This window comes from Petromyzon marinus, unplaced genomic scaffold, assembly GCF_048934315.1.
Source record: "Petromyzon marinus isolate PM22_M1 ecotype Great Lakes invasive population unplaced genomic scaffold, UKy_Petmar_22M1.pri1.0 PM_G_Scaffold_27, whole genome shotgun sequence".
In the NCBI taxonomy this organism is placed as follows: domain Eukaryota; kingdom Metazoa; phylum Chordata; class Hyperoartia; order Petromyzontiformes; family Petromyzontidae; genus Petromyzon; species Petromyzon marinus.
Window position 1 is genome coordinate 1,482,689 of NW_027422839.1, and position 144,179 is coordinate 1,626,867.

At 44.4% G+C, this 144,179-nt stretch overlaps 3 protein-coding genes across 3 annotated transcripts; all 3 read left to right on the forward strand.

Moving 5' to 3' along the window:
* Positions 1 to 24,204: 24,204 nt before the first annotated feature.
* On the forward strand, positions 24,205 to 29,984 carry LOC142913955 (protein cordon-bleu-like). Its single transcript, XM_076061082.1, has 3 exons — positions 24,205 to 24,209; positions 24,367 to 24,583; positions 29,642 to 29,984. The coding sequence occupies exons 1-3, from the start codon at positions 24,205 to 24,207 to the stop codon at positions 29,900 to 29,902; spliced, it is 483 nt and encodes a 160-aa protein (XP_075917197.1). The 3' UTR covers positions 29,903 to 29,984.
* A 7,973-nt stretch (positions 29,985 to 37,957) lies between these two features.
* LOC142913932 (uncharacterized) lies at positions 37,958 to 49,400 on the forward strand. Its single transcript, XM_076061049.1, has 6 exons — positions 37,958 to 38,005; positions 42,877 to 43,027; positions 43,201 to 43,322; positions 43,895 to 46,425; positions 46,918 to 47,031; positions 47,900 to 49,400. The coding sequence occupies exons 2-6, from the start codon at positions 42,903 to 42,905 to the stop codon at positions 48,611 to 48,613; spliced, it is 3,606 nt and encodes a 1,201-aa protein (XP_075917164.1). The 5' UTR covers positions 37,958 to 38,005; positions 42,877 to 42,902; the 3' UTR covers positions 48,614 to 49,400.
* A 16,720-nt stretch (positions 49,401 to 66,120) lies between these two features.
* LOC142913971 (uncharacterized) lies at positions 66,121 to 106,257 on the forward strand. Its single transcript, XM_076061092.1, has 3 exons — positions 66,121 to 66,133; positions 67,812 to 69,140; positions 106,250 to 106,257. The coding sequence occupies exons 1-3, from the start codon at positions 66,121 to 66,123 to the stop codon at positions 106,255 to 106,257; spliced, it is 1,350 nt and encodes a 449-aa protein (XP_075917207.1).
* Positions 106,258 to 144,179: the final 37,922 nt, after the last annotated feature.

Genomic DNA, 144,179 nt, shown 5'->3' on the forward strand with positions numbered 1-144,179 from the left:
AATGATTGTTGTTTGTGATAATCTTTGAAGCCGTAGCAGCTATACGTTGAACAAGTCGGATTGATGAGTAACTCTGATAACTTGGCACAAGTTACATTTTGATTTTTATGCTTTCGTGACTGCAGGGATTCTTATTCTTGGTTCTTTTTGGTAAAGTCACCACGTAGAAGGGAAACTATAAAATAATAAAAATATAACACAAAATTCTCACGACGTTTCGACTGCAACACAAGCAATCATCATCAGGTGTGAAAACCACAGCAAGAATATTTTGTTGTGGTTTTCACACCTGATGATGATTGCTTGTGTTGCAGTCGATACGTCGTGAGAATTGTATTATTTTATATTTGTATTATTTTATTGTTTCCCTTCTATGTGACTTTACCGAAAGAACCAAGAATAATAATTTTATTGTTTTATATTTTTATTATTTTATTGTTTTATATTTTTATTGTTTTATTGTTTCCCTTCTACGTGGTGACTTTACCGAACGAACCAAGAATATTTTAGCACAAGTTGTGGTGGTGGTGAACGGGGCCTTTGGCGTTTGTGGTTTACGTGGCTGTGTTATTGTTTGATTTATTGTTCTGATATACAGCACCTCTAATGTATTTTTGCCGTAATTACAGTACTCTTATTCGTAGTTTAAAAGTAACGTGTATAGATTTTACAAGTTCTAAGTTACGAGTGAACGACTGTGTCTGATTTTTCGTGGCTAACGTGGCTGTGTTAATGAGCTCCACGTGGTTAATACACGTGGCCGATTTACGACTGCGGTCATTTATAAAGGTGTATTATAAGTGCTGTGTTTTACAGTATAAAGTACCACCACCACCGTGTGTGTGTACAGACGGTGGGAGCGGTTTAATAGGACGTGTGATAATATGCCTGACACATTTCTTTGCATTTTCTACATACGTGTAAAATCTATGACACTCAAGCGCATGTTTAAATAACTTGCTGAATACAAATACGGGCATGTTACATAACGCTTGAACAATGTAGTATTGAGATGCTGTGAATCACAATGGATGACGTAATTGTTATGGCGATTGGCTTTTTAACAATCGATTCGGCAAAACAAAACTGAAACCTTTTAACAAGGATTCATGTTACTGCATTAACCACATACTATGATAATAAAAAAAAACATACTATGATAATATATGATGCATTGTCCTTGAAACTGATTGGTCCACACCAAGGGATGGCTTTCTTGGTGTGGACCAATCAGTTTCAAGGACAATGCATCATATATGATCATAATATGTGTTTTGTTTGCATTTTGACTGCAGGTATTGTGGTTAATGCAGTAACATGAATCCTTGTTAAAAGGTTTCAGTTTTGTTGCCAGAAAAAAGGGGAAAAAACACTATTATTATATTTTGGTACTGGCAAAGGAGGTCTAATGATGGAAAACGTTGATCCATCTGAGCAGTGTCCGCTCACTCTGGCTGACACGTGTGTACTCATTGTTGTATTGTGTCTGTGTGTGTGTGTCCGTGTGTGTGTGTCCGTGTGTGTGTGTCTGTGTGTGTATGTCTGTGTGTGTGTCCGTGTGTGTGTTGTTGTTCCTCCCCCTTTGAAACTCCTGCTAAGGTGCTTACACATAGAAGAACTTCAGTGTACACCGTACACAGCAGGTTGCAACATCCTTGTACACACACTCACACACTCACACACTTATATACACACTCACATACACTCATACACACTCATATACACACTCATATACACTCATATACACACTCACATACACACTGACATACACACACATACACACTCATGTACACACTCACATACACATACACACTCACATACATACTCACATACACACACACATACACACTCACATACACACTCACATTCACACTCATATACACACACATACACACTCACATACACACTCACATACACACTCACATTCACACTCATATACACACTCATATACACATTCACACTCATATACACACACACATACACACTCACATACACACTTACATACACACTCACATTCACACTCATATACACACTCATATACACACTCACATACACACTCACATACACACATATACATACACACATACACACTCACATACATACACACATACACACTCATATACACACTAATATACACACTCACATACACACTCACATACACACTCACATACACACTCACATACACACTCATATACACACTCATATACACATACACGCTCACATACACACTCACATACATACACACATACACACTCACATACACACTCATATACACACTCATATACATACACACACACTCACATACACATACACACTCACATACATACACATACACACTCATATACACAACAACGACAAAGATCCCCCATATTACCTTAACAGACTGTATACACACATACACACTCACATACACACTCACATACACACTCACATACACACACACACACTCACATACACACTCATATACATACTCACACACATACACACACTCACATACACACTCACATACACACTCACATACACACTCAAATACACACTCATATACACACTCATATACACATACACGCTCACATACACACTCACATACACACTCATATACACACTCACATACACACATACACACTCACATACAACAACAACCGCCATTCGCCACTAAGTGGCGGTGACGTCACCACGACGCTTGTGCCAGGCTATGTGCACCCTGAGGCCACGTGAAGTGTCGAACGCCCGCTGGCAGGAGGTCACGGGGCAGACCCAGGTGCCACGGGTCGACTGACTGAGATGATTGGCTGATGCACCACCTGTGCCCCCTACTGTGCCAACCTGCTGTGCTTTAGCCACCCGGCGCTCCGCTCGCTGTTGTGAGCGTCGCTCCTCCGCCCTCCGTTGTTGTTGGAGGGCGACTGCCTCCAACTGCCCAGTAGCATCCTTCACGAGCCTCCTCCACAGAGGCCGATCTTGACACCGCTGGTACCAGTCATCGGCAAGTCCACTCAGCTCCACGTCCTCCTGTACCACATCACTCCATCTCTTCTCTAGCCCGTGCCGCGCCCACCCAGCCCCCTCAATCCGGCCAAACAAAAGCTGTTTCGGCATGCGGTGGCTGGGCATGCGGGCTACATGACCCAGCCATCGCAGCCTTGCCTGCCGGAGGAGCTCACCGAAAGGACCATGCCCAGATCTTTCAAGGATTTGTGAGCTCCTCACACAATCCAGTCTGGTTAAACCCAGGATGGATCGTAGGCAGGCCAGCCTAAATGTTTCTAACCGGCGAAGATGTTCCACCAGGGGGGTCCACGTCTCGCAAGCGTAGAGAAGGGAGGGAATGACCGTGGCCGAGAAGACCTGAAGCTTAGTGCGGAGCGACAGACCAGGTAGCTTCCACACAGCGTTACGCAACCGATGAAAAGATATTGCCGCTCGACTGATTCGGAGTGAGACCTCTGCTGTTAAACTGGAGCCAGTCATAAGCACACTGCCCAGGTATGGGAAACTCTCCACTCTCTCCACAACTGCCCCATCACCGATTGGGAGTTGTGGGGGTGGAGTGTCCGATGGTACAAAATACCCAGCCAGGTGCTTAGTTTTGGTGGGGCTGATGGTAAGGCCCTACCTCTTAGTGGCACGCTCCAGTCTCAGCAGCAGCGTCTCCAACTCCTCCTCTGACTGAGCAGCTATTACCAAATCATCAGCATACATAACGTGGTTGAGCAATAGGGTGCCATCCCTTGACCGCACCCGGGCATCGATTAGCCTCCCATTATATCTGTACCATATGGAGATTCCCCCGGTACAGCTATTGAAGGCTTCACGAACTACGTGGTCAAAATAGATGTTAAATAATGTGGGAGCCAGAGGACATCCCTGTCGCACCCCAAGATGTACAGGGAATGGCTCTGACTCCCGGCCACGTAGTTTTACCCGGGCCCGCTCACCATCATGAAGGTCCTTAATGATCGTGAGCAGAGGGTCAGGTACTCCAAAAGCACAAAGAACGACCCAGAGCCCAGGCCTACTGATGGTATCATAGGCCTTGACCAGGTCAATAAAGCAGAGATGTAGGTCTTGTTGGAATTCCCTACACCTCTGCTGTAGCAGACGGACAGAAAATATGGCATCTGTGCAGGACCGCCCTTTCCTGAAACCGCATTGGGGCTCCGCAAGCCTCTCCTCAGCGTGCCTGGCACGGCGATGCTGAATAATCCTTGCCAGGACCTTTCCCGGCACACTGAGGAGTGAGATGCCCCTGTAGTTGTTACAGTCTGTGCGGTCCCCCTTCTTAAAAAGGGGGACCACCAGGGCATCCTTCCAATCCTGCGGAACCCGTCCAGTGGTCCAGACTGTTGTTATGATGTCATATAGGGCAGTCTGTGCACAAACGCCACCCTCCCTCAGCATTTCGCTTGGGAGATCATCTCTGCCCGCTGCCTTTCCTGGTCTCAGACTCCGGATCGCCTTCAATACTTCCTCAGCAGATGGCACCTCAGCCAGCCACTCACAGGGGGTGACTTCATCCAATATTTGAGGCACCGCAGCCTCAGCAGGGTCATCCTCACTTTGTGCCACGATGTTTTCCTGGCTGAGGGATTTTCCCTCCCCCAGGACCTCACAGAAATGCTCAGCAAATCTGTGAACCTGTTCCTGGGGGTCGGAAATTGGATCACCGTTTTTTCCCCTAATGATGGTAATCGGTGTGGCGCTGCAGGTTACTTTTTTGATGGAGTTAAATAGAGATTTGTGATCACGGGCCACTGAGGCAGACTCCATCTCCTCAGCAACCCGCGACCACCACCCATCCTTGCAGCGCCTCACGGCTCTCCGAACCTCCGAGCGAAGGCTGCGGTAAGCCTCCTCATTCTCTGACGTGGGATTTTGTAGCCGATGACAGTGGGCCTGTCGCTTTTTCTCAACCATCCTGAACAACTCCTCTGTCATCCAGGGTGTCTGGGGAGGTCTGGACCACGTACCCAGAGCAGCCATTGCAGCTGCATGAGTCACAGTCCTAAACCTCGCCCATTTACCCTCGACATCAGGAGGAGTCGGGGACGATGCCAATCCCAGCCGCAAGCGATGATGAAATTCTCGCTTGCAACTTTCATCAGATAACTGAGACCAGGCCACTTTAGGTTGGAATGGGGTCCTGGGTGTACACCCACCACCGGAGTGTAAGAATGGCAGGCGCATCTTACAGATGACTAGTCGATGGTCAGAGGGCAGATCAGCTCCACGGTAGGTCCTGGTGTCAAGGACATGGGCTCGCATTCGCTGGTCCGTCACTATGTAGTCCAGCAGATGTTCTTGCTTGGACCCGGCATGCATCCATGATGTTGTGTGGATGCGCCGATGCCGGAACAGCGTGTTGGTAATTACAAGCCCATGGGCTGCACAAAAATCTAGCAGCCTCCTACCGTTGTTATTGAGCTGATCTGGCCCATGCCCTCCAATCACTCCAGACCAGGTGCCAGTATCATGACCAACTCGGGCATTGAAGTCACCCAACATGATGACTCTATCCCGAGGGGCCACTTTAGCCAGCACCTGTGACAGGAGGTCATAGAAGGCATCTGACTCATCGGCTTTGCCTGCATCCCTCCACGGATGTTCATCTTCGGTGGGGGCATAAGTAACCACGACCACCATTCCTCGCCTCCGGTTGATGGGAAGGCGAGCGCAAAGTAGCCTGGGGCTTACAGCTTCCCACACCTCACCGCCACGCTCCCACGCCCCCTTCATTCTTTTGTTCAAAAGAAGACCCACACCCTGTTGTTTGGCAGTCTGCTGCCCCGAGTAGAGGACTGTCCACCCCTCATGGTGGCAGGAGCCAGAGCCGGTCCACCGGACTTCCTGAATGCCGCATAGATCCAGGCGGTACCGGTCCAGCTCCCGACAGAGGAGTGGCAGCCTCTCCTCTGCAGTGAGCGTTCGAACATTCCACGTGGCCACCCGTAGTGGCTTTTCGTTGTTTCTGGAGTAGCCCCGAGGGTAGGTATTCAATCTTCTGGCTCCGCCAATTGGGGTTTGGCCTGGAGACGTCATAGACGCCTGGCCCCCCGGGGCCTCCGGCACAAGCTTAGTTGTTACATATTTCAGTTTAATTCGTGGTTTCGTGGTAATTAATTGAAGGTGGAGGGGTTACCAGCCCCTCGCACCCGTCCAGAGCCCCCGTTTAGCCCCTGTGGTGGACACATATGCCATGAGGGGAGGTGCCAATCAAAATTGGATCTCCCCCCACAGCGCTGTCCACGACAGAGTTGCCCGTCCGGCACCGCGAGGAGGTAGGGGGTTGTTTTGCCGGACACACACATACATACACACACATACACACACTCACACTCTTACTGCATTACGCCAAGAATGCAGTAAGTGGTCAGATCGTAAACATTCGGGATAATTATTCACCCAAACAAAAATTATATCGTACGTACTGATCACACCCCTAAACTCACTTAAGTCATGTACTAAGGTGTGTCTTGATAATGTTAACTGGTTACTTGACGGAGTGACCACACCCCCCCCCCCCACCATACTGATAGATGATTTTAAAAAAAAATGAACGGATCAATGAATGACTCATCACGTGCTAATCACTCATCAACATCCTGTTGTCAAGAGTGATTTAATATCACTTCTCTGTGTAGTAATTTCATGGCGGTACAGGGCTTGCACAGTCAGTGCAAGATGTATTCAAAGAGCACTGCCCAATTTTAAGTGAACGTGAAATTGCATGCAACAAAGTAGCAAACGTGTTACGTTGAACTGGCAATTGCATTTACGTAGATATTGCGTTTTACATAAGCATCACATGGAGCTACTGTGTTTGTAATATAATGGTTCCATCTGCTTCGTTTTTATGAAATGTTTTATTTATTTAAAGCATCATGATCATCCATTACTGCTGCTAACCACTAAATGAATACATTAATTTCCTTTCAATTTGTGAATATAGGTGCACGTGGCCATGCGAGATCTGAAAGTGATGTGTGTAAGGGCGGTCACACGCCTATCACTTGATTAATTGCAGTTTTAAGTCAGGGTTGAATGTTGACGCATTGATCCCCATTGCCTTGTGATCTCTTAAGTGGCCGATCATTCGTTGTTCCTAACAAAACGCCAGTCCACCGACGTTGGAGAATGAGTGGCTTCGCCTTGACCTAACGAATGTACCTGCATCAACCCTGACTGCACACCCAACCCCCCTTGTTGATGTAACAATATAAATCCTTAAAACGGCCTAGCAGCGCAACGTCCCACTGCTCTTTATTTTGTTGTCGTTCCGCAGCAGCCCGGAAGATGAAGCCCCGTGCGCCGGTACCACCGCTGATGCGGTCCCAGTCCCAGACTGGGACCCCCAGCTTAGACCCACCGGACGGTGGCGACGGCCCCCCAGTGGACAATGTGGAGCTCAACGTCATCCTGCCGGGCGGGGCGCACCACGTGGCCCGAGTCGACGGGAGGTGCCTGTCGTGCACTTGGATTATTTACACAAAGATAAACAGACAAAGATCCCCCGTGTAGCCTGTAACAGAGTTGTAGGGGCAAGTGCTGTTAGCGAGCACACACAAAGACAAAGATCCCCCACCGTGTAGCCTGTAACAGACTGTAGGGGCAAGTGCTGTTAGCGAGCACACACAAAGACAAAGATCCCCCGTGTAGCCTGTGACAGGCTTTAGGGGCAAGTGCTGTTAGCGAGCAGCACACAAAGACAAAGATCCCCCGTGTAGCCTGTAACAGACTGTAGGGGCAAGTGCTGTTAGCGAGCAGCACACAAAGACAAAGATCCCCCGTGTAGCCTTAACAGACTGTTGGGCAAGTGCTGTTAGCGAGCACTTATGAAGGCCGGAACGGTACACGAGGGGGTGGGTGGCCAGCACCACGCCCGACCGCCTTTGTCTCCCCAGTGGCAATGTTTTTATCCACCGCACCAGGTACTCATTTGAGGCTGAGTCGACCTAGGGGAGGCCCGGGACCCGTTCAGATAATTGTCACCGGTGTTGGCCGTGAGCGGGAATCAAACCCGGGTCGCCAGGTTCATAGCGCAGCGTAGCGCTAACCGCTACACACACACACACGCACACTCATTCCATTCCTGCGGGGATCAAGCGATGGATGGGTAAGCATTTTATGGCCGCCCAAGTTTGGCACAGGCGTAATGGGTTCCGTAGACACACCTTCGTATAGACAACTCCTTTATTACAACACAGCGCTCCCCGACAGTCCTGATGGGCTGCTACAGCCCTAGGGACACGGCCTACTCCCGGCGTGCCGTGACGCTGGCAACGCTCTCGGCTCCTCCGCTGTGATCACCCTAAGGGGGGGCTGACCCCTGACCCCGACCCAGGGTCTACACTCTGGCTTCCTCTGACCTCGCCCTTATAAGGGCATAGGGCCGGGGAGTCCCAGAGTCCCACCACTGGCCCCAGAGTCCTACCACAGGCCCAGAGTCCCACCAGCGGCCCCAGAGTCCCACCACTGACCTCAGAGTCCCACCACTGGCCCAGAGTCCCACCACTGGCCCCAGAGTCCAACCACTGGCCCCAGAGTCCCACCAGCGGCCCCAGAGTCCCACCACTGGCCCAGAGTCCCACCACTGGCCTCAGAGTCCACCACTGGCCCAGAGTCCCACCACTAGCCCCAGAGTCCCACCACCGGCCCAGAGTCCCACCACTGGCCCAGAGTCCCACCACTGGCCCCAGAGTCCCACCACTGGCCCAGAGTCCCACTACCAGTGCCCCAGAGTCCCACCACCACCGGCCCAGAGTCCCACCACTGGCCCAGAGTCCCACCACCACTGGCCCAGAGTCCCACCACCGGCCCCAGAGTCCCACCACCGGCCCAAAGTCCCACCACTGGCCCAGAGTCCCACCACCGGCCCAAAGTCCCACCACCGGCCCCAGAGTCCCACCACCGGCCCAGAGTCCCACCACTGGCCCAGAGTCCCACCACTGGCCCAGAGTCCCACCACTGGCCCAGAGTCCCACCACTGGCCCCAGAGTCCCACCACCGGCCCAGAGTCCCACCACTGGCCCCAGAGTCCCACCAGCGGCCCAGAGTCCCACCACCGGCCCAGAGTCCCACCACCGGCCCAGAGTCCACCACCGGCCCAGAGTCCCACCACCGGCCCAGAGTCTCACCACCGGCCCGCACGGCATCCCCGGGGCCCTTGCAAGGGGCCCCAGGGTCCTGTCTGGCTGCTACCGGTCTTCGGCTTCGGTCTTCAACTGGTCCCAGATCGGCTGGGGGAGGTCCCCTTTGATGCCCCTTGCCCAGTGAGGGGCTCAGCTGTCTGGGATCCTAGAAGCCCCGTAGCCCTTCACCCCGACGGTACGAGGTACCGTAGTACCATCTGTGGTGTTACACTACGTGGTACCGTAGTACCATCTGTGGTGTTACACTACGTGGTACCGTAGTACCATCTGTGGTGTTACACTGCGTGGGACCGTAGTACCATCTGTGGTGTTACACTACTTGGTACCGTAGTACCATCTGTGGTGTTACACTACGTGGTACCGTAGTACTATCTGTGGTGTTACACTACGAGGTACCATCTGTGGTGTTACACTACGTAGTACCATCTGTGATGTTACACTACGAGGTACCCTAGTACCATCTGTGGTGTTACACTACGTGGTACCGTAGTACCATCTGTGGTGTTACACTACGAGGTACCGTAGTACCATCTGTGGTATTACACTACGAGGTACCATCTGTGGTGTTACACTACGTGGTACCGTATTACCATCTGTGGTGTTACACCACGTAGTACCATCTGTGGTGTTACACTACGTAGTACCATCTGTGGTGTTACACTACGTAGTACCATCTGTGGTATTACACTACGTAGTACCATCTGTGGTGTTACACTAGTAGTACTATCTGTGGTGTTACACTAGTAGTACTATCTGTGGTGTTACACTAGTAGTACTATCTGTGGTGTTACACTAGTAGTACTATCTGTGGTGTTACACTACGTAGTACCATCTGTGGTGTTACACTAGTAGTACCACCTGTGGTGTTACACTACGTAGTGTTGTATATATAGGTGTTATGAAAATTGATGAAAATAATGAAAATTAAATGAAATTTGAGATTTGCATAATTTATCCGAAATTATGTTAATTAGTGTAATTATGCGCATAAATTATGCTGATTCGAGAGATAATCGTATTAATTTATGCGAGTGGGCGTGGTTATGATAATGCAGGTCGTTATGGATTATCAGGTCGAGCCTCGGTGACGAGGATTGTGTTATGAATTGGAATAACGCAATTAATCGTATGCAGTGACGCAGGCGTTGTGAGCGTGAATGAGAGAGAGAGACGATTCGACTCTGCTCTTTAATTCCGTATTATCGATAAGGATACGATTACTCTCGATTGAACATTACGGATTATGTGTGTTATGGATTATGTGGTGATAGTGTGCTTATGATAGGTCCCCAGGATTCAGATCTCATACGCAGAACAATATTATGCAGAATTTCAGGAAGAATCACACACAAACCTTCTGCTTTAATCAATTTTATTTCTAGCTAACTTTAATTTTTGGATAATATGAAAAACTCAATCTCGGGATTTTGAAATTTCAACACAGCGTTAACATGATACCATCACGATTGCGTTGTTTCACCTCGATAGCGGCACCTGTGGTTAATTCCCGACGCGTAACGCAATCGATCGGTTGTTGAGAGAGAGATTAAAAACATGCGAACTATTCTATCAAACCTTAACTTCATAATATGCAAACTCGTATGCTTGAATTGTTACACAACACGGCACTTGGTCTTTGATTCGTATCCAATCCTTAATACATTCTGATATGCGAAGTTATTATGCTTGAAATCGTCAGCACAGTACCACGTTGATGTTCGTTCATTGATTCATAACGATTATGAATTTAAAGCGTTCGACTGTAATACTTCTAATTGCCTTATCAACACCACTCGATGGCCACAATGCTTCGTTACTGGAATTGTCACACAAAACAGCATTCGGTCACTGATCATGCGCGGCCCTTAATGCAATTATTGTCACGTTGTTAACAATAGGATGACTGATTATTATGCAACGCTACTCGTTGACAGGGCACTCCAACCAGTATTATTCTTGGAGGCACAAATATGCGTTTGAATTCGTTATTTCATTCGTGGATACCGGCAAGATTATGCAGAAAGACAAATATTAACGAACGACTCAAGTATTCCTAATCAACTTCTCAACGCGACTCAATGGGTGGCGATGTTTCCTTTTGACATCCTTATCTCGGGCCAATCTTTTAATTGATTGTGGCCAGACCCCTGACAGGGAACCGGTTGAACCCGCTCTTCAACCCCGCGAGCGGCGCTCCGTGGTGAGGTGCCAAGAATTAATCCTTGTTAATGGGTCAGTTGGTAATTTATGCGGTTAGAAGTACAGCCCCAGCACAATATTACAGAGGAAAATTATGAACACTCTTAAAAACGGTGGATTATTCACTCGGTCGTTGCGATGTTTCCACAATCACGGATGGTTCAATGGCTTGAGGTTTTTAGGCTTTGTTAATGACCCGTGTGTGTGTGTTGAATGGTATGAGTGGTGAAAGAGTAGGCCAATGTTCGGAATCGATTCTTTGCGTCAAGCAGACGTCTGGTTTGTGTGTAGTGGGGGGCAGTGTATCATACGTATCAGTTGATTCTTCTTTCAGTAGTTGGTTCGGACTCGACGGACGTTGGTGAACGAGTAGATGTGTTGTTGTAGCTGAGATGACCATCTGGTAGACGGCGTTAGAAGCACGCCCGCAGCGGCGCGCTGGTGCTCCGTCGTCGGCGGTTGTAGATTGCAGGCTCACGATTCGCTCGTGGTGGCGCTGGCCGCTAACAGCGGCAGCGGGTCGCCAATCGGCGACACTCGCCAATTCGGCGAGTTGTAGAGACGTCTCCGGCGTCGGTGATGGCTGCTCTTCTGCTGAGATGAGTTGAGCGGGTCTTCTGCTGAGATGAGTAGAGATGAGTCTTCTTCTGTTGAGCTGAGTTGAGATGAGTCTTCTTCTGTTGAGCTGAGTTGAGATGAGTCTTCTTCTGTTGAGCTGAGTTGAGATGAGTCTTCTTCTGTTGAGCTGCCCCCGAGGGCTGATGAGTTGGCCCCGAGGGCTGATGAGCTGGCCCCGAGGGCTGATGAGTTGATTTCAATGCTGAAACGGCTCCTTTTTATGCCAAAAATCTCTCTCCTTCTCGGCTCCCCCTCACGAGGCGGAGCTATCTTTGATCTGATCGTATGTCGTGTGTCGGTGGTGGGGGGGTTCGTGTGTCAGTGTGTATGTTTGTGTGTGTGTCATTTATGACACGGTCCTGTTCGGGTCTTTCCTCAAGCCATAAACATCAAGACAACAGACACCTCGATTCATCTCGGTGGCGTCTGGTTGTCTGATCCCTCCACCCAGAGAGAGAGGCGGGTTCCCCCACCCCTTTTCCGTACGCGTTCCGACGCACAAAGAAATGGTTAAGATTTTTTTAAGTTTAACATTTCACATCACAGTTGGTATCTTATCATACACAGTTATGATCCTGCTTGTGATTCATAGTATTTGATTTATTTCCAAGTGAAGATGCTCTTCCGAGCGTATGCATTTTATCACGTGCTGCAGGGAAAGACAAAGGTGGTCGGGAGAGACAAAGGTGGTCGGGAGCACCTCTTTATACTTTCGACTTATTTTTCTCAAATACCATTTGGTCCCATGTTCGCCAAGACTCGTGTTTGTAACTACGTCTTCCCGACACCTCTCGGTTTTACCGAGGTTCGAATTGTTATGATGGAATTATTACAAAGAAAAATAATTATCATCCTGAGTTTAAGAGGTCCATTTCTTGATTGTTGGAATCCATATCCCTTGGTTCTGTAAGGTTCTATAATGGGATGTCGTGTAAGGTTAACACGTTGTTATTATTAATATTATTTTGCAATTTTCTTTAAAACTTTCTTTGCCTGGTTGCCGTGTGTGGGGTGGGTGTGTCTCCTCATCAAACCCGGCTGGCTTTTCCAGATGGCCCCTTGTGATAAGGTGTAATTCCTGCTTCTCTGCGCTGTGAGAGAGACAAAGGTGGTCGGGGTTGCTTGGAATATTGTTTAAACTCTTTCGCAAGTTTGCTCGTTGTCTCATTCCTTCTCGATAACCTTTGATGTGACTCGGTATTCTTGCTCCAAGCTTTGTTTTAACAGTAAAAGTATTAAAGGTGAAAATCATTTGATAGCGAATTAATCATTGGATAATAATTCACTGATGTGTCTGGTGGCCTGTTCTTAATTGGAGTGAGCGTTAGGCTCGCTACTTTTATCTTATTCTTGTTGTTGCCTTTTAATTTTTTTGTTGCTTTACTGGAAAATAAGGAAAAGAATATGTATACGATTTACCCTGTTGGCGTCTGGTGTCTGCTCTCTTGGTGTTCTGACCTCGGAGGGACCTTTCCTAAGGGGCCCATCAAACTCTTGTTCATCTGGAGATTTTCGCCGATAGCTGTTACATCCTCGCCTTGAGAGTTTTATTATTTCTTTATTCTTTAATGGTCTGTTTATGACCGACATCTGGTTTTTCGTGTTTCTGGCTTACTGGTTTGATTCATAAAAAAATATATATATATATTGTTTGTCACGAAAGAAAGGAAAAAGAAATCTAGGTGTATGCATCCGTAAATATTCTTATGGATATTAATTGTGGAAAAAGGGCCGTATACAACATTCCGCCCTTTTAAAAATGATCGGTGGTCTGCCACCGGTTATTTTTAATATTAAAGAAAAATGCCTTTTTCCACCATGAACTATCGATTGTCTTCAAGTTTGTGATTTTTCCTTACAACGCGCGCGTACGTGTCACAACTTAGCATGATTACATTTGAAATAAGAAAATAAAAGAACAGGAAAAAGAGAAAAATTAAGGCAACATGTTACATCGGGTCTTATCAATTATTGCTTGATTTTTGTTTCAGTTCCTGGGAAACACTGGATAGCGGTTTCGAGCCCGGTGGTACACCGTTTCCCTCCTGGCATCTCTTTGTTTAATGTTTACCAAGTTATTGGCAACCTTACTGCCACGTTTGGTCAAAAGTACAGAATAATTTTTCTCATGACCAGGTATTTTCGAGTAACCTGTGACCTTTCCATGCAACATCATCACATCGTCGTTTTGGTTCATCGTCGGTATGGCTTTAGCCAAATGAGCACGGTTCCTTGGTTCGTATCGGTAATTTTTTTTATCCCTCGCCTTCCCTGTGGGTTTATGTGGCGTGAAGCCATGTCGAGCGCCACCAGGATTAGTACACAACACGAATTTCCGTGCTCGACTGTTGGGGTCATTTGCCTTCTCCGCAGCCATGTGCAGATTTGCTGACTCCGTACCACGATCCGATTCCGTGCCTCGATTCGATTCCATGTTTTTGCGTGTGCTGGATTTCCACACATTCCCCAATCCATCATGGATTTTTGTCTCCGTAACGCGTTTCCCTGGCACTTTTACTGTACTCTCACGCAATTTTGCGACACAATTGATCGCGTTTCCATTTACCAAACAGGCATGTTTCTCCTCCCAATCCTGTTGGTTATCATTTCCTGTTAGATCACGCTTCATGGTTAATTTTCCTTGTTCAATAGGTGTGTTCACCACGGGAGCGACTCTCGCGTTCCCCACCACATCAAAGCGTGTGCATGGCGCATTTAGTTTTCCACAATCATGGTTCCCCTCTTGGTTCTGTTTGTAACCTCCAGCCTGCTTGATTTTTTCCAAGGGCTGTGATTTTTTTTTCAGATCAGCGGACACCTCTTTCCCTGTCATTTTCCTCTCAACCAGTGTGAGCGATTTATCACGTGCCCATGTCACCCTCTTTGTTACAGCCAAGCCATGTGTGCCCCTTGTGTATCGTGGAATGGGGAATCGGCGTGATTCTGCTCTTGGCCTATACACGCCGTGATTCTCGCGATTATGTGTCTTTGTGTGTCGTGGCCGCCCATTCTCTATGTGCCACTGTCGACCGTAATTGTTATCTCGCCATCTGTGTGGGTAATTTTGGCCGGCTGTGTGCCGCTGCATTGGGTGAAGATATGGTCCTGCTCTTTGCTTCCACCCGTGGCGATTGTCGCAAATACGCGTCTCTGCACGCTGCGAACGCTCTCGGTCTGTGTGCCGTGGAATTGAGCACTGGTCTGACTTTGCTCGTGGTCTCCACACGTTGCGATTCTCGCAAATACGCGTCCCTGCATGCTGCGATCGCTCCTGGTCTGCGTGCCATTGTCTCGTGTAATTGTTATTTGACCACCCGTGTATGTAATTATGTTGGTAATCCGTGGGTGCTTTTTGTTTTCTGCACTGTGGGCCTGCGTGCATCAAATGCCTCACATGTTTTTTATTTTCGTCTGATAGGCTGGTTGCCTTGTCCCGTTCACTGTGTGCTGTGAAATCATTGTTTTTAGCCCGGTACAGCCAAGCCATGTGTGCCCGATCCACTATGTGGTCTAAGGAGGCTGTCTCTGGATTCAAGACCATTCCCACAATTTCTGTAATCTCTGGACTCAAAGATCCAAAAAACATAATTTTGAACCTTTTGTCACCTTCGTGATACTGATCCACATCGCCCGCATAGTACGCTCTTTTAAATCGCATGAGGTAATCCCGAGGATCCTCGTCTGCACACTGGGTCATAGATTTTGCAGCGTTAAATCCCTCAGACAGTGTTAAATATTCTCCAAACTTCCGAATCACTGCCAGGCTCAGCTTTTTAAAATCGTTCCGAACCTCGTATGGTAGCGACTTTACCCATGATATGGACTGTCCATGCAAGCTGCGTTTCAGCAAACTCGCTTTTTCATCCGTTTTCCTCAGACCCCTGATCATTGCTTCTGCTTCTACCGTTGCGATGTGAGTGTGAATGTCCCTGTTCTTATTGTGTGGATCAAAATAGGGAATTCTGACGAGAGCTTTGTCCATCAATTTCAGAGTGTTACTACTGAACGAGTATTCGGAAAGTTGATCATCGTCATCCGAGTCAGATTCGGATGAGTCATTAACATCACGGTGGCGTTGCTTAACATGATTTTTGTAGTGTATTTTGCGCCTGTAACGTGGGTCAACTTTGCTCGGTGACTCCTGTTTTCCCCATGGCTCATACTTAGGTGGTTTTTGTGGGGTGTTTGATTTATATTTGTCTGGTGCGTCGTGCCTGTCGCGATGTTTGTGTCGGCCGTCTGTGCGTGGTGTGCGTTTTCCTGGAGAGTTGCCTCGGAGCTTCGGCTCCGCCCTTTCTCGCGTTATTAGTACATAATCTCCTGGTGATTTAGTTTTAATATTCTGTCTCACTCTGACTTTGGGGTTATCAGTCCCACCTGTTTCTTTTCCGAAATTTTCCTCATCCCATAATCTCTGTTTGTCTGTCTGTGCGAGAGGGTCTGAGTTCAGCGTAGCTATTCCTGATGTTTTTACATCGTGTTCGCTTTTCTCCCATTTTATCCAGTTCTTAAGCAGTGTCCCAATGTCATCAATACAGCTCCCCTTCCATGTGTCTCCCTGATTTGTTTGCTCTGTAGCAGATCGGCCTGACCTTTTTGGTACAAGTTCCCAATATCCCGCAATCCACTCAAAAATTACTCTTAATACGAGCATCTCTGGAATTTCACTTCAGAGTGCATATCAAAACAGTTGTATCCAGAATGCATCAGTTCGACTCCTGTGACTCTGGTATTCCCTTCAGAGTACGTATAAAAACACTTGTATCACAGGATGTGGTCAGTTTGACTCGAGCAAAAAATCTTACTTCAATTGTCTTTGTTATACCCTGCTACTCTGGAATTTCCCTTCAGAGTGCGTTTTTTTGTTTGCTTTACACCCGTTACAGTCACAGGGCAACGTTAGATCATAAAACCTTGGTTAATACAACAGTGATTTGTTCCTTAATTCACGCATAAACCGTCTGCGAGAGATCCCGGACGACGCGCCCATTATGTTGTATATATAGGTGTTATGAAAATTGATGAAAATAATTAAAATTAAATGAAATTTGAGATTTGCATAATTTATCCGAAATTATGTTAATTAGTGTAATTATGCGCATAAATTATGCTGATTCGAGAGATAATCGTATTAATTTATGCGAGTGGGCGTGGTTATGATAATGCAGGTCGTTATGGATTATCAGGTCGAGCCTCGGTGACGAGGATTGTGTTATGAATTGGAATAACGCAATTAATCGTATGCAGTGACGCAGGCGTTGTGAGCGTGAATGAGAGAGAGAGACGATTCGACTCTGCTCTTTAATTCCGTATTATCGATAAGGATACGATTACTCTCGATTGAACATTACGGATTATGTGTGTTATGGATTATGTGGTGATAGTGTGCTTATGATAGGTCCCCAGGATTCAGATCTCATACGCAGAACAATATTATGCAGAATTTCAGGAAGAATCACACACAAACCTTCTGCTTTAATCAATTTTATTTCTAGCTAACTTTAATTTTTGGATAATATGAAAAACTCAATCTCGGGATTTTGAAATTTCAACACAGCGTTAACATGATACCATCACGATTGCGTTGTTTCACCTCGATAGCGGCACCTGTGGTTAATTCCCGATGCGTAACGCAATCGATCGGTTGTTGAGAGAGAGATTAAAAACATGCGAACTATTCTATCAAACCTTAACTTTATAATATGCAAACTCGTATGCTTGAATTGTTACACAACACGGCACTTGGTCTTTGATTCGTATCCAATCCTTAATACATTCTGATATGCGAAGTTATTATGCTTGAAATCGTCAGCACAGTACCACGTTGATGTTCGTTCATTGATTCATAACGATTATGAATTTAAAGCGTTCGACTGTAATACTTCTAATTGCCTTATCAACACCACTCGATGGCCACAATGCTTCGTTACTGGAATTGTCACACAAAACAGCATTCGGTCACTGATCATGCGCGGCCCTTAATGCAATTATTGTCACGTTGTTAACAATAGGATGACTGATTATTATGCAACGCTACTCGTTGACAGGGCACTCCAACCAGTATTATTCTTGGAGGCACAAATATGCGTTTGAATTCGTTATTTCATTCGTGGATACCGGCAAGATTATGCAGAAAGACAAATATTAACGAACGACTCAAGTATTCCTAATCAACTTCTCAACGCGACTCAATGGGTGGCGATGTTTCCTTTTGACATCCTTATCTCGGGCCAATCTTTTAATTGATTGTGGCCAGACCCCTGACAGGGAACCGGTTGAACCCGCTCTTCAACCCCGCGAGCGGCGCTCCGTGGTGAGGTGCCAAGAATTAATCCTTGTTAATGGGTCAGTTGGTAATTTATGCGGTTAGAAGTACAGCCCCAGCACAATATTACAGAGGAAAATTATGAACACTCTTAAAAACGATAGATTATTCACTCGGTCGTTGCGATGTTTCCACAATCACGGATGGTTCAATGGCTTGAGGTTTTTAGGCTTTGTTAATGACCCGTGTGTGTGTGTTGAATGGTATGAGTGGTGAAAGAGTAGGCCAATGTTCGGAATCGATTCTTTGCGTCAAGCAGACGTCTGGTTTGTGTGTAGTGGGGGGCAGTGTATCATACGTATCAGTTGATTCTTCTTTCAGTAGTTGGTTCGGACTCGACGGACGTTGATGAACGAGTAGATGCGTTGTTGTAGCTGAGATGACCGTCTGGTAGACGGCGTTAGAAGCACGCCCGCAGCGGCGCGCTGGTGCTCCGTCGTCGGCGGTTGTAGATTGCAGGCTCACGATTCGCTCGTGGTGGCGCTGGCCGCTAACAGCGGCAGCGGGTCGCCAATCGGCGACACTCGCCAATTCGGCGAGTTGTAGAGACGTCTCCGGCGTCGGTGATGGCTGCTCTTCTGCTGAGATGAGTTGAGCGGGTCTTCTGCTGAGATGAGTAGAGATGAGTCTTCTTCTGTTGAGCTGAGTTGAGATGAGTCTTCTTCTGTTGAGCTGAGTTGAGATGAGTCTTCTTCTGTTGAGCTGAGTTGAGATGAGTCTTCTTCTGTTGAGCTGCCCCCGAGGGCTGATGAGTTGGCCCCGAGGGCTGATGAGCTGGCCCCGAGGGCTGATGAGTTGATTTCAATGCTGAAACGGCTCCTTTTTATGCCAAAAATCTCTCTCCTTCTCGGCTCCCCCTCACGAGGCGGAGCTATCTTTGATCTGATCGTATGTCGGTGGGGGGGGGTTCGTGTGTCGGTGGTGGGGGGGGTTCGTGTGTCAGTGTGTATGTTTGTGTGTGTGTCATTTATGACACGGTCCTGTTCGGGTCTTTCCTCAAGCCATAAACATCAAGACAACAGAAACCTCGATTCATCTCGGTGGCGTCTGGTTGTCTGATCCCTCCACCCAGAGAGAGAGGCGGGTTCCCCCACCCCTTTTCCGTACGCGTTCCGACGCACAAAGAAATGGTTAAGATTTTTTTAAGTTTAACATTTCACATCACAGTTGGTATCTTATCATACACAGTTATGATCCTGCTTGTGATTCATAGTATTTGATTTATTTCCAAGTGAAGATGCTCTTCCGAGCGTATGCATTTTATCACGTGCTGCAGGGAAAGACAAAGGTGGTCGGGAGAGACAAAGGTGGTCGGGAGCACCTCTTTATACTTTCGACTTATTTTTCTCAAATACCATTTGGTCCCATGTTCGCCAAGACTCGTGTTTGTAACTACGTCTTCCCGACACCTCTCGGTTTTACCGAGGTTCGAATTGTTATGATGGAATTATTAAAAAGAAAAATAATTATCATCCTGAGTTTAAGAGGTCCATTTCTTGATTGTTGGAATCCATATCCCTTGGTTCTGTAAGGTTCTATAATGGAATGTCGTGTAAGGTTAACACGTTGTTATTATTAATATTATTTTGCAATTTTCTTTAAAACTTTCTTTGCCTGGTTGCCGTGTGTGGGGTGGGTGTGTCTCCTCATCAAACCCGGCTGGCTTTTCCAGATGGCCCCTTGTGATAAGGTGTAATTCCTGCTTCTCCGCGCTGTGAGAGAGACAAAGGTGGTCGGGGTTGCTTGGAATATTGTTTAAATTCTTTCGCAAGTTTGCTCGTTGTCTCATTCCTTCTCGATAACCTTTGATGTGACTCGGTATTCTTGCTCCAAGCTTTGTTTTAACAGTAAAAGTATTAAAGGTGAAAATCATTTGATAGCGAATTAATCATTGGATAATAATTCACTGATGTGTCTGGTGGCCTGTTCTTAATTGGAGTGAGCGTTAGGCTCGCTACTTTTATCTTATTCTTGTTGTTGCCTTTTAATTTTTTTGTTGCTTTACTGGAAAATAAGGAAAAGAATATGTATACGATTTACCCTGTTGGCGTCTGGTGTCTGCTCTCTTGGTGTTCTGACCTCGGAGGGACCTTTCCTAAGGGGCCCATCAAACTCTTGTTCATCTGGAGATTTTCGCCGATAGCTGTTACATCCTCGCCTTGAGAGTTTTATTATTTCTTTATTCTTTAATGGTCTGTTTATGACCGACATCTGGTTTTTCGTGTTTCTGGCTTACTGGTTTGATTCATAAAAAAAATATATATATTTTGTTTGTCACGAAAGAAAGGAAAAAGAAATCTAGGTGTATGCATCCGTAAATATTCTTATGGATATTAATTGTGGAAAAAGGGCCGTATACAACAGTAGTACCATCTGTGGTGTTACACTACGTAGTACCATCTGTGGTGTTACACTAGTAGTACTATCTGTGGTGTTACACTAGTAGTACCATCTGTGGTGTTACACTACGTAGTACCATCTGTGGTGTTACACTACGTAGTACCATATGTGGTGTTACACTACGTAGTACCATCTGTGGTGTTACACTACGTGGTACCGTAGTACCATCTGTGGTGCTACACAAGCATTGAAATGTCAATTTGGAAAGGCGTGAGAGTGGAGTTTAATGAGAGTGGTGAGTGGAGTTTAATGAGAGTGGTGAGTGGAGTTTAATGAGAGTGGTGAGTGGAGTTTAATGAGAGTGGTGAGTGGAGTTTAATAAGAGTGGTGAGTGGAGTTTAATAAGAGTAGTGAGTGGAGTTTAATAAGAGTGGTGAGTGGAGTTTAATGAGAGTGGTGAGTGGAGTTTAATGAGAGTGGTGAGTGGAGTTTAATAAGAGTGGTGAGTGGAGTTTAATAAGAGTAGTAAGTGGAGTTTAATAAGAGTGGTGAGTGGAGTTTAATAAGAGTAGTAAGTGGAGTTTAATAAGAGTGGTGAGTGGAGTTTAATGAGAGTGGTGAGTGGAGTTTAATGAGAGTGGTGAGTGGAGTTTAATAAGAGTGGTGAGTGGAGTTTAATAAGAGTAGTAAGTGGAGTTTAATAAGAGTGGTGAGTGGAGTTTAATAAGAGTAGTAAGTGGAGTTTAATAAGAGTGGTGAGTGGAGTTTAATAAGAGTGGTGAGTGGAGTTTAATAAGAGTGGTGAGTGGAGTTTAATAAGAGTGGTGAGTGGAGTTTAATAAGAGTAGTGAGTGGAGTTTAATAAGAGTGGTGAGTGGAGTTTAATAAGAGTGGTGAGTGGAGTTTAATAAGAGTGGTGAGTGGAGTTTAATAAGAGTGGTGAGTGGAGTTTAATGAGAGTGGTGAGTGGAGTTTAATAAGAGTGGTGAGTGGAGTTTAATAAGAGTGGTGAGTGGAGTTTAATAAGAGTGGTGAGTGGAGTTTAATGAGAGTGGTGAGTGGAGTTTAATGAGAGTGGTGAGTGGAGTTTAATAAGAGTGGTGAGTGGAGTTTAATAAGAGTGGTGAGTGGAGTTTAATAAGAGTGGTGAGTGGAGTTTAATGAGAGTGGTGAGTGGAGTTTAATGAGAGTGGTGAGTGGAGTTTAATGAGAGTGGTGAGTGGAGTTTAATAAGAGTGGTGAGTGGAGTTTAATAAGAGTAGTGAGTGGAGTTTAATAAGAGTGGTGAGTGAAGTTTAATAAGAGTGGTGAGTGGAGTTTAATGAGAGTGGTGAGTGGAGTTTAATGAGAGTGGTGAGTGGAGTTTAATAAGAGTGGTGAGTGGAGTTTAATAAGAGTAGTAAGTGGAGTTTAATAAGAGTGGTGAGTGGAGTTTAATAAGAGTAGTAAGTGGAGTTTAATAAGAGTGGTGAGTGGAGTTTAATGAGAGTGGTGAGTGGAGTTTGATGAGAGTGGTGAGTGGAGTTTAATAAGAGTGGTGAGTGGAGTTTAATGAGAGTGGTGAGTGGAGTTTAATAAGAGTGGTGAGTGGAGTTTAATAAGAGTGGTGAGTGGAGTTTAATAAGAGTGGTGAGTGGAGTTTAATGAGAGTGGTGAGTGGAGTTTAATGAGAGTGGTGAGTGGAGTTTAATAAGAGTGGTGAGTGGAGTTTAATAAGAGTGGTGAGTGGAGTTTAATAAGAGTGGTGAGTGGAGTTTAATGAGAGTGGTGAGTGGAGTTTAATGAGAGTGGTGAGTGGAGTTTAATGAGAGTGGTGAGTGGAGTTTAATAAGAGTGGTGAGTGGAGTTTAATAAGAGTAGTGAGTGGAGTTTAATAAGAGTGGTGAGTGAAGTTTAATAAGAGTGGTGAGTGGAGTTTAATGAGAGTGGTGAGTGGAGTTTAATGAGAGTGGTGAGTGGAGTTTAATAAGAGTGGTGAGTGGAGTTTAATAAGAGTAGTAAGTGGAGTTTAATAAGAGTGGTGAGTGGAGTTTAATAAGAGTAGTAAGTGGAGTTTAATAAGAGTGGTGAGTGGAGTTTAATGAGAGTGGTGAGTGGAGTTTGATGAGAGTGGTGAGTGGAGTTTAATAAGAGTGGTGAGTGGAGTTTAATAAGAGTAGTAAGTGGAGTTTAATCAGAGTGGTGAGTGGAGTTTAATAAGAGTAGTAAGTGGAGTTTAATAAGAGTGGTGAGTGGAGTTTAATAAGAGTGGTGAGTGGAGTTTAATAAGAGTGGTGAGTGGAGTTTAATAAGAGTGGTGAGTGGAGTTTAATAAGAGTAGTGAGTGGAGTTTAATAAGAGTGGTGAGTGGAGTTTAATAAGAGTGGTGAGTGGAGTTTAATAAGAGTGGTGAGTGGAGTTTAATAAGAGTGGTGAGTGGAGTTTAATGAGAGTGGTGAGTGGAGTTTAATAAGAGTGGTGAGTGGAGTTTAATAAGAGTGGTGAGTGGAGTTTAATGAGAGTGGTGAGTGGAGTTTAATGAGAGTGGTGAGTGGAGTTTAATAAGAGTGGTGAGTGGAGTTTAATAAGAGTGGTGAGTGGAGTTTAATAAGAGTGGTGAGTGGAGTTTAATAAGAGTGGTGAGTGGAGTTTAATAAGAGTGGTGAGTGGAGTTTAATGAGAGTGGTGTGTGGAGTTTAATGAGAGTGGTGAGTGGAGTTTAATAAGAGTGGTGAGTGGAGTTTAATAAGAGTGGTGAGTGGAGTTTAATAAGAGTGGTGAGTGGAGTTTAATAAGAGTGGTGAGTGTAGTTTAATAAGAGTGGTGAGTGGAGTTTAATAAGAGTGGTGAGTGGAGTTTAATGAGAGTGGTGAGTGGAGTTTAATGAGAGTGGTGAGTGGAGTTTAATAAGAGTGGTGAGTGGAGCTTAATAAGAGTGGTGAGTGGAGTTTAATAAGAGTGGAGTTTAATAAGAGTGGTGAGTGGAGTTTAATGAGAGTGGTGGACGTGCTGCGTGGGTGGGCGAATGATCCCAGGTAAAACTGGCTCCACGTGGAATGTTTCTGTGCTCACACAGCGGGTTTTAAATGCATTAAAATAAATGTGTTATTTTCACGAAGCATAAATCTTCATGGCCGCGAGGTCAAATTGCCCTCTTTGCAAGCAATTTTATAATGAGCTATTTCCAGTTGTCTGTAATGTGGTCATCTTTTGGGTGATTGCATCTGCCGGTGTGTTATTTTTTTTGGGATTTGTTAAATGCGCAAATAATCGCTATGGATATAATAAACACGCCATTTTATTTCTTGGAAAACATTTACGGTCATTTTGAATACAACATTAAAAGTATATTTTGTATCCATGCAACACGTTTTAACTTGTTAAGCCGTGTTTGAAATCCATGAGTGTGAACAAGACGTATGATTGATCCCCCTCCTTGTAATACGTTAGGATGGTGAGTGTTTTGAAGATGCATTGTGTACAATTTTTTACTTACATTCCATACTCATTGCTACGGCCCCGTAAACAGTAATTTAAATTACACTCCACACATCGAATGTAAACATGACACAAACGCATCCGCGAGCGTTCATAGCCATGCTGTAAGAATATCACGCTGCATCTTTTGAACAATTTTCTGGTTTCTAAATTACGAGTCGGGCCTCAGTCGGGAACAACAAATGTCCTTACGCACGACTCACACTTTGACGTTGACTTGGAGCTGCTGCTGCTGCTGCCCACGTGTTGCTGTGTGAGCAGCAGGACGGTGACGGACCTCCTGGTTGAACTCTGCGGTCCCTACCGGTTGAGCCCTGACGGCCACACCCTGGAGCTGCTATCGAGGGACGATGCATCGCCTCTACAGTACGGGCCCAGCACACTGCTGGGGGCCCTCGGTGCTGGGACGGCCCTCCTCAAACCTCGGCCCGCCGGCGATGACCGACTGGAGAAGCCGATGCAGCCCGTTGTCCCGGAGGTAAAGCGTTGATTCGCTGACGCGGCCTCGTCGTAGGTAAGACTTTGACAGTCGAAACACGCTGGAACCTGCGTAGAGATCTTGGAGTGACGGCCTTCCTCCTAAAAAGCCTCGGCCCGCCACTGATGACCGACTCAGGAAGCCGATGCAGCCCGTTGTCCCGGAGGTAAAGCGTTGATTCGCTGACGCGGCCTCGTCGTAGACAAGACTTTGTACAGTCGAAACACGCTGAAACCTGCGTAGAGATCTCGGAGTGACAAAGCTGATTAGAAAAATGGACGTGTAAGCAAAGTGGCCCGGTTCATGCGTACATGCAAATAACTATTATTAGATGAATTATAAGAGTTTGAAACTACACTTTGAGCTAGGTGTGGCTATGGGTGTGTGTTAACACAGCATGTGTGTACATTGTCAGTACACAATTTTAGTTAAATTCTCCTTAAGTACATTTTAGACGTCATTGCCTCAATTGGTTAGCTTCTGCATTAGGCGTCTTTCACACATTTCCTCGGCCGTGTCGTGCTTGTTGACACTTTGTAGAAAGTCTCACGTGTTGTTACAGGTAAAAGGATTTTGTACAGTTTTGTATTAGGGTCCATCTGTGGATTACCATGTTATATACATGGCTCTCCGATTTGACCTTTGTGATAATGTGCCGGATTCATTTCTGAACGCATGCTGCCGACTACACCGTCACGCGATAAGTTATCATCGGGAAACCTTGACCCCTTCGGGTCAAATCTACTTATGAATGGAAATATTTGTGAGACTGGATTTGGTTGGATTTTGGTATCTTGACTAATGAAACATGATGAAATGCCATTATCACATCATGCCTCACTGGATGCACCGGTTGGTGTTACCCGCCAGTTTACAACTTGCAATTTATCAATCTTTGAAATAGCGTGATCAACCGGACTACGCGTTGATTGTGTTTTGACCGACCGACTGTGTTGCTTTATATGGTTTCCAAATGTTGCTAAACCCTGTTTGTCTGGTATGCTTCTCTCTCTGTGTCCCCTGTTGTATCTGTGTTAGTTCCCCCCTACTTGGGTGTCTGTGTATACATCTGAGGTTGTGTCTCCCCTCTCTCTCGTAAACTTAGCTCTTCTGTACCTGATGATGGCTGCTTGTGTTGCAACCGAAACGTCGTACGCTATTATGTTATTTTATTATTTATACGTGACTTTACTGATAAAAAAACAAAGAGTAACTACATTTTGCTTTGGCTCAGTTCGCCTGCAGATCATGTTTTTACCAGGCTATACTTAGCATTCATCCAGTAGAAAATTTATACTGAATGATGATGCGGATGATGATGATAATACTTATCCATGGGTGGAATATGCTATGCAAACATTCTTATTTTAAAAATGTTTTACTTTTAAGCATCTTGTATAAACATTGCAACCTAATTAATTTTAAAGGAAAATATTTCCCTCTCGTCACTTCACCGGCTGTGATTATATTTATCACTTGCATTCAGTGAAAAGGATGGATTGCTTTTAGATCAAAGTATTTACGCGCCATACTTGGCTTTATTGAGAAGATAGAGTTGGACCGTTCCGTTCTTCTGTGCAAAGTTGAAGTCTGCTTCGAAAAGCGTACGATGCTTTTTGTTGTTAAATCTTTTAAATTTGACTGCCTCGTTACTTGGTAGTAATGAGGAAGTCAAATTTCCTCTTGGAAATATGTGAATGGTTGGAGTAAGATTTCAATTGGTAAAAGGAGACCGGCAGTCTTATGAATAATACGAAGGGCTAAGATGCAGCCACTTTGTGTGACTATTTGAGTAGGACTGTGGTGGTCAGGCAGAGTTGGAGTTGGTCAGTTTAACACGTAGCAGGCTTTCGCGACCAATATCCATCATAGAGGTTTTTGGGTTAGACCGCGTATAAATATATAAATGTTGTGTCGTGAAAACCCGCCACCACCCGACACAGCCAACTAGTAAGGGCTGTCGCGTAAACAGAACGTGGACGATTCGTCACTAGTACAGCACTCGTGTGTAGTGTATAGTGTAGTGTATAGTAGTGTATAGTGTAGTGTATAGTAGTGTAGAGTGTAGTGTATAGCAGTGTATAGTGTAGTGTATAGTGTAGTGTAGTGTGTAGTGTATAGTGTAGTGTATAGTAGTGTATAGTGTAGTGTCTAGTAGTGTATAGTGTAGTGTATAGTAGTGTAGTGTATAGTGTAGTGTACTAGTACAGCACACCGGTGTGTTGGGGAGCCAAGCCACAACATTTACAATCTGAGTACGACGTTTTGCCAGTAATTACAACCAGCTTCATCAGGCGACATCCAGATTTGTGGAGAAGTCTTCCTGTCTCGTTCCTTACATAGAGGCATAGATGCGTTTACTTTTGATTTATAGCCAGGTCAGCCTATACTGTCATAGTTTTATGCAACTGTTTCCATATTTCCTACTTTATTGACACCAACACAAGTACAATTAAATTACAATAATGAAATGCTCTTAAACAGAGATATGGATAGATATTGGTAATTAGAGACATGTGTTTTCCATGATATCCAAATCTATTACGTATTTCCAATTCTACTCTGCATTGTTTAGTCTGAAATGTAATTTAAGCCTGCTTAGCAACTGCAGGTGCTTTAATCCTGGGGATCAGTGAACAAGGCCTTGATCTTCTCTCCTGTGGTGGCTTTGCATTGTACACCAGGATCAGGGGCTAGTTTAGAATGTTTAGCGAGTATGTAAATGTTGTGAAAGCCCAATTGTACCAGAGGCCATGGTACATTAGTTGATATTCTACCAAATGACAAAACGTCTTAGATTTTATCTTGTGATGGTTGTTTATTGTATACTAGACACAGAGGCATATAGCTGGATACAGACCGATAACCTTTGGTGCATTTATTTTCATCTTACAAGTTTAACACGTAGGCTTTCGCGACCAATATCATTCATAATAAAGGCTTTTGGGTTGGATCGCGTTATTTATAAACGTGTCGTAACCCTTATTGTTAAATTAAATATATTGCAACTACAATTCCTTATAGGGGAAACTACTAGTAATTAATAACAATTGAATAATTACCAATCTATTATATAATTACAATACCCTCCCCCTATCCACCTCTAATCGCTGCGCCTGATATGAGTTAAATGATGACGTCACCCTACTGCTGCTCTATTTAAGACCGGGAGCAAGCGGAGAGGGCTTCACCATTCTGGCGAATTGCCCGATGATGCTGGATCTAATCACCAGCGAAACGTCGTATTCACAATGTTGTAAATTATGTTGTGGATTCACTCTTCTACGCGCAAATGGGCTAAAGTAGTGAACTAATTGTCTTTTACTCTTTGGTTCTATTCGGTAAAGTCACCACGTAGGTAAAAAAATAAAACAATAAAATTCTCACGACGTTTCGGCCACAACACAAGCGGCCTTCATCAGGTGAAGGGACCAGCCTGTCTCGAGGACAGCGCTGGAGTGAAACACAGCCACGCTCAGACTACGACCTTTAAGTTTGGCTGTGTTTCACTCCAGCGCTGTCCTCTAGACAGGCTGGTCCCTTCACCTGATGAAGGCTGCTTGTGTTGTGGCCGAAACGTCGTGATTTTTGTTGTTTTATTTTTTTACCTACTACGTGACTTTACCGAATAGAACCAAAGAATATGGATCCTTGCAGTCACGAAAGCTTCAAATCTAGAATATTTTGTCTTTTGTGAACGTGACACATGTTTACTGCTTTGGCCATGTCGGGTGGTGGAGGGTTTTACGACACATTTATAAATAACGCGATCTCACCCAAAAACCTTTATCGTGAATCATACAAGTTACACGATGAATTTGCTTAGTTAGAGGCTCTCCCCAGGGGTACAAATGCATGCATCCTGTCATCCAGGATATATGGAATATTACACAGCATCATTTGTTAAGCAGGTTATATACTGGTGATGTGATCCAGAAATTCGAAACCAGCTTACTTTCTGAAATCATGCTTTGTCTGCACTGCTGGAAAATATTGGTCTGGAAGGTCCATAGGCAAAATGGATGAAACATCATTACAAAAAGGTTTTTGTTGGGACTGAGCATGAGCCCAGTACAGAGTCACAGTACAAGGGGGGGAACAGAAAGACAAAACATAATTTTACAGTCTGTGTATTATGTATTCATTACCCATGATCCTCCACCACAAACTTGAGTTTGTGTATAGTTTTTTCTGTTTTCTGCTGCTAAATCCACCATAGCTTTAATGGTGCTGCTGTTCTCAACAGCTGGAAACAGCATTTGTTTAAAAGGGCAATCCACAAGGTCGAAACTGGTGCAGAGTTTTCCTGCAAAGGCAGAGGCCCCATTGGCTGAGAGACAAATACAATAACATTGTTATTTGTGTGAAGAGGTGGGCTTCCTGTCCCATTGAACCTCCACTACAGCACATCGTGAGGTTTTATACTGTAATTCAGACCAAGTGTAACCCAGTTTTAGTCCCCCTTAATCCACAGCCTAGCCCAGTATTTCATTTTTAAATGGAGAAATTTGATGAACGTTGACAGCTGGATCCTAAGAGGGTAAACGAAGACAGGATTTGTTAACGACAGCGTTCAATTCGTCGATCCTCTACTTAAATCTCTTAATTCTAGATTTGAAGCTTTCGTGACTGCAAGGATCCATACTCTTTGGTTCTATTGGGTAAAGTCACGTAGGTAAAAAATAAAATAACAAAAATCACGACGTTTCGGCCACAACACAAGCGGCCTTCATCAGGTGAAGGGACCGTGCTGTCATGAGGACAGCGTTGGAGTGAAAACAGCCAAGCTCAGGTCATGGCCCATGCACCTCCTACGTACATCGTGCTCATGTTTATACTAATTCCTTTGTCAAAGCGTTTTGCTTCCTCCCACACAGCTTAAAGGACGCGACCTGGGCTTGGCTGTTTTCACTCCAACGCTGTCCTCGTGACAGCACGGCCCCTTCACCTGATGAAGGCCACTTGTGTTGTTGTGGCCGAAACGTCGTGATTTTTTTTACCTACGTGACTTTACCGAATAGAAGCAAAGAGTATTACATCACTTAATTTGTTTTTCAGCAAACGGTGCGGCTGACGGTGAACTACTCGCGAGCGCGTAAGAAGACCGTAGTTCTGGCGAGCCCGCGCGTGGCCCTGCAAGCGCTGCTGCCCGACATCTGCAACGAGTGCGAGCTTGACGTCCACCACACGGCGCTGTTCGGGGACGCCAGCGAGACGGAGCTGCTCGATACCTCGTGCTCGCTGTCCGAGCTCGGCGTCAAGGAGGTGTACGCCGTCGACAGGAGCAGAGGTTTTGTTTTAACGTTACTTTTGAGCTGATGGAAAAGAACAAAAAATTCGTTTCGATTTGAAGCTTTCGTGACTGCAAGGATTCATCCTTCTTTGGTTCTTTTGGTAAAGTCACCGCCACGTAGAATGAGAATAAAATAATAAATTAATAAATTTAAATAACACAATAAAATTCTCACGACGTTTCGGCCACAACACAAGCGGCCTTCATCAGGTGAAGGGACGAGACTGTCTGGAGGACAGCGCTGGAGCCGCTTGTGTTGTGGCCGAAACGTCGTGAGAATTTTATTTTGTTATTTTATTTTATCAATTTATTATTTTATTCTCATTCTACGTGGTGGTGACTTTACCGAAAGAACCAAAGAATAAAAAATTCGTTTTATCATGGCGGTCCTTTATAAGGCTGGCTTAAAGCCTACCTTCCCTGCAGTTTCTTTTAGACTTGTCAATAGAACCTCCTGGTTATTGACCTAGAATTCATCTTCTTTGGTTCTTTCGGTAAAGTCACCACGTAGAATGAGAATAAAATAATAAATTAATAAAATAAAATAACACAATAAAGGTCAGACGACAGGTCTGTTCCTTTCACCTGAAGAGGGCCACTTGTGTTGTGGCCGAAACGTCGTAAGAATTTTATTGTGTTTTATTAATTTATTATTTTATTCTCATTCTACGTGGTGACTTTACCGAAAGAACCAAAGAAGATGCATCCTTGCAGTCACGAAAGCTTTAAATCGAAATTTGACCTAGAATTGTTTATTTTATCGGTATGACTTTTAAGATAACAATTTGTTTTAGACGTCTGTATATATGTGTGTATGTGTTCATGTGCGACTATATTTTGTACATTACAGGCCTATATATAACGCGTAAAAATGTTTCTTATATCATCATGCAATACATTTTTTTTTACATTTCATTTTGATACCTTCCACACTACCCTGATATACCTGGAAATAATTCTGTTCTCATTTCAATCGTTCTGATGTACAGTCTATTGTCTAAATTTTGATTTAAAGCTTTCGTGACTGCAGTAATTCATATTCTTAGCTCTTTCGGTAAAGTCACGTTGAAGGGAAACAATAAAATATATTTTAAACAAAATATATTTTATTATCTTATTGTTTCCCTTCAACGTGACTTTACCGAAAGAGCTAAGAATAGTCTATGGTCTGTTTATGTTTTTTTTCTGAGATTCCAAATGCAATGACACTTGTCTTCCTTTCACGTACTTTTATCATTATTACAGTTCATTTGGAATCGCGGACCCCCATGTGGTGATGTTTCAAACCGTGTGCACCTTCTGAAGTTTAATTTTTTTGATATTCTACTCATTTTTTCACCTCTAAAGTTTTCAGACATCGGTATATCTTTTGGGTTTCAAGGTATTTTACTTGTCAGCGTCCTGGAAATATGCCCTGGTCATCTGACTTTCAGTTTTGATACCCCCCCCCCCTCCACTATAATAAATAGCCTTGCTATCCACGTAGAGGTCTCTTACAAGTATATTCTAGTTGCTGTGCCTACTTTTGTGACAGTGTTCATAACTGCTAGCATTTTAAAAGTAAATAGTGCACGTGGCACCTGCTCAAATATCTCTAGTTAGATGCTGATGTGAGCATTGCTTGAAATCAGTCCACCCGGCAAACTCTCTCAGTCTGCTCACTCTCGGTCTAGTCGCCTCTGGTTCTTTCGGTAAAGTCACCACCATGTAGAATGAGAATAATAAGATAATAAAATAACACGATAAAATTCTCACGACGTTTCGGCCACAACGCAAGAGGCCGTCTTCAGGTGCTTAAGGTTGTGTGAAATCCCTCCCCGTAGAGGTTAAATTTCGATTTAAAGCTTTCGTGACTGCAAGGATTCATCTTCTTTGGTTCCTTCGGTAAAGTCACCACCACCACGTAGAATGGCCGAAACGTCGTGAGAATTTTATTGATGGTGACTTTACCGAAAGAACCAAAGAAGATGAATCCTTGCAGTCACGAAGGCTTCAAATCGAAATTTAGTCGCCTCTGCCTCGTGCTAATTTGTGTCAGTAGGCAAAGCGCATGAATTGGCTTCGAACCTAAAGCCGCCGTGATTGGATTTCTCTGTCGTTCCTTTGGCTACCCATGCATAGCAAAGGAGGTCTCATAATGTAAATGCTCACCCCGAGCCCTCGATACTCTGATGGTGCGCTGTTTTTGAGTTGCACGCCTTTTGGCGTCTTCTGGTCCAACACCAATGGAGACTAGGCTCTAAGAAAAGCTGTCTCGCGTGTGGACCAATCAAATTCAAGGACAGTGCCAATATTATTATCAGAGTTGTCTTTTTGTTTGCATTTTGACTGCTTGTGTTGTGGTTATTGCAAACACGATGCCTTGAATAAAGGTGTCAGTTTTTGTGCCAGTTAAAAAGGTAAAACCTATTACTATATCTTGTTACTGGCAAAGGAGGTCTCATAATGTAAATGCTCACCCCGAGCCCTCAATACTCTGATGGTGCGCTGTTTTTGAGTTGTACGCCTTTTGGCGTCTTCTGGTCCAACGCCAGTGGAGATTAGGCTCTAAGAAAAGCCGTCTCGGGTGTGGACCAATCAAATTCAAGGACAGTGCCAATATTATTATCAGAGTTGTCTTTTTTGTTTGCATTTTGACTGCTTGTGTTGTGGTTATTGCAAACACGATGCCTTGAATAAAGGTGTCAGTTTTTGTGCCAGTCAAAAGGGTAAAACCTATTACTAATGCAGAGGATTGTTCGTGTTATTTGTTTGTGCGTGCGTGCGTGCGAGTTTATGAGCTGCATGTTTGGGCTTGCTGGCTGCTGGAATCGAGCACGGAATGTTCACACGTCCCGTGTGCGGCCACCATGTGGGTGAACTGACTTCTTGGCCGCATTAATAATGGCTTGGGAGGCTTAGAATGTCCGTGCTTGGACAGCTCCATGGTTACCGTGACGGGCTGCAAGTTTCAACCCCTTGGCACAACCAGCGCCGTTCTCTGCTGCGCGCTTTGCTGCATTTTGTGTGCCACCAGCGCCACCCGGTGGGAAATTGAAGAAGTGTAAAATATATAAGCTTAGCTCTTTCGGTAAAGTCACGTTGAAGGGAAACAATAAAATAATAAAATATATAAAACAATAAAAATTCTCACAACGTTTCGACCATAACACAAACGGTCATCATCAGTTGTGAAAACGTGAGAATTTTTATTGTTTGATATATATATATATTTTTTATTATTTTATTGTTTCCCTTCAACGTGACTTTACCGAAAGAGCCAAGAATATGAATCACTGCAGTCACGAAAGCTTTAAATCGAAATTTAAGTGTAAAATATTTTAATTTTTTTACAATCCTGCCATCTAGTGGAGAAGTATTGTTACAATGAACAATGTGAACGCTCCGTAGAGGTGTACCTAAAAAATATATATATACACAAGTATGGTGTAATATGCATGTTTATATCAACATTTAATAAACACCTTGATAATTTTGGTACGTGCGTGAAAATAGTACACCTTTTGCAATTTGAAGTTTCTTGGGTTTCAAGCATCGTACAATTAATAAAAAAATAGACCACGTATTGAAAGGCTTAATTAATTTAACTTTAATAATAGTTGGGTTTTCCCCTTTTTTCTGGCAACAAAACTGAAACCTTTTTAACAAGGATTCATGCCTACCGCATTAACCACAATACCTGCAGTCAAAATGCAAACAAAAAACATACTATGATAATATATGGTGCATTGTGCTTGAAACTGATTGGTGCACAGGTATTGTGGTTAATGCAGTAGACATGCATCCTTGTAAAAAGGTTTCAGTTTTGTTGCCATCAAAAAGGGGAAAAACCCTATTATTATTACATTTTGGAACTGGCAAAGGAGGTCTAATGATAATTTAACTTTGTGTTGCATCTGCAAAAACTACGGACCGTTCACTGTGAAGCGAATTCGCTGCGTGTCATCCCTGTTGCTATATGCACATTAACGCTCAGGTAATGGAAACCTTCACCTGTGGATGTTCTAGATTTGAAGCTTTCGCGACTGCAATGATCCATACTCTTTGGTTCTATTCGGTAAAGTCACGTCACAAACAACAACAAAATAAAAATTGAAAAATTCTCACGACGTTTCGGCCACAACACAAGTGGCCTTCATCAGGTGAAGGGACCGTGCTGTCATGAGGACAGCATTGGAGTGAAAACAGCCTCCCACACAGCTTAAAGTACGCGACCTGGGCTTGGCTGTTTTCACTCCAACGCTGTCCTCGTGACAGCACGGTCCCTTCACCTGATGAAGGCCGCTTGCGTTGTGGCCGAAACGTTGTGAGAATTTTTAATTTTTTTGCTTGTTACGTGACTTTAGCGAATAGAAACAAAGAGTACCCTGTGGATGTATTGAGTGGCTCTCTTTGCGTTACAGAGCTGGGCCATGACCTGAACGACAACGCAGACCTCCCGGAGAAAAAACACAAAGGGCTTTGGAGCTTTTTGCGGCCAAAGATTAAGAAGGTCAGTACGTGACACACTTGCACCCCTGCGTATTTGAAATTGAGCAGTGGTTTTTCTTGCCGTGGTGTTCTCTTGTGACTTCATTAAACGGTGTGTTATTCTCTTGTCGAGAGGAGTGTCATGTGTAGATACAAGGAGACATGTTTGTAACAAGATATAGTAATAGGTTTTACCCTTTTGACTGGCACAAAAACTGACACCTTTATTCAAGGCATCATGTTTGCAATAACCACAACACAAGCAGTCAAAATGCAAACAAAAAAGACAACTCTGAAAATAATAATAATATTGGCACTGTCCTTGAATTTGATTGGTCCACACCCGAGACGGCTTTTCTTAGAGCCTAGTCTCCACTGGTGTTGGACCAGAAGACGCCAAAAGGCGTACTAAAAGGGTAAAACCTATTCCTATATCTTGTTTCTGGCAAAGGAGGTCTCATAATGTAAAAGGTTTCAGTTTTGTTGCCAGAAAAAAGGTTGAAAAACCCCCTATTATTATTACATTTTGGCTACTGGCAAAGGAGGTCTAACGATGTAAACTTTGTGTCTCCTGCTCAGAGCCCTCCAGGCCAGCCGCGCCTCGCACAGGAGACCGGAAGAAGCCAGTCACCCCCTCCCGCACCGTTGGCCTCGCCTTCGACCCGGGCCGCTGGAGCCACGTCGCCGCTCGGCACGCTGCGGCGTCGCACCAAGCCCCATGCACCTCCTCCTCCCCCCCCATCCACCACCGCCCGGGGTACGCAGGCTGCCGGCCCCGAGCCGCCGCTGCCTCCGCCTCCGAGATCTGCCCCAGAACAGGCGCGGCCGACGGCGTTATTGTTGTTGTCGCAGCCTGGATCCACTCCTCCTGTGCAGCCCGGCGTGGAGAACGAGCTTCGAAGGCGGAGCAGCTCCGCACGTGAGAGAGAGAGAGGGCTCTCACGTGCTCACATTTTCAATTTTTTTTATTTTTATCAAGTGCCCTTTATAGTTCTATCGATTCAAGGCCGATTTTTTTTTTTTTTACGACGGAGCGGCGCTTTTTGGCCCTGTTCAAAATGCGGGAATTTAAGCTGTGCCATCGGGCAAACGTTTTGATTTAAGCGAAAAAGTATGTCTAAAAAAAGCTTCTGTTCGTTTCGTCTTGGTAACAACCTGCAAGCATCTCGGGGAGCAAAAAGTGAAATTCCATTGCTTTTAGTGCAGTGAACTGCTTAGGCACAATACCTAAACTTAAACACATTCTCCTGCGGAGGGAGGAGCTGGTAGGAACGTTGTTGGGTTGCTCGGTCAATGGCCAGGGTCAACGGCGGCACCACCACGTGGTGTGTTCCGTAAATATGCCCGACTTTGAGGGCAGGCACAAGCCGGCGTGAGTAGGTTAAACGTTGAGTTTTATAAGGGCACCACGGGGTGACCAGCCCCTCCCCAGCCAGCCCCACCCCCCACGCAGCCCCTCCCCACCCAGCCCCTCCCCACCCTCCCCTCCCCACCCAGCCCCTCCCCACCAGCCCCTCCCCACCCTCCCCTCCCCACCCAGCCCCACCCCTCCCATGTTTGGATGCACGACAGACTGACACAATAATAATCTCCTGTGGGCTGGTGGTGTAGTAACCAGGAGGTTCCTACACAGTATCATCACCTAGCCGATTTGTCAACATCATGTTTACACAGGGGAGACGGTAAGCGAACACGTTCCAATCGTGCATGCGGTTTTGTTTGGCTTCAACTGTCTTCTTTCAACAAGACCTCTGCTGCTACACATTTACCTTGTGAGCCCCACTATTTCCAGATTTGAAGCTTTCGTGACTGCAAGGATTCACCACACTCTGTGTTTTTTTTCAGCAAAGTCACGACGTAGTTAAAAAACAAATAAATGATAAAACAACTAAATTAAATCACGACGTTTCGGAGGCAACACCAAGCTCCCTTCTTCAGGTGGAAACCGTCACAGCTGTATCAAGCAATTTTACCGTGACGATTTCCACCTGAATTTCTGTATGAAGTTGAGGCAGAAATTTTACCGTGATGGTTTCCACCTGAATTTCTGTATCAAGTTGATGCAGCAATTTTACCGTGATGGTTTCCACCTAAATTTCTGTATCGAGTTGATGCAGCAATGTTGCCATGACGATTTCCACCTGAATTTCTGTATCGAGTTGATGCAGCAATTTTGCCGTGACCTGTGTCCACCTGAATTTCTGTATCAAGTTGATGCAGCAATGTTGCCGTGACGATTTCCACCTGAATTTCTGTATCGAGTTGATGCAGCAATTTTGCCGTGACAGTTTCCACCTGAATTTCTGTATCAAGTTGATGCAGCAATATTACCGTGATAGTTTCCACCTGAATTTCTGTATCAAGTTGATGCGGCAATGTTGCCGTGACGGTTTCCACCTGAATTTATGTATCGAGTTGATGCAGCAATTTTGCCGTGACGGTTTCCCCATGAAGACGGAAGCTTGGTGTTGCCCCCGAAACGTCGTGATTTAATGTAGTTGTTTTATTTATTTTATTTTACCTACGTCGTGACTTTACCGAAGAAACACAAAGAGTCTATGAGCCCCACGATGTCTGTCGTCAGTCAAAGCACCGTTTGTAATATGATGACAAGGTGAAATATTTAATTGGCGACTTATTTTTGAGGACATCAACACAGAATGCATCATCATTGTTACGCTTAATGAAGGGTTGAAGTCGTGGAATGTTAAAGTGCCTAACCCAGTAATGTTTCCGGGGTTTAATGTCCTCGCGAAGCAATAGTGAATTATGTTTAAGAGATTTGGCCGGGATGAATTGTTCATCGACCAAACGAATTTTTTTTTTTTATTATTGTGAAGAGAGACATTTTGCAATTTTGGGGTGCCATCAGAATCTTTATTTAGACTGGAGAAATCTGATGAACTCTGAAGCTCATTTTCACAGATGGCCAGTAAAAGGGATGAAATATTTTACATTATGAGACCTCCTTTGCCAGTAACAAGATATAGTAATAGGTTTTACCCTTTTAACTGGCACAAAAAACTGAAACCTTTATTCAAGGCATCGTGTTTGCAATAACCACAACAAACAAAAAGACAACTCTGATATTATTATCAGAGTTGTCTTTTTGTTTGCATTTTGACTGCTTGTGTTGTGGTTATTGCAAACATGATGCCTTGAATAAAGGTGTCAGTTTTTTGTGCCAGTTAAAAGGGTAAAACCTATTACTATATGGATGAAATCTTGTCTTGTTGTGATAGATTACACAGAAATGTGCCGCACTATGGCATCGTACCGTGCAATGTGTTGTGATGGGAGTTGCATGCTGTCAGTTGTGTTCTTGTTAGTCAGGTGGCATCACAATCCAACAGTCATCCAATCAGTGAGCAAGTTGGTCCAGTGAGCATGTACATAGTGTGTATATGTATATATGTGATTGTGAGTGTATGTGAGTACTTATGTGTATGTGTGTGTGCGTGCATGCATGTGACGAACATGTTTTATATTAACAGCCAGCTGCTTTTTGAACCTTAAAGAATTCACTTGACCGGTTATGGGTAAGTCAAATGTGCTGATGCTAATGAATGGCATTCACATGTATGGAAATGTTGTTTTGTGTTTCTCAGCCTCCGCTCAAAGTTCTGGGCGCTTACCGTTAAAGGATGAAAATGAAGAAGGTAAATATTGTAAAATGCACGGCTTCATTGGAATAGATGGCTCTGTATAAGCAGTATGGAGGCCAGAAGTAATTTTAATCCAATAAACTGTTTCTTTAAATGGTTGTTCATTTAGATATTTTGTGATCAAAATTGTAATCGTGTTCCGACAATTGGCTAATTATTACGCTACTTTGATAAAATATGTTATTTATTAAGAGTTTTTTTAGGGCATGTTAATTCAGATATAAAATTGACTTTCATACTGCAGAACAATGCTTACAAGGTAAAACAACTGCATAACCTTGCAGCAGGGGCACCATTTCCTTTGAAAGTGTGTGGATTAATTGAAGGATCTTTTGAAAGTCCTTTAACCTTCCCGGTCCTCATTTTTCCACGAAAATGTTGACAGGCTGTGGAGCAAACAGCCTGCCAAAATACCAACAAAAAAAAACATTCGAATTAGTGATTTACATATTATTAATTTACATATGTTCCATGCAATTTCAGACTAACTTTATTCCAGCTGGCAAAGGCAATTGAGCTCAGCGGCTCTTTAACAAGGACAACCAATTGGATTTTTTTTAAATCTTTTATTTGGCTGGCACATATAACTGGCTGTCAAACATCTCTTGTGGAATCTCATAAGATATATCATCTTACACAACTGCTCATACATATGTTGAACACGTACGTATGTTATGTTTTCAACCTGTGTTTGAGCTGTGAATCTTTGTTTAAAGGGCAGTTGTGGTGCTTGTAACGTAACATATTCAACTCGTTTAAAGTGGTAGTGTAAGTGTACGTTATAGATTTCGAAATGAAAGCTCTTGGATACTCCACCAAGTGCTCTATTTTTTATTTCATTGGCTACCTATGTTCTAAACGACACCATTACCTTATTGTTTGGTTGTTGATGATGTTTTGTAAAACTGGAATTTGGATTTCCAATGGACAAACAGGTCAAGCATTGTATGTTTGACATTAACGTGACGTTCTGTTTGAATCCAAACAATATTTAACGTATGTATGTAGAAATTATTTCACACCGTACGTAGCCAGACGTGATTGACATTAACGTGACGTTCTGTTTGAATCCAAACAATATTTAATGTATGTATGTTGCAATTATTTCACACCGTACGTAGCCAGACGTGATTGACATTAACGTGACGTTCTGTTTGAATCCAAACAATATTTAATGTATGTATGTTGAAATTATTTCACACCGTACGTAGCCATACGTGATTGACATTAACGTGACGTTCTGTTTGAATCCAAACAATATTTAATGTATGTTGCAATTATTTCGCACCGTACGTAGCCAGACGTGATAATGTGAGGTGCTAATCAATTGCGCTTTTGATGGAAGCATTATTGATTTAAAATACACGTAAATTCTGAAAGCTTGCACAAATTTAAATTTCAAATGCGCATACAAGTTGATGTTTATTACGTCAAAAAAACTCACAAGCAATTTCTTCTGCCAATGTTGGACTCGTACTTTTGCTTACCGTTCGTGTAAGTTGACTCTTTTCATGCACAATTTGTACATTTCAGCAAGTCTGTTCTCCATAGTTCATTTAGTTCCATAGTTTCATTTATGTGGTATAGCCCTGTGAGCCATCCGGCTCTTGAATCGGGTGCAACCGCAACAAACAAAAACATGAACAAGAAAACATCTTAAAGTGACTTTGTGTGTGACTTTGCAAACAGAAAATCCAGGAAAAAAACATCAAAATATTCCTGAAATAGCACCGTACACCACCAACGCTGTGTGCAAAAATCCCAGTGGGATGCAAGTCAAACAACAACAACAACAACCACAAGACAACTTAGATTAAGGCCATCAGTCTAACTCCGTACTACAATAAACAAAAACATGGCCAAAACCAAAAAAAACTTTTCGAAATCACCAAAATAAAAGCCATAAATGCAATGTAACGGTGACCAGATGTCATCATTGGCCACGGTGTTTATTCTGGTTGTTGTACAGCACACTTGGCCAAAAGCTCTTTTTGTTGAACAAAAACTTCACACGAAACCCCCAGAGCAGATGCCCTGAGATCACGATGGGAACGCCTTTTATGCCTCCTCATTCATGGAGCCCCACGGCCTCGCAGTATAAATACTGCCTCGCTATAGAAATAGGTTTTACCCTTTTAACGGGCACAAAAAACTGACACCTTTATTCAAGGCATCATGTTTACAATAACCACAACACAAGCAGTCAAAATGCAAACAAAAAGACAACTCTGATAATAATATTGGCACTGTCCTTGAATTTGATTGGTCCACACCTGAGACGGCTTTTCTTAGAGCCTAGTCTCCACTGGTGTTGGACCAGAAGACGCCAAAAGGCGTACAACACCAGTGGAGACTAGGCTCTAAAGAAAGCCGTCTCGGGTGTGGACCAATCAACTTCAAGGACAGTGCCAATATTATTTTCAGAGTTGTCTTTTTTGTTTGCATTTTGACTGCTTGTGTTGTGGTTATTGCAGACACGATGCCTTGAATAAAGGTGTCAGTTTTTTGTGCCAGTTAAAAGGGTAAAACCTATTGCTATATCTTGTTCCTGGCAAAGGAGGTCTCATAATGTAAATGCTGCCTCGCTGTTTGCCTTTATTCGAAGCAACCCGCGCACTGATGACACGTTCACGTCGGAGAAAATCCATTGGTTTGCAAATTGCTTGCTCGTGGAGATGCCGAACAGCACGGCGAAAGAGTGCCATTCGTCCGCGTTCAAAAATTACTCTACGCTTCGCGTTTTGTGGATTTTAATAAGACATCTTTGTGGTGTTGAAGACGTAAATGAAAAGAACCCGATTTTTTTTCCACCCCCCAAGTGCTCTTACACAGCGTGATAGTTTGCGCGAACTTTAACGATTTTGTCCGAGAAAATGGATTCACGTCACTCGTTGAAAAAAATAAAAAACATTAAATTTTGATTTAAAGCTTTCGTGACTGCAGTAATTCATATTCTTAGATCTTTCGGTAAAGTCACCACGTTGAAGTGGTCAAAAAAACTCACAAGCAATTTCTTCTGCCAATGTTGGACTCGTACTTTTGCTTACCGTTCGTGTAAGTTGACTCTTTTCATGCACAATTTGTACATTTCAGCAAGTCTGTTCTCCATAGTTCATTTAGTTCCATAGTTTCATTTATGTGGTATAGCCCTGTGAGCCATCCGGCTCTTGAATCGGGTGCAACCGCAACAAACAAAAACATGAACAAGAAAACATCTTAAAGTGACTTTGTGTGTGACTTTGCAAACAGAAAATCCAGGAAAAAAACATCAAAATATTCCTGAAATAGCACCGTACACCACCAACGCTGTGTGCAAAAATCCCAGTGGGATGCAAGTCAAACAACAACAACAACAACCACAAGACAACTTAGATTAAGGCCATCAGTCTAACTCCGTACTACAATAAACAAAAACATGGCCAAAACCAAAAAAAACTTTTCGAAATCACCAAAATAAAAGCCATAAATGCAATGTAACGGTGACCAGATGTCATCATTGGCCACGGTGTTTATTCTGGTTGTTGTAAAGCACACTTGGCCAAAAGCTCTTTTTGTTGAACAAAAACTTCACACGAAACCCCCAGAGCAGATGCCCTGAGATCACGATGGGAACGCCTTTTATGCCTCCTCATTCATGGAGCCCCACGGCCTCGCAGTATAAATACTGCCTCGCTATAGAAATAGGTTTTACCCTTTTAACGGGCACAAAAAACTGACACCTTTATTCAAGGCATCATGTTTACAATAACCACAACACAAGCAGTCAAAATGCAAACAAAAAGACAACTCTGATAATAATATTGGCACTGTCCTTGAATTTGATTGGTCCACACCTGAGACGGCTTTTCTTAGAGCCTAGTCTCCACTGGTGTTGGACCAGAAGACGCCAAAAGGCGTACAACACCAGTGGAGACTAGGCTCTAAAGAAAGCCGTCTCGGGTGTGGACCAATCAACTTCAAGGACAGTGCCAATATTATTTTCAGAGTTGTCTTTTTTGTTTGCATTTTGACTGCTTGTGTTGTGGTTATTGCAGACACGATGCCTTGAATAAAGGTGTCAGTTTTTTGTGCCAGTTAAAAGGGTAAAACCTATTGCTATATCTTGTTCCTGGCAAAGGAGGTCTCATAATGTAAATGCTGCCTCGCTGTTTGCCTTTATTCGAAGCAACCCGCGCACTGATGACACGTTCACGTCGGAGAAAATCCATTGGTTTGCAAATTGCTTGCTCGTGGAGATGCCGAACAGCACGGCGAAAGAGTGCCATTCGTCCGCGTTCAAAAATTACTCTACGCTTCGCGTTTTGTGGATTTTAATAAGACATCTTTGTGGTGTTGAAGACGTAAATGAAAAGAACCCGATTTTTTTTCCACCCCCCAAGTGCTCTTACACAGCGTGATAGTTTGCGCGAACTTTAACGATTTTGTCCGAGAAAATGGATTCACGTCACTCGTTGAAAAAAATAAAAAACATTAAATTTTGATTTAAAGCTTTCGTGACTGCAGTAATTCATATTCTTAGATCTTTCGGTAAAGTCACCACGTTGAAGTGAAACAATAAAATAATAAAATATATATAAAACAATAAAAACAATTCTCACGACGTTTCGACCACAACACAAACGGTCATCATCAGGTGTGTCGGTCCGCATTAATTTATTTATTTTTAAACAGTGTATTTATCAACAGTTTTTATTGTTTTATATATACTTTATTATTTTATTGTTTCCCTTCAACGTGACTTTACCGAAAGAACCAAGAATATAAAAAACATTGCTCAACGTTCTGAAGTACGTCACGGTGTTCATATCCGCAATGTTTAACGGACCTCGTTCATCTACGTCGTTGGACGTTGATTACCGCCGCAGAAACATCTTTGAACGAGGGTGCTGGAATGGGCGGCGATCCTGATGTCACAAGGCAACAGCCCGAAGCGTCGTCGCCCCGTACGCTTGAACAAGGACCCACCGCCAAGTCTGAGACGCAGAAGACTTTCTGCGTCACATCTCAACAAGCTGGGTAAGGCGTCGCAACCCATTCCTCTTCGGGCAGATTTGCTCTTTTTTTACACGCGACACACTCCTTTCATTTTAATTTAGATGCGTTGAAAACGCTGCCACGTCACGTGTCCTGTCACGCTAAAAGAACACGTTCCCCACGTCAGTCTGTGCTGTCTGTTAATGTCGGCGCAGGGCCGTAGCTGATAACGCTGTGCAAGGAGGCCCGTCAGACCTGGCGCAGGCTAACGCCGGTGCCGCAGCAACGGTTGAATTGGACGAGTTAATTGCTGAACTTGAAATGGGGCTGACGACGGGTGAGCGCTTTCACACACAAAACGGTTAGTCGCGGAAATAAGAATAACGTAGCACAATACTTAACAATTTCGATTTAAAGCTTTCGTGACTGCAAGGATTCATATTCTTTGAGTCTTTCGGTAAAGTCACCACGTAGAATGAGAATAAAATAATAAAATGATAAAATAAAATAACACAATAAAATATCTCACGACGTTTGGGCCACAACACATTTGGCCTTCTTCAGGTGAAAGGAACAGACCTGTTCAGGTGAAAGGAACAAACCTGTTCAAACCTGTTCCTTTCACCTAAAGAAGGCCACTTGTGTTGTGGCCGAAACGTCGTGAGAATTTTTTGTGTCATTTTATTTTATTATTTTATTCTCATTCTACATGGTGACTTTACCGAAAGAGCCAAAGAAGACTACTTAACGTGTGACAAAATTCAGTGTTGTTTCATAAAGCGTGCAATGAGCGAAAAGCAAATGAGTGATAATATCACCATTTAAAAAAAAAATTTACGTGGAATAATTGGGGTGTGGCATTTGTGATTTAAACATTATGTAAAAATTATGCTTTTGGCTTGTTTGCAGATGATGACTCGAGGTCTAAGAGTGGTCCCCACAACGTGGAAACTGTAAAAATAAATAAAACAGAGGCTGACGTTGATTCTACTGTAGAGCCGGTTAAAAAGCCAGAGCCAGCCCTTCCAGATTCAACAGTGATGAAAGCCACTGCGGACAGCAGCTCCGATAAAACTGATAAAGTCGACATGAACGATGAGACAAATGCCAATGTGGCAACAGATGTCAACAGAGGACCTTCAGAAAAACCTTTGCAGTTTCTCAAAGCTCGCGATGATGTGCAAAGAAGGGAAGCAGCCGATAGAAACGAGGCTGGAAACGCGCCGCAGGTTTCTGCCGAGCCACCCGTTACTCAGACAAAGAATGGTAATGAAGCGAAAGTCGACTTCCTTGCCAAGGTTCGGGAATCTGCCTTGGCCCAGCAACTTGACCGTAAATCCAAACATGCCCTTTGTGGGTCTTTTACTGGGGCCACCGCAGAAGCGTCTGGTTGTGTCGTGGGTGAACAAGACCCCGGACGTAAAAGGTTACCCGTGGCTTTCCCTGACACGTCCACCAAACCTAATAGTGAGTTAAGCAGGGCAGGAAGGCGTGGTGGAGGAAGTCTAAAGTGCCTGGATAAAATGCCCGTTAAAAACGAAACCTTTCTAAATGCGCACGTGGAGAAAATCCCCGTAGTGCATGCCAAATCTGTGGACAAGCAAGTAAAGAGTATACCTTTGGAGCGACAGGATGCATCATCCGAACAGCATACGGAACAACTGGTAACACGCCAACACAAGACGCACGTGGACGAGTCTGTATTGATCCAGCCAGTGGAAATCCGTCAAGAAATTGCCGGCGCTAGAGAAGAAATAGTTGAGCCAGACAAAGTTTGCAAGGTTATTGCAGAAGCAAGGCTAACTAAAAGTGAAAAAGTATCCGAAATAAATGAAACTTCACAGCCAGTAATGGACCAGTCAAATGAGCCTGGGGCTTCGATGCAAAACAGAATTTTTCACAAGACTCGATCAATTTCAAAAGAGCGACGTGCACCTGAAGTTGAATGTCAAAAGAATTCTGCTGAAACATCTTCTCCAGTTTTTCCTGTCTGTAAGCAGCCTTCAGATCGGTGGAGGTCCACAAATGAAATCACCAGAGATTACCTTCCTAAAGTGGGATTGACCACTTACAGAATTGTTCCTTCCAAGCCAGTCATAAGACCAAAACCTGGAACAGCTGATGTCCCATTCCTTCTACCACCTTATAAAACAGAACCCGGCAAGACTGAAAATGCTACTGCAACCAATGCTACAAAAGAAATCAAAGAAACGTTGAAATACGACTCAACAGCGAAGATCGGTGACATTACAGCCAATCCACAACAGCATACAGCACATCAGTCACCGGTGATTCCTCTACCATTAATTCCCCCACCAGTGATTCCTCCACCATTGATTCCCCCACCAGTGATTCCTCCACCATTAATTCCCCCACCAGTGATTCCTCCACCATTAATTCCCCCACCAGTGATTCCTCCACCATTGATTCCCCCACCAGTGATTCCTCCACAATTAAGTCCTCCACCAGTGATTCCTCCACCATTAATTCCCCCACCAGTGATTCCTCCACCAATGATTCCTCATTTATCAGGGCTCTCAATTGTGGCTCGCCCATTCCAGAGGTCCCATTCCCTCCAGTGTACTACGGAGGCAATATCTCAGCAACACTCTGCCACCGAGCCACTTGCCAGCACTGCCACATCACCACCACTACCACCACCACCATCGAGCTCAAAGCAAGATGCATTTTTCCGTCCCGGCAGGAGGGCCTCCAGCATCTACGTGGCATCTGCCATTGCCAAGAGAACAGCCTACAAGGCCATTGATGCTCCGAATGAAACTTACAGTGGCACAACCACAACAAATACAACACCTGTACATGCTTTGCCACCAATTCAGGTAAATTGTGAACAGGATGAGCTCACGATTCCACCACCACCACAGTTTTCTACGGAAGAAAATGCCAACATTCCAAATGCTCCAGGTGACCCGGGGAAGGTGATTATTATAACCGAGGCACCACGAGTTCATCAATGGAAGCCAAAACTATTCAGACGGGTCAGTTTCCAAAGCGTCATGTTCAAAGATGACAAACCATCTAGCGTGAGTGTAGCGTCGAGTCATTCAGAGTCTAAGAACGCCGTTTTTCCTGTCAAGTCACCACCTCCGGTGAGTCCTAAACCAAGTAGTGGAAACCCTTTTAATGTAAAATCAGCGTCTAACTCATCTCAAATTCAGTCCGTTCTCAGTTCTCCAAAATCCACGGACGCAAGTCCTTTCCATCAGCCTCCCACAGTTTCAAATACCACTGGAACTGCACTGGAAAGTCCCAGTCTTATTCACGAGCAGAGAAAGCCATCAGGTGAAGACAGCGGTCTGTTTGGACCGATGCTGAAGTTAAAACCTGTGGTGCAAACACCAATTGTGAAGGATAACAATGCACATGGTTCCCTAATGGAAGCGCTTCAGTCTACAGACAACGTGGGCACATTGAGAAAGGTCAGCCTGCTTTGTCTACATCGTCACATTTAAAATATTGTAATAAATATGGAAAATGTTGTGTTTAGCCTAAATTAAATGTGATTCGTTTATTTAAAAAAAAGTATTTGTAGAACCTGCATTGTTAACCATGATTGCACATGTATAATTAAAGTTATCTTAAACATTTTGATTTAAAGCTTTCGTGACTGCAGTAATTCATATTCTTAGCTCTTTCGGTAAAGTCACGTTGAAGGGAAACAATAAAATAATAAAATATATGTGAAACAATAAAATTCTCACGACGTTTCGACCATAACACAAACGGTCGTGTTATGGTCGAAACGTCGTGAGAATTTTTATTGTTTTATATATGTTTTTATTATTCTATTGTTTCCCTTCAACGTGACTTTACCGAAAGAGCTAACAATATTACCTTAAACATTTACCTTGCTAACGTGAAACGTTGTACATTTCCGTAAATGTTCTGGTCGCTGTTCCGTTATATTCTAGGTTTCGGGTGAACATCTGCAGACAATGCTGGCAGCTGTTGATAGTGAGGCAGAGAGAGATGCTCGCATTTCTCCCGCTGTTCCATCAGGCGCAGGAGGGAAACGACTGAGAAAAGTAAGTGGGAATGCAAGTGACAGCTGTGTATTTAATTTTGATTTAAAGCTTTCGTGACTGCAGGGATTCACATTCGTGGTTCTTTCGGTAAAGTCACCACCACGTAGAAGGGAAACAATAATGAATAATAACAATACAATTCTCACGACGTTTCGACTGCAACACAAGCAATCATCATCAGGTGTGGTTTTCACGTCGTGAGAATTTTATTGTTTTATTTTTTATTATTTTATTGTTTCCCTTCTACGTGACTCGGCCTCAAATGAGTACCCGGTGCGGTGTGTAAACATTAGCACGTGCTAACATCACTTGCTCCAAGAGTCAGTGACAGCTGTACAGGGTGGGGGAGGGTGGGGATATTTGTGTCTCGTGTGTGTGTGTCTCGTCTTTGTGTCTTTGATTTCCCATGCAGTGTATAAACAAAGCAAGTGCCATCCGTTCATTTGCTTTGGCCAAAGTGATTTTTTTAATTAAAAGTTTCTGTAAGATAAGGATGTATGTGCCCGCGTGGGACACTTACCTTCAAAAATCTCAGATTATAGGAAGCCATTCCGCAATGACTAATGAAAAAGTCGGGGATAATCGAGGATAATAGGAAGAATAGGGCCGTGGATAATGGAACTTTTGTGAACCTGACAGCTGTTGCAAATTACACGAATCACGCATATTAGGGCCTATTTGTCTTGCTCCCATTAATACATTAACAAAAACGTCCTTCAACATAATTTTCTTTGAGCTTGAGGATGTACGTTTGCATGGCATCGAACAATGGCGTGATTTGTCTGAACTTGAAGTGTTGTTACCCCAGGTAGCACAAGTCTTGGTGTCTCGTTGACTGCTGTGTTCTACTGTCTTCTGGTTTCCATAGACCCCATCTGCAGCAGCAGCGGCAGCAGCAGAAGACGAAGAACTGGTGTCTCAGCAGTTGAGAGAAGCCGACTCGGGCGACTCAGCCACAGTGCGGCCACGGCTTGCACCTGTGCATTCTCCTCCAGTCCCCATAGCCCCACCACCTCCTGTCATCCTTGTGGGTAACGGGGCCACAGGTACAGAGCGTAGGCCCGAGGATGCACGTCTGGCCATGCTTGATGCCATCCGATCCGGCAGTTGTGCTGGCATGCCTAAGAAGGTGATTGTAACTGAGCCACCACGAGTTCACCAGTGGAAGCCGAAACCATTCAGACCAGTCAGTTTCCCAAGCGTCTTGTTCAAAGATGACGAGCCATCTAGCATGAGTGTGGCGTCGAGTCATTCAGAGACTAAGAACGCCGTTTTTCCTGTCAAGTCACCACCTCCGGTGAGTCCTAAACCAAGTAGTGGAAACCCTTTTAATGTAAAATCAGCGTCTAACTCGTCTCAAATTCAGTCCGTTCTCAGTTCTCCAAAATCCGCGGGCGCAAGTCCTTTCCATCAGCCTCCCACAGTTTCAAATACCACTGGAACTGCACCGGGAAGTCCCAGTCTCATTCACGAGCAGAGGAAACCATCAGGTGAAGACAGCGGTCCGTTTGGACCGATGCTGAAGTCAAAACCTGTGGTGCAAAAACCAAAGTTTATTGTAACGGACGTGAAAAAGGAATAGCCTATTTCCACCGCGGGGCTTAGGGCGTGCCAGGCGTCAAATATTTTTCGACGTGAACCCCACCGTTCGAGAGGCAAATCCCTCGCGTATATAAAAGAAAGCTAAGAAAGAATGGAAGATGTTTCTATTTAAAGCTTTCGTGACTGCAAGGATTCATCTTCTTTGGTTCTTTCGGTAAAGTCACCACCACGTAGAATGAGAATAAAATAATAAATTAACAAAATAAAATAACAATGAAATTCTCACGACGTTTCGGCCACAACACAAGTGGCCTTCTTCAGGTGAAAGGAACAGACCTGTCGGGACGACAGAGCTTCAACGAACGTTGTTAAGATTCGAGGCGTCTTTTAAGCTGGTTTAGAGAAGAGAGGCACCTTGACAAAGGGGTTTACATATCAATGCTAAATTCTCCTGTTTGATATGTAAACCCCTTTGTCAAGGTGCCTCACTTCTCCCAACCAGCTAAAAAGTCGCTACGAATTTTAACAACGTTCATTGAAGCTCTGTAGTCCCGACGGGTCTGTTCCTTTCACCTGAAGACGGCCGCTTGCGTTGTGGCCGAAACGTCGTGAGAATTTTATCGTGTTATTTTATTATTTTATTATTCTCATTCTACGTGGTGGTGACTTTACCGAAAGAACCAAAGAAAATGGAAGATGTGTCCATTACGTTATACTGTACTCATGTGTTCAATAGAAAATGTTGGGAGCGTTTGTCCCTTTTTACATTTTGGAGGTTTAACGATGCGTTTCGTGTTGATATACGAATAAACACTTGATGCAGCCTGTTTCGTTTTATGCCCTGTGTGTCGGTGCATACATACAGAAACCAGCACGTATGAGCGCTGTGCTGTATACCCATTGCAGAGTATCTGCATTAAGCGACAAAGAGTTGCATGTTCATACTGTTGAACATATACGGTAATGCAGATATTGGGGATGTTTATTTTTCTGAGCATCCGTTTGTAAATGTTAGGTAACCGGCACACAAGAGCGTGAGCAGTTCTACAGGTTTATTGTATTTACCACTGAATTCTACAGTAGTATTGCATTTACCACTGAATTCTACGGTTGTATTGCATTTACCACTGAATTCTACATTAGTATTGCATTTACCACTGAATTCTACAGTAGTGTTGCATTTACCACTGAATTCTACAGTATTATTGTATTTACCACTGAATTCTACAGTTGTATTGCATTTACCACTCAATTCTACGTTAGTATTGCATTTACCACTGAATTCTACAGTAGTGTTGCATTTACCACTGAATTCTACAGTAGTATTACATTTACCACTGAATTCTACAGTAGTGTTGCATTTACCACTGAATTCTACAGTAGTATTGCATTTACCACTGAATTCTACAGTAGTATTGCATTTACCACTGAATTCTACGGTTTTATTGCATTTACCACTGAATTATACAGTATTGCATTTACCACTGAATTCTACAGTAGTATTGCATTTACCACTGAATTCTACAGTAGTGTTGCATTTACCACTGAATTCTACAGTAGTATTACATTTACCACTGAATTCTACAGCAGTATTGCATTTACCACTGAATTCTACAGTATTATTGCATTTACCACTGAATTCTACAGTAGTATTGTATTTACCACTGAATTCTACAGTTTTATTGCATTTACCACTGAATTCTACAGTAGTATTATATTTACCACTGAATTCTACAGTTTTATTGCATTTACCACTGAATTCTACAGTAGTATTGTATTTACCACTGAATTCTACAATAGTATTGCATTTACCACTGAATTCTAGTTGTATTGCATTTTCCACTGAATTATACAGTAGTATTGCATTTACCACTGAATTCTACAGTAGTATTGTATTTACCACTGAATTCTACAGTTTTATTGCATTTACCACTGAATTCTACAGTATTATATTTACCACTGAATTCTACAGTTTTATTGCATTTACCACTGAATTCTACAATAGTATTGCATTTACCACTGAATTCTACAGTAGTATTGCATTTACCACTGAATTCTACAGTAGTATTGCATTTACCACTGAATTCTACAGCATTATTGCATTTACCACTGAATTCTAGTTGTATTGCATTTACCACTGAATTCTACAGTAGTATTGCATTTGCCACTGAATTCTACAGTAGTATTGCATTTACCACTGAATTCTACAGTAGTATTACATTTAGCACTGAATTCTACAATAGTATTACATTTACCACTGAATTCTACAGTTTTATTGCATTTACCACTGAATTATACAGTATTATTGCATTTACCACTGAATTCTACAGTAGTATTACATTTACCACTGAATTCTACAGTAGTATTGCATTTACCACTGAATTCTACGGTTTTATTGCATTTACCACTGAATTATACAGTATTATTGCATTTACCACTGAATTCTACAGTAGTATTACATTTACCACTGAATTCTACAGTAGTATTACATTTACCACTGAATTCTACAGTAGTGTTGCATTTACCACTGAATTCTACAGTAGTATTACATTTACCACTGAATTCTACAGTAGTGTTGCATTTACCACTGAATTCTACAGTAGTATTGCATTTACCACTGAATTCTACAGTAGTATTACATTTACCACTGAATTCTACAGTAGTGTTGCATTTACCACTGAATTCTACAGTAGTATTACATTTACCACTGAATTCTACAGCAGTATTGCATTTACCACTGAATTCTACAGTATTGCATTTACCACTGAATTCTACAGTAGTATTATATTTACCACTGAATTCTACAGTTTTATTGCATTTACCACTGAATTCTACAGTAGTATTGTATTTACCACTGAATTCTACAATAGTATTGCATTTACCACTGAATTCTAGTTGTATTGCATTTTTCACTGAATTATACAGTAGTATTGCATTTACCACTGAATTCTACAGTAGTATTGTATTTACCACTGAATTCTACAGTTTTATTGCATTTACCACTGAATTCTACAGTATTATATTTACCACTGAATTCTACAGTTTTATTGCTTTTACCACTGAATTCTACAATAGTATTGCATTTACCACTGAATTCTACAGTAGTATTGCATTTACCACTGAATTCTACAGTAGTATTGCATTTACCACTGAATTCTACAGCATTATTGCATTTACCACTGAATTCTAGTTGTATTGCATTTACCACTGAATTCTGCAGTAGTATTGCATTTGCCACTGAATTCTACAGTAGTATTGCATTTACCACTGAATTCTACAGTAGTATTACATTTAGCACTGAATTCTACAATAGTATTGCATTTACCACTGAATTCTACAGTTTTATTGCATTTACCACTGAATTATACAGTATTATTGCATTTACCACTGAATTCTACAGTAGTATTACATTTACCACTGAATTCTACAGTAGTATTGCATTTACCACTGAATTCTACGGTTTTATTGCATTTACCACTGCATTATACAGTATTATTGCATTTACCACTGAATTCTACAGTAGTATTACATTTACCACTGAATTCTACAGTAGTATTACATTTACCACTGAATTCTACAGTAGTGTTGCATTTACCACTGAATTCTACAGTAGTATTACATTTACCACTGAATTCTACAGTTTTATTGCATTTACCACTGAATTCTACAGTAGTATTATATTTACCACTGAATTCTACAGTTTTATTGCATTTACCACTGAATTCTACAGTAGTATTGTATTTACCACTGAATTCTACAGTTTTATTGCATTTACCACTGAATTCTACAGTAGTATTATATTTACCACTGAATTCTACAGTTTTATTGCATTTACCACTGAATTCTACAGTAGTATTGCATTTACCACTGAATTCTACGGTTTTATTGCATTTACCGCTGAATTCTACAGTAGTATTGTATTTACCACTGAATTCTAAAGTAGTATTGCATTTACCACTGAAGTCTACAGTAGTATTGCATTTACCACTGAATTATACAGTAGTATTGCATTTACCACTGAAGTCTACAGTAGTATTGCATTTACCACTGAATTCTACAGTAGTATTATATTTACCGCTGAATTCTACAGTAGTATTGCATTTACCACTGAATTCTACAGCATTATTGCATTTACCACTGAATTCTAGTTGTATTGCATTTACCACTGAATTCTACAGTAGTATTGTATTTACCACTGAATTCTACAGTTTTATTGCATTTACCACTGAATTCTACAGTAGTATTATATTTACCACTGAATTCTACAGTTTTATTGCATTTACCACTGAATTCTACAGTAGTATTGCATTTACCACTGAATTCTACGGTTTTATTGCATTTACCGCTGAATTCTACAGTAGTATTGTATTTACCACTGAATTCTAAAGTAGTATTGCATTTACCACTGAAGTCTACAGTAGTATTGCATTTACCACTGAATTATACAGTAGTATTGCATTTACCACTGAAGTCTACAGTAGTATTGCATTTACCACTGAATTCTACAGTAGTATTATATTTACCGCTGAATTCTACAGTAGTGTTGCATTTACCACTGAATTCTACAGTAGTATTGCATTTACCACTGAATTCTACAGTAGTATTGCATTTACCACTGAATTCTACGGTTTTATTGCATTTACCACTGAATTATACAGTATTGCATTTACCACTGAATTCTACAGTAGTATTGCATTTACCACTGAATTCTACAGTAGTGTTGCATTTACCACTGAATTCTACAGTAGTATTACATTTACCACTGAATTCTACAGCAGTATTGCATTTACCACTGAATTCTACAGTATTATTGCATTTACCACTGAATTCTACAGTAGTATTGTATTTACCACTGAATTCTACAGTTTTATTGCATTTACCACTGAATTCTACAGTAGTATTATATTTACCACTGAATTCTACAGTTTTATTGCATTTACCACTGAATTCTACAGTAGTATTGTATTTACCACTGAATTCTACAATAGTATTGCATTTACCACTGAATTCTAGTTGTATTGCATTTTCCACTGAATTATACAGTAGTATTGCATTTACCACTGAATTCTACAGTAGTATTGTATTTACCACTGAATTCTACAGTTTTATTGCATTTACCACTGAATTCTACAGTATTATATTTACCACTGAATTCTACAGTTTTATTGCATTTACCACTGAATTCTACAATAGTATTGCATTTACCACTGAATTCTACAGTAGTATTGCATTTAGCACTGAATTCTACAGTAGTATTGCATTTACCACTGAATTCTACAGCATTATTGCATTTACCACTGAATTCTAGTTGTATTGCATTTACCACTGAATTCTACAGTAGTATTGCATTTGCCACTGAATTCTACAGTAGTATTGCATTTACCACTGAATTCTACAGTAGTATTACATTTAGCACTGAATTCTACAATAGTATTACATTTACCACTGAATTCTACAGTTTTATTGCATTTACCACTGAATTATACAGTATTATTGCATTTACCACTGAATTCTACAGTAGTATTACATTTACCACTGAATTCTACAGTAGTATTGCATTTACCACTGAATTCTACGGTTTTATTGCATTTACCACTGAATTATACAGTATTATTGCATTTACCACTGAATTCTACAGTAGTATTACATTTACCACTGAATTCTACAGTAGTATTACATTTACCACTGAATTCTACAGTAGTGTTGCATTTACCACTGAATTCTACAGTAGTATTACATTTACCACTGAATTCTACAGTAGTGTTGCATTTGCCACTGAATTCTACAGTAGTATTGCATTTACCACTGAATTCTACAGTAGTATTGCATTTACCACTGAATTCTACAGTAGTGTTGCATTTACCACTGAATTCTACAGTAGTATTACATTTACCACTGAATTCTACAGCAGTATTGCATTTACCACTGAATTCTACAGTATTGCATTTACCACTGAATTCTACAGTAGTATTATATTTACCACTGAATTCTACAGTTTTATTGCATTTACCACTGAATTCTACAGTAGTATTGTATTTACCACTGAATTCTACAATAGTATTGCATTTACCACTGAATTCTAGTTGTATTGCATTTTTCACTGAATTATACAGTAGTATTGCATTTACCACTGAATTCTACAGTAGTATTGTATTTACCACTGAATTCTACAGTTTTATTGCATTTACCACTGAATTCTACAGTATTATATTTACCACTGAATTCTACAGTTTTATTGCTTTTACCACTGAATTCTACAATAGTATTGCATTTACCACTGAATTCTACAGTAGTATTGCATTTACCACTGAATTCTACAGTAGTATTGCATTTACCACTGAATTCTACAGCATTATTGCATTTACCACTGAATTCTAGTTGTATTGCATTTACCACTGAATTCTGCAGTAGTATTGCATTTGCCACTGAATTCTACAGTAGTATTGCATTTACCACTGAATTCTACAGTAGTATTACATTTAGCACTGAATTCTACAATAGTATTGCATTTACCACTGAATTCTACAGTTTTATTGCATTTACCACTGAATTATACAGTATTATTGCATTTACCACTGAATTCTACAGTAGTATTACATTTACCACTGAATTCTACAGTAGTATTGCATTTACCACTGAATTCTACGGTTTTATTGCATTTACCACTGCATTATACAGTATTATTGCATTTACCACTGAATTCTACAGTAGTATTACATTTACCACTGAATTCTACAGTAGTATTACATTTACCACTGAATTCTACAGTAGTGTTGCATTTACCACTGAATTCTACAGTAGTATTACATTTACCACTGAATTCTACAGTTTTATTGCATTTACCACTGAATTCTACAGTAGTATTATATTTACCACTGAATTCTACAGTTTTATTGCATTTACCACTGAATTCTACAGTAGTATTGTATTTACCACTGAATTCTACAGTTTTATTGCATTTACCACTGAATTCTACAGTAGTATTATATTTACCACTGAATTCTACAGTTTTATTGCATTTACCACTGAATTCTACAGTAGTATTGCATTTACCACTGAATTCTACGGTTTTATTGCATTTACCGCTGAATTCTACAGTAGTATTGTATTTACCACTGAATTCTAAAGTAGTATTGCATTTACCACTGAAGTCTACAGTAGTATTGCATTTACCACTGAATTATACAGTAGTATTGCATTTACCACTGAAGTCTACAGTAGTATTGCATTTACCACTGAATTCTACAGTAGTATTATATTTACCGCTGAATTCTACAGTAGTATTGCATTTACCACTGAATTCTACAGCATTATTGCATTTACCACTGAATTCTAGTTGTATTGCATTTACCACTGAATTCTATAGTAGTATTGCATTTACCACTGAATTCTACAGTTGTATTGCATTTACCACTGAATTCTACAGTAGTATTGCATTTACCACTGAATTCTACAGTTGTATTGCATTTACCACTGAATTCTACAGTAGTATTGCATTTACCACTGAATTCTACAGTAGTATTGCATTTACCACTGAATTCTACATTAGTATTGCATTTACCACTGAATTCTACAGTATTATTGCATTTACCACTGAATTCTACAGTATTATTGCATTTACCACTGAATTCTACAGTAGTATTGCATTTACCACTGAATTCTACAGTAGTATTGCATTTGTAGTGGGTTCGAATTAGGTGCACACACGACTCCTTGGGAGGCAACGCTGATTTATTAGAACGGTAAGTAATATAACACTGCACATAAGGTGGTGACCACCGACCTACTCTAGCTAACACACACTTCTCAAATACTCTCGCGTGACCCAGCCAGGTGGGCTACTGCCAGGTCCGCTGACTGGAGGCTTGACTGTTCTTGGCGTCTTCACGATGCATCTTCGTTCTTGATTAGGGCAGCCTCGAACCTCGTGAGGAGGCTGCTTATATGGGCCTCGGCGTGCCCGGGCCCCGCCCCAGCCACGCCTCCCTTCGAGAACCCTCTCGAAGCCCCCCTGCTGTCCACGTGCCCTCCGAGGTGCCCCCTAGGCCCCCGGCCCTCACTGGGGTCCAGTCACGTGTCCAGCCGGGGTCACAGAGAGTGCCACAGCCTCACACCACCCTCGTGGCCTGAGCCCAGAACCGGCCCTGACGTCATTCCCGCCTCCAGCCGGGATGACGTCATGCATGTGTGCAGACCCGCGAGGTCATGACGCTCCCCCGCATAGTGACGTCACGCTTGTGCGTGTGTACACAGTAGTGATGCTACCATCACTACATCACCCTCCCCCATGTAAAAAAACCAGCTGTCTCGGCTGTGACAATACAGAAAAAAAACAGTGTGCCTCCAACAACAACGTCAACAAACAACCGGCGACCGACAATAATCACCCCGAGAAACATGTACACACACCGAGAGGGGGGGAAGAGAAGAATGTATGGAATGAGGGGTACCAACAACAACCACATGTACACCAAAAGAACTGGTCAACCCACTTATCCCTCAGCACAGCCCATCCGTGTGAATTTGTACGCATGCACCGACATATGAATGTGGCTGCTTGACAACGGTGTAGGCAATCAACAAGGTGTGAGAGTCATGGACAGCGGCCAGTCTTCAAACGAATTCGCGTGGCCGAGCCTCCAGGGGAGGCGAGCACGCTCTCCCTGGAGGTCCTGGGGGAACTTGAAAAAGGCCCAAAAAGGGCACGGCCCCTCCCCAGGAGTTGGGCAACAGGATGAGCAGGAGTGACGTACGGGCGCTCCACTCTCCCCTTCAAGTCCACATCCGGTCAGCACAACCGGCGACTCCAAGGGCGGCAGGTGCAGGAATCCTGTGACAAGAAGAAACCACCTCCTGAGGCACAGCACCACAAGCCCACGCCTCAGCTCATCGGACACGACAGCCACCCGGCCCAGGGAAGTGGAGATGATCGTATTCCGCCCGGCGGAAGAAATAAAAACAAAAATACATAGATTCCGACGCGTTGGATGCACAACCAACACCGGTAAATCAAACCAAAACCACACAACCACCCCATAGATGGCAGGGTCTCACACCGCCCTGTTACCGTTCCACCCCACAGGTGGCAATAGGGCGAAGACCGAAAGTCTAACACCCACCTACAAACACCACTTAACATTCCGGACGTCTCCCTAAGTCCCAGGTCAAGAAGTCACACTTCAGGGTCGACCCATGTACTGGCTCAAGGAAGTCACTCTTCAAGGTCGAGCCTGTATGCTGCAACCAAAGGTACAACCGTTGGATGTTGTACAACATCCCAGGTCAAGGAAGTCATGCTTCCAGGTTGACCCATGTACTGGGCAAAGAAGTCGCACTTCAGCGTTGCCTCAGTATCTACATTTTTTGTAAAAAAATGTTAAATCGACGTGACAAAAAAATGCCTGCTCTTGCCCAGAAATGGTTCACACAAATACCCATGCACGTACAAAATGGCGGCCGCATGCACGATCCGCATCCCCTGCGGTTTCCCGCGCTCACACAAAATGGCGGCCCCACGCGCGTTTTCCGCGCTCGCACAACTCAGAAGCCCTCCCTTGAAGGCCAACCCAGACATCTCATGCCACTCGGTAGCACCCCCCGCCTTTTCGACGCGCACGTGTCGGCCGTATCGGGGGAATTATAACCCAGTCTCTCTCCAAGACTCGCATCGCAGCATATAGCTGTTGCGACCGAGCTGAGAAGACACAAGAACACCTCTCTCCAGGACTCGCATTGCAGCAATCAGCTGTCCCAACCGGGTTGAGAGGACACACCAACCCCTCTCTCCAAGCCTCGCATTGCAGCATTTAGCTGTACCAACCGAGCTGAGAGAGCAACTCACCACAAGCTCCCTGAGCCTCTGGCTCACTGTCTCAGACGCGCCTCGGAGTGTCTCGATCTCCGGGCCGCCAGGTCAAGCCGTCAGCCACAACATGACGGGACCACACTCGTGTCAACACGCAACAATGACAGGGGCATTCTGGTCAGGATCTTTGGCCCAAATTAGCCACAGCCAGCAGCACAATCCAAATCACTGGCACCATATGTCACCATCACAATTTAACGATCCGTACCAAGGATCACAACAATGTACATCACAACCCGTATCAGTGCAGAGAGACAGTCTATGCAGTACATACAGTCCACACATCGCGATCTCGAGAAAAATCCCATACAATCAACACTTCGTTAACAAATGTGGCACAAGCTATATATTAACAATCACGAACAAAGCTCCATACAAAGCATACATTGTTAACCATAATAACGTTTTTTTTGGTTAGATCGCGTTTATTTATAAATGTGTCGTAACCCTCCACCACCCGACACGGCCAATCAGCAAAAAAAAAGTGTCACGTTGACAAAAACAAATAATTCACTACTTTAGCCCACCGGTGTGTTGAAGAGTGAATCCACATTTACAGTTTGAGTATGACGTTTCGCTGGTAAATACATCCAGCATCATCGGGCAATTCGCCAGAATGGTAAAGCCCTCGCTTGCTCCCGGTTTTATATAGAGCAGCAGGGTGACGTCATCACTTAACTCATATCAGGTGCAGTGATTAGAGGCGGAGGGGGGGGGGGTATTGTAATTATATAATCGATTAGTAATCAGTCATTGGTTATGATTAGTAATGAGTTGTAGATTAGTAATTCTTTAAATCAAAATGTAATGTGTATTATTTAATAATACGCTTCCAGGCCGCACTAAGCCAGTAGCTGTCAGAGCGATTAAAGTTATTCTTGTTCCTCTCAATTTCAATGGATTCTCTAATTAGTCTTTGCCAGTAATAATTAGTTTTACACACCACTGCAACATTGTCAAAATCAATTGAGTGTCCTTGTTGACAAGCATGTTCTGCCACTGCCGACAGTTGTGTTTGAGATAATTTTATATTTCTCTGATGTTCTTTTAGTCTTTCACTGATGTTACGTCCCGTCTGCCCAATGTAGCAGCTGCCACATGAACAATTAATCCGATATACACCTTCTGTTGATAGTTTAGGTAATGCGTCTTTAGTGCAAGATACTAGTTTTTGAATTTTGTGTACTGTACCAAATCTTACTGTAATGTTTTGCTTTTGCAAAACACGGGCTAATTTGTCAGTTACTCCTGAGATATATGGAATTTTTATTGTTTTAACAATCTGGTCACTTTCAGCAGTATTGCTTTGTGATCGTGATTTGGCATTCAGTGCTCTGTTAATTTGAGCATTATTGTAGCCATTCTGTCGTAGTGCGTCTTTAACGTGTTTAATCTCTCTCACTAGACTCTCACCATCTGACACTGTTTTAGCCCGATGTATGAGCGGCTTGATAAGAGAGGATTTCTGAGCTGGATGATGATGTAATTCTGCATTCAGATAGGCATCAGTGTGCGTTTGCTTTCTGTAAACGCTGTGTTATTTTACCGTTTAGGCCATGTCCAAGCAAAATATCTAGGAATGGGAGTGTGTTATTCACCTCCATTTCCATGGTGAACTGGATGGCCGTGTTTTGTGCATTGAGATGATTTAGAAAATCATTAAGTGTATCTTTACCATGTGGCCAGACAACCAAAGTGTCATCCACATATATAAACCAAAAGGATGGTTTTAATGTGCTCGAGGCAAGTGCTCTTATTTCAAAGTTTTCCATGTACAAATTTGCTATAGCAGGGGATAAAGGAGAACCCATTGCTGCTCCTTCCTTTTGTTTAAAGAAATCCCCTCTCTATAAGAAGAAAGTGTATTTAAACAATGGCCAGCAAGTTTCGGAATATCTTTTGGTAAACCGGTATTCTTTACTAGTGTATCAAGTAATTTAAGCGATTCGTCCACTGGAACCTTAGTGAATAGAGAAATCACATCAAAACTTACCAGAATATCATCAGGAGTAAGTTTAATATCTTTAATCACATTCACAAGATGTTCTGAATTTTTTATGAATGAAGATGTCTTACCGATGTAGGGATGTATTTGTTTGGTTACATATTTTGCTAATTGATATGTGGCAGAGCCAATTGTACTGACTATGGGTCGTAATGGGATGCCGATTTTATTAATCTTTGGTAGCCCATAGAGTCTAGGTCTAGCAAAGTTCCAAAAGTAAATATTAGCTCTAACGAGGCAAAAGCCTTAAGAGAGCTGCGTGTAAATAAGGATATCCAAATCCTAGCAGCTGATAAAGGCCGCACTACTGTAGTGATGTCACGAGCCGATTATGATAATAAAATTAGAAATTTACTAGAGGAAAGTACCTACATTAAAATTAAACGAGATCCAACTAATACTTTAGAACGTAAGACCACTGCAATAATTGCAAATTCATTAATCCCTAAAAATGAGCAATACCTAATTAAGCCAAGGGCCTCAAAACCACCTAGACACTATGGGCTACCAAATTTGTACATGGAAAACTTTGAAATAAGAGCACTTGCCTCGAGCACATTAAAACCATCCTTTTGGTTTATATATGTGGATGACACTTTAGTTGTCTGGCCACATGGTAAAGATACACTTAATGATTTTCTAAATCATCTCAATGCACAAAACCCGGCCATCCAGTTCACCATGGAAATGGAGGTGAATAACACACTCCCATTCCTAGATATTTTGCTTGGACATGGCCTAAACGGTAAAATAACATACAGCGTTTACAGAAAGCAAACGCACACTGATGCCTATCTGAATGCAGAATCGCATCATCATCCAGCTCAGAAATCCTCTCTTATCAAGACGCTCATACATCGGGCTAAAACAGTGTCAGATGGTGAGAGTCTAGTGAGAGAGATTAAACACGTTAAAGATGCACTACGACAGAATGGCTACAATAATGCTCAAATTAACAGAGCACTGAATGCCAAATCACGATCGCAAAGCAATACTGCTGAAAGCGACCAGATTGTTAAAACAATAAAAATTCCATATATCTCAGGAGTAACTGACAAATTAGCCCGTGTTTTGCAAAAGCAAAACATTACAGTAAGATTTGGTACAGTACACAAAATTCAAAAACTAGTATCCTGCACTAAAGACGCATTACCTAAACTATCAACAGAAGGTGTATATCGGATTAATTGTTCATGTGGCAGCTGCTACATTGGGCAGACGGGATGTAACATCAGCGTAAGACTAAAAGAACATCAGAGAAATATTAAATTATCTCAAACACAACTGTCGGCAGTGGCAGAACATGCTTGTCAACAAGGACACTCAATTGATTTTGACAATGTTGCAGTGGTGTGTAAAACTAATTATTACTGGCAAAGACTAATTAGAGAATCCATTGAAATTGAGAGGAACAAGAATAACTTTAATCGCTTTGACAGCTACCGGCTTAGTGCGGCCTGGAAGCGTATTATTAAATAATACACATTACATTTTCATTTAAAGAATTACTAATCTACAACTCATTACTAATCATAACCAATGACTGATTACTAATCGATTATATAATTACAATACCCCCCCCTCCGCCTCTAATCACTGCACCTGATATGAGTTAAGTGATGACGTCACCCTGCTGCTCTATATAAAACCGGGAGCAAGCGAGGGCTTTACCATTCTGGCGAATTGCCCGATGATGCTGGATGTATTTACCAGCGAAACGTCGTACTCAAACTGTAAATGTGGATTCACTCTTCAACACACCAGTGGGCTAAAGTAGTGAATTATTTGTCTTTTGTCAACGTGACACTTTTTTTTGCTGATTGGCCGTGTCGGGTGGTGGAGGGTTACGACACATTTATAAATAAACGCGATCTAACCCAAAAACCGTTATTATGAATAATATTGGTCGCGAAAGCCTACGTGTTATACATTGTTAACACTCACAAGCAAAGTTTCGCACAGTCACATTGACAACATTCACGAGCGAAGCTCCATACTGTATACCCAAAAACAATCGCGACTCCGCAACGGCAATCAAATAAAGTGTCAACAAATCATTAACCCGGCAATTCACTGGATCTTAACGGAGCCCGAGACCCCCCACATAGCCGAATTAATCATTAACTGGCTCCTTAAGATAACAATCCCGACGCCGTGCATAACAACACTGTTACAAAGCAGACACACGCACGGGCGCCGCATCAATCTGCCACGCACCCAACCCAACTAACACGCTTCGCAACCCAGCTAGTAAAAAAAAACACCTAATCGCAACCCGGCGCACGCAAGATGGGTGAAGTGTGTTTTAGGGCCGGGTGCATTGTGTCACGACTCGCCTGAGAGGCTGTGAGGAACGGAGGCTGCACTGTGGAACTTGAAGACTCTTGGATGGTGAGCACAGGATGCCACCAAGACGGCCCAAGATCTTCCTCCACAGGCGTTGAGAATGGTGGGAACGGCGTTTTGGCGGGAACCGCGTCCCGACCGCCCGCCAAGATGGCGGCCGCGCGTGCACCATGCGCGCGCGAATTTCCCGCCCAGGCACCCGCAGCAGCAGCAGCAGCGGCGGTGGCGTCCTCTCTCCTCCAGCTCCGTCGCTCTCTCTCTCGATGGCGGCGAAGCAGCGACGTGATGTGCGTGCTGCTGCCCCGTCTGCAGCGCCATCTCCCTCCTTCACCGAGGCTGCAGAACCCCGGGGCAGCCCCGAAGATGATCGTCTCGCCTCCTCGTCGTGTGAAAGCGAGCAGGTAAGTTGTAGTAATCGTGCACATATTATACTGACTAGGATAACACCTAACGTTATTTATTTTTCCGCAACTTCTGACACCAAATGTAGTGGGTTCCAGGACACGGAGACGACAGAATATAAGCAGCACTATTTATTTAAACCTTAACAAGGGTTACACTAGAAGGGGTAGCGGCCCCTCCTGACCCAGCCAGGTGGGCTACTGCCTGGTCCGCTGACTGGAGGCTTGACTCTTCTTGGCGTCTTCACGATGCATCTTCGTTCTTGATACGGGCAGCCTCGAACCTCGTGAGGAGGCTGCTTATATGGGCCTCGGCATGCCCGGGCCCCACCCCGGCCACGCCTCCCTTCGAGAACCCTCTCGAAGCCCCCCTGTTGTCCACGTGCCCTCCAAGGTGCCCCCTAGGCCCCCAGCCCCCACTGGGGTCCAGTCACGTGTCCAGCCGGAGTCACAGAGAGTGCCACGGCCTCACACCACCCTCGTGGCCTCCCGGAGCCCAGAACCGGCCCTGATGTCATTCCCGCCTCCAGCCGGGATGACGTCATGCGTGTGTGTAGACCCGCGTGGTCATGATGCTCCCCCGCATAGTGACGTCACGCTTGTGCGTGTGTACACAGTAGTGATGCTACCATCACTACACATGTAACATTTTGTCTATGAGGGTCAAACATTGATTAAGTGTTCAAATCTAGATTGATTAAGTGATGTTAGGACAAAGTGTGTGTGTGTGTTTGGAAGTAACCTGTACAGATAACTCGGGTGAGACCCGTTGTTCTTGTGATACAGGTCAAAGGGTACTTTTGTGTTTCATGAAGCGTCGGCCTCTGCAGCAACTCATCGTCTTTGTAATAGGGAGCACGCTCGGATCATTCATCAGTTATAAGGCATACCACTTAAAAGTTACACGTATAGGAGGAGGTACATTCTCTACAACACGAATTGTAGTTTTGTCTCACGTGTTGACGTAGATTTTGTCTAGCTAGGACTAGAAATGCACCTTGGTGATTCACGTCTGGATGTTCGTACCTATCGGTTGAAGTAAACCCCACTGCTGTTGTTGAGACGCTGTGCACCAATAATGGTCCAACACATTGACGGCCTTCAGGCCAGGAAAGTCACAACATTTGCACACGAAGGACGCATTCACGCAAGTACCCCATGCTCCGTTTTGTTGTTTTAAAATGAAACATCTTTGAATTGTGTTGTGTTTTGAATTAGATTATTTTATTTCTTCATTAAAAGCTTGTATCAATTTACATCTGGAAGACTTCATTGCAAAGGACATTTCGTGTGAATTTTCTCTCAACGTTAAGTAGATGGCCTTGCAGGGGGTTCGGTTCAATGTGGACACAAACAATGCACACACACAGTGTACACACAGTGTACACACACACAGTGTACACACACAGTATACACAATATACAGTATACACAATATACACAATAATGTCCACGTTGCTGAGCTCACACACCCAAGGGAGGGAGCAATGGAAAATGAATCTAAATCAACTTAAACTCCAACTCTGTGACGTCACCACTCTGCATTACCTCATCGGCGTGAAACGCCAGGGGGAGGTGTACCTCGCTAGTGACGTCATATCACCAAGGTATTCACCCCTCCCCCGTCCACCGCGCTCTTGAGCGTGACGTCCCCTCCGCATGGGTCACTGCCGATATCGTTCCAGTGGCAATCCTTATTTGGGCAAAGCTACGCCCAGTGACTGGTAGCTCATTAACATAATGTTTCCGTTAAAGCCGTCGCGAGTTTATTGCGACGGGTTCAGCGCCCACGCCCCCATCCCTCGACATGTGGGCTGGCCTCATTAACATAATTTATTCAGTTACAGAGACGCTCTTGGGAGGGAAGTGACGTCATACTACTTCCTGCTGTCGCGAGGCAACAGGAAGCTGCCGTGTGCGCGCTTGCACTGAAATCCGAGGTGAGAAATTCTCATCGTTGTGGTGGTTGTGGTCGTTGTGGTGGTGGTGGTTGTTGTTGTTTACCAAGGTAGAGCCTCGCTCTCTCTCGTAGGGATGTCAGTTGAGTAGCAGCGAGCACGGGAATCGATGTCAAGGTTGGAACTTTACAACGCAGGGCCTAGCCACGCAGGGCCTTGCCTCCTGCCCTCGTCTGATTGCGTTCACTTTAATTATCTCGCTTAAGTTTAATTTGTCTTCACCCGGCTCGCCACTTTGTAACTTTGTTTTATTGTAAATATTCACGCAGTTTTTATTTTCTTTTGTTACCAGGCCAAGCCCGCTTGAGCTGCTATACCGCTCTTGTTATCAGAAGCGACCTGCCCACAACAACACAAGGTGAGGCTTTGTCAACGTGTGTGAATGTTTTGACTTAAAACTTTGGTGACTGCAGGAATTAATATTCTTCGTTCTTTCGGTAAAGTCATGTAGATAGAAAATAAAATAGAAATAACAATAAAATAAATTAAATGAAAAATATATATTTTTTTAAATGAAGCAAAAAACCCACGACGTTTCGATCGTAGCACAAGTGGTCTTTATCTTATTAAATTTAATCTGTTAATTTTATTTTCTATCTATGTGACTTTACTGAAAGAACCAACAATACGTGTGTCAATGTATCTATCGGTCAAAGATGCTAAGCGCGTGCCGCTGTTGACTCTGAATGTGTGGAGGGGAACACCTTCACGGGGAGAGAGAGACAGAGACACGGATAGCCTCGGCTATGTTGATTGATCCTCGATTCATTACTTGGTGGAGTGAGGAAGAATTAATGCTGAGCAGATGAAGGTGGCCAGGCATGGTTCTGGTCACACCACCACCTGTTTACTCATGGCAGTATGTGACAGTGTCAAGTTTATGTTTGCAGTAAAGTCTATTAACTCTGTTGAACACGGAGGTTATATCAAAACAATAGTTTATTTTTGTTTTCCTCTGGAACTCTTTATAAGAATGGAAATAGGAGGTGAGCACAGCACACACATGCAGCTGAATTCGGAACTGTTCATCCCAGCATTCAAGGACATCTGAGCCTGGATTCACACTTCTAAGTTGCGATTGAACATTAATTTCTGCATATCACAAATAGTATTGTGTTCAACACCCTTTGCTATGTCAGCTAAATTTAGCTTTCATAAATATTCCTTTTGTAGTCAGACAGCCGAAATTGTGTGCTTAGAGTTTTGGGTTAACATTCATCTTGAAGATATGAAGGCTTCCAGGCATATTAATGACATTTTCCCTCTCATTGTGTGCCATAACAGCCCGTGGAGAGAAACCCTTCAGGTGCACTCTGCACATGAAACCCTTCAAGTGCAGTGTGTGTGGGAAGACATTTTCAGATTTATCTACTCTTAAAAAACACCAGAGAACACACACAGGAGAGAAACCCTTCAAGTGCAGTGTGTGCGTGAAGGCATTTGCACAGTCATCTGATCTTGTAAAACACCAGAGAACACACACGGGAGAGAAACCCTTCAGGTGCACGATGTGCGGGATGGCGTTTGCACAGTCATGTAATCGTGTAACACACCAGAGAACACACACAGGAGAGAAACCCTTCAATTGCACTGTGTGTGGGAAGACATTTTCAGATTCATCTACTCTTAAAACACACCAGAGAACACACACGGGAGAGAAACCCTTCAGGTGCAGTGTGTGTGGGAAGACATTTTCACATTCATCTACTCTTAAAATGCACCAGAGAACACACACGGGAGAGAAACCCTTCAGGTGCAGTGTGTGTCGGAAGACATTTTCAGGTTCATTTGCTCTTAAAACACACCAGAGAACACACACAGGAGAGAAACCCTTCAAGTGCAGTGTGTGTGGAAAGGCATTTTCAGATTCATCTCATCTTCAAAGACACCAGAGAACACACACGGGAGAGAAACCCTTCAAGTGCAGTGTGTGTCGGAAGACATTTTCAGATTCATTTGCTCTTAAAACACACCAGAGAACACACACAGGAGAGAAACCCTTCAAGTGCAGTGTGTGCGTGAAGGCATTTGCACAGTCATCTGATCTTGTAAAACACCAGAGAACACACACGGGAGAGAAACCCTTCAGGTGCACGATGTGCGGGATGGCGTTTGCACAGTCATGTAATCGTGTAACACACCAGAGAACACACACAGGAGAGAAACCCTTCAATTGCACTGTGTGTGGGAAGACATTTTCAGATTCATCTACTCTTAAAACACACCAGAGAACACACACGGGAGAGAAACCCTTCAGGTGCAGTGTGTGTGGGAAGACATTTTCACATTCATCTACTCTTAAAATGCACCAGAGAACACACACGGGAGAGAAACCCTTCAGGTGCAGTGTGTGTCGGAAGACATTTTCAGGTTCATTTGCTCTTAAAACACACCAGAGAACACACACAGGAGAGAAACCCTTCAAGTGCAGTGTGTGTGGAAAGGCATTTTCAGATTCATCTCATCTTCAAAGACACCAGAGAACACACACGGGAGAGAAACCCTTCAAGTGCAGTGTGTGTCGGAAGACATTTTCAGATTCATTTGCTCTTAAAACACACCAGAGAACACACACAGGAGAGAAACCCTTCAAGTGCAGTGTGTGTGGAAAGGCATTTTCAGATTCATCTGCTCTTAAAACACACCAGAGAACACACACGGGAGAGAAACCCTTCAAGTGCACTGTGTGTGGGAAGGCATTTGCACAGTCATCTGCTCTTAAAAAACACCAGAGAACACACACGGGAGAAAAACCCTTCAAGTGCACTGTGTGTGGGAAGGCATTTGCACAGTCATCTGCTCTTAAAAAACACCAGAGAACACACACGGGAGAGAAACCCTTCAAGTGCACTGTGTGTGGGAAGACATTTTCAGATTCATCTGCTCTTAAAAAACACCAGAGAACACACACAGGAGAGAAACCCTTCAAGTGCAGTGTGTGCGTGAAGGCATTTGCACAGTCATCTGATCTTGTAAAACACCAGAGAACACACACGGGAGAGAAACCCTTCAGGTGCACGATGTGCGGGATGGCGTTTGCACAGTCATGTAATCGTGTAACACACCAGAGAACACACACAGGAGAGAAACCCTTCAATTGCACTGTGTGTGGGAAGACATTTTCAGATTCATCTACTCTTAAAACACACCAGAGAACACACACGGGAGAGAAACCCTTCAGGTGCAGTGTGTGTGGGAAGACATTTTCACATTCATCTACTCTTAAAATGCACCAGAGAACACACACGGGAGAGAAACCCTTCAGGTGCAGTGTGTGTCGGAAGACATTTTCAGGTTCATTTGCTCTTAAAACACACCAGAGAACACACACAGGAGAGAAACCCTTCAAGTGCAGTGTGTGTGGAAAGGCATTTTCAGATTCATCTCATCTTCAAAGACACCAGAGAACACACACGGGAGAGAAACCCTTCAAGTGCAGTGTGTGTCGGAAGACATTTTCAGATTCATTTGCTCTTAAAACACACCAGAGAACACACACAGGAGAGAAACCCTTCAAGTGCAGTGTGTGTGGAAAGGCATTTTCAGATTCATCTGCTCTTAAAACACACCAGAGAACACACACGGGAGAGAAACCCTTCAAGTGCACTGTGTGTGGGAAGGCATTTGCACAGTCATCTGCTCTTAAAAAACACCAGAGAACACACACGGGAGAAAAACCCTTCAAGTGCACTGTGTGTGGGAAGGCATTTGCACAGTCATCTGCTCTTAAAAAACACCAGAGAACACACACGGGAGAGAAACCCTTCAAGTGCACTGTGTGTGGGAAGACATTTTCAGATTCATCTGCTCTTAAAACACACCAGAGAACACACACGGGAGAGAAACCCTTCAAGTGCACTGTATGTGGGAAGGCATTTGTACAGTCATTTGCTCTTAAAACACACCAGAGAACACACACGGGAGAGAAACCCTTCAGGTGCAGTGTGTGTGGGAAGACATTTTCACAGTCATCTGCTCTTAAAACACACCAGAGTACACACACGGGAGAGAAACCCTTCAAGTGCAGTGTGTGTGGGAAGGCATTTTCACAGTCATCTGCTCTTAAAACACACCAGAGAACACAGAAGCATCTGAAGATCCACAAGGAGTGCAGTCTGAAATCAGCTTGTGAAAGTCAAAGTGCCGCAATGAGCCCATCCCTCATGAAACAAGAACCGGAAGAAAATCCCAGCTTGGACACTTTTAAAGGTATCGAGGTGAAATGTGAAGAAGTGATGGTGAAGAGGGAAGAAGTGAAGGTAAAATGTGAAGATGATTCAAATCCAAAATGGGACCTTCACATCGATGGAGGCAACGTGAAGCAGGAGGAGAATTCTGACTGTGAGGCAGAGCGAGGCAACTCTCAGCAGTTTGTGGAAGTGGAGGTGTGGGTGGACTTCCTCCAAGACAATACAAAGTCAAGTGGAGACTCGATAGATGTGTAAGCTTGAGATGATGTCGCTCCAATAGATGCACCTTTGTCACAGGCCTTTAATGACAAGAACGTGAAGTTGGACACTCAGTTGCTAGGTTCAACCTGCAGAGTAAGAGCGGCCAGTCTTTGTAGACCTGTGGGTTGGGTAGATCTTTAAACAGGAGCGAGAGACAATAAGCCCCCAAGCATTCACGATGTTATAATAATTGCATTTACACGCTGCTTGCCTTATCGCCTCGGCAACTCGGAGTTTTATGTCGTACCTCGTCTGAAACACTCGAAGAGCATCCCCAAGTAGCAGCTGCCCCTGTGTGGCACAAGGTGGTGGCCCTGCACCAGCCTGCATGTGGACAAGAGCCTGTCAGTAGGGGGCGATGATTGATGCGTCATCTCAGTTGTGTAGTTTGTAGGCAATCTTGATTAGAAGCTTTCGTGACTGCAGGAATCCACACTGTTGAGTTATTTCGGTAAAGTCACCACGTGGGTAGAAACATAACAGATCACGGCGTTTAGATCACAACACGCACAATCGTCATCAGGTGGGACAACCACAGCAAGAGAAACTGCTGAAGTAGTAGGCGCCTACTCCAGTAGTTTCTGCTTATTGCTGCTGTGCTTGTCCCACCTGATGACGATTGCTTGTGTTGCCATCGAAGCGCCGTCATCTATTATTTGTAGCGTAATGTTTAGAATTTGCTACATTTTGACCCAGATGCCAGCATGCAACGGCCTACTCGTTTTGAATGATGCAACAATAGTACGGTGTACATACACTGTTAAGCAGACGGTGCGTATTTGTAAAATAACTTCTTGTTAATACGATGTAACGTGATGCAGTCAATTTCGCTGCAGTAATTCAATGTTGCTAATATGCCCGTCAATGATTTATAATGAATACTTGTCTGATTGTGCATTTAACATTTTATCTGAGGGTCACACATTGAATATGTGATGTTAGGACAAAGTGTGTGTGTGTTTGGAAGTAACCTGTACAGAGCACTCAGGTGAGACCCGTTGTTCTTGTGATACAGGTCAAAGGGTACTTTTGTGTTTCACGAAGCGTCTGCCTCTGGAGCAACTCATTGTCTTTGAAATAGGGAGCACGCTCGGATCATTCATCAGTTACAAGGCATACCACTTGAAAGTTACACGTATAGGAGGAGGTACATTCTCTACAACACGAATTGTAGTTTTGTCTTGCGTGTTGACGTAGATTTTGTCTAACTGGGACTAGAAATGCTCCTTGCTGATTGACGTCTGGATGTTCGTAACCATCGGTTGAAGCAAACCCCACTGCTGTTGTTGAGACGCTGTGCACCAATAAGGGTCCAACACATTGACGGCCTTCAGGCCAGGAAAGTCACAACATTTGCACACGAAGGACGTATTCACGCAAGTACCCCACGCTCCGTTTTGAAGTTTTAAAATGAAACATCTTTGACTTGTATTGTGTTTTGAATTAGATGATTTTATTTCTTCATTAAAAGCTTGTATCAATTTACATCTGGAAGACTTCATTGAAAAGGACATTTCGTGTGAATTTTATCTCAACGTTAAGTAGATGGCCTTGCCAGGGGTTCGGACACAAACAGTGTCACACACACAGTGTACACACACACAGTGGACACACAGTATACACACAGTGTACACACAGTGTACACACACAGTGTTTACACTGTACACATGCACAGGGTATACACTGTACACAGTGTACACACATACAGTGTATACACAGTGTACACACACAGTGTGCACACGCAGTGTACACACACACAGTGTACACACACGCAGTGTACAATCACAGTGTACACACAGTGACACAGTGTACACACACACAGTGACACACAGTGACACAACAACAATCGCCATTCGCCACTAAGTGGCGGTGACGTCACCACGACGCTTGTGCCAAGCACAGTGACACACACACAGTGACACACAGTGACACACAGCGACACACAGTGACACAGTGTCACACACAGTGTATACACATAGTGTACACACATACAGTGTACACACACAGTGTATACACAGTGTATGTCCACACAGTGTATATCCGTACACACAGTGTACACACACACAGTGTATACAAATAATGTCCACGTTGTTGCTGAGCTCACACACCAAAGGGAGGGAGCAATGGAAAATGAATCTAAATCAACTTAAACTCCAACTCTGTGACGTCACCACTCTGCATTACCTCATCGGCGTGAAACGCCAGGGTGAGGTGTACCTCGCTAGTAACGTCATGTCACCAAGGTATTCACCCCTCCCCCGTCCACAGCGCTCTTGAGCGTGACGTCACCTCCGCCTGTGTCACTGCCGATATCGTTCCAGTGGCAATCCTTATTTGGGCAAAGCTACGCCCAGTGACTGGTGGCTCATTAACATAATGTGTCCGTTAAAGCCGTCGAGAGTTTATTACGACAGGTTCAGCGCCCACGCCCCCATCCCTCGACATATGGGCTGGCGTCATTAACATAATTTATTCAGTAACAGAGCCGCTCTTGGGAGGGAAGTGACGTCATACTACTTCCTGCTGTCGCGAGGTAACAGGAAGCTGCCGTGTGCGCGCTTGCACTGAAATCCGAGGTGAGAAATTCTCATCGTTGTGGTGGTTGTTGTGGTGGTGGTTGTTGTTTACCAAGGTAGAGCCTCGCTCTCTCGTAGGGATGTCAGTTGAGTAGCAGCGAGCATGGGAATCGATGTCCAGGTTGGAACTTTACAACGCGGGGCCTAGCCACGCGAGGCCTTGCCTCCTGCCCTCGCCTGATTGCATTCACTTTAATTATCTCGCTTAAGTTTAATTTGTCTTCACCCGGCTCGCCACTTTGTAACTTTGTTTTATTGTAAATATTCACGCAGTTTTTATTTTCTTTTGTTAGCAGGCCAAGCCCGCTTGAGCTGCTATACCGCTCTTGTTATCAGAAGCGACCTGCCCACAACAACACAAGGTGAGGCTTTGTCAACGTGTGTGAATGTTTTGACTTAAAACTTTGGTGACTGCAGGAATTAATATTCTTGGTTCTTTCGGTGAATTCACGTAGATAGAAAATAAAATAATAAAAATAAATGAAAAATAAAAAATTTAAAATAAAGCAAAAAACCCACGACGTTTCGATCGCAACACAGGTGGTCTTTATCTTATTAAATTTAATCTGTTATTTTTATTTTCTATCTACGTGACTTTACTGAAAGAACCAACAATACGTGTGTCAATGTATCTATCGGTCAAAGACGCTAAGCGCGTGCCGCTGTTGACTCTGAATGTGTGGAGGGGAACACCTTCACCACGGAGAGAGAGAGAGACAGAGACACGGATAGCCTCGGCTATGTTGATTGATCCTCGATTCATTACTTGGTGGAGTGAGGAAGAATTAATGCTGAGCAGATGAAGGTGGCCAGGCATGGTTCTGGTCACACCGCAACCTTTTTACTCATGGCAGTGTGTGACAGTGTCAAGTTTGTGTTTGCAGTTAAGTCTATTAACTCTATTGCACACGGAGGTTATATCAAAACAATAGTTTATTTTTGTTTTCCTCAGGAACTCTTAATAAGAATGGAAACAGGATGTGAACACAGCACACACATTCAGCTGAAGTCGGAACTGTTCATCCCAGCATTCAAGGACATCTGAGTTGTGATTGAACATTAATTCATGCTATGTCAGCTGAATTTAGCTCTTAGAAATATTCCTTTTGTAGCCAGACAGCCGAAATTGTGTGCTTAGAGTTTTGGGTTATCATTCATTTTGAAGATACGAGGGCTTCCAGGCATGTTTATAACCATTTGCCCTCTCATTGTGTGCCATCACAGCCCGTGTGATGAATTTGGGACACTTTTTCACTACATCATGAATATATGAATAAGTATAGACGTGTAAGTCACATGTGACTATATGTGCATTCCTCTGTGCATCGATACTGACGTGTCGATGGTGTGGATATTATTTTTTTCTGTCTGCAGCTGACGCTGGTCTGATGGAGCAAAGGCCGTCGGCACAGCTCGGTACGACAAGTCAACAATGCGACCAGCGTGCATACAGCACGGATCGGACTGGAAATTTGACACAGCACCAGAGAACTCGCACGGGAGAGAAACCCTTCAAGTGCACAGTGTGTGGGAAGGCATTTGCATGGCCATCAGTTCTTGAGATACACCAGAGAACTCACACGGGAGAGAAACCCTTCAAGTGCAGTGTGTGTAACAAGGCATTTTCACAGTCATCTGCTCTTAAAAAACACCAGAGAACACACACGGGAGAGAAACCCTTCAAGTGCAGTGTGTGTGGGAAGGCATTTCCAGATTCATCTAATCTTCAAAGACACCAGAGAACACACACGGGAGAGAAACCCTTCAAGTGCAGTGTTTGTGGGAAGGCATTTTCACGGCCATCTGCTCTTAAAAAACACCAGAGAACACACACGGGAGAGAAACCCTTCAAGTGCAGTGTGTATGGGGAGGCATTTGCACAGTCATCTGTTGTTAAAAAACATCAGAGAACACACACTGGAGAGAAACCCTTTAAGTGCACTGTGTGTGGGAAGGCATTTGCCTGGCCATCAGTTCTTCAGACCCACCAGAGAACACACACGGGAGTGAAACCCTTCAGGTGCACCTTGTGCGGGAAGGCGTTTGTACATGTGTCACATCTTCAAAGACACCAGAGAACACACACGGGAGAGAAACCCTTCAGGTGCATTCTGTGCGGGATGGCGTTTGCACAGTCACCACATCTTAAAGTACACCAGAGAACACACACGGGAGAGAAACCCTTCAAGTGCAGTGTGTGTGGGAAGGCGTTTGCACATTCATCTGCTCTTGTAGTACACCAGAGAACACACACGGGAGAGAAACCCTTCAAGTGCACTGTGTGTAGGCAGATGTTTGCAAATTCATCAAATCTTCAAGTACACCAGAGAACACAGAAGCATCAGAAGATCCACAAGGAGTGGAGTCTGAAATCAGCTTGTGAAAGTCAAAGTGCCGCCATGAGCCCATCCCTCATGAAACACGAACCAGAAGAAAATCCCAGTTTGGACACTTTTAAAGTTATCGAGGTGAAATATGAAGAGGTGATGGTGAAATATGAAGAGGTGAAGGTGAAATGTGAAGATGTGATGGTGAAGAGTGAAGAAGTGAAGGTGAAATGTGAAGATGAAGATTCAACTCCAAAATGGGACCTTCACATCGATGGAGGCAACGTGAAGCAGGAGGAGATTTCTGACTGTGAGGCAGAGCGAGGCAACTCCCAACAGTTTGTGGAAGTGGAGGTGTGGGTGGACTTCCTAGACAATACAAAGTCAAGTGGAGACCCGGTAGATGTGTAAGCCAGAGACGATGTCGCTACAATAGATGCATCTTTGTCACAGGCCTTTAATGACAAGAATGTGAAGTTGAACACTCAATTCCTAGGTTCAACCTGCAGAGTAAGAGCGAGCGGCCAGTCTTTGTGGACCTGTGGGTTGGGGAGATCTTTAACCAGGAGCGAGAGCCAAGAAGCTCCCAAGCATTCACTAAATAATTGCATTTACACGGTGCTTGCTTAATAACCTTTGCAACTCCGAGTTTTGTATCGTATCTCGTCTGAAACACTCGAAGAGCATCCCCAAGTAGCAGCTGCCCCTGTGTGGCACAGGGTGGTGGCCCTGCACCGGCCTGCATTTATTATTTTTTTCCGCCTGAGGACGACCGCTTGTGTTACGATCGAAACGTCGTGATCTATTATTATTTTTTCTGCCTACGTGACATTACTGAAAGAACCAAAGAGTATGTGAACAAGAGGCTGTCAGTAGGGGGCGATGATTGATGTTTCATCTCAGTTGTGTAATTTATCGCTAATGTTTAGAATTCGCCAGCATGCAATGGCCTACTCGTTTTGAATGACACAATAGTATGTTTTACATCCACTGTTAAGCAGACGGTGCATATTTTTTCAAATAGCTTTTTAATCAGATGTTATCTGATGCAGTAGATTTCACTGCAGTAATTACATTTTCTTAAAATTCCAGTCAATAATTTAGAATGAACATTTATTTTGGTTCTTTCGTTAAAGTCACGTAGAATGAGATTATAATAATAAAATCAAATAACACAATAAAATTCTCACGACGTTTCGGCCACAACACAAGTGGCTTTCAGGTGAAAGGAACAGACCTGTCGGGACGACAGAGCTTCAATGAACGCTGTTAAGATTCGTAGCGTCTATTAAGCTGGTTTAGAGAGGTGAGGCACCTTGACAAAGGGGTTTACATATAAAACAGGAGAATTTAGCATTGAAATAGCTGAGTGATTAGCTTGTGACTGGTCATAGAAATAGACTGGTCATAGAAATTGCTTTATTGTTTTATTTTATTAATTTATTATTTTATTCTCATTCTACGTGACTTAAGATGAATCCTTGCAGTCACGAAAGCTTTAAATCGAAATTTAGAATGAACACTTGTCTGATTTTGTGTGTACGTGCATCACTTTTTTTTTTTATAAGGGTCAAACATTGAATTAGTGATGTTAGGACAAAGTGCGTGTGTGTTTTGGAAGCAACCTGTACAGATAACTCAGGTGAGACCCGATGTTCTTGTGATACAGGTCAAAGGGTATTTTTGTGTTTCAGGAAGCATCTGGAGCAACTCATTGTCTTTGACATAGGAAGCACACTCGGATAATTCATCAGTTACAAGGCATACCACCTTAAAGTTACACGCAGAGGAGATACATTCTCTACAACACGAATTATAATTTTGTCTTACGTGTTGACGTAGATTTGTCGAACTTGGACTAGAAATGCTCTTTGCTGATTCACGTCTGGATGTTCACAACCATGGCTTGAAGCAAGCCCCACTACTGTTGAGACATTGTCCACCAAAACTGGTCCACAGTTGGCTTGCACTGAATCAATGCTGCAGTAATTATGGACTCGCACGAAGGCCGTGGGATTTATATTTTGTGTTCAACATTCCTTTGTTTCGTGGAGAGACCGATTAAATTAAAGACGTCTTGTCTGCTGATCTTGTTCATATCTGTGTACATCGATATCCCACATTGCTTGCACGTACACACCACACGCAATTAAATCAATAAAAATAAGAACGACTTCCGGGGATTGCGAAGATCGAGGAATCTCTTTCAATGGAGCGAGTTCAGTGTGTTCGATTCAACATCTCTCTGTCTCTGTCCGTCTGTGTCATCTGTTTGCCTCTGTGTTTCTCTCTGCCTGTCTCTCTGTCGTCTCTGTGTTCCTCTTGTCTGTGTCTATCTGCCTGTCTTGTCTGTGTGTGTGTCTCTCTATCAGCGTCTATCCAACCGTATTCAACGACTGTCAGTAGCAACACGCGCCCGGTCAACTTGCATGGCCCGTGACTCAAACTTGCTCAAAGGAGTGTTTATCTGTAATTTATTTCGCACCATACCTAGCCAACCGTGTTAATCCATGGGTCTCTGTGTGTGTGTCTGTGTGTGAGTCTCTGTGTGTGTATCTGTGTGAGTCTCTGTGTGTGTGTGTCTGGAACTTATTTCGCACCGTACGTAACCGAACCTGCCCAGGAGGAGCGGCTGGTATCTGTGGAGCTGTGGGCCGGGTAAATCTGTGAGCAGGAGCGAGAGACAATTAAGCTCCCAATCATTCACTACGTTATAAACAACATATTTGCACTCATAAGTCGCTTGCCTAATTGCCTCAGCAACTCGGTGTTTCGTATCGAACCTCATCTCAAACAATGGAAGGGCGCCCCCTAGTGGCAGCTGCCCCTGTGTGGCACAAGGTGGCCCTGCACCGGCCTGCACGTGGACATGAGTCTGTCGGTAGGGGGCGATCATTGAGGCGTCATCTCCCTGTGGAGTTTCTGGATAGTGTCTGGAATTGCCACAATTTTGACCGTGACACCAACATGCAATGTGCGTTGTGAGTGACACAGTGGTTTGTTTGACATCCGCTGTTAAGCAGAACAGCGCATATTGTGGTGAATGTTTCTGGGGTAGCCAGATATGCCTGTCGGATTTGAATCTTGAACCTCGGCAATAAAGAGAAAGCGCTACCATATTCCTGGTTCTTTCGGTAAAGTCACGTAGATAGAAAAATAAATGATAAAAAATAATAAATTAACATTTTCATAATAAATAAAAATAATAAATTGAAAATAAATTGATGAAAAGATGCCATGGGTCGACTGACTGAGATGACTGGCCAATGCACCACCTGTGCCCCCCACTACACACACACAGTGTACACACACACAGTGTACACACACACAGTGTACACACACACAGTGTACACACAGTGTACACACACACACTGTATACACAGTGTACAAACACAGTGTACACACACACATTGTGTACACACACAGAGTGTACACACACACACAGTGTACATACACACAGTGTGCACACACAGAGTACACACACACACAGTGTACACACACACACACACAGTGTACACACACAGAGTACACACACACAGTGTACACACACACAGTGTACACACACACGGTGTACACACACACAGTGTACACACACACACAGTGTACACACACACAAAATGTACACACACACAGTGTATACACACAGAGTACACACACACAGTGTACACACAGACACAGTGTGTACACACACACAGTGTACACACACACAGTGTATACACACAGTGTATACACACACATACACAGTGTACACACACACACAGTGTACACACACAGTGTACACACACACACAGTGTACGTACACACACAGTGTATACACAATAATGTCCACGTTGTTGTTGTAGCTGAGCCCACACACCCAAGGGAGGGAGCAATGTAAAATGAATCTAAATCAACTTAAACTCCAATCCCGCTCTGTGACGTCACCACTCTGCATTACCTCATCGGCGTGAAACGCCAGGGGGAGGTGTACCTCGCTAGGGACGTCATGTCACCAAGTTATTCATCCGTCCATCGCGCTCTTGAACGTGACGTCACCTCCGTTTGGGTCACTGCCGATATCTTTCCAGTGCCAATCCTTATTTGGGCAAAGATACGCCCAGTGACTGGCGGCTCATTAACATAATGTATCCTTAAGCCGTCGCGAGTTTGTTGCGACGGGTTCAGCGCCCACGCCCCCATCCCTCGACGTATGGTCCGGTCTCATTAACATAATTTATTCAGTTACAGAGCAGCTCGTGGGAGGGAAGTGACGTCATACTACTTCCTGCTGTCGCGAGGCAACAGGAAGCTGCCGTGTGCGCGCTTGCACTGAACTCCGAGGTGAGAAATTCTCATCGTTGTGGTGGTGGTGGTTGTGGTGGTGGTTGTTGTTGTTTACCAAGGTAGAGCCTCTCTCTCGTAGGGATGTCAGTTGAGTAGCAGCGAGCATGGGAATCGATGTCCAGGTTGGAACTTTACAACGCGGGGCCTAGCCACGGGGGGCCTTGCCTCCTGCCCTCGCCTGATTGCATTCACTTTAATTATCTCGCTTAAGTTTAATTTGTCTTCACCCGGCTCGCCACTTTGTAACTTTGTTTTATTGTCAATATTCACGCAGTTTTATTTTCGTTCTTTTGTTTGCAGGCCAAGCCCGCTTGAGCTGCTATACCGCTCTTGTTATCAGAAGCGACCTGCCCACAACAACACAAGGTGAGGCTTTGTCAACGTGTGTGAATGTTTTGACTTAAAACTTTGGTGACTGCAGGAATTAATATTCTTGGTTCTTTCGGTAAAGTCACGTAGATAGAAAATAAAATAAAAATAACAGATAATAAATTTAAAAAAATAAAAAAAATTGAAAATGAAGCAAAAAACCCACGACGTTTCGATCCCAACACAAGTGGTCTTTATCTTATTAAATTTAATCTGTTATTCTTATTTTCTATCTACGTGACTTTACTGAAAGAACCAACAATACGTGTGTCAATGTATCTATCGGTCAAAGACGCTAAGCGCGTGCCGCTGTTGACTCTGAATGTGTGGAGGGGAACACCTTCACCACGGGGAGAGAGAGACAGACACACGGATAGCCTCGGCTATGTTGATTGATCCTCGATTCATTACTTGGTTGAGTGAGGAAGAATTAATGCTGAGCAGATGAAGGTGGCCAGGCATGGTTCTGGTCACACCACCACCTGTTTACTCATGGCAGTGTGTGACAGTGTCAAGTTTGTGTTTGCAGTAAAGTCTATTAACTCTGTTGAACATGGAGGTTATATCAAAACAATAGTTTATTTTTGTTTTCCTCTGGAACTCTTCATAAGAATGGAAACAGGAGGTGAACACAGCACACACATTCAGCTGAAGTCGGAACTGTTCATCCCAGCATTAAAGGACATCTGAGCCTGGATTCACACCTCTAAGTTGCGATTGAACGTTAATTTATGCATTTCTGCATATCACAAATAGTATTGTTTTCAACACCCTTTGCTATGTCAGCTGAATTTAGCGTTCATAAATATTCCTTTTGTAGTCAGACAGCCGATATTGTGTGCTTAGAGTTTTGGGTTAACATTCATCTTGAAGATATGAAGGCTTCCAGGCATATTAATGACATTTGCCCTCTCATTGTGTGCCATAACAGCCCGTGGAGAGAAACCCTTCAGGTGCAGTGTGTGCGTGAAGACGTTTGCACGTTCATCAAATCTGATGAATTTGAGAAACTTTTTCACTACATCATGAATATATTAATAAGTATAGACGTGTAAGTCACGTGTGCATTCCTCTGTGCCTGACGTGTAGATGGTGTGGATATTCTTTTTTTATGTCTGCAGCTGACGCTTCCTCTGCAGAATTGGTCTGATGGAGCAAAGGCCCTCAGCGCAGCTCGGTATGACAAGTCAACCATGCGACCAGCGTGCATACAGCACGGACCGGACTGGAAATTTGACACGGCACCAGAGAACTCACACGGGAGAGAAACCCTTCAAATGTACTGTGTGTAACAAGGCATTTGCATGGCCATCAGTTTTTCAGAACCACCAGAGAACACACACGGGAGAGAAACCCTTCAGGTGCACGATGTGCGGGATGGCGTTTGCACAGTCATGTAATCTTGTAATACACCAGAGAACACACACGGGAGAGAAACCCTTCAAGTGCAGTGTGTGTGGGAAGGCATTTGCACATTCATCTGCTCTTAAAAAACACCAGAGAACACACACAGGAGAGAAACCCTTAAAGTGTACTTTGTGCGGCAAGGCGTTTTCAGATTCATGTCATCTTGTAACACACCAGAGAACACACACGGGAGAGAAACCCTTCAAGTGCACTGTGTGCGTGAAGGCATTTGCACATTCATCTACTCTTGTAAAACACCAGAGAACACACACAAGAGAGAAACCCTTCAGGTGCACGATGTGCGGGATGGCGTTTGCACATTCATATGATCTCGTATTACACCAGAGAACACACACGGGAGAGAAACCCTTCAAGTGCAGTGTTTGTGGGAAGGCATTTTCACGGGCATCTATTCTTAAAAAACACCAGAGAACACACACAGGAGAGAAACCCTTCAGGTGCATTTTGTGCGGGATGATGTTTGCACGGTCATCAAATCTTCAATTACACGAGAGAACACACACGGGAGAGAAACCCTTCAATTGCACTCTGTGCTGGAAGGCGTTTTCACAGTCACCACATCTTAAAGTACACCAGAGAACACACACGGGAGAGAAACCCTTCAGGTGCAGTGTGTGTGGGATGGCGTTTACACAGTCATATAATCTCGTATTACACCAGAGAACACACACGGGAGAGAAACCCTTCCAGTGCAGTGTGTGTGGGAAGGCATTTTCACATTCATCAAATCTTCAAGTACACCAGAGAACACAGAAGCATCAGAAGATCCACAAGGAGTGGAGTCTGAAATCAGCTTGTGAAAGTCAAAGTGCCGCAATGAGCCCATCCCTCATGAAACAAGAACCGGACGAAAATCCCAGCTTAGACACTTTTAAGGTATAAAGGTGAAATATGAAGAGGTGAAGAGGGAAGAAGTGATGGTGAAGAGCGAAGAAGTGAAGGTAAAATGTGAAGATGAAGATTCAACTCCAAAATGGGACCTTCACATCGATGGAGGCAACGTAAAGCAGGAGGAGAATTCTGACTGTGAGGCAGAGCGAGGCAACTCCCAGCAGTTTGTGGAAGTGGAGGTGTGGGTGGACTTCCTCCTAGACAATACAAAGTCAAGTGGTGACCCGGTAGATGTGTAAGCCAGAGACGATGTCGCTCCAATAGAAGCACCTTTGTCACAGGCCTTTAATGACAAGAACGTGAAGTTGGACACTCAGTTCCTAGGTGCAACCTGCAGAGTAAGGGCGGCCAATCTTTGTGGACCTGTGGGTTGGGTAGATCTTTAACCAGAAGCGAAAGACAATAAGCCCCCAAGCATTCACTATGTTATAATAATAATTGCATTTACACGGTGCTTGCTTAATCGCATCAGCAACTCAGAGTTTTGTGTCGTACCTTGTCTGAAACATTCGAAGAGCATCCCCAAGTAGCAGCTGCCCCTGTGTGGCACAAGGTGGTGGCCCTGCACCGGCCTGCATGTGGACAAGGGCCTGTCAGTAGGGGGCGATGATTGATGCGTCATCTCAGTTGTGTAGTTTGTAGGTAATCTTGATTCGAAGCTTTCGTGACTGCAGGAATCCACACTCTTGAGTTCTTTCGGTAAAGTCACCACGTGGGTAGAAACATAACAGATCACGGCGTTTAGATCACAACACAAGCAATCGTCATCAGGTGGGACAACCACAGCAAGATAAACTGCTGAAGTAGTAGGCGCCTACTCCAGTAGTTTCCTCTTATTGCTGCTGTGCTTGTCCCACTTGATGACGATTACTTGTGTTGCCATCGAAACGCCGTCATCTATTATTTGTAGCTAAATGTTTTAAATTTGCTACATTTTGACCCAGACGCCAGCATGCAACGGCCTACTCGTTTTGAATGACGCAACAATAGTACGTTGTACATACACTGTTAAGCAGACGGTGCGTATTTGTTAAATAACTTCTTGTTAATACGATGTAACGTGATACAGTCAATTTCGCTGCAGTAATCCAATGTTAATATGCCCGTCAATGATTTAGAAGGAATACTTGTCTGATTGTGTGCGTACGTGTAACATTTTGTATGAGGAACAAACATTGAATAAGTGATGTTAGGACAAAGTGTGTGTGTGTGTTTTGGAAGTAACCTGTACAGAGAACTCAGGTGAGACCCGTTGTTCTTGTGATACAGGTCAAAGGGTACTTTTGTGTTTCCGAAAGCGTCTGCCTCTGGAGCAACTCATTTTCTTTGAAATAGGAAGCATGCTCGGATCATTCATCAGTTACAAGGCATACCACTTAAAAGTTACACGTATAGGAGGAGGTACATTCTCTACAACACGAATTGTAGTTTTGTCTTACGTGTTGACGTAGATTTTGTCTAACTGGGACTAGAAATGCACCTTGCTGATTCACGTCTGGATGTTCGTTACCTATCGGTTGAAGCAAACCCCACTGCTGTTGTTGAGATGCTGGGCACCAATAAGGGTCCAACACATTGACGCCTTCAGGCCAGGAAAGTAACAACATTTGCACACGAAGGACGCATTCACTCAAGTACCCCATGCTCCGTTTTGAAGTTTTAAAATGAAACATCTTCGAATTGTGTTATGTTTTGAATTAGATGATTTTATTTCTTCATTAAAAGCTTGTATCAATTTACATGTGGAAGACTTCATTGAAAAGGACATTTCGTGTGAATTTTCTCTCGTCATTAAGTAGATGGCCTTGCCGGGGGTTCGGTTCGATGCGAACTTTCACCTGTTTGGGATTGCGGGATCGAGATAAGGCGACACGGAGCTGGCCGTGCAAGAAGACCGCCGTCTGCAGATCGATTCCAACGTAATCGAACGTCTGTCCCTGCGCCTCCGTCGTCCATGCAGGGGGTTCGTAGGTTTGCAGCGCCCCCTGCATGAAAACAACGGAAAGGTGCAGCGCTCATCACAGATAAAGTTGTGCGCTTATATTTAAAATGTTATTCTTTTATAAGGTGATGTTGAAATCGAAAAGTGTTTGGCCAGTTGATGATTTCAATCAGATTGATCCATTTATTATGAACCACATCTGAGCTTTTGTGGTCCTGTTGAGCTAAAGTTGGAAAAAGTCCGTGACTATAACTTCGCTCAATATTGTAAACGTGTTTCTATTATTTAGTTATTGTTTAATACAAAGTACTTCAGATAATGGGTTTCAAGATTTATTTGAATGGCACGTTCGTTGTTCCGGTGTTTAATGGCTTGGACGTCATGGCAAATGGCTTCCATCGATGTGGAAGTCAATGGTGGATGATAATTTGACATTTCGGTGTTGATTTGGAGTAGATTGTTTAACTGTTGCATACCGGGTGGTGAAATGCTTTGCCGAGTACCTGAACTGTTTGACTAAGTGAATTCACGAAGAGTTCGATACGAGTTTGAGCGTTAATATTCTTGCGGAACGACAAAGATCTGATATTTTAAAGATTCCTGATCGTACGTTTATTGCGACAATGTTCACGGGGAACACGTGTGGAGGCGAGTTCCGGGTGAAGTCTCCCCTTACCTGGCAACTATGGTGGCTGTCCGCTGATCACTCTCGCTCCGTCACAGCTACGAGCTGTAAGGACAGGATTCTCCACCCTGGCGCTGTTTTAGTTCACAGCACCAAGAGTGGAGAGCCTCATCCCTGTAGTGCCCTCCTGTTGTGCCGCATCATTTACCGCGTAACGAGGCAACGTTTTCATGAGCAGTGCGTTCCACTACACACCCACACGAGCGAACCATGTGCAACAGTGTGCGTACATACAGACACGAACAAACACGCGGGTGCACATACACACACGAGCGCTTACTTGCAAACACGGACGAGTGGAGATGCAAACACGGGTGTGGTCACCACCTGGCTAACTACACTAGTCACGTGATAACTAGTATGCTAAACTATACACTACACTATACACTACTATACACTACACTATATACTACACTACTATACACTACACTATACACCACACTATACACTGCAACTATACACTACACTACTATACACTACACACTATACACTACACTACTATACACTACACTACTATACACTACACTATACACTACTACACACTAGTGCTGCACTAGTCCCCAAACTGCAAAGACCAAGGCTCCCCAATGTAGACTGACACATCCACAGACCCACACGTGGACCCACGGACTCGCACAGAAACCCACGGACTCATCGACTCCCACTGGGCGTGCGCTGTTAGCGAGCACCGGTGAGGGTCGCGATGGAACAACACCAGGGGCTGGTGTGGACAGAACCATGGCTGGCCGCTCTCAAATTCTGATGTTAGCACCCCCACCCACCTTACCACCTCCTTAATTATGGCTGAGTCCACCTAAGTGACGCTCGGGACTGCTTCAGGTAAGGGGCCGACCTTAAATGACGTCACGCGATTTTAGAGGATTTTTGACCCCTCCCCCATCGTCATACGACGTCACGAAAAGTCAGACCCCTCCCCCTCAAATATGACATCACAAAGCTCTGCCCCCCCCCAAAAAAAATAAAACATGCTTCAAATCCCTTTAAACTATTGTCATTGTAGTGCGTAGTTAATGTGGCGCTGCACTCTGATGTTGTAGGTAGAAAACATTACAAAGTCTAATTAATTAAGTAGAACGTGTTTATATTTATTTAAAGTTGCGCAATTTGATGTGACGTCACATTTCTCAACCCCCCCCCTCTAGGTGTGTGACGTCATTCACGAACGGCCCCTAATTGTCGCTGGCATTGGCCGTGAGCGAGAATGGCGCAGCGCCGCTAACCGCTACGCCGTGATGGTGCCCTTACCTGCCTGAACGGAGACGCGGTCAGACGATGGGTGAGCTGTTGGTGCGGGCAGGACGAATGATCTCGGGCGTACCTCCTGACGTGGAAGGCGAGGGAGGTCGGAGTGCACGTGTGAAGAGAGACGGCAAGGGGCGGGAGGAGAGGGGGGCGATCGGACGGAGCGGAAGCAGGAGGACGAGGGCAGGAGAGACAGCGGAGCCGTGGAGGAGTCTGGGCACGCTTGATGGTGAAAGTTGACGTGGACGCACGCTGCAGAAGAGAAGAAAATCTTCACGCTCGGCGCCACACACAGCCAGACGTAGCTCACCTCATCCATCTTGCTGACGATGTGTAGGATGACTAGACTCTGATTGTCTTGTAGCTCTGTGGAAAGAAGGAGAGGTGTCAGGTACCACTAGTCAGTATGTACTGCTGTAATCATAGCAGGTACCACCACAGCAATATGCACTGCTGTTATCATAGCATAAAAAAATATAACGATACTATCATAGAAGGTTAACTAAACGAGCATACATTTTTAACTAACTTAGGATAAACATTAAACTTAATTAGTATGGATAAATAAACTACATTAGCATACAGATTAAAATTAATTAGCATACCAAAATTAGCATAGGACAACCGTTGACCAATCGCTGCGCACCATCGCCGGAGACGCTCCCAGGTTTGCCTCTCGACCAATCGGATCGCTGGCCCTACCCCCCTCCCCACTTTGGCACGCGGCGACCAATCAGATCGCGGGAGGACGCTACCATTTTTAATGCCCTACACGCTGAACGCCGCGCGCCCATGTGCGTGTGAGTGTTTAGTTTTGTTTTAATTATTTTAATCATTAAAGTTCACGAGTGTCAAGGTAAGCTACGTTGACTTTTTTAAAGCATTTTCTCAAGAGAACCGTTGTTGTTGCTGCTGCTGCTGTTGTTGTGAAAGGCCCAGTACACCCTGAGGCCTTGCCTAGACTAGGACAGCCTTGATGTCACGTGGGTCCACACTGTTTGTTTCTTTCGGTAAAGTCACGGAGGTAGAAAAAAGAATTTATTTATTATTTAATTGAATTAATTTTTATTTTATACCTACGTTAAATTTAATTTAAAATTTTAATTAAGTTAATTGAAACTTATTTTATACCTACGTATTTTTTTTATAAATGAATATTTTTTATAATTTAAATTAAATTAATTTTATGTTATACCTACGTTAAATTCAATTTAATTTTGTAATAAATTCAATTTCATTTCAATTTATTTTATTTCATACCTACGTAAAATTAAATTGAAATTTTTAATAAATTAAATATATTTTATTTAAATTACATTTATTTTATTTCGATTTAAAGCTTTCGTGACTGCAATGATTCATCTTCTTTGGTTCTTTCGGTAAAGTCACGTAGAATGAGAATAAAATAATAAATTGATAAAATAAAACAACACAATAATATTCTCACGACGTTTCGGCCACAACACAAGCGGCCTTCATCAGGTGAAGGGAGCGAGACTGTCTGGTAGGACAGCGCTGGAGTGAGAGAGCCACGTTCAGATCACGGCTTTTAAGCTGTGTGAGAGGAACAAAGAGCCTTGACGAAGGAATTAGCATAAAATTTAGCATTGAAAAGGCTGAATGATTAGCTTGTGACTGGTCACAGAAATAGCTATGTTAAAAGTTAAAGCATACACATCCGCAGAGGCACCCATTGTTAAAAGGAATTAGCATAGAATTTAGCATTGAAATAGCTAAATTAAGGCATTCGCTTGTAACTGCTACAGAAATAGTTACGTTGAAGTCAGAGCATACACATTCACCGAGGCACTTAGTACAAATCAAAACAGGAGAATTTAGCATTGAAATAACTAGGCGAATTTAGCATTGAAATAAATGGGTGATTTGCTAGTGACTGGTCACAGAAATGACTACAAATCTGAGCTATTCACAGTACTATATAGTGAACCAATAAAAACTAAAATATAAATTACCTTCATGTTATCAATAAACTCTATATTCTCCAATCAGCTAAGCTACCAACCATAAGTCGTTATATATCACAATGCTATATGGCGAAAAAATGGGTGGATTCTTACCCTCAAATTTCCGTACCACGGATAGCTACGGGCCCCATTCAGACGGACGAGTTCGTCCATGGTCGGAACAGAGGAGGGGGAGAGAGACAGCTGCGAAGCCCTAGTATACTCCATGTTGTAAACCATACCATTAACCGTGGTGTGAGAGGTATTAAGAGGCAATGCTGGCGAAAGAGCTGCGGTCTGAAGGTCATCGTAAAACTACAATTAATTAAGAACAGAAATGATTTAACACATCTTTCCAGTGGTTACTGAGCCTGAATCCATCTTCTCGGTTGAAATTGTCTCTGTGCTTGTATATGTGAATGGCCTCATGAACGAATCTCTCATGGTAGCCAGTTGGTTTGCAAAGAACCTCCGTCTTGGAGAAGTCAATGTCATGTGAGCCCACTGAATTGTAACAGTGATCTGCCACGGCAGAGGAGTTCGTCTTACCGTGTTTCAAGTCTGCTTTATGTTCGCGGATGCGATCCGAGATATGTCTTTTGGTTTCTCCAATGTAGCTACTACCACAGAGGCACTTTAGTTTGTAAACGCCCGGGTACTGTATGTCTGGAAGAGCATCTTTTACAGATGGAACTAAATCACGGATTTTGTGTACTGTGTTGAATCGGACCTGGATCTTGTGTTTATTCAGGATTTTGGAGATCTTTTTAGTGACCCCTGCAATGTAGGGTAAGGTGATGGTTTTGAGTGGCTCCACAAGAGGATCCTTCTTCATGACTGGAGTGATGGCTTTGCGGATTGTGTAGTCGGAGTAGCCATTAGCCCTGAGAGCCTGGTGTACGTGTTTGAGTTCACTGGTAATGTGTTCCTGGTCGGAAATGCATTGGGCTCTATGGTATAGAGTCGGAAATGCATTGGGCTCTATGGTATAGAGTCTATACCATAGAGCCCAATGCATTTCCGACCAGGAACACATTACCAGTGAACTCAAACACGTACACCAGGCTCTCAGGGCTAATGGCTACTCCGACTACACAATCCGCAAAGCCATCACTCCAGTCATGAAGAAGGATCCTCTTGTGGAGCCACTCAAAACCATCACCTTACCCTACATTGCAGGGGTCACTAAAAAGATCTCCAAAATCCTGAATAAACACAAGATCCAGGTCCGATTCAACACAGTACACAAAATCCGTGATTTAGTTCCATCTGTAAAAGATGCTCTTCCAGACATACAGTACCCGGGCGTTTACAAACTAAAGTGCCTCTGTGGTAGTAGCTACATTGGAGAAACCAAAAGACATATCTCGGATCGCATCCGCGAACATAAAGCAGACTTGAAACACGGTAAGACGAACTCCTCTGCCGTGGCAGATCACTGTTACAATTCAGTGGGCTCACATGACATTGACTTCTCCAAGACGGAGGTTCTTTGCAAACCAACTGGCTACCATGAGAGATTCGTTCATGAGGCCATTCACATATACAAGCACAGAGACAATTTCAACCGAGAAGATGGATTCAGGCTCAGTAACCACTGGAAAGATGTGTTAAATCATTTCTGTTCTTAATTAATTGTAGTTTTACGATGACCTTCAGACCGCAGCTCTTTCACCAGCATTGCCTCTTAATACCTCTCACACCACGGTTAATGGTATGGTTTACAACATGGAGTATACTAGGGCTTCGCAGCTGTCTCTCTCCCCCTCCTCTGTTCCGACCATGGACGAACTCGTCCGTCTGAATGGGGCCCGTAGCTATCCGTGGTACGGAAATTTGAGGGTAAGAATCCACCCATTTTTTCGCCATATAGCATTGTGATATGTAACGACTTATGGTTGGTAGCTTAGCTGATTGGAGAATATAGAGTTTATTGATAACATGAAGGTAATTTATATTTTAGTTTTTATTGGTTCACTATATAGTACTGTGAATAGCTCAGATTTGTAGTCATTTCTGTGACCAGTCACTAGCAAATCACCCATTTATTTCAATGCTAAATTCGCCTAGTTATTTCAATGCTAAATTCTCCTGTTTTGATTTGTACTAAGTGCCTCGGTGAATGTGTATGCTCTGACTTCAACGTAACTATTTCTGTAGCAGTTACAAGCGAATGCCTTAATTTAGCTATTTCAATGCTAAATTCTATGCTAATTCCTTTTAACAATGGGTGCCTCTGCGGATGTGTATGCTTTAACTTTTAACATAGCTATTTCTGTGACCAGTCACAAGCTAATCATTCAGCCTTTTCAATGCTAAATTTTATGCTAATTCCTTCGTCAAGGCTCTTTGTTCCTCTCACACAGCTTAAAAGCCGTGATCTGAACGTGGCTCTCTCACTCCAGCGCTGTCCTACCAGACAGTCTCGCTCCCTTCACCTGATGAAGGCCGCTTGTGTTGTGGCCGAAACGTCGTGAGAATATTATTGTGTTATTTTATTTTATCAATTTATTATTTTATTCTCATTCTACGTGACTTTACATTTATTTTATTTAATACCTACGTTTAATTTAATTTTTAAAATATATTACATTACTTTATTTTAATTAATTTTATTTTATACCTACGTTACATTAATTTTTTAATAAATGAATTTTTTTTGTCATTTAATTAAATTTATTTTATTTAATTTGCATTTATTTTATACCTACGTTAAATTAAATGAAATGTTTTAATAAATAAAATGTATTTTATTTAAATTAAATGTATTTTATTTCATACCTACACATGTGCAGTCATTTTAACTGCTCTGACTGCTACAAGCTAAGTGCGGCCTGGAAGCGTATTATTAAGTAATACATTTTACAATTTCTTATAGAGGAACCCCATACTAATGAACTGACTACGTATCTATATAATTAAAAGACCGCACGCAGATGTCGCAAAAGCGGACCCCGTTGTCAATGATATAATTCGATGTACGTACAGCAGTTGCTGTACTGCATTCCTATTGTTATGATGTACGTACAGCAGTTGCTGTACGTACATCATTAAAATTACACCGATTGCAATACGTCACCAAAGACGACACAATTTTAATTTGACCCCCGGGTCTGATCGCGTTAACTGTGCAGGTGGCGGGTCGAGAGGTGACTTGCACGTGTGTGCAGCTTGTTGAATATTGACGTGCGATGACTTGTGGAGAGGAAGAATGATGATGATGATGATGGCGATGCAAGTCTTGAAGTCTGACGTTGTTCTCCGAGTCGTGTAGCCGACCGCGTGCGACTTTGGGGATTGCGTAATGTCGTTTTAGTTTCCTCTGTGGAACTTTTTATTTTGTTGATCCTAACGATGTAACTGACGTAGGGCGGGCTTGGGAGCGGCGTTGACGATGTGTTTTGGCGTTGCACCAACCAGCACCTTTGCATTCAGAAGTTGGAGGTGCTTTGATTGTTACAGGGAGAGGTGGAATCATCATCGTCATGGGTTTAAGTGGACACGGAGCCCGTCAAGGGAATGGGTAGGTAGAGGAATGGGGTTGGAGAGTGTACACAACTTGCATTTCTAGTCATTTCAAAAATTTATGGGCATGCGCATCATTAACAGTATCCTGATTGATGAGCAAAACAAAATCGCAATTTAATCGTGAATCTATTGTCATGAATGAGTCTGAAATATGAATAGTCATGCTCAAAACTGCATTCCTATTGTTATAAAAAATCATTGTACCCCCATTCATGATGACAATTCCAATATGGTCATTATGATGCTCAGAATTACACTTATATTCTCAGAATCATGAACATTTATTAAAACAGCAGTGTGCTCAAAATGCTAATTTAACAATTTCAACATGTACACAATCAATTCCAAGATTCTAATCAAAGTAAGTCCTATGTATCGTGGTGTTTTCATGCTTATACATTATTGCGCGCCCCCCCCCAAAAAATATACAAAAGTCTATTTTTATAATGTTTGCACGGTGTACAGTCTGGAAATTACCCACATGGCAAATTTCAAGCTTGGTGCGTGTCGGGAAGTACGCTAAACATTTTGAACAGACGCACACATTCACAACTTTGCCTTTGGTATATATGGAGATTAGTAATAAATTGTTAATTTAACTACTTTCATGTTGACGGATTGTAACTACGAATAGCACTGGCTCACCACGGGGCTTATCGCGTGGTATCTGGGCACTTTATTTGAAACGTAAACCCCACAGTGTGTGAGTACAATTCCTCGCAAGTTGCGTCCACAGAGACAGACAGACAATGACGTTTCTAGGTAAGAGTAAGAAATAAATCTACGTGTCGAGGAGAGACGAGAGAGCCAAGAGGTCACCTCGGGAGACGGGGCGGCGCGTCAACCTTAGTCACGTGACTGAAGGAGTGTGGGCGTGCCGTGCGTACGTGTGTGTAGTGTGTGTGTACTGTGTGTGTGTACCGTGTGTGTGTACTGTGGGTGTGTGTACTGTGCGCGTGTGTGTGTACTGTGTGTGTGTACTGTGCATGCGTGTGTACTGTGCGTGTGTCGTGTGTGTACCGTGTGTGTGTACTGTGCGTGTGTGTGTACTGTGCGTGTGTGTGTGTACCGTGTGTGTGTGTGTGTACTGTGTGTGTGTGTATCGTGTGTGTGTGTGTGTACCGTGCGTGTGTGTGTACCGTATGTGTGTACTGTGTGTGTGTGTACTGTGCGTGTGTGTGTACTATGCGTGTGTGTGTACTGTGCGTGTGTACTGTGCGTGTGTGTGTACCCTGTGTGTGTACTGTGCGTGTGTGTGTACTGTGCGTGTGTGTACCGTGTGTGTGTACTGTGCGTGTGTGTGTACTGTGCGTGTGTTGTGTGTGTGTGTGTACCGTGTGTGTGTACTTTGCGTGTGTGTGTACTGTGCGTGTGTGTGTACCGTGTGTGTGTGTACCGGGCGTGTGTGTGTGGACCGTGTGTGTGTGTACCTTGTGTGTGTACCGTGCATACGTGTGTACCGTGCGTGTGTGTGTACTGTGCGTGTGTGTGTACTGTGAGTCTGTGCGTGTGTGTGTGTACTGTGCGTGTGTGTGTACTGTGCATGTGTGTGTACTGTGTGTGTGTGTTCCGTGCGTGTGTGTTCTGTGCGTGTGTGTGTGCGTGCCATGCGTGTGTACTGTGCGTGTGTGTGTACTGTGCGTGTGTGTCGTGCGTGTGTGTGCACCGTGTGTGTATACTGTGTGTCTGTGTACCGTGCGTGTGTGTGTGTACCGTGCGTGTGTGTGTACTGTGAGTCTGTGCGTGTGTGTGTGTACTGTGTGTGTGTGTACTGTACGTGTGTGTGTACCGTGCGTGTGTGTGTGCGTGCCGTGCGTGTGTACTGTGCGTGTGTGTGTGTACTGTGCGTGTGTGTGCACCGTGTGTGTGTACTGTGTGTGTGTGTACTGTGTGTGTGTGTGTGTACTGTGTGTGTGTGTGTACTGTGCGTGTGTGTGCACCGTGTGTGTGTACTGCGTGTGTGTGTAGTGTGTGTGTGTACTGTGCGTGTGTGTAACGTGTTCGGCGGTAGTCCAGCGGTTAGTACGCTGCTCTACGAACATAACGACAGCCAACACCCAGTGACGATTATTTGAACCGGTTCTGGGCCTCCCCTAGGTCCACTCAGCCTCAAGTGAGTACCCGGTGCGGTGTGTAAACATCATTACTGGAGATAGAAAACAAAAAATAAACAAAATAAAATATAAAAAAATGAAAAAATGTAATACAAATAACAAATAAAAATAATACATTTAAAAAAATTAATTGATGAGAAGATGCCATGGGTCGACTGACTGAGATGTCTGGGCAATGCACCGCCTTTACCCTCCACTACACGCCGCACACACACACTGTGTGTGTGTACACACACACACTGTACACACAATAATGTCCACGTTGTTGCTGAGTTCACGCACCCAAGGGAGGGGGCAATGGAAAATGAATCTAAATCAACTTAAACTCCATCTCCGCTCTGTGACGTCACCACTCAGCATGACCTCGTCGGCATGAAGTGCCAGTGGGAGGTGTACCTCGCTAGTGACGTCATGTCACCAAGGTATTCACACTCCCCCCCCAACCTCGTCCACAGCGCTCTTGAGCGTGACGTCACCTCCGCTTGGGTCACTGCCTATATCAATCCAGTGCCGATCCTTATTTGGGCAAAGCTACGCCCAGTGACTGCGTTTCATTAACATAATTTGTTTGTTGAAGCCGTCGGGTTCAGCAGCTACGCCCCATCCCTCGACATATGGGCCGGGCTCATTAACATAATTTATTCAGTTACAGAGCCGCTCATTATGGGAGGGGCGTGTCTCTTACCCCGGAAGTGATGTCATGTTACCTGCTTACCCCGCGTGACGTCGCGAGGTAACAGGAGGCTGCCGATCCGTGCTTGCACTGAAATCCGAGGTGAGAAATTCTCATGGTGGTGGTGGTGGTGGTTGTTGTTGTTTACCAAGGTAGAGCCTCTCTCTCGTAGGGATGTCAGTTGAGTAGCAGCGAGCATGGGAATCGACGTCCAGGTTGGAACTTTACAACGCAGGGCCTAGCCACGCGGGACCTTGCCTCCTGCCCTCACCTGATTGCATTCACTTTAATAATCTCGCTTAAGTTTAATTTGTCTTCACCCGGCTCGCCACTTTGTAACTTTGTTTTATTGTCAATATTCACGCAGTTTTTATTTTCTTTTGTTACCAGGCCAAGCCCGCTTGAGCTGCTATACCGCTCTTGTTATCAGAAGCGACCTGCCCACAACAACACAAGGTGAGGCTTTGTCAACGTGTGTGAATGTTTTGACTTAAAACTTTGGTGACTGCAGGAATTAATATTCTTGGTTCTTTCGGTAAAGTCACGTAGATAGAAAATAAAATAACAGATTATAAATTAAATGAAAAATAAAAAATGGAAAATAAAGCAAAAAAACCACGACGTTTCGATCGCAACACAAGTGGTCTTTATCTTATTAAATTTAATCTGTTATTTTTATTTTCTATCTACGTGACTTTACTGAAAGAACCAACAATACGTGCGTCAATGTCTATCGGTCAAAGACGCTAAGCGCGTGCCGCTGTTGACTCTGAATGTGTGGAGGGGAACACCTTCACCACGGGGAGAGAGACAGAGACACGGATAGCCTCGGCTGTGTTGATTGATCCTCGATTCATTACTTGGTTGAGTGAGGAAGAATTAATGCTGAGCAGATGAAGGTGGCCAGGCATGGTTCTGGTCACACCACCACCTGTTTACTCATGGCAGTGTGTGACAGTGTCAAGTTTGTGTTTGCAGTAAAGTCTGTTAACTCTATTGCACACGGAGGTTATATCAAAACAATAGTTTATTTTTGTTTTCCTCTGGAACTCTTAATAAGAATGGAAACAGGAGGTGAACACAGCACACACATTCAGCTGAAGTCGGATCTGTTCATCCCAGCATTCAAGGACATCTTAGCCTGGATTCACACCTCTAAGTTGCGATTGAACAGTAATTCATGCATTTATGCAAAACACAAATAGTATTGTTTTCAACACCCTTTGCTATGTCAGCTGAATTTAGTTTTCATAAATATTCCTTTTGTAGTCAGACAGCCGAAATTGTGTGCTTAGAGTTTTGAGTTAACATTCATCTGGAAGATATGAAGGCTTCCAGGCATATTAATGACATTTGCCCTCTCATTGTGTGCCATAACAGCCCGTGGAGAGAAACCCTTCAGGTGCACTCTGTGTGGGAAGGTGTTTGCACATTCATCAAATCGGATGAATTTGAGAAACTTTTCACTACATCATGAATATATTAATAAGTATAGACGTGTAAGTCACGTGTGCATTCCTCTGTGCCTGACGTGTAGATGGTGTGGATATTCTTTTTTTCTGTCTGCAGCTGACGCTTCCTCTGCAGAATTGGTCTGATGGAGCAAAGGCACTCAGCGCAGCTCGGTACGACAAGTCAACAATGCGACCAGCGTGCATACAGCACGGACCGGACTGGAAATTTGACACAGCACCAGAGAAGTCACACAGGAGAGAAACCCTTCAAATGTACTGTGTGTAACAAGGCATTTGCATGGCCATCAGTTTTTCAGAACCACCAGAGAACACACACAGGAGAGAAACCCTTCAGGTGCAGTGTTTGTGGGAAGGCATTTTTATGGCCATCTGCTCTTAAAAAACACCAGAGAACACACACGGAAGAGAACCCCTTCAAGTGCAGTGTTTGTGGGAAGGCATTTTCAGATTCATTTGCTCTTAAAACACACCAGAGAACACACACGGGAGAGAAACCCTTAAGGTGCAGTGTTTGTGGGAAGGCATTTTTATGGTCATCTGCTCTTAAAAAACACCAGAGAACACACACGGAAGAGAACCCCTTCAAGTGCAGTGTTTGTGGGAAGGCATTTTCAGATTCATTTGCTCTTAAAACACACCAGAGAACACACACGGGAGAGAAACCCTTCAAGTGCAGTGTGTGCGGGAAGGCATTTGCACAGTCATCTGATCTTGTAAAACACCAGAGAACACACACGGGAGAGAAACCCTTCATGTGCACGATGTGCGGGATGGCGTTTACACAGTCATGTAATCTTGTAAAACACCAGAGAACACACACGGGAGAGAAACCCTTCAAGTGTACTCTGTGCGGGATGGCGTTTGCACAGTCACCACATCTTATAGTACACCATAGAACACACACGGGAGAGAAACCCTTCAAGTGCAGTGTGTGCGTGAAGGCATTTGCACATTCATCTGCTCTTAAATCACACCAGAGAACACACACGGGAGAGAAACCCTTCAGGTGCACGATCTGCGGGATGGCGTTTACACAGTCGCCACATCTTATAGTACACCATAGAACACACACGGGAGAGAAACCCTTCAAGTGCAGTGTGTGCGTGAAGGCATTTGCACATTCATCTGCTCTTAAATCACACCAGAGAACACACACAGGAGAGAAACCCTTCAGGTGCAGTGTGTGTGGGAAGACATTTTCAGATTCATCTGCTCTTAAAAAACACCAGAGAACACACACGGGAGAGAAACCCTTCAGGTGCACCATCTGCGGGATGGCGTTTACACAGTCATATCATCTCGTATTACACCAGAGAACACACGGGAGAGAAACCCTTCCAGTGCAGTGTTTGTGGGAAGGCATTTTCACGGTCATCTCTTAAAAAACACCAGAGAACACACACGTGAGAGAAACCCTTCAAGTGCAGTGTGTGTGGGAAGACATTTTCAGATTCATGTAATCTTGTAATACACCAGAGAACACACACGGGAGAGAAACCCTTCAAGTGCAGTGTGTGCGTGAAGGCGTTTGCACAGTCATCTGATCTTGTAAAACACCAGAGAACACACACAGGAGAGAAACCCTTCAAGTGTACTCTGTGCGGGAAGCCGTTTGCAGATTCATCAACTCTTCGAAGACACCAGAGAACACAAAAGCATCGGAAGATCCACAAGGAGCGGAGTCGGAGTCTGAAATCAGCTTGTGAAAGTCAAAGTGCTGCAATGAGCCCATCCCTCATGAAACAAGAACCGGACGAAAATCCCAGCTTGGACACTTTTAAAGGTATCAAGGTGAAATATGAAGAGGTGATGGTGAAATGTGAAGAAGTGATGAGCGAAGAAGTGAAGGTAAAATCTGAAGATGAAGATTCAACTCCAAAATGGGACCTTCACATCATGAAGCAGGAGGAGAATTCTGACTGTGAGTCAGAGTGAGGCAACTCCCAGCAGTTTGTGGAAGTGGAGGTGTGGGTGGACTTGCTCCTAGACAATACAAAGTCAAGCGGAGACCCGGTAGATGTGTAAGCCAGAGACGATGTCGCTCCAATAGAAGCACCTTTGTCACAGGCCTTTAATGACAAGAACGTGAAGTTGGACACTCAGTTCCTAGGTGCAACCTGCAGAGTAAGGGCGGCCAATCTTTGTGGACCTGTGGGTTGGGTAGATCTTTAACCAGAAGCGAAAGACAATAAGCCCCCAAGCATTCACTATGTTATAATAATAATTGCATTTACACGGTGCTTGCTTAATCGCATCAGCAACTCAGAGTTTTGTGTCGTACCTCGTCTGAAACATTCGAAGAGCATCCCCAAGTAGCAGCTGCCCCTGTGTGGTACAAGGTGGTGTCCCTTGTACCACACAGGGGCAGCTGCTACTGCCCCTGTATGGTAAGAGCCTGGACAAGAGCCTGTCATCTTCTTTGGTTCTTTCGGTAAAGTCACGTAGAATGAGAATAAAATAATAAAATAAAACAATAAAATTCTCACGACGTTTCGGCCACAACACAAGTGACCTTCTTCAGGTGAAAGGAACAAACCAGTCGGGACGACAGAGCTACAATCAACGCTGCTAAGATTCTACGTGACTTTACCGAAAGAACCAAAGAAGATTAATCCTTGCAGTCACGAAAGCTTTAAATCGAAAAAAAGAGCCTGTCAGTAGGGGGCGATGATTGATGTGTCATCTCAGTTGTGTAGTTTGTAGGTAATGTTTAGAATTTGCTACATTTTCACTCAGACGCCAGCATGCAATGACCTACTCAATAGTATGTTTTACATACACTGTGAAGCAGACTGTGCCACTTTTTTTAAAAGCTTCTTGTTAATACGATGTAACGTGATGCAGGATATTTCACTGCAGTAATCCAATTTTGTTAATATGCCTGTCAATAATTGAGAATGTATACTTGTCTGGTTTTGTGCATACTTGTAACATTTGATCTATATGGGTCAAACATTGAATAAGTGATGTTAGGACAAAGTGTGTGTGTGTTTGAAAGTAACCTGTACAGAGAACTCAGGTGGGACCCGTTGTTCTTGTGATACAGGTCAAACGGTATTTTTGTGTTTCAGGAAGCATCTGGAGCAACTCATTGTCTTTGAAATAGGGAACACGCTCGGATCATTCATCAGTTACAAGGCATACCACCTTGAAGTTACACGTAGAAGAGATACATTCTCTACAACACGACTTGTAGTTTTGTCTTACATGTTGACGTAGATTTTGTCTAACTGGGACTAGAAGTGCACCTTGCTGATTGACGTCTGGATGTTCGTAACCATCGGTTGAAGCAAACCCCACTGCTGTTGTTGAGACGCTGTGTACCAATAATGGTCCAACACATTGACGGCCTTCAGGCCAGGAAAGTCACAACATTTGCACACGAAGGACGCATTCACACAAGTACCCCATGCTCCCTTTTGAAGTTTTAAAATGAAACATCTTTGACTTGTGTTGTGTTTTGAATTAGATGATTTTATTTCTTCATTAAAAGCTTGTATCAATTTACATCTGGAAGACTTAATTGAAAAGGACATTTCGTGTGAATTTTCTCTCGTCATTAAGTAGATGGCCTTGCCGGGGGTTCGGTTCAATGCGGACACAAACAGTGTACACACACAGTGTACACACACACACTGTACACACACACAGTGTACACACAGTGTGTACACACACACAGTGTACACACACACAGTGTACACACAGTGTACACACACAGTGTACACACACACAGTGTACACTGTACACACAATGTACACACACTGTACAAACACAGTGTACACACACAGTGTACACAGTGTACACACACACTGTATACACATAGTGTACATACACACTACATACACACAGTGTACACACACAGTGTACATACACACAGTGACACACACAGTGACACAGTGTACACACACACAGTGTACACACACAGTGACACACACAGTGTACACAGTGACACAAGAACAACCGCCATTCGCCACTAAGTGGCGGTGACGTCACCACGACGCTTGTGCCAGGCACAGTGACACACAGACACACACAGCGACACACACAGTGACACAGTGACACACACAGCGACACACAGTGACACACACAGTGTACACGCACAGTGTACACACAATGTACACACACAGTGTACACACACACAGTGTACACACACACAATGTACACAATGTACACACACAGTGTACACACAGTGTATACACATAGTGTACACACACACAGTGTACACACACACAGGGTATACACAGTGTACACACACACAATGTACACACAATGTACACACACAGTGTACACACAGTGTATACACACAGTGTACACACACAGTGTACACACACACACACAGGGTATACACTGTACACACACACAGTGTACACACGGTGTACATACAGTGTATACACCTAGTGTACACACACAGGGTACACACAGTGTACACACACAGTGACACACAGTGACACACACAGTGTATACACATAGTGTACATACACACAGTGTACACACACAGTGACACACACACAGTGACATACAGTGACACGGTGTATACACATAGTGTACACACACAGAGTGTACACACACACACAGTGCACACACAACAATGTCCACGTTGTTGCTGAGCTCACACACCCAAGGGAGGGAGCAATGGAAAATGAATCTAAATCAACTTAAACTCCAACTCTGTGACGTCACCACTCTGCATTACCTCATCGGCGTGAAACGTCAGGGGGAGGTGTACATCGCTAGTGACGTCATGTCACCAAGGTATTCACCCCTCCCCCGTCCACCGCGCTCTTGAGCGTGACGTCACCTCCGCTCGGGTCGCTGCCAATATCGTTCCAGTGGCAATCCTTATTTGGGCAAAGCTACGCCCACTGACTGGCGGCTCATTAACATAATGTGTTCGTTAAAGCCGTCGCGAGTTTATTGCGATGGGTTCAGTGCCCACGCCCCCATCCCTCGACATATGGGCAGGCCTCATTAACATAATTTATTCAGTTACAGAGCCGCTCGTGGGAGGCAAGTGACGTCATACTACTTCCTGCTGTCGCGAGGTAACAGGAAGCTGCCGTGTGCACGCTTGCACTGAAATCCGAGGTGAGAAATTCTCATCGTTGTGGTGGTGGTCGTTGTGGTGGTGGTGGTTGTTGTTGTTTACCAAGGTAGAGCCTCTCTCTCGTAGGGATGTCAGTTGAGTAGCAGCGAGCATGGGAATCGATGTCCAGGTTGGAACTTTACAACGCGGGGCCTAGCCACGCGGGGCCTTGCCTCCTGCCCTCGCCTGATTGCATTCACTTTAATTATCTCACTTAAGTTTGATTTGTCTTCACCCGGCTCGCCACTTTGTAACTTTGTTTTATTGTCAATATTCACGCAGTTTTTATTTTCTTTTGTTACCAGGCCAAGCCCGCTTGAGCTGCTATACCGCTCTTGTTATCAGAAGCGACCTGCCCACAACAACACAAGGTGAGGCTTTGTCAACGTGTGTGAATGTTTTGACTTAAAACTTTGGTGACTGCAGGAATTAATATTCTTGGTTCTTTCGGTAAAGTCACGTAGATAGAAAATGGAATTAAAATAAATACAAATAAATTGTAAATAAAGCAAAAAAACTCACGTTTTGATTGCAACACAAGTGGTCTTTATTTAATGTAATTGTATTATCTGTTATTGTTATTTTCTATCTTCGTAACTTTACCAAAGACGCTAAACGGAGGGACCCTCAAACTCCAAATATACAGCAGGCGTCAGGGTCGGGATCGAACCCACGACTTCCTGTATACCAGGTGAGGTAGTTAACATATCACTACGGAGAGAGACACGCAAACTCCAGTTAGCCTCGGCTATGTTCGTTGATCCTCGATTAATTACTTGGTGGAGTGAGGAAGCATTCATGCCAAGCAGATGAAGGTGGCCAAGCGTGATTCTAGACACGCCACCGCCTGTTTACCCAGTGACAGTGTACAGTTTGTGTTTGCAGTAACGTCTATTAACTCTGTTGAATATGGATGTTATATCATAACAGTAGCTTACATTTGTTTTCCTCTGGAACTCTTTATAAGAATGGAAACAGGAGGTGAACACAGCACGCACATTCAGCTGAAGTCGGAATTGTTCATCCCAGCATTTAAAGACATCTGAGCCTCGATTCACACCTCTAAGTTGCGATTGAATGTTAATTTATGCATTTCTGCCTAACACAAATAATATTGTTTTCAACACCCTTTGCTATGTCAGCTGAATTCAGCTCTCATAAATATTCCTTTTGTAGCCAGACAGCTGAAATTGTGTGCTCGGAGTTTTTGGTGAACATTCATTTTGAAGATACGAGGGCTTCCAGGCATGTTTATAACCATTTGCCCTCTCATTGTGTGCCATAACAGCCCGTGTGATGAATTTGGGAAACGTTTTTACTACATCATGAACATATGAATATAGACGTGTAAGTCACATGTGACTATATATGCATTCCTCTGTGCCTCGATACTGATGTGTAGATGGTGTGGATATTATTTTCTGTCTGCAGCTGACGCTTCCTCCGCAGAATTGGTCTGATGGAGCAAATGCACTCAGCGCAGCTCGGTATGACAAGTCAACAATGCGACCAGCGTGCATACAGCACGGATCGGACTGGAAATTTGACACAGCACCAGAGAACTCACACAGGAGAGAAACCCTTCAAGTGCACCGTGTGTGACAAGGCATTTGCATGGCCATCAGTTCTTGAGACCCACCAGAGAACACACACAGGAGAGAAACCCTTCAAGTGCACTGTGTGTGGGAAGGCATTTTCACGGTCATCTGCTCTTAAAAGACACCAGAGAACACACACGGGAGAGAAACCCTTCAAGTGCAGTGTGTGTGGGAAGGCATTTTCACGGTCATCTGCTCTTAAAAGACACCAGAGAACACACACGGGAGAGAAACCCTTCCAGTGCAGTGTGTGTGGGAAGGCATTTTCACGGTCATCTGCTCTTAAAAGACACCAGAGAACACACATGGGAGAGAAACCCTTCAAGTGCAGTGTGTGTGGGAAGGCATTTGCACAGTTATCAAATCTTAAAGTACACCAGAGAACACACACAGGAGAGAAACCCTTCAGGTGCATTCTATGCGGGATGGCGTTTGCAGTTTCATCAAATCTTCAAGTACACCAGAGAACACAGAAGCATCAGAAGATCTGCAAGGAGTGGAGTCTGAAATCAGCTTGTGAAAGTCAAAGTTCCACAATGAGCCCATCCCTCATGATACAAGAACCGGAGGAAAATCCCAGCTTTGACACTGTCAAGGAACCGAGGTGAAATATGAAGAGGTGAAGGTGAAATGTGAAGAAGTGATGGTGAAGAGCAAAGAAGTGAAGGTAAAATGTGAAGATGAAGATTCAAATCCAAAATGGGACCTTCACATCGATGGAGGCAACGCGAAGCAGGAGGAGAATTCTGACTGTGAGGCAGAGTTAGGCAACTCCCAGCAGTTTGTGGAAGTGGAGGTGTGGGTGGACTTCCTCCGAGACAATACAAAGTCAAGTGGAGACCCGGTAGATGTGTAAGCTTGAGACAATGTCGCTACAATAGATGCAGCTTTGTCACAGGCCTTTAATGACAAGAATGTGAAGTTGAACACTCAATTCCTAGGTTCAACCTGGAGAGTAAGAACGAGTGGCCAGTCTTTGTGGACCTGTGGGTTGGGGAGATCTCTGACCAGGAGCGAGAGCCAATACGCCCCCAAGCATTCACTATGTTACAATAATTGCTTTTACACGGTGCTTGCTTAACCGCCTCGGCAACTCGGAGTTTTGTATCTCGTCTGAAACACTCGAAGAGCATCCCCAAGTAGCAGCTGCCCCTGTGTGGCACAGGGTGGTGGCCCTGCACCGGCCTGCATTTATTTTTTTCTGCCTGAGAACGACCGCTTGTGTTACAATCGAAACGTCATGATCTATTATTATTTTGTCTACCGACGTGACTTTACTGAAAGAACCAAAGAGTATGTGAACAACAGGCTGTCAGTAGGGGGCGATGATTGATGTTTCATCTCAGTTGTGTAATTTGTCGCTAATGTTTAGAATTCGCCAGCATGCAATGGCCTCGTTTTGAATGACAATAGTATGTTTTACATCCACTGTTAAGCAGACGGTGCATATTTTTTTCAAATAGCTTCTTAATCAGATGTTGTCTGATGCAGTATATTTCACTGCAGTAATTACATTTTGTTAAAATGCCTGTCAATAATTCAGAATGAACACTTGTCTTATTTTGTGTGTACATGCATCACTTTATTTTTTATAAGGGTCAAACATTGAATAAGTGATGTTAGGACAAAGTGTGTGTGTGTGTGTGTTTTGGAAGTAACCTGTACAGAGAACTCAGGTGAGACCCGTTGTTCTTGTGATACAGGTCAAAGGGTAGTTTTGTGTTTCAGGAAGCATCTGGAGCAACTCATTGTCTTTGACATAGGAAGCACACTCGGATCATTCATTAGTTACAAGGCATACCACCTTAAAGTTACACGTAGAGGAGATACATTCTCTACAACACGAATTATAATTTTGTCTTACGTGTTGACGTAGATTTTGTCGAACTTGGACTAGAAATGCTCCTTGCTGATTAACGTCTGGATGTTCACAACCATGGCTTGAAGCAAGCCCCACTGCTGTTGAGACATTGTCTACCAAAACCGGTCCACAGTTGGCTTGCACACACAGTGTACACACACATAGTGTACACACACACAGTGTACACACACAGTGTACACACAGTGTACACACACACACTGTATCCACAGTATACACACACAGTGTACACACACACAGTGTACACACACAGTGTACACAGTGTACACACACACTGTACCCACAGTGTACACACACAGTACACACACAGTGTACACACACAGTGTACACACAGTGTACACACACACAGTGTATACACAGTATGTACATACAGTGTATATACGTACACACAGTGTACACACACATTTTACACACACACAGTGTATACACACACACAGTGTACACACACACACAGTGTACACACACACACAGTGTACACACACACACAGTGTATACACAATAATGTCCACGTTGTTGTAGCTGGGCCCACGCACCCAAGGGAGGGAGCAATGTAAAGTGAATCTAAATCAACTTAAACTCCAACCCCGCTCTGTGACGTCACCACTCAGCATTACTTCATCGGCGTGAAACGCCAGGGGGAGGTGTACCTCGCTAGCGACGTCATGTCACCAAGGTATTCACACTCCCCCAACCCCGTCCACGGCGCTCTCGAGCGTGACGTCACCTCCGCTTGGGTCACTGCCGATATAAATCCAGTGGCAATCCTTATTTGGGCAAAGGTACGCCCAGTGACTGGCGGTTCATTAACATAATGTATCTGTTGAAGCCGTCGAGAGTTTATTGCGACGGGTTTAGCAGCCACGCCCCCATCCCTCCACATATGGGCTGGCCTCATTAACATAATTTATTCAGTTACAGAGCTGCTCATTTTGGGAGGGGCGTGTCTCTTACCCCGAAAGTGACGTCATGTTACCTGCTTACCCGCGTGACGTCACGAGGTAACAGGAGGCTGCCGATCCACGCGTGCACTGAAATCCGAGGTGAGAAATTCTCGTGGTGGTCGTGGTGGTTGTTGTTTACCAAGGTAGAGCCTCTCTCGTAGGGATGTCAATTGAGTAGCATCGAGCATGGGAATCGATGTCCAGGTTGGAACTTTACAACGCGGGGCCTAGCCACGCGGGGCCTTGCCTCCTGCCCTCGCCTGATTGCGTTCACTTTAATTATCTCGCTTAAGTTTAATTTGTCTTCACCCGGCTCGCCACTTTGTAACTTTGTTTTATTGTAAATATTCATGCAGTTTTTATTTTCGTTCTTTTTTCACCAGGCCAAGCCCGCTTGAGCTGCTATACCGCTCTTGTTATCAGAAGCGACCTGCCCACAACAACACAAGGTGAGGCTTTGTCAACGTGTGTGAATGTTTTGACTTAAAACTTTTGTGACTGCAGGAATGAATATTCTTGGTTTATTCGGTAAAGTCACGTAGATAGAAAATAAAATAAAAATAACAGATAATAAATTAAAAGAAAAATAAATAAAAATAGAAAATGGACCAAAACCACGACATTTCGATTGCAACACAAGTGGTCTTTATCTTATTGAATTTAATCTGTTATTTTCATTTTCTATCTACGTGACTTTACTGAAAGAACCAACAATACGTGCGTCAATGTCTATCGGTCAAAGACGCTAAGCGCGTGCCGCTGTTGACTCTGAATGTGTGGAGGGGAACACCTTCACGGGGAGAGAGAGACAGAGACACGGATAGCCTCGGCTATGTTGATCCTCGATTCATTATTTGGTGGAGTGAGGCAGAATTAATGCTGAGCAGATGAAGGTGGCCAGGCATGGTGCTGGTCACACCACCACCTGTTTACTCATGGCAGTGTGTGACAGTGTCAAGTTTGTGTTTGCAGTAAAGTCTATTAACTCTGTTGAACACGGAGGTTATATCAAAGCAATAGTTTATTTTTGTTTTCCTCTGGAACTCTTACTAAGAATGGAAACAGGAAGTTAACACACACATGCAGCTGAAGTCGGATCTGTTCATCCCAGCATTTAAGGACATCTGAGCCTGGATTCACACCTCTAAGTTGCGATTGAACGTTAATTTATGCATACTTGTGGGGGCTACCGTCCCCCGCCTTCACTGAATTGTCGGGGCCGTTGCCCACCGACTCCCCCGTTCCATTCATACCGCTACCTCCCCAGCTGCTCTGTCAGATCTAGACTACCGACCCCTAATGCCTCGCCCCCCTGTACCTCTGCCTGGGGTGTCGACCGCGTTTGCGTAGCTTAATTAGCGGCTCGTACGCTCTGCGCTCGCGATGCGCTACCCTGTTCAACGGCGGCGTGTCGCGGTGAGCGCGCTCGCAAAGTAAAACCCCGTCCTGCACGGGAAAAAACAGGCGCGGCGCGCCCCCGTGGGATTCCCTCCCACCCACGCTCCACGCGCTTAAGCAAAAACAAACACGCTGCGATTACTTTGCTCCGATTTAACGGGCTGTTTACACAGCTGCGTATTCGCCCATGCCAGGCGCTTAATTCGCTATTAGATAATAGCGCGAGTGCGCGCCCGCCACCCTGTCACACAGACGCGCGAGCGCAAAGCGCTACTGTAGGCTATTGCACAGGTACGCGAGCGCTGGGCACCACCGAAGATATTCGTGTAGGTACGCGCGCGCTGAACGATACTGTAAACGATCGTACAGGTACCGGCACTAAGCGCGTTCTACTCCCTTATTCGCTGCAAACAGCCGCGTATGCACGCGAACACAAAACACTCTGTACACACTCGTACCGATATGCGAACACCAAACACTCCGTCTCCCTCCTCGCACTCACAGTGACCACGACACAGCTTTATCCTATTAGTGGTTTTATTCCCCGCGAGTATCGAACTAGACTGTGCGTGTCAGTACGGACCAGCAGGACAGGTCTAACCTATCTCGCTACTGCCTGATACTTAATGGACCTGTCTGCCCTCTATTTTCTCTCCGAATTTCGTCCCTTTGTCTTACCTCTCTCCCTCGTACTTACGGTCCGACCTCGCAGCGATGGAGGTCGCGGATAGATGATGCTGTAAACAGAATCTGGCTGTTCTCTGCCCCGTCTCACGGACGTGCGAGTAACAGTCAGGTGACGGCTCCCCGATCTCTCCCTCCTGTTGATCTCCAGTCAAATAAATAAAAATGGCCCCGTGCTTCCCCAAAGCGTCCCTTTTTATGCTCCTTTCAAAGCCCTCGCACCGCCCATCCGCGGTGCATCACGGGTCAGGCCGTTAATCCGCGGTGCATCATGGGTAGGGCCGTTAATCCGCGGTGCATCATGGGTAGGGCCGTTAACCCGCGGTGCATCATGGGTAGAGACGCTAACCCGCGGTGCACCATGGGTAGAGACGCTTAACCCACGCTGCCCCGCTCCCCACCTGTATCCTGGTCCGTGTGTGTCTTGAGCATCTCCTCACTGCGGTTCTCAGTGAGTTCGCCGTGGTCATTTAATTCTAAGTTAAGCCACGGCGCCGCAGTGCCATTTGGCCTGGGGGGGGGGGGGGGGGGTGCCTGCCAATTCCCTGACCCTGAGAAACCGTGGAGCACCCCCACGAGGGGGCCTCTCGGGTAAAAACTCAGGGCAGGTGCCCCCCTCCCCATGAGGCCCTACTTGAGTGTGTGTGTTTAGGTGGGGGGGGGGGGGGCGGGGGAAGTGCTGTGATGGGAGCCGTGTTGTATATATAGGTGTTATGAAAATTGATGAAAATAATGAAAATTAAATGAAATTTGAAATTTGCATAATTTATCCAAAACTATGTTATTTAGTGTAATTATGCGCATAAATTATGCTGATTCGAGAGATTATCGTATTAATTTATGCGAGTGGGCGTGGTTATGATAATGCAGGTCGTTATGGATTATCAGGTCGAGCCTCGGTGACGAGGATTGTGTTATGAATTGGAACAACGCAATTGATCGTATGCAGTTCTGTAGGTGTTGTGAGCATGAATGAGAGGGAGTCGATTCGACTCTACTATTTAATTCCGTATTATCGATAAGGATACGATTACTCTCGATTGAACATTATGAATTGTGTGTTATGGATTATGTGTGGTGATAGTGTGCTTATGATAGGTCCCCAGGATTCAGATCTCATACGCAGAACAATATTATGCAGAATTTCAGGAAGAATCACACACAAACCTTCTGCTTTAATCAATTTTATTTCTAGCTAACTTTAATTTTTGAATAATATGAAAACTCAATCTCGGGATTTTGGAATTTCAACACAGCGTTAACATGATACCATCACGATTGCGTTGTTTCACCTCGATAGCGGCACCTGTGGTTAATTCCCGACGCGTAACGCAATCGATCGGTTGTTGAGAGAGAGATTAAAAACAAGCGAACTATTCTATCAAAACCTTAACCTTATAATATGCAAACTCGTATTCTTGAATGATTACACAACACGGCACTCGGTCTTTGATTCGTATCCAATTCTTAATACATTCTGATATGCGAAATTATTATGCTTGAAATCGTCAGCACAGTACCACGGCGATGTTCGTTCATTGATTCATCAACGATTATGCAATTAAAGCGTTCGACAAATAATTCTGATTGCCTCATCAACGTAACTCAATGGGTGGCGATGTTTTTCGTTATCAGCTAATAGTTGACGCAGTTATGAGTCTTGTATGTTTAATGGGAGGGTTGTTGATTTCTTGCGTTGAGCAAACGCCTAGGTTGATTTCCTTGTCAAAAAAAATGTTTGTTCCTTGTGTAGCGGTGGGGGAGTGAGGAGGGAGTGTGGGGGAGGGGCATACGAACGACTGCCAGTTTCTGTCCATCGCTGGCTGGATGAGTCAGCACGACGCTCGCTGTCGTCGCGCCGATGGGTGTTGAGTGCGGGGCCGCTTCCCTCTCAGCCCTGGTGACGCGAAGTTGCGCGCTGTAGCACGCTGGTGGCACGCTGTTGGCACGCGCTGGTGCTGGTGCTGGTGGCACGCTGGTGGTGCGCTGTTGGCACGCGCTGGTGCTGATGCTGGTGCTGATGGCACGCTGGTGGCGCGCGCTCCCTCTCCTTGAAGATGCGCGAACGCGCCCGTGCTGGTTCGCTGATAGCAGTTTCTCTCCACTGCTGGCTGAGCTGCTGCACGCTCTTGCTTGGCGTTGCTGGCCGCGCTCTTTCTCCTTGAAGATGCGCGAACGCGCCCGTGCTGGTTTGCTGACAGCAGTTTCCTCCACTGCTGGATGAGCTGCGCCGGTGCGCGCTCTTTCCGCTGCTGTAGTATCTGACGCTGCGCTCGCGGGCGACAGGTCAAGTTTTTCTTCTGCTGAGTGAGCCGAGTCGCACGCGCTCTCTTTGTTGAGGTTGTTGGCGGCTCTCTGACAGCAGGTTTCCTCCACTGCTGTATGACTCAAGTCGCACGCGCTTGGTCACTGGTTTGGTGAAGTTGTTGGCGGCTGCTCGTGCTTTTCTGCTGCTGGTTGAGCCACGTTGCACGTGCTTTCTTTGTGGAGATGCTCGAGCGCTCTCAGCGCTGATTCGCTGATACTTTGTTGGCGGCTGGCCAAGCTTTTTCTTCAGTTGAGTGAGTTGAGTCGCACGTGCTCTCTCTGTTGAAGTGCGCGAACGCGCCGGTGCTGGTTCGCTGACAGCAGGTTTCCTCCACTGCTGTATGACTCACTTTTGTTGATACATCGCGACTCAGCGATCCTCGCTACTCAGCGAGGCTCGGAGCCAGCCGCTCCATGCGACTGCTCGTCCTGTGGACGTCTTGACTCGCTGATCTGTCTTGACTCTTGACTTAACTTCACTGACTTTTGAAAATGCGGCTGACCGTTATATTCAAAGACAATTCTCTCTGCGCAGTGGAAAAGGGGTGGGCGGGGTCTGTGTGTGTGAGTTCATGTGTGTGTGTACAGATGGCTCCTGCGATAACGATCTGTTTGCCCTGGCGTGAAATTCCTCTCTCGCGCTCTTCGGGAGAAACAAAGGTGGTCGGGAGCACCTATCTCTTTATACTTTCGACTTTATATTTCTCAAATACAATTTGGTCCCATGTTCGCCAAGACTCGTGTTTGTAACTACGTCCTCCCGACACCCCTCTCGGGTTACCGAGGTTCGCATTGATATGATGGAGTTATTAGAAAGAAAAATAATTTTCATCCTGAGTTTAAGAGGTCCGTTTCCAGATTGTTGGAATCCATATCCCTTGGTTCTGCAAGGTTCTATAATGGAATATCGTTTAAGGTTAACACGTTATTATTAATGTTATATTGCAATTTTCTTTAAAACTTTGTTTGCCTGGTTGCCATGTGTGGGGTGGGGTGTGTCTCCTCATCAAACCCGGCTGGCTTTTCCAGATGGCCCCTTGTGATAAGGTGTAATTCCTGCTTCCCCGCTCTTGCGAGAGAGACAAAGGTGGTCGGGGTTGCTTGGGATATTGTTTAAACTCTTTCGCAAGTTTGCCCGTTGTCTCATTCCTTCTCGATAACCTTTGATATGACTCGGTATTTTGTCTCCAAGCTTTGTTTTAACAGTAAAAGTATTAAAGGTGAAAATCATTTGATAGCGTATTAATTATCGGATAATAATTCACTGATGTATCTGGTGGCCTGGTCTTGATTGGAGTGAGCGCGAGGACCGCTAACTTTAGCTTATTCTTGTTATTGCATTTTAAATTTGAACCGTTGTTTTAATGACAAAGGAAAAAAATATATATGGTTTAACCCGTGGACGTCCTCGTTTCTGGCTTGCGGAGGGCTTCCCTCTGCGTGACCTCCCTTAGGGCACATCAAACTCTTGTTCATCTGGAGATCTTCGCAGATAGCTGCTAACATCCTCGCCTCGAGAGTTTTATTATTTCTTTATTTTTTAATGGTCTGTTTATGATCGACATCTGGTTTTTCGTGTGCCTGGCTTACGGGTTTTATTGATTATTTTTTTTGTTAAAATTTTTTTTATATATATATAACGTAAATATTGTTAATATCAATTTTGGAAAAGGCTCATATACAACAGCCGGGTGACTTCTCGGTCGCAGCAGCACAGCGACGGGCCCGGTTTCGACGGAGCGGCTTCGCTGTTGTGGCACCACATACTCTTTGGTTCTATTGGGTAAAGTCACGTAGGTGAAAATAAAATAACAAAAAATCACGACGTTTCGGCCACAACACAAGCGGCCTTCATCAGGTGAAGGGACGAGACTGTCTGGAGGACAGCGCTGGAGTGAGGGAAGCCACGCTTAGATCACGACCTTTAAGCTGTATGAGAAGAAAACAAAGCGCCTTGACAAAGGAATTAGCATATAATTTAGCATTGAAATGGCTCATTGAACTAGCTAAGTTAAAGTATACACATCCGCAGAGGTACCCCTTGACAAAGGAATTAGCATAGAATTGAAATAGCTGAGTGATTCGCTTGTAACTGGTCACAGAAATAGCTATGTTAAAGTCAGAGCATATACATTCACCGAGGCACCTAGTACTAATCAAACAGGAGAATTTAGCGAAACACAACCACGCTCAGACAGCGGACCTTTAAACTGTGTGCGAGCAAACAAGGTGATCTGACAAAGAAATTAGCATAAAAATTAGCATTTGATTGGCCGATTTTAGGAAAGAGGTGGTGTACATGCCGGTGGACTTGCCGTTTGGCGCGGGGGAGAGGGGGGGAGGGGGAGTTTACCTATTGATGGTGTGAAAAGGGAATTTATAAGAGCTGCGAAAGTTTGGGGTACCACTACTTGAAAAAATATACTGTACCATTGAAATTAGTTTAATGTTTAGTTCGATTTAGAACATCTTTCCAATGGTTGCTTAATTTGAAACCATCTTCTCGGTTGAAATTGTGTCTGTGTTTGTAGACCTGAATTGCTTCATGAACAAATCTCTGATAAAAGCCCATGGGTTTGCAAAGAACCTTGGTATCGGAGAAAATTATATTGTGATCCCCCACAGCGTTGTAACAGTGATCAGCAACGGCAGAAGAATTCGTTTTGCCGTGTTTCAAATCTGATTTGTGCTCGCTAATTCGGTCAGAGACATGTCGCTTTGTCTCCCCGATATAGCAATCACCGCAGGTACAACTCCATTTGTAAACCCCGGGGTACTGTAAGTCAGGAATGACATCCTTCACGGATGGGATCAGATCACGAATTTTGTGTACTGTATTGAACCGGACCTGGATCTTGTGTTTGTTTAGAATTTTGGAAATCTTTTTAGTAACGCCTGCTATATATGGAAGTGTGATGGTTTTGACCGGAGTATCAAGTGGTTGTTTCTGTATGGAGGGAGAAACAGCTTGGCGGATGGTACGGTCAGAGTAACCATTCCTTTTGAGGGCCAGGTGTACATGTTTTAAATCACTGGTCAGGTGGTGTTGGTCCGAAATGCAATGAGCCCTATGGTATAAAGTTTTGATGAGAGAATTCTTTCGGGCTGGGTGGTGGTGGGAATCAGGTTTCAAGTAGGAATCTGTGTGGGTGGGTTTCCTGTAAACAGAATGCCCCAATGAGCCATCAGGTCTCCTCTCAAACAGAACATCTAAGAATGGTAGCTTGCCATCTTTCTCCACTTCCATGGTGAATTTGATGCCGGGATGTCTGGAATTGATGTGGTGTAGGAAAAGGTTCAGAGCTGGGAGGCCATGTGGCCAAATGACGAAAGTGTCATCCACATATCTCTTCCACAGGGAAGGTCTGAGGGTGGAAGTCTGGATGGCGTCTGATTCAAATTTCTCCATGAAAAAATTGGCTATCACTGGTGATAAGGGGGATCCGATGGGGGTACCCTCATTTTGTTTGTAGAAGGAGCCATTCCAAGTAAAGTAGGTATTGTTGAGGCAGTGCCTAACCAGTGCAGGTGTGTCGGGGTCTAGTCCATGTTGGACCAAATTTTCAATTATTTCAATGGTATCAGGTACTGAGACCTTGGTGAACAAAGAGACCACATCGAAGCTGACAAGGATATCGTCAGGGGACAGTGCAACGTCTTTGACCATAGAGACCAATTGGGCTGAGTTAAGTACTGCTGAGGCGGTCTTGCCAGTGAAAGGCAGCAAGGTATCTGACCGAAAACGGGCTAGTCTATAGGTAGGGGAGTTGATCGTGGATACGATGGGTCGAAGTGGGGTGCCTTCTTTATGAATCTTGGGAAGAACATAGAATCTAGGGGGTCTTGCAGCAGAAGGTTTTAGGGAGGGACGTTTAGTTGGGTCGATTAGGGAGGTCGAACTTGTGATGATCTTGTTGGTTTTTATCGCTAGGCTATTAGTAGGGTCATTTTTTATTTTTGAGTAACTTCCATCGTTGAGCAGATTCTGGATTTTGTTGTTGTATGAATCTTCATCCATAATAACAGTAGCGTTGCCTTTATCGGCTGAGAGGATGACTATATCACTTCTGTTTTTTTAAATTCGTGAGTTCAGAGCGTTCATTTTTGCTGATGTTACTAATGGGTTTCTTAGCATTCTTAAGAATAGTGGCTATTTCAGCTCTCGCAATGTCTGCTTGGATGTGTCCTACGCCTTTGAGGGCTACATCGACCTGAGAGATGATATCATCTATTGGTATGTGTTTTGGGGTGACAGCAAAATTTAGTCCCCTAGCCAGTACTGTTTTCAGATTGTCCGAAATCGGGGTGCTACTCTGATTAATGACGATTTTGTTAACATCTAGTTTTGTTATATGTGGAACTGGGTTCTTCTTTGATAGGTGGTTGAATTTAGAAATCAGGTTAGCTTTACATTTGACTGACAGTGACTCAGCAGAAGAAGCAGTCATGTTGTCTACGTGATTCCAATCAGAAGGTGACATTTTTTGTGTTAACATTAAATGAGCTTGTAGGAGAGTCCTGTCTAAAGTATCGAGTTCAAATCGGAGTAGCCTTATCCTCTCTGAGATTAAAGATAGGCTGGCCTTAAGCAGAATCTGTTTAGAATTCGGAGAAGATACAGCAGCAGAAGTGAGTGTGAAAGCGATGGGTATTACCTTGTGATCGCGGCATCTTTTGAGGAAGGGCAGCGTCTCGATGAGCTGTGACTTATTGTCCCGTTGTCTGTTAAAAGCTCTAACAGATAGGTGAAAGCCCTCCCCATAGAGGTTATCAATTCTAGATTTAAAGCTTTCGTGACTGCTAGAATCCATACTCTTTGGTTCTATTGGGTAAAGTCATGTAGGTGAAAATTTTAATTTATGCATTTCTGCATAACACAAATAGTATTGTTTTCAATACCTTTTGCTATGTCAGCTGAATTTAGCTTTCATAAATATTCCTTTTGTAGCCAGACAGCCGAAATTGTGTACTCGGAGTTTTGGGTTAACATTCATTTTGAAGATACGAGGGCTTCCATGCATGTTTATGACATTTGCCCTCTCATTGTGTGCCATAACAGCCCTGTGATGAATTTGGGAAACGTTTTTACTACATCATGAATATATGAATAAGTATAGACGTGTAAGTCACATGTGACTATATATGCATTCCTCTGTGCTTCGATACTGTCGTGTAGATGGTGTGGATATTATTTTTTTCTGTCTGGAGCTGACGCTTCCTCTCACGCTTCCTCCGCAGAATTGGTCTGATGGAGCAAATTCACTCAGCGCAGCTCGGTATGACAAGTCAACAATGCGACCAGCGTGCATACAGCATGGATCGGACTGGAAATTTGACACAGCACCAGAGAACTCACACAGAAGAGAAACCCTTCAAGTGCACTGTGTGTGGGAAGGCATTTTCACAGTCATCAAATCTGCAAAGACACCGGAGAACACACACGGGAGAGAAACCCTTCAAGTGCAGTGTGTGTGGGAAGGCATTTTCACGGTCATCTGTTGTTAAAAAACACCAGAGAACACACACGGGAGAGAAACCCTTCAAGTGCAGTGTGTGTGGGATGGCGTTTGCACAGTCCCCACATCTTAAAGAGCACCAGAGAACACACACGGGAGAGAAACCCTTCAAGTGCAGTGTGTGTGGGAAGGCATTTTCCCAGTCATCAAATCTGCGAAGACACCAGAGAACACACACGGGAGTGAAACCCTTCAGGTGCACTGTGTGTGGGAAGGCGTTTGCACATTCATCAAGTCTGCAAAGACACCAGAGTACACACACTGGAGAGAAACCCTTCAAGTGCACTGTGTGTGGGAAGGCATTTTCACAGTCAACTGTTCTTAAAAAACACCAGAGAACACACACAGGAGAGAAACCATTCAAGTGCACTGTGTGTGGGAAGGCATTTTCACTGTCATCTGTTCTTAAAATACACCAGAGAATACACACAGGAGAGAAACCCTTCAGGTGCATTTTGTGCGGGATGATGTTTGCACATTCATCACATCTTAAAGTACACGAGAGAACACGCACGGGAGAGAAACCCTTCAAGTGCACTCTGTGCGGGAAGGCGTTTCCACAGTCACCACATCTTAAAGTACACCAGAGAACACACACGGGAGAGAAACCCTTCAAGTGCACTGTGTGTGGGAAGGCATTTTCACAGTCAACTGTTCTTAAAAAACACCATAGAACACACACAGGAGAGAAACCATTCAAGTGCACTGTGTGTGGGAAGGCATTTTCACTGTCATCTGTTCTTAAAAAACACCAGAGAATACACACAGGAGAGAAACCCTTCAGGTGCATTTTTGTGCGGGATGATGTTTGCACATTCATCACATCTTAAAGTACACGAGAGAACACACACAGGAAAGAAACCCTTCAAGTGCACTCTGTGCGGGAAGGCGTTTTCACAGTCACCACATCTTAAAGTACACCAGAGAACACACACGGGAGAGAAACCCTTCAAGTGCAGTGTGTGTGGGAAGGCGTTTGCACAGTCATCTCCTCTTGTAACACACCAGAGAATACACACAGGAGAGAAACCCTTCAGGTGCACTCTGCAGGAAGGCGTTTGCACATTCATCAGAAGATCTGCAAGGAGTGGAGTCTGAAATCAGCTTGTGAAAGTCAAAGTGCCGCAATGAGCCCATCCCTCATGAAACAAGAACCGGACGAAAATCCCAGCTTTGACACTTTTAAAGGTATCGAGGTGAAATATGAAGAGGTGATGGTGAAATATGAAGAGGTGATGGTGAAGAGGGAAGAAGTGAAGGTGAAATGTGAAGATGAAGATTCAACTCCAAAATCGGACCTTCACATTGATGGAGGCAACGTGAAGCCAGAGGTGAATTCTGACTGAGGCACAGCGAGGCAACTCCCAGCAGTTTGTGGAAGTGGAGGTGTGGGTGGACTTACTCCTAGACAATACAAAGTCAAATGGAGACCCGGTAGATGTGTAAGCTTGAGACGGTCGCTACAATAGATGCACCTTTGTCACAGGCCTTTAATGAAAAGAATGTGAAGTTGAACACTCAATTCCTAGGTTCAACCTGCAGAGTAAGAGCGAGCGGCCAATCTTTGTGGACCCGTGGATTGGGGAGATCTCTGACCAGGAGTGAGAGCCAAGAAGCTCCCAAGCATTCACTATGTTATAATAATTGCATTTACACGGTGCTTGCTTAATCGCCTCGGCAACTCGGAGTTTCGTGTCTCATCTGAAACACTCGAAGAGCATCCCCAAGTAGCAGCTGCCCCTGTGTGGTACATGGTGGTGGCCCTGTACCGGCCTGCATTTATTATTTTTTCCGCCTGAGGACGACCGATTGTGTTACGATCGAAACGTCGTGATCTATTATTATTTTGTCTACCTACGTGACTTTACTGAAAGAACCAAAGAGTATGTGAACAAGAGGCTGTCAGTAGGGGGCGATGATTGATGTTTCATCTCAGTTGTGTAATTTGTCGCTAATGTTTAGAATTCGCCAGCATGCAATGGCCTACTCGTTTTGAATGACACAATAGTATGTTTTACATCCACTGTTAAGCAGACGGTGCATATTTTTTTCAAATAGCTTTTTAATCAGATGTTATCTGCTGCAGTAGATTTCACTGCAGTAATTAAATTTTGTTAAAATTCCAGTCAATAATTTAGAATGAACATCTTCTTTGGTTCTTTCGGTAAAGTCACGTAGAATGAGAATAAAATAATAAATTAATAAAATAACACAATCAAATTCTCACGACGTTTCGGCCACAACACAAGTGGCCTTCAGGTGAAAGGAACAAACCTGTCGGGACGACAGAGCTTCAATGAACCCTGTTCAGATTCGTAGCGTCTATTAAGCTGGTTTAGAGAGGTGAGGCACCTTGACAAAGGGGTTTACATATAAAACAGGAGAATTTAGCATTGAAATAGCTGAGTGATTAGCTTGTGACTGGTCATAGAAATAGACTGGTCATAAAAATTGCTTGATTGTGTTATTATATTATTTTATCAATTTATTCTCATTCTACGTGACTTAAGATGAATCCTTGCAGTCACGAAAGCTTTAAATCGAAATTTAGAATGAACACTTGTCTGATTTTGTGTGTACATGCATCACTTTATTTTTTATGAGGGTCAAACATTGAATAAGTGATGTTAGGACAAAGTGTGTGTGTGTTTTTGGAAGTAACCTGTACAGATAACTCAGGTGAGACCCGTTGTTCTTGTGATACAGGTCAAAGGGTACTTTTGTGTTTCAGGAAGCATCTGGAGCAACTCATTGTCTTTGGAATAGGAAGCACACTCGGATCATTCATCAGTTACAAGGCATACACCACCTTAAAGTTACACGTAGAGGAGATACATTCTCTGCAGCACGAATTATAATTTTGTCTTACGTGTTGACGTAGATTTTGTCGAACTTGGACTAGAAATGCTCCTTGCTGATTAACGTCTGGATGTTCACAACCATGGCTTGAAGCAAGCCCCACTGCTGTTGAGACATTGTCCACCAAAACCGGTCCACAGTTGGCTTGCACACACAGTGTACACACACACAGTGTACACACACAGTGTACACACAGTGTACACACAGTGTACACACACACAGTGTACACACACACAGTGTACACACACACAGTGTACACACACACAGTGTACACACACAGTGTCCACCAAAACCGGTCCACAGTTGGCTTGCACTGAATCAATGCTGCAGTAATTATGGACTCGCACGAAGGCCGTGGGATTTATATTTAGTTTTAAACATTCCTTTGTTTCGTGGAGAGACCGATTAAATTATAGACGTCTTGTCTGCTGATCTTGTTCATATCTGTGTACATTGATATCCTACATTGTTTGCACGTACACACCACACGCAATTAAATCAATAAAAATAAGAACAACTTCCGGGCATTGCGAAGATCGAGGAATCTCTTTCAATGGAGTGAGTTCAGTGTGTTCGATTCAACATCTCTCTGTCCCTGTCCGTCTGTGTCATCTGTTTGCCTCTGTGTTTCTCTCTGCCTGTGTCTCTCTGTCGTCTCTGTGTTCCTCTTGTCTGTCTGTCCGCCTGTCTTGTCTGTGTGTGTGTCTCTCTATCAGCGTCTATCCAACCGTATTCAACGACTGTCAGTAGCAACACGCGCCCGGTCAACTTCCACGGCCCGCGACTCAAACTTGTTTATCTGTAACTTTTGCACCGTACGTAGCCAACCGTGTTAATCCATGGGTCTGTGTGTGTATATAACTTCTTTCGCACCATACCTAGCCAACCGTGTTAATCTATGGGTCTCTGTGTGAGTCTCTGTGTGTGTATCTGTGTGTGTATCCGTGTGAGTCTCTGTGTGTGTATCTGTGTGAGTCTCTGTGTGTGTATCTGTGTGTGTATCTGTGTGTGTATATGTGTGAGTCTCTGTGTGAGTATCTGTGTGAGTCTCTGTGTGAGTCTCTGTGTGTATCTGTGTGAGTCTCTGTGTGTGTATATCTGTGTGTGTCTCTGTGTGAGTCTCTGTGTGTGTATCTGTGTGAGTCTCTGTGTGTGTATCTGTGTGTGTATCTGTGTGAGTCTCTGTGTGTGTATCTGTGTGTATCTGTGTGTGTCTCTGTGTGTGTCTCTGTGTGAGGCTCTGCGTGTGAGTCTCTGTGTGTGTATCTGTGTGAGTCTCTGTGTGTGTATCTGTGTGTGTATCTGTGTGAGTCTCTGTGTGTATCTGTGTGAGTCTCTGTGTGTGTGTCTGTGTGAGTCTCTGTGTGAGTCTCTGTGTGTGTATCTGTGTGTGTATCTGTGTGAGTCTCTGTGTGAGTCTCTGTGTGTGTATCTGTGTGAGTCTCTGTGTGTGTATCTGTGTGTGTATCTGTGTGTATCTGTGTGAGTCTCTGTGTGAGTCTCTGTGTGTGTATCTGTGTGAGTCTCTGTGTGTGTATCTGTGTGTGTATCTGCGTGTGTATCTGTGTGAGTCTCTGTGTGTGTATCTGTGTGAGTCTCTGTGTGTGTATCTGTGTGAGTCTCTGTGTATGTATCCGTGTGAGTCTCTGTGTGTTTGTATCTGTGTGTGTATCTGTGTGAGTCTCTGTGTGAGTCTCTGTGTGTGTATCTGGAACTTATTTTGCACCGTACGTAACCGAACCTGCCCAGGAGGAGCGGCTGGTATCTGTGGATCTGTGGGCTGGGTAAATCTGTGAGCAGGAGCGAGAGACAATTAAGCTCCCAAGCATTCACTACGTTATAAACAACATATTTGCACTCATAAGTCGCTTGCCTAATTGCACTCAGCAACTCGGTGTTTCGTATCGAACCTCATCTCAAACAATGGAAGGGCGCCCCCTAGTGGCTGCTGCCCCTGTGTGGCACAAGGTGGCCCTGCACCGGCCTGCACGTGACATGAGTCTGTCGGTAGGGGGCGATCATTGACGCGTCATCTCCCTTGTGGAGTTTCTGGATAGTGTTACTGGAATTGCCACAACTTTGACCGTAACACCAACATGCAATGTGCGTTGTGAGTGACAGTGGTTTGTTTGACATCCGCTGTTAAGCAGACTGCGCATGTTGTGGTGAATGTTACTGGGGTAGCCAGATATGCCTGTCGGATTTGAACCTTGAACCTCGGCAATAAATAGAGAATGCGCTACCATATTCCTGGTTCTTTCGGTAAAGTCACGTGGATAGAACAATAAAAGATAAAAATAATTAAACATTTTAATAATAAAATAATACAAATTTAAATAATACATTTAAAATAAATTGATGAAAAGATGCCATGGGTCGACTGACTGAGATGACTGGCCAATGCACCACCTGTGCCCCCCACTACACACAGTGTACACACACAGTGTACACACACACAGTGTACACACACACAGTGTACACACACAGTGTACACACAGTGTACACACTGTGTACGTGTACACACACTGTACACACACAGTGTACACACACACTGTACACACACAGTGTACACACACAGTGTACACACAGTGTACACACACACACATTGTGTGCATACAGTGTACACACAGTGTATACACACAGAGTGGACACACACAGTGTACACACACACGCATTGTGTACACACACACAGTGTACACACACACAGTGTATACGCACAGTGTACACACACACACAGTGTACACACACACAGTGTACACACACAGTGTACACACAGACACTGTACACACACACACACGGTGTACACACACACACTGTGTACACACACACAGTGTATATACACGCACAGTGTACACACACACAGTGTATATACACACACAGTGTACACACACACAGTGTACACACACAGTGTATACACACACAGTGTACACACACACACATTGTGTACACACACAGTGTACACACACACAGTGTACACACACACATTGTGGACACACACACAGTGTACACACACACAGTGTACACATACACACAGTGTATACACACACAGTATACACACACACACAGTGTATACACATAGTGTACACACACACAGTGTACACACACACAGTGTATACACAATAATGTCCACGTTGTTGTTGTAGCTGAGCCCACGCACCCAAGGGAGGGAGCAATGAAAATGAATCTAAATCAACTTAAACTCCAACCCCGCTGTGTGACGTCACCACTCAGCATTACTTCATCGGCGTGAAACGCCAGGGGGAGGTGTACCTCGCTAGTGACGTCAGGTCACCAAGGTATTCCACCGCGCTCTTGAACATGACGTCACCTCCGCTTGGGTCTCTGCCGATTGCGTTCCAGTGCCAATCCTTGTTTGGGCAAAGCTACGCCCAGTGACGGCAACTCATTAACATAATGTATTCGTTAAAGCCGTCGCAAGTTTATTGCGACGAGTTCATTGCTCACGACATATGGGACGAGTTTACATTAACATAATTTATTTATTCTCTAATTTATTCAGTTACAGAAACGCTCATTGTGGGAGGAGCGTGTCTGGTACCCCGGATGTGACGTCACGTCACCTGCTGCTGCGTGACGTCACGAGGTAACAGGAAGCTATCGCTTCCTGCACTGAAATCCGAGGTGAGAAATTCTCATTGCAATTGTGGTTGTGGTGGTGGTGGTTGTGGTGGTGGTTGTTGTTTACCAAGGTAGAGCCTCTCTCTCTCAGGGATGTCAGTTGAGTAGCAGCGAGCATTGGAATCGATGTCCAGGTTGGAACTTTACAACGCGGGGCCTAGCCACGCGGGGCCTTGCCTCCTGCCCTCGCCTGATTGCGTTTACTTTAATAATCTCGCTTAAGTTTAATTTGTCTTCACCCGGCTCGCCACTTTGTAACTTTGTTTTATTGTCAATATTCACGCAGTTTTTATTTTCTTTTGTTACCAGGCCAAGCCCGCTTGAGCTGCTATACCGCTCTTGTTATCAGAAGCGAGCTGCCCACAACAACACAAGGTGAGGCTTTGTCAACGTGTGTGAATGTTTTGACTTAAAACTTTGGTGACTGCAGGAATTAATATTCTTGGTTCTTTCGGTAAAGTCACGTAGATAGAAAATAAAATAAAAGATAATAAATTTAATGAAAAAAAATGAAGCAAAAAACCCACGACGTTTCGATCGCAGCACAAGTGGTCTTTATCTTATTAAATTTAATCTGTTATTTTTATTTTCTATCTACGTGACTTTACTGAAAGAACCAACAATACTTGTGTCAATGTCTATCGGTCAAAGACGCTAAGCGTGTGCCGCTGTTGACTCTGAATGTGTGGAGGGGAACACCTTCAGCACGGGGAGAGAGAGACAGAGACACGGATAGCCTCGGCTATGTTGATTGATCCTCGATTCATTACTTGGTGGAGTGAGGAAGAATTAATGCTGAGCAGATGAAGGTGGCCAGGCATGGTTCTGGTCACACCACCACCTGTTTACTCATGGCAGTGTGTGACAGTGTCAAGTTTGTGTTTGCAGTAAAGTCTATTAACTCTGTTGAACACGGAGGTTATATCAAAACAATAGTTTATTTTGTTTTCCTCTGGAACTCTTTATAAGAATGGAAACTGGAGGTGAACACAGCACACACATTCAGCTGAAGTCGGAACTGTTCATCCCAGCATTCAAGGACATCTGAGCCTGGATTCACACCTCTAAGTTGCGATTGAACGTTAATTAATGCATTTCTGCATAACAGAAATAGTATTGTTTTCAACACCCTTTGCTATGTCAGCCGAATTTATCTTTCGTAAATATTCCTTTTATAGTCAGCCGAAATTGTGTGCTTAGAGTTTTGGGTTAATATTCATTTTGAAGATACGAGGGCTTCCAGGCATATTAATGACATTTGCCCTTTCATTGTGTGCCATAGCAGCCCGTGGAGAGAAACCCTTCAGGTGCACTCTGTGCGTGAAGGCGTTTGCACGTTCATCAAATCTGATTGATTTGGGAAACTTTTCATTACATCATGAATATATTAATAAGTATAGACGTGTAAGTCTCGTGTGCATTCCTCTGTGCCTGACGTGTAAATGGTGTGGATATTCTTTTTTTCTATCTGCAGCTGACGCTTCCTCTGCAGAATTGGTCTGATGGAGCAAAGGCACTCAGCGCAGCTCGGTACGACAAGTCAACAATGCGACCAGCGTGCATACAGCACGGACCGGACTGGAAATTTGACCCGGCACCAGAGAAGTCACACAGGGGAGAAACCCTTCAAGTGTACTGTGTGTGGGAAGGCATTTTCATGGTCATCTGCTCTTTAAAAACACCAGAGAACACACACGGGAGAGAAACCCTTCAGGTGCACGATGTGCGGGATGGCGTTTACACAGTCATATCATCTCGTATTACACCAGAGAACACACACGGGAGAGAAACCCTTCAAGTGCAGTGTGTGTGGGAAGGCATTTTCAGATTTATCTACTCTTAAAAAACACCAGAGAACACACACAGGAGAGAAACCCTTCAGGTGCAGTGTGTGCATGAAGGCATTTGCACAGTCATCTGATCTTGTAAAACACCAGAGAACACACACGGGAGAGAAACCCTTCAGGTGCACGATGTGCGGAATGGCGTTTACGCAGTCATGTAATCTTGTAACACACCAGAGAACACACACGGGAGAGAAACCCTTCAAGTGCAGTGTGTGTGGGAAGGCATTTTCAGATGTATCTACTCTTAAAACACACCAGAGAACACACACAGGAGAGAAACCCTTCAAGTGCAGTGTGTGTGGGAAGGCATTTTCATGCTCATCTGCTCTTGTAACACACCAGAGAACACACACAGGAGAGAAACCCTTCAAGTGCAGTGTGTGTGGGAAGACATTTTCATGGTCATCTGCTCTTAAAACACACCAGAGAACACACACGAGAGAGAAACCCTTCAAGTGCAGTGTGTGTAGGAAGACATTTTCATGGTCATCTGCTCTTAAAACACACCAGAGAACACACACGGGAGAGAAACCCTTCAGGTGCAGTGTGTGTGGGAAGACATTTTCAGATTTATCTACTCTTAAAAAACACCAGAGAACACACACGGGAGAGAAACCCTTCAAGTGCAGCGTTTGTGGGAAGGCATTTTCACGGTCATCTGCTCTTAAAAAACACCAGAGAACACACACGGGAGAGAAACCCTTCAAGTGCATTGTGTGTGGGAAGGCATTTTCACAGTCATCTGCTCTTAAAACACACCAGAGAACACACACAGGAGAGAAACCCTTCAAGTGCAGTGTGTGCGGGAAGGCATTTGCACATTCATCAAATCTTCAAGTACACCAGAGAACACAGAAGCATCAGAAGATCCACAAGGAGTGGAGTCTGAATTCAGCTTGTGAAAGTCAAAGTGCCGCAATGAGCCCATCCCTCATGAAACACGAACCGGAAGAAAATCCCAGCTTGGACACTTTTAAAGTTATCGAGGTGAAATATGAAGAGGTGATGGTGAAGAGGGAAGAAGTGATGAGCGAAGAAGTGAAGGTAAAATGTGAAGGTGAAGATTCAACTCCAAAATGGGACCTTCACAACGTGAAGCAGGAGGAGAATTCTGACTGTGAGGCAGAGCGAGGCAACTCCCAGCAGTTTGTGGAAGTGGAGGTGTGGGTGGACTTCCTCCGAGGCAATACAAAGTCAAGTGGAGACCCGGTAGATGTGTAAGCCAGAGACGATGTCGCTCCAATAGATGCACCTTTGTCACAGGCCTTTAATGACAAGAACGTGAAGTTGGACACTCAGTTGCTAGGTTCAACCTGCAGAGTAAGAGCGGCCAGTCTTTGTGGGCCCGTGGGATGGGTTGATCTTTAACCAGGAGCGAGAGACAATAAGCTCCCAAGCATTCACTATGTTATAATATTTGCATTTACACGGTGCTTGCTTAACCGCCTCAGCAACTCGGAGTTTTGTGTCGTACCTCGTCTGAAACACTCGAAGAGCATCCCCAAGTAGCAGCTGCCCCTGCGTGGCACAAGGTGGTGGCCCAGCACCGGCCTGCATGTGGACAAGAGCCTGTCAGTAGGGGGCGATGATTGATGCGTCATCTCAGTTGTGTAGTTTGTAGACAATCTTGATTCGAAGCTTTCGTAACTGCAGGAATCCACACTCTTGAGTTATTTCGGTAAAGTCACCACGTGGGTAGAAACATAACAGATCACGGCGTTTAGATCACAACACAAGCAATCGTCATCAGGTGGGACAACCACAGCAAGAAGAAGACGCTGAAGTAGTAGGCGCCTACTCCAGCAGTTTCTTCTTCTTGCTGCTGTGCTTGTCCCACCTGATGACGATTGCTTGTGTTGCCATCAAAACGCCGTGATCCATTTGTAGCGTAATGTTTAGAATTTGTTACATTTTGACCCAGACGCCAACATGCAACGGCCTACTCGTTTTGAATGACGCAACAATAGTACGTTGTACATACACTGTTAAGCAGACGGTGCGTATTTGTTAAATAACTTCTTGTTAATACGATGTAACGTGATGCAGTCAATTTCGCTGCAGTAATTCAATGTTGTTAATATGCCCATCAATGATTTATAATGAATACTTGTCTGATTGTGTGCGTGCATATAACATTTTGTCTGAGGGTCAAACATTGAATAAGTGATGTTAGGACAAAGTGTGTGTGTGTGTTTGGAAGTAACCTGTACAGAGAACTCGGGTGAGACCCGTTGTTCTTGTGATACAGGTTAAAGGGTACTTTTGTGTTTCACGGAGCGTCTGCCTCTGGAGCAATTCATCGTCTTTGAAATAGGGAGCACGCTCGGATCATTCATCAGTTACAAGGCATACCACTTAAAAGTTGCACGTATAGGAGGAGCTACATTCTCTACAACACGAATTGTAGTTTTGTCTTACGTGTTGATGTATAGTTTTTCTAACTAGGACTAGAAATGCACCTTGCTGATTCACGTCTGGATGTTCGTAACCATCGGTTGAAGAAAACCCCACTGCTGTTGTTGAGACGCTGTGCACCAATAAGGGTCCAACACATTGGCGGCCTTCAGGCCAGGAAAGTCACAACATTTGCACACGAAGGATGCATTCACGCAAGTACCCCATGCTCCGTTTTGAAGTTTTAAAATGAAGCATCTTTGAATTGTGTTGAACTAGATGATTTTATTTATTCATTAAAAGCTTGTATCAATTTACATCTGGAATACTTCATTGAAAAGGACATTTCGTGTGAATTTTCTCTCGTCATTAAGTAGATGGCCTTGCCGGGGGTTCGGACACAAACAGTGTACACACACACAGTGTACACACACAGTGTACACACACACAGTGACACAGTGTACACACACTGTACACATGCACACAGTGTACACACACAGTGTATACACACAGTGTACACACACTGTATATACACACAGTGACATACAGTGACACAGTGTACACACACAGTGTACACACATACAGTGTATACACAGTGTACACACACAGGGTACACACACTGTATATACACACACAGTGACATACAGTGACACACACAGCGCAGCTCGGTATAACAAGGCAACAATGCGACCGGTGTGCATACAGCACGGATCGTACTGGAGATTTCACACGGCACGAGAGAACTCACACAGGAGAGAAACCCTTCAAGTGCAGTGTGTGAGAAGGCGTTTGCATGTTCATCTAATCTTGTAGAACACCAGAGAACACACACGGGAGAGAAACCCTTCAAGTGCAGTGTTTGTGGGAAAGCATTTTCACGGTCACCTGCTCTTGTAATACACCAGAGAACACACACGGGAGAGAAACCCTTCAGGTGCACTCTGTGCAGGAAGGCGTTTGCACAGCAACCACATCTTATAGGACACCGGAAAACACAGAAGCATCGGAAGATCCACAAGGAGTGGAGTCTGAAATCAGCTTGTGAAAGTCAAAGTGCCACCATGAGCCCATCCCTCATGAAACACAAACCGGAAAAAAATCCCAGCTTGGACACTTTTAAAGTTATCGAGGTGAAATATGAAGAGGTGATTGTGAAGAGCGAAGAAGTGATGGTGAAGAGCGAAGAAGTGAAGGTAAAATGTGAAGATGATTCAACTCCAAAATGGGACCTTCACATCGATGGAGGCAACGTGAAGCAGGAGGTGAATTCTGGCTGTGAGGCAGAGCGAGGCAACTCCAAGCAGTTTGTGGAAGTGGAGGTGTGGGTGGACTTCCTAGACAATACAAAGTTAAGTGGAGACCTGGTAGATGTGTAAGCCAGAGACGATGTCGCTACAATAGATGCACCTTTGTCACAGGCCTTTAATGACAAGAATGTGAAGTTGAACACTCTGTTCCTAGAAACAACCTGCAGGGTTAGAGCGGCCAGTCTTTGTGGACCCGTGGGTTGGGTAGATCTTTAACCAGGAGCGAGAGCCAAGAAGCTCCCAAGCATTCACTATTTTATCAATTGCATTTATATGGTGCTTGCTTAATCGCCTCTACGTGACTTTCCCGAAAGAACCAAGGAGTATGGATCCCTGCAGTCACAAACTTCAAATCTAGATTGTCTCAGCAATTCGGAGTTTTGTATCCCGTTTCAGACACTCGAAGAGCATCCCCAAGTAGCAGCTGCCCCTGTGTGGTACAGGGTGGTGGCCCTGCACCAGCCTGCATGTGGACAAGAGCCTGTCAGTAGGGGGCGTTGGTTGATGTGGCATCTTAGTTGTGGAGTTTGTAGGTAATGTTTCGATTTTAAGCTTTCGTGACTGCAGGGATTCATCTTCTTAGTTCTTTCGGTAAAGTCACGTAGAAGGGAAATAATAAGATAATAAAAATGAAACAATAAAATAAAATTCTCACGACGTTTCGGCTGCTTGCAAACGTCGTGATAATTTTATTTTATTGGTTTATTATTTCCCTTCTACGTTACTTTGTAGGTAATGTTTAGAATTTTATCAATTTTGACCGAGATGCCAGCATGCAAATGACAATAGTACGTTGTACATACACTGTTAAGTAGACGGCGCATATTTTTTTAAAAATAGCTTTTTGTTAATACGATGTAACCTGATGCAGTCTATTCACTGCAGTAATTCAATTTTGTTAAAATGCCTATCAATCATTTAGATTGAATCCTTGCCTGATTATGCGTGTGCATGTAACATTTTGTCTGAGGGCTAAACATTGAATAAGTGATGTTAGGACAAAGTGTGTGTGTGTTTTGTAAGTAACCTGTACAGAGAACTCAGGTGATACGCGTTGTTCTTGTGATACAGGTCAAAGGGTACTTTTGTGTTTCACTAAGCGTCGGCCTCTGAAGCAACTCATCGTCTTTGAAATAGGGAGCACGCTCGGATCATTAATCAGTTACAAGGCATACCACTTGAAAGTTACACGTTTAGGAGGAGGTACATTCTCTACAACACGAATTGTAGTTTTGTCTTACGTGTTGACGTAGATTTTGTCTAACTAGGACTAGAAATGCACCTTGCTGATTCACGTCTGGATGTTCGTACTTATTGGTTGAAGCAAACCCCACTGCTGTTGTTGAGACGCTGTGCACCAATAAGGGTCCAAGCATTTTAGGGCTTTCGGCCAGGAAAGTCGCAACATTTACGGCAGACGAAGGACGCATTCACGCAAGTACCCCGTTCTCCGTTTTGAAGTTATAAAATGAAACATCTTTGAATCGTGTTGTGTTTTTAATTAGATGATTGTTATTTATTCCTTAAAAGCTTTTTTCATTTTGCATCCGGAAGGCTTCGTTGAAAAGGACATTTCGTGTGAATTTTCTCTCGTCGTTAAGTAGACGGCCTTGCCGGGGGTTCGGTTCGATGCGGACTTTCACCTGTTTGGGATTGCGGGATCGAGATAATAACAATAATCTAATTCAGTGTGTACGTGTACACACACACAGTGCACACACACAGTGCACACGCACAGTGCACACACACACAGTGTACACACACACACAGTGCACACACAGTGTGTACACACACTGTACACACACACACAGTGTACACACACAGTGCACACACACACAGTGTACACACACACAGTGCACACACACACAGTGCACACACACTGTGTACGTGTACACACAGTGTACACACACACAGTGTACACACAGTGCACAAACACACTGTGTACGTGTACACATACACAGTGTACACACACAGTGCACACACACAGTGTGTACGTGTACACACACTGTGAACACACAGTGTACACACACAGTGCACACACACACACAGTGTACACACACACAGTGTACACACATACACAGTGCACACACTGTGTATGTGTACACACACAGTGTACACACACAGTGTACACACACACACAGTGTACGTACACACATAGTGTACACAATAATTTCAGTTTATTTATTTTGGTATAGCCCTGTGAGCCATTCGGCTCTTGAATCAAGTGCAACCACAACAAACACGAACAAGAAACACATCTTAAAGTGACTTTGTGTGTGACTCTGCAAACAGAAAATCCATGAAAAAAACAGCAAACTATTCCTGAGAAAAGCACCGTACACCAACGCTGTGTGCTAAAAATCCCAGTGGGATGCAATGTCCACGTTGTTGTTGCTGAGTTCAAGGGAGGGAGCAACAACACACTCCAGGCTATTAACACAACACTGCAGGCTATTGGCTCCGCCTCTCGCCCCGCCCACCTTCTAGAACTCTCTCGCCCTTGCCCGAAGGCTCTCGAGAGTTCTTCCCGGACCACGTGACCACCCATTGGCCCCCCTCCGCCGGTGGCCCCCCTCCAGTATAATCCGGTCACGCGTCCCCAGGTCAGCCAGATGTACCACGCCCCCAACATAACCCTGGCTGGGCTGACGCTCTCTCGCTCTCTCAACGGGAGCCACGGCGCTTGACCAGCGCTCACCCGAGCCCCCCACTAGGGCTGTGCTACACCACGTGTGTCCGGGGTGTACCCACGACAGTGTCCATCCCGCCGTGGCCTCGCAGGCCCGGCACCACACACAGTGACATCTCCAGTCGCCGCACCATTATACTTTTTATTTTGTTGATCATAACGCTTTAACTAACGTAGGGCGGGCTTGGGAGCGGCGTTGACGATGTGTTTTGGCGTTGCACCAACCCAGCACCTTTGCATTCAGAAGTTGGAGGTGATTTGATTGTTACAGCGAGAGGTGGAATCATCACCGCCATGGGTTTAAGTGGGCACGGAGCCCGTCAAGGGAATGGGTAGGTAGAGGAATGGGGTTGGAGAGTATACACAACTTGCATTTCTAGTCATTTCAACAATTTATGGGCATGCGCATCATTAACAGTATCCTGATTGATGAGCAAAACAAAATCGCAATTTAATCGTGAATCTATTGTCATAAATGAGTCTGAAATATCAATAGTCATGCTCAAAACCGCATTCCTATTATAAAAAATAATTGAACCCCCATTCATGATGACAATTCCAATATGGTCATTATGATGCTCAGAATTACAGTTATATTCTCAGAATCATGAACATTTATTAAAACAGCAGTATGCTCAAAATGCAAATTGACCAATTTCAACATGTACACAATCAATTCCAAGATTCTAATCAAAGTAAGTCCTATGTATCGTGGTGTTTTCATGCTTATCCATTATTTGGGCCCCCCCCAAAAAAGAATATATACAAAAGTGTATTTTTATAATGTTTGCATGGTGTACAGTCTGGAAATTACCCACATGGCAAATTTCAAGCTTGGTGCGTATCGGGAAGTACGCTAAACATTTTGAACAGACACATTCACAACTTGCCTTTGATATATATGGAGATTGGTAATAAATTGTTAATTTAACTACTTTCATGTTGACGGATTAGAAATACGAATAGCACTGGCTCACCACAGGGCTTATCGCGTGGTATCTGGGCACTTTATTTGAAACGTAAACCCCACAGTTTGTGAGTACAATTCCTCGCAAGTTGCGTCCACAGAGACAGACAATGACGTTTCTAGGTAAGAGTAAGAAATGAATCTACGTGTCGAGGAGAGACGAGAGAGCCAAGAGGTCACCTCGGGAGACGGGGCGGGGCGTCAACCTTAGTCACGTGACTGAAGGAGTGTGGGCGTGCTGCGCGTGTGTACCGTGCGTGTGTGTCGTGCATGTGTATTGTGTGTGTGTACTGTGCGTGTGTGTGTACTGTGAGTTTGTGTGTACTGTGCGTGTGTGCACCGTGTGTGTACTTTGTGTCTGTGTGTACCGTGCATGTGTGTGTACTGTGCGTGTGTGTGTGTACTGTGCGTGTGTGTGTACTGTGCGTGTGTGTGTGTACTGTGTGTGTACTGTGTGTGCACCGTGTGTGTGTACTGTGTGTGCTGTGTGTGTGTACTGTGTGTGTGTGTAACGTGTGTGGCGGTCGTCTAGCGGTTAGCGCTACGCTGCTCTTCGAACATAACGACCCGAGTTTGATTCCCGCTCACAGCCAACACCCAGTGACGATTATTTGAACCGGTTCTGGGCCTCCCCTAGGTCGAGTCAGCCTCAAATGAGTACCCGGTGCGGTGTGTAAATATCATTACTGGGGAGACAAAGGCGGTCGGGCACGGTGCTGGCCACCCACCCCCTCGTGTACCGTTCCGGCCTTCATAGGTGGTGCTGCTACTTGCTAACAACACTTGCCCCAACAGTCTGTTAAGGCTACACGGGGGATCTTTGTCTTTGTATCACCACCCAGGAGTCACGGAGCTTTTGAGGCTCCGAGCCACGTGGGGATCCACAACAGCGTGAGGCGGTGCCACTCACAGGTGAGACTCGGGGATATGTGATTTCTAATCGATAGCCATCCGTCAGTTAACCCATCGGAACTGCTGAGACTGTCACGCGACTTCCTCCTTCCAGCGAGCCTTTGATGCTTCACGTGGCCTTAAAGTGTACACAGTGTGTACGTATACACAATAATGTCCACGATGTTGTTGCTGAGTTCACGCACTCAAGGGAGGGGGCAATGGAAAATGAATCTAAATCAACTTAAACTCCATCCCCGCTCTGTGACGTCACCACTCAGCATGACCTCATCGGCATGAAGTGCCAGCAGGAGGTGTACCTCGCTAGTGACGTCATGTCACCAAGGTATTCACCCCTCTCCCGTCCACCGCGCTCTTGAGCGTGACGTCACCTCCGCTTGGGTCACTGCCGATATCGTTCCAGTGGAAATCCTTATTTGGGCAAAGCTACGCCCAGTGACTGGCGGTTCATTAACATAATGTGTTCGTTAAAGCCGTCGCAAATTTATTGCGACGGGTTCAGCAGCCACGCCCCATCCCTCGACGTATTGCCCGGGCTCATTAACATAATTTATTCAGTTACAGAGCCACTCTTTGTGGGAGGGGCGTGTCTCTTACCCCGAAAGTGACGTCATGTTACCTGCTTACCCGCGTTACGTCGCGAGGTAACAGGAGGCTGCCGATCCACGCTTGCACTGAAATCCGAGGTGAGAAATTCTCATGGTGGTGGTTGTTGTTGTTTACCAAGGTAGAGCCTCTCTCTCTCGTAGGGATGTCAGTTGAGTAGCAGCGAGCATGGGAATGGATGTCCAGGTTGGAACTTTACAACGCGGGGCCTAGCCACGCGGGGCCTTGCCTCCTGCCCTCGCCTGATTGCGTTCGCTTTAATTATCTCGCTTAAGTTTAATTTGTCTTCACCCGGCTCGCCACTTTGTAACTTTGTTTTATTGTCAATATTCACGCAGTTTTTATTTTCTTTTGTTAGCAGGCCAAGCCCGCTTGAGCTGCTATACCGCTCTTGTTATCAGAAGCGACCTGCCCACAACAACACAAGGTGAGGCTTTGTCAACGTGTGTGAATGTTTTGACTTAAAACTTTGGTGACTGCAGGAATTAATATTCTTGGTTCTTTCGGTAAAGTCACGTAGATAGAAAATAAAATAACAGATAATATTTTTTCTTTTTTACAATGAAGCAAAAAACCCCACAACGTTTCTATGGCAACATTAATGTTGAAGATGCAAGGGCTTACAGAAATATTTATGACATTTGCCCTCTCATTGCGTGCCATGACAGTGCTGTTTGCACAGTCACACATAGTCACTGTAAGATGTTTCTCTTGGTCGTGTTTTTGTTTTGTTGCTTGTTGTGGTTGCACCCGATTCAAGAGCCGAATGGCTCACGGGACTATAACCAAAATAAATCAAACTGAAAATAAAAAAACTGAAACTGCGTGATGAATTTTGGGAAAGTTTTTCACTGCATCTCCAAATATATATAAAAGGCAAAGTTGTGATTGTGTGTGTTGTCTGTTCAAAATGTTTAGCGTACTTCCCGACATGCAACAAACTGGAAATTTGCCATGTGGGTACTTTCCAGACTGTACACCGTGCAAACATTATACAAATACACTTTTGTGTTTTTTGGGGGGGGGAGGGGAGCTCAATAATTTATAGATTTTTTGCACGGCAAGTGAGCTGTGACGTCAAATCTGTCACGTGACCCTCGCATGTGGAAGCGTCACGCATTGTAGTGTAGCGGTTAGCGTTGTCTGTGTGTGTGTCTGTGTGTGTGTGTCTGTGTGTGTGTGTCCGGCAAAACAACCCCCTACCTCCTCGCGGTGCCGGACGGGCAACTCTGTCGTGGACAGTGCTGTGGGGGGAGATCCAATTTTGATTGGCTCCTCCCCTCATGGCATATGTGTCCACCACAGGGGCTAAACGGGGGCTCTGGACGGGTGCGAGGGGCTGGTAACCCCTCCACCTTCAATTAATTACCACGAAACCACGAATTAAACTGAAATATGTAACTAATAAGCTTGTGCCGGAGGCCCCGGGGGGCCAGGCGTCTATGACGTCTCCTGGCCAAACCCCAATTGGCGGAGCCAGGAGATTGAATACCTACCCTCGGGGCTACTCCAGAAACAACGAAAAGCCACTACGGGTGGCCACGTGGAATGTTCGAATGCTCACTGCAGAGGAGAGGCTGCCACTCCTCTGTCGGGAGCTGGACCGGTACCGCCTGGATCTATGCGGCATTCAGGAGGTCCGGTGGACCGGCTCTGGCTCCTGCCACCATGAGGGGTGGACAGTCCTCTACTCGGGGCAGCAGACTGCCAAACAACAGGTTGTGGGTCTTCTTTTGAACAAAAGAATGAAGAGGGCGTGGGAGCGTGGCGGTGAGGTGTGGGAAGCTGTAAGCCCCAGGCTACTTTGGGCTCGCCTTCCCATCAACCGGAGGCGAGGAATGGTGGTCGTGGTTACTTATGCCCCCACCGAAGATGAACATCCGTGGAGGGATGCAGGCAAAGCCGATGAGTCAGATGCCTTCTATGACCTCCTGTCACAGGTGCTGGCTAAAGTGGCCCCTCGGGATAGAGTCATCATGTTGGGTGACTTCAATGCCTGAGTTGGTCATGATACTGGCACCTGGTCTGGAGTGATTGGAGGGCATGGGCCAGATCAGCTCAATAACAACGGTAGGAGGCTGCTAGATTTTTGTGCAGCCCATGGGCTTGTAATTACCAACACGCTGTTCCGGCATCGGCGCATCCACACAACATCATGGATGCATGCCGGGTCCAAGCAAGAACATCTGCTGGACTACATAGTGACGGACCAGCGAATGCGAGCCCATGTCCTTGACACCAGGACCTACCGTGGAGCTGATCTGCCCTCTGACCATCGACTAGTCATCTGTAAGATGCGCCTGCCATTCTTCCACTCCGGTGGTGGGTGTACACCCTGGACCCCATTCCAACATAAAGTGGCCTGGTCTCAGTTATCTGATGAAAGTTGCAAGCGAGAATTTCATCATCGCTTGCGGCTGGGATTGGCATCGTCCCCGACTCCTCCTGATGTCGAGGGTAAATGGGCGAGGTTTAGGACTGTGACTCATGCAGCTGCAATGGCTGCTTTGGGTACGCGGTCCAGACCTCCCCAGAGACCCTGGCTGACAGAGGAGGTGTTTAGGATGGTTGAGAAAAAGCGACAGGCCCACTGTCATCGGCTACAGAATCCCACGTCAGAGAATGAGGAGGCTTACCGCAGCCTTCGCTCGGAGGTTCGGAGAGCCGTGAGGCGCTGCAAGGATGGGTGGTGGTCGCGGGTTGCTGAGGAGATGGAGTCTGCCTCAGTGGCCCGTGATCACAAATCTCTATTTAACTCCATCAAAAAAGTAACCTGCAGCGCCACACCTATTACCATCATTAGGGGAAAAAACGGTGATCCAATCTCCGACCCCCAGGAACAGGTTCGCAGATTTGCTGAGCATTTCTGTGAGGTCCTGGGGGAGGGAAAATCCTTCAGCCAGGAAAACATCGTGGCACAAAGTGAGGATGACCCTGCTGAGGCTGCGGTGCCTCAAATATTGGAAGAAGTCACCCCCTGTGAGTGGCTGGCTGTGGTGCCATCTGCTGAGGAAGTATTGAAGGCGATCAGGAGTCTGAGACCAGGAAAGGCAGCGGGCAGAGATGATCTCCCAAACGAAATGCTGAGGGAGGGTGGCGTTTGTGCACAGACTGCCCTCTATGACATCATAACAACAGTCTGGACCACTGGACGGGTTCCGCAGGATTGGAAGGATGTCCTGGTGGTCCCCCTTTTTAAGAAGGGTGACCGCACAGACTGTAACAACTACAGGGGCATCTCACTCCTCAGTGTGCTGGGAAAGGTCCTGGTAAGGATTATTCAGCATCGCCTTGCCAGGCACGCTGAGGAGAGGCTTGCGGAGCCCCAATGCGGTTTCAGGAAAGGGCGGTCCTGCACAGATGCCATATTTTCTGTCCGTCTGCTACAGCAGAGGTGTAGGGAATTCCAACAAGACCTACATCTCTGCTTTATTGACCTGGTCAAGGCCTATGATACTATCAGTAGGCCTGGGCTCTGGGTCGTTCTTCGTGCTTTTGGAGTACCTGACCCTCTGCTCACGATAATTAAGGACCTTCATGATGGTGAGCGGGCCCTGGTAAAACTGCGTGGCCGGGAGTCAGAGCCATTCCCTGTACACCTTGGGGTGCGACAGGGATGTCCTCTAGCTCCCACATTATTTAACATCTATTTTGACCACGTAGTTCGTGAAGCCTTCAATAGCTGTACCGGGGGAATCTCCATATGGTACAGATATAATGGGAGGCTAATCGATGCCCGGGTGCGGTCAAGGGATGGCTCCCTGTTGCTCAACCACGTTATGTATGCTGATGATTTTGTAATAGCTGCTCAGTCAGAGGAGGAGTTGGAGACGCTGCTGCTGAGACTGGAGCGTGCCACTAAGAGGTGGGGCCTTACCATCAGCCCCACCAAAACTAAGCACCTGCCTGGGTATTTTGTACCATCGGACACTCCACCCCCACAACTCCCAATCGGTGATGGGGCAGTTGTGGAGAGAGTGGAGAGTTTCCCATACCTGGGCAGTGTGCTTATGACTGGCTCCAGTTTAACAGCAGAGGTCTCACTCCGAATCAGTCGAGCGGCAATATCTTTTCATCGGTTGCGTAACGCTGTGTGGAAGCTACCTGGTCTGTCGCTCCGCACTAAGCTTCAGGTTTTCTCGGCCACGGTCATTCCCTCCCTTCTCTACGCTTGCGAAACGTGGACCCCCCTAATGGAACATCTTCGCCGGTTAGAAACATTTAGGCTGGCCTGCCTACGATCCATCCTGGGTTTAACCAGACTGGATTGTGTGAGGAGCTCACAAATCCTTGAAAGATCTGGGCAGGGTCCCATCGGTGAGCTCCTCCGGCAGGCAAGGCTGCGATGGCTGGGTCATGTAGCCCGCATGCACAGCCACCGCATGCCGAAACAGCTTTTGTTTGGCCGGATTGAGGGGGCTAGGCGGGCGCGGCACGGGCTAGAGAAGAGATGGAGTGATGTGGTACAGGAGGACGTGGAGCTGAGTGGACTCGCCGATGACTGGTACCAGCGGTGTCAAGATCGGCCTCTGTGGAGGAGGCTCGTGAAGGATGCTACTGGGCAGTTGGAGGCAGTCGCCCTCCAACAACAACGGAGGGCGGAGGAGCGACGCTCAGAACAACGAGCGAAGCGCCGGGTGGCGAAAGCACAGCAGGTTGGCACAGTAGGGGGCACAGGTGGTGCATCAGCCAGTCATCTCAGTCAGTCGACCCATGGTACCTGGGTCTGCCCCGTGACCTCCTGCCAGCGGGCGTTCGACACTTCACGTGGCCTCAGGGTGCACATAGCCTGGCACAAGCGTCGTGGTGACGTCACCGCCACTTAGTGGCGAATGGCGGTTGTTGTTGTTGTCTGTGTGTCTGTGTGTGTGTATCTGTGTCTGTGTGTGTGTCTGTTTGTGTGTGTGTCTGTGTGTGTGTATCTGTGTGTGTCTGTGTGTGTGTCTGTGTGTGTGTGTGTGTGGAAGCGTAATGCATTGTAGTGTATCGGTTAGCGCTACGCTACGAACCCGGCGACCCGAGTTTGATTCCCGTTCACGGCCACCACCGGTGATGATTATTTGAACCGCTTCTGGGCCTCCCCTAGGTCGACTCAGCCTCAAACGAGTAACTGTTGTGGTGTGAACATCGCCACTGGGGAGACAAAGGCGACCGGACGTGGGGATCCAAGTCCCGGGCGAAGCCGGGTAGTACAGCTAGTCATGAATATATGAATGAATATAGACGTGTAAGTCACGTGTGACTGTATATATTAATTCCTCCATGGCTCGATACTGACGTGTAGATGGTGTGGATATTCTTATTTTCTGTCTGCAGCTGAGGCTGGTCTGATGGAGCAAAGGCCCTCAGCACAGCAGCTCGGTACGACAAGTCAACAATGCGACCAGCGTGCATACGGCACGGATCGGACTGGAAATTTGACACAGCACCAGAGAACTCGCACAGGAGAGAAACCCTTCAAGTGCACTGTGTGTGACAAGGCATTTTCAGATTCATCGGCTCTTAAAAAACACCAGAGAACACACACGGGAGAGAAACCCTTCAAGTGCACTGTGTGTGGGAAGGCATTTTCAGATTCATCGACTCTTAAAAAACACCAGAGAACACACACGGGAGAGAAACCCTTCAAGTGCACTGTGTGTGGGAAGGCATTTTCACAGTCATCTGCTCTTAAAATTCACCAGAGAACACACACGGGAGAGAAACCCTTCAAGTGCAGTGTGTGTGGGAAGGCATTTTCAGATTCATCTCATCTTCAAAGACACCAGAGAACACACACGGGAGAGAAACCCTTCAAGTGCAGTGTATGTGGGAAGGCATTTTCAGATTCATTTGCTCTTAAAACGCACCAGAGAACACACACGGGAGAGAAACCCTTCAAGTGCAGTGTGTGTGGGAAGGCATTTTCAGATTCATCTCATCTTCAAAGACACCAGAGAACACACACGGGAGAGAAACCCTTCAAGTGCAGTGTGTGTGGGAAGACATTTTCAGATTCATTTGCTCTTAAAACACACCAGAGAACACACATGGGAGAGAAATCCTTCAAGTGCAGTGTGTGTCGAAAGGCATTTTCAGATTCATCTCATCTTCAAAGACACCAGAGAACACACACGGGAGAGAAACCCTTCAAGTGCAGTGTGTGTGGGACGGCATTTTCAGATTCATCTACTCTTAAAAAACACCAGAGAACACACACGGGAGAGAAACCCTTCAAGTGCAGTGTGTGTGGGAAGGCATTTTCACATTCATTTGCTCTTAAAACACACCAGAGAACACACACGGGAGAGAAACCCTTCAAGTGCAGTGTGTGTGGGAAGGCATTTTCAGATTCATCTCATCTTCAAAGACACCAGAGAATACACACGGGAGAGAAACCCTTCAAGTGTAGTGTGTGTGGGAAGACATTTTCAGATTCATTTGCTCTTAAAACACACCAGAGAACACACATGGGAGAGAAACCCTTCAAGTGCAGTGTGTGTGGGAAGACATTTTCATGGTCATCTGCTCTTAAAACACACCAGAGAACACACACGGGAGAGAAATCCTTAAAGTGCAGTTTGTGTGTGAAGACATTTTCAGATTCATTTGCTCTTAAAACACACCAGAGAACACACACGGGAGAGAAACCCTTCAAGTGCAGTGTGTGTGTGAAGGCATTTTCACGGTCATCTGCTCTTAAAACACACCAGAGAACACACACGGGAGAGAAACCCTTCTTGTGCAGTGTGTGTGGGAGGACATTTTCAGATTCATCTACTATTAAAAAACACCAGAGAACACACACGGGAGAGAAACCCTTCTTGTGCAGTGTGTGTGGGAAGACATTTTCTGATTCATCTGCTCTTAAAAAACACCAGAGAACACACACGGGAGAGAAAACCTTCAGGTGCAGTGTGTGTGGGAAGGCATTTTCAGATTCATCTACTCTTAAAAAACACCAGAGAACACACACGGGAGAGAAACCCTTCAAGTGCAGTGTTTGTGGGAAGACATTTTCACGGTCATCTGTTCTTAAAACACACCAGAGAACACACACGGGAGAGAAACCCTTCTTGTGCAGTGTGTGTGGGAAGACATTTTCTGATTCATCTGCTCTTAAAAAACACCAGAGAACACACACGGGAGAGAAACCCTTCAGGTGCAGTGTGTGTGGGAAGACATTTTCAGATTCATCTACTCTTAAAAAACACCAGAGAACACACGGGAGAGAAACCCTTCAAGTGCAGTGTTTGTGGGAAGACATTTTCACGGTCATCTGCTCTTAAAAAACACCAGAGAACACACGGGAGAGAAACCCTTCAAGTGCAGTGTTTGTGGGAAAGCATTTGCACATTAATCAAATCTTCAAGTACACCAGAGAACACAGACAGGAGATAAACCGTTGAGGTACACTCTGTGTGGGATAATGTTTGCACAGTCATCACATCTTAAAGTACACCAGAGAACACACGGGAGAGAAACCCTTCAGGTGCACTCTGCGGGAAGGCGTTTGCACATTCATAAAATCTTCAAGTACACCAGAGAACACGGAAGCATCAGAAGATCTGCAAGGAGTGGAATCTGAAATCAGCTTGTGAAAGTCAAAGTGCCACAATAAGCCCATCCCTCATGAAACAAGAACCGGACGAAAATACCAGCTTGGACACTTTTAAAGGTTTCGAGGTGAAATATTAAGAGGTGATGGTGAAGAGGGAAGAAGTGATGGTGAAGAGGGAAGAAGTGAAGGTGAAATGTGAAGATGAAGATTCAACTCCAAAATGGGACCTTCACATCGATGGAGGCAACGTGAAGCAGGAGGAGAATTCTGACTGTGAGGCAGAGCGAGGCAACTCCCAACAGTTTGTGGAAGTGGAGGTGTGGGTGTACTTCCTCCGAGACAATCCAAAGTCAAGTGGAGACCCGGTAGATGTGTAAGCCAGAGACGATGTCGCTACAATAGATGCACCTTTGTCACAGGCCTTTAATGACAATGTGAAGTTGAACACTTTGTGGACCCGTGGGTTGGGTAGATCTCTAACCAGGAGCAAGAGCCAATAAGCTCCCAAGCATTCACTATGTTCTAATAATTGCTTTTACACGGTGCTTGCTTAATCGCCTCAGCAACTCGGAGTTTTGTGTCGTACCTCGTCTGAAACACTCGAAGAGCATCCCCAAGTAGCAGCTGCCCCTGTGTGGCACAAGGTGGTGGCCCTGCACCGGCCTGCATGTGGACAAGAGCCTGTCAGTAGGGGGCGATGATTGATGCGTAATCTCAGTTGTGTAGTTTGTAGGTAATGTTTAGAATCTGCTACATTTTCACTCAGACGCCAGCATGCAATGGCCTACTCGTTTTGAATGACACAATAGTATGTTTTACATAAACTGTCAAGCAGAATGTGCAACTTTTTTTTAAAGCTTCTTGTTAATACGATGTAACGTGATGCAGTATATTTCACTGCAGTAATCCAATTTTGTTAATATGCCTGTCAATAATTTAGAATGTTTCCTTGTCTGGTTTTGAGCATTCTTGTAACATTTGATCTGTAAGGGTCAAACATTGAATAAGTGATGTTAGGACAAAGTGTGTGTGTGTGTGTTTGAAAGTAACCTGTACAGAGAACTCAGGTGAGACCCGTTGTTCTTGTGATACAGGTCAAACGGTGTTTTTGTGTTCCACGAAGGATCTGGAGCAACTCATTGTCTTTGAAATAGGGAGCACGCTCGGATCATTCATCGGTTACAAGGCATACCACTTGAAAGTTACACGTATAGGAGGAGGTACATTCTCTACAACACGAATTGTAGTTTTGTCTTACGTGTTGACGTAGATTTTGTCTAACTGGGACTAGAAATGCTCCTTGCTGATTCACGTCTGGATGTTCGTAACCATCGGTTGAAGCAAACCCCACTGCTGTTGTTGAGACGCTGTGCACCATTAAGGGTCCAACACATTGACGGCCTTCAGGCCAGGAAAGTCACAACATTTGCACACGAAGGACGCATTCACGCAAGTACCCCATGCTCCGTTTTGAAGTTTTAAAATGAAACATTTTTGAATTGTGTTATGTTTTGAATTAGATGATTTTATTTCTTCATTAAAAGCTTGTATCAATTTACATCTGGAAGACTTCATTAAAAAGGACATTTCGTATGAATGTTCTCTCGTCATTAAGTAGATGGCCTTGCCGGGGGTTCGGTTCAATGCGGACACAAACAGTGTGCACACACAGTGTACACACAGTGCACACACACAGTGTACACACACACAGTGTACACACACACAGTGTACACACACACACAGTGTATACACACATAGCGTACACACAGTGTACACACACACAATGTACACACACTGTGCACACACACAGTGTACACACAGTGTACACAGTGTACACACACTGACACAACAGCAAACGCCATTCGCCACTAAGTGGCGGTGACGTCACCACGACGCTTGTGCCAGGCACAGTGACACACAGTGGCACACACAGCGACACAGTGACACACAGTGTACACACACAGTGTACACACACACAGTGTATACACAATAATGTCCACGTTGTTGCTGAGCTCACACACCCAAGGGAGGGAGCAATGGAAAATGAATCTAAATCAACTTAAACTCCAACTCTGTGATGTCACCACTCTGCATTACCTCATCGGTGTGAAACGCCAGGGGGAGGTGTACCTCGCTAGTGACGTCATGTCACCAAGGTATTCACCCCTCCCCCGTCCACCGCGCTCTTGAGCGTGACGTCGCCTCCGCTCGGGTCGCTGCCAATATCGTTCCAGTGGCAATCCTTATTTGGGCAAAGCTACGCCCAGTGACTGGCGGCTCATTAACATAATGTGTTCGTTAAAGCCGTCGCGAGTTTATTGCGATGGGTTCAGTGCCCACGCCCCCATCCCTCGACATATGGGCAGGCCTCATTAACATAATCTATTCAAAGCTTTCGTGACTGCAGTAATTCATATTCTTAGTTTTTTCGGTAAAGTCACGTTGAAGAGAAACAACAAAATAACAAAATATATATAAAACAATAAAAAATTCTCACGACGTTTCGACCATAACTCAAACGGTCATCATCAGGTGTGTCGGTTTGCATAAATTTATTTTGAAAACGGCATATTTATTTATTTATATATAAAAAATAACGTTTGCGTCACGTGCAACGATTGGCTGTTTGCCAGGACTAGTCCATCTATTTTTTGAAAAGAGGAGGGGGGAGACGAAATTTGTTTTTATGTATGCTGTCTGAAAGCCACTGTAAGCGTGAACAATCAATCAAGAACTGAAATGATTTATCAAATCTTTCCAATGATTGCTAAGATAGAATCCATCTTCTCGGTTGAAATTGTCTCTGTGTTTGTATATGTGGATAGCCTCATGAACGAATCTCTCATGGAAGCCAGATGGCTTACAAAGAACCTCCGTCTTGGAAAAGTCAATGGCATGTGAGCCTACTGAATTAGAACAATGATCTGCTACGGCCGAGGTGTTGGTCCTACCGTGTTTAAGGTCTGCTTTATGTTCACGAATGCGGTCCGAGATATGGCGTTTGGTTTCTCCAATGTAACTACTACCACAGAGGCAACTTAGTTTGTAGACACCAGGGTATTGTATGTCCGGAATCACATCTTTTACAGACGGAACCAGATCACGGATTTTATTTAATGTGTTGAAACGGACCTGGATCTTGTGTTTATTCAAGATTTTGGAGATCTTTTTTGTGATCCCAGCAATGTAGGGTAAAGTGATGGTTTTGAAAGGCTCCTCAAGAGGGTTCTTCTTCATGGTTTGAGTGATAGCTTTGCGGATTGTATAGTCGGAGTAACCATTAGCCCTAAGAGCTTGGTGTACGTGCTTGAGTTCACTGCTTATGTGTTCCTGGTCGGATATGCATTGGGCTCTATGATACAGAGTCTTGATGAGAGAATTCTTCTGTGATGGATGGTGGTGGGAATCCGGTTTCAGATAAGCATCCGTATGGGTAGCTTTCCTGTAGACAGAGTGGCTCATTGAACCATCAGGTCTCTTTTTAATTAGGACATCCAAAAAAGGTATCTTGCCATCTATTTCGACTTCCATGGTAAATCTGATGGCTGGGTGTATGGAATTGATGTGGTCGAAGAATTGGTCTAGAGCAGGCCGGCCATGTGGCCAGATGACAAAAGTGTCATCCACGTACCTCTTCCATAAGGTTGGGCGCAGAGTGGCAGTCTGGATGGCGTCAGTCTCAAATTTCTCCATGAAAATGTTAGCTATAACTGGAGAAAGGGGGGAGCCCATTGGGGTGCCCTCAGTTTGTTTGTAGAAAGTTCCATTCCAAGTGAAGTATGTATTGGTTAAACAGTGTCTCACCAGAACTAGATCAGTTAGACAAGACACTCTACAAATCACACTTATCATTGACGGCAATAATGTCCACATCGGATTGGGAACATGTAGACAATATGACTGCCTCTTCAGCTGCTACTATGTCGACCAAATGTAAGGAAAACCTGATTTCCAAATTTAACCTCCTTTTCAACAAAAGACCGGACCCACACACCAAAAAGTTAGACGTTAATAAAGTCGTAATTAATCGCAGTAACAGTTCTATTTCCGATGGTCTGAAATCCGTTTTAGCTAAAGGTCTAAACTTTGCAGTCACACCTAAACACATACCAGTTAATGATATAATTGCCCAAGTAGACGTTGCTCTCAGGGGCCTGGGTCACATCGCTGCAGACGTAGCAAGATCTGAAATCGCTGCAACCCTCAAAAACGCTAAGATGCCAGCTAGCAACCTCAGCAAAGATGAGCGTTTTGAATTATATAAATTAAAAAAGAGGAATGATATTGTAGTTCTCTCAGCTGACAAAGGCAATGCTACTGTTATCATGGATAAAATAGAATACAACAACAAAATTAAAGAATTACTCGACGATGGTAGTTATACAAAAATAAAAAGAGATCCCACCAACAGCCTCGTCACACAAACCAACAAAATAATTTCTGATTCAACCGCATTAATTGATCAATCTAAACAGTTTTCGTTGAAACCTTCTGCTGCCAGGCCACCAAGATTATACGGCTTACCAAAAATACATAAAGTTGATACACCTCTTCGTCCCATAGTCTCTACTATCAGCTCCCCCACCTACAAACTAGCTCGTTTTTTGTCTGAAATCCTGCGTCCTTTCACTGGAAAGACCACCTCTGCGGTACAAAATTCTACTCACCTGGTATCAACAATCAAGGGTATTTCCCTGTCCCCAGACGACCTGCTTGTCAGTTTTGATGTAGTTTCCTTATTCACCAAGGTTCCTGTACCTGACACCATTGCAATCATTGAAGACTTGGTTCATCAAGGACTAAACACTGAGGTACCCCCCCTGGTGAGACACTGTTTAACCAATACATACTTCACTT

What these genes read in the sequence shown, in the direction of transcription:
- LOC142913955 (XM_076061082.1), top strand. An exon ending in TGCAGCCCGTTGTCCCGGAG is followed by an intron (nt 24,584 to 29,641) that starts GTAAAGCGTTGA and finishes TTTGTTTTTCAG; the next exon opens with CAAACGGTGCGGCTGACGGT.
- LOC142913932 (XM_076061049.1), top strand. Translation starts at nt 42,903, where the DNA reads ATGGGCGGCGATCCTGATGTCACAAGGCAACAGCCCGAAGCGTCGTCG. An exon ending in GTCACATCTCAACAAGCTGG is followed by an intron (nt 43,028 to 43,200) that starts GTAAGGCGTCGC and finishes ATGTCGGCGCAG; the next exon opens with GGCCGTAGCTGATAACGCTG. An exon ending in ACGTGGGCACATTGAGAAAG is followed by an intron (nt 46,426 to 46,917) that starts GTCAGCCTGCTT and finishes GTTATATTCTAG; the next exon opens with GTTTCGGGTGAACATCTGCA.